At 39.8% G+C, this 144179-nt stretch overlaps 4 protein-coding genes and 1 long non-coding RNA gene across 11 annotated transcripts; 3 read left to right on the top strand and 2 right to left on the bottom strand.

Moving 5' to 3' along the window:
• The first annotated feature begins 56582 nt into the window (after positions 1–56582).
• On the top strand, positions 56583–59091 carry LOC113315731. Its single transcript, XM_026563987.1, has 3 exons — positions 56583–56886; positions 56992–58207; positions 58279–59091. Exons 1-3 carry the CDS (start codon positions 56583–56585, stop codon positions 58304–58306), a joined length of 1548 nt encoding a protein of 515 aa, XP_026419772.1. The 3' UTR covers positions 58307–59091.
• A 23879-nt stretch (positions 59092–82970) lies between these two features.
• LOC113315730 lies at positions 82971–84003 on the top strand. The gene is made up of 3 exons (XM_026563986.1): positions 82971–83097; positions 83255–83394; positions 83515–84003. Exons 1-3 carry the CDS (start codon positions 82971–82973, stop codon positions 84001–84003), a joined length of 756 nt encoding a protein of 251 aa, XP_026419771.1.
• Positions 84004–95558: 11555 nt separating this feature from the next.
• LOC113319245 lies at positions 95559–98059 on the bottom strand. 4 transcript variants are annotated; one of them, XR_003345261.1, is made up of 6 exons: positions 97931–98059; positions 97272–97798; positions 97140–97189; positions 96969–97046; positions 96285–96351; positions 95559–96202 (listed from the first exon to the last, which is right to left on the bottom strand). It is a non-coding gene; the product is annotated as an uncharacterized LOC113319245 (long non-coding RNA). The 4 variants fall into 4 exon arrangements; XR_003345263.1 differs by having other exon boundaries at positions 95559–96351; positions 97272–97488; positions 97717–97798; XR_003345260.1 differs by having other exon boundaries at positions 95559–96351.
• A 5994-nt stretch (positions 98060–104053) lies between these two features.
• Positions 104054–104950, top strand: LOC113319448 (protein DMP4-like). The gene has a single exon (XM_026567705.1). The coding sequence runs from the start codon at positions 104190–104192 to the stop codon at positions 104826–104828; it is 639 nt and encodes a 212-aa protein (XP_026423490.1). The 5' UTR covers positions 104054–104189; the 3' UTR covers positions 104829–104950.
• Positions 104870–108123, bottom strand: LOC113319447 (pentatricopeptide repeat-containing protein At5g46100-like). Of its 4 annotated transcripts, none has more exons than XM_026567704.1 (3): positions 107086–108123; positions 105434–106972; positions 104870–105004 (listed from the first exon to the last, which is right to left on the bottom strand). In XM_026567704.1, the coding sequence occupies exon 2, from the start codon at positions 106937–106939 to the stop codon at positions 105503–105505; it is 1437 nt and encodes a 478-aa protein (XP_026423489.1). In that variant the 5' UTR covers positions 106940–106972; positions 107086–108123; the 3' UTR covers positions 104870–105004; positions 105434–105502. The 4 variants fall into 4 exon arrangements, with proteins under 4 accessions (XP_026423489.1, XP_026423485.1, XP_026423488.1 ...); XM_026567700.1 differs by having other exon boundaries at positions 105434–107260; positions 107735–108123; XM_026567703.1 differs by having other exon boundaries at positions 105434–107126; positions 107735–108123.
• Positions 108124–144179: the final 36056 nt, after the last annotated feature.

Raw genomic sequence — 144179 nt, 5'->3', positions numbered from 1 at the left:
CACAAAAAACTCTATAGAATAGATAAATCTGTCTCCCACAGATAAACCTACAAGTTTTTGTTCCGTCTTTTGATAAATCAAGGTGAACATGAACTAATTGATAACCCAGACTTATATTCCCAAAGAAAAGCCTAGTATTATCAATCACCTCATAATAATATTAATCGACGCGACGAAGGAAGATATTGTGGAGTCACAAACGAATGAGACGAAGATGTTTGTGACTACTTTTCTATCTTGCCTATCGGAGATAAAGATCTCAAGCCAATCGTTACGATTGTACTCAACACGATAGAATCAACAAGATCAGATCACACAACTACGAGAAAGTAGTATCGGTCTGGATTCACAATTCCAATGAAGTCTTTAAGTCGTTAACTTGGTTTTTAAGAAGAAACCAAAGATTAAAAGAGAAACGACTCTAGCTAATACAACTAGTATCAACATGAGGTGTGGGGATTAGGTTTCCCAGTTGCTAGAGTTCTCCCTTATATAGTCTTTCAAATCAGGGTTTGCAATCAATGTTAGCTTGGTAACAAAACATTCAATATTCACCATTAGATGAAAACCTGATTAGATTCAAGCTAATATCTTTTAACCGTTAGATCGAAAACTTAGCTTGTTACACACAAATGAAATGTACTATTTTGGGTTTATGTAACCGTATCCAAACATGAACATTTGTTGATTCAACAATAGTTAACCAATGGTTAGCCATATGAGCACTTTCATATTAACCATGTTCTTCTTCACCATAACTAGTTCAAATGACTCAAATGAACTAGTTAGAGAGTTGTTCAATTGCAAGGAAATCTTATGTAACTACACAAGACACAATCGAAGAAAAAACGATTTGATTCACTCGAATCGGTTCATGAACTATATAGCCACGGTTTGCATTTAGCATTCCTTAGTTAATATGAATAAGTTCACAAACAATCGTTTTTAGATATAACCAACTCAAGTTCGCAAACTTAGTTCGCGGACTTAAGTTCCCGGAAGGAGTTCACAAACTTCGGCAGATATTCTCGGATCGAGAACTTCCGTCAGTTCGCGGACTTAGCTCACGCCACTATTTCGGTTCTCTTGATCAACAAAGTTCGCAAACTTCGGTTCAAGGAAAAAGGACTTATACATATATGTGTTACCACACAATGCTTATATCCATCATTGGTTATGACACGCCCCAAATACTAAACCCGCTTAGCTAATAATAATAAAGCCTAAACCTGAAGTAATAGAATCTAGATCTTCGAACTTAAGGAACATAATCGCATAAAGTAAAACAAAACTAATTCCCAAACACTCTGATACTTAATAGATGAAAACTCTCATATGGTATGAATTATTAATGTGTTTTTTTACAGATAAACAAAGAATACATATATAAAAGATCCATAAACGTTCTTAATCTGCTAAAGTTTCAAACTACGAAACGAATATCTTCATGCGCGCCACCTCTTCTGAAAACTGAAACTGAAGTGGGAACAAGTGAGCACATCATCCCAAATGGGGGCTCAATGGTTATCATTATAACATTCAAGTAATCACTAACATGCATCATAGTTCTACTAAAGAAAAACGATAAACATATTTTACACGCAACATAGAGCAGAAGATTACTTCAATTCATATCCCCAAATATTACGTCCATAGTGGTAATATCCGTGAAAGATCCACCTCCGGATGGATCTACGAGAAAAGAATTAAACAACCTAAACATATGTTATCCCAACCTCGTCTCACTCAATGGAGGAGAAGATGTTAGGAATAACTCCAGTCTCAAATGATAGCATGAATCCAGGTACCGTAAAATATTATCGTGGAATGCGTACACCTCATAAAACTCAATGCCACCATCTAAGTCTAGAATATAATAAGATTTTGATTACTATGATCTGACCCCGCATAACAGGTTCACAAAAGGCCCAATCATTATTCGTAGGCCGAAGTCTCCGAATAATGACCATATCCAGTCATGAACCTAGAATTTCTTCCTATGTCAAGGTCATAGTAACCCAGTCATACTACTAAGATTGAACAATCAAGTATGATATGCACAGAGTGATATCCCCAAATAAAATGTAGTATATATACTATCTGACCGGGGTAAAGCCGGACTACTAGGTAATAATCAACCGGGGTAAAGCCGGACTACTAGGTAATATTTATCCGGGGTAAAGCCGGGGCTGCTATGTAATATTCAAACAACGTAGCATTGCCTGCTAAACTTAGCCAAGAGCTATGGGGAATCACAAACAATCTTCGCGGGGAACCACCCAACGCATATCACACAACATACCCATTCAAATACAAACAACATGCTCACAGAAAATAAGGACTCATCATGCTCGAGGATAAAGTAACTTAATTGATTACAGAAAGGTTACAAAGTTCCAACCTGATTTGATGACAGGACACGCCTACCTCGAGATCCACGATCCACTGGTTCATCCTTTGAATCGATCGTTGTTAATAAAGACGAACTGTTAATCACACAAGCATTCTAAGAAATTATCCAAAAGACTCATAACACAATCTCATACAATTCTCTAGTTATAAGCTAAGTGAACTATCTAATGGTTCTATCCCTTTTCATTATCTATCTTAGTATAACTAAGGTTTACTAATAGATTTAGGTTAGTTCTATAATCTATTAGATAAGTCTTATGAATATCTACAACTTTGTAAAAGAAACAAAGGTCAATTCGCACCATAAAGGGTCCAATTCATCAAATAAGAATACTAGCCCTAAGCCCACTAAACCGGCCCGTAAATCCAAGGCCCGGTCCAACTGGGTCAATTAATGGTCACCAACAGTCAAACGAGTCAAATAACAGTCAATGCCAGTCAATGTCAATGTCCTGGTCAAATGGTCAAGGTCCACTGAGTCAAGTTTGGTCAGGTCCGGTCACTGAGTTAACTCAGCCAGATACACTAAGTCAGCTAAACTGACTGGGATCTCTAGGTACAAACCAAATCAAAACATTACAATTCTTTTCCATATGTCATACTAGCATCTAAACACATATAACTCAGACTAACACCTTCTTAATAACCAAATCCTACTTCAACTCCAAACATACTTCTGCAACATCAATTCAACCTTCATACTTTCTGAACTTCGGCTCAGGTAACTCCACACCTTCAACAGCAACATCATTTTCAATTTCAGTTCCAAACCAACACCCATCTTATGTCTTGTAATGCTTCTCATCTCATCTATTCTATACTGATTTATACATTAACATTTTTATCAATTCAGGCAACCCTCAACATCTAGCACACTACAACCACTTGTAATATTTACCTATAGCTCTAGTTCCATTCATTTCAACACCATTTCTGGATACCCTTCCACCAACAAAATCCTGAGTACCAATTACAGCTCAACCAAAATTGCATCTACCACCTGCAATGATACCAGTTCAACTCAATCGCAATTTCCCCCACCAGTTCTATTAACTATAACTGCAACACAATTTGGTTTACTCCATTTCCTGAAATCCCATTCTCAACTGCAATAAACAACAATTCCAGTTTAGACATGCACATTATAATTCTAGCAAGCCACCTCCACCTTCCCAATAGCAGTACCACCAACACCATGAACTGAAATTACTTGAACCCAGTAACCATCCTGATTCCATTTCCATCTGCACTAACACGGCTCACCAACTCCACTAGACTGCAATGGAAAATATCAACCACCAATTACAATCATCTTCATCACCAACTGTAAGATTATTCCATATAACTGAGATATTCATTCATCTCATAGCTCAGCTACAATCCTTTCATAATATTACTCCTCCAACTCATTTCATTCAATTAACTCTACACATCTCCTTCATCAATAATTTCTATCTCAGGAACCCAAATTACAAAGACTAATTCCCAAAATCCCTTTCACCTGGATCCAAATTATTCACCACAGACCCAATTCCATAACAAACAACCTTAATTTCCGGTAGATTTAGGAAAGAACAGAACACACCCTAATTCTCTGTGAAATCAAAATTAAGCCTCCTACACTCATTTCTAACCTAATTAAAAACAAACCCATCACTAGAATCAATTAAATTATATCAAAATCATAAAGCAATTTCAATGAAATCGAAACCCTAAATTTAATCACTGATTTACCTTTTCTGTGAAGTCTGAATCATCTATCCTAATCAACTCCATCACCAACAGACTCTACATGATTCATCTCTGCATCGCACGATCACCTAAACACTAATTTGTTCCTCAAATCATCACCCGACTGAAGAACAGAAGAACAAGAAAGAGAAAGAAAAGGAAGAAAGAAGAAGAAGAAATGAATTCTTCTCGAGCGGTCTGGGGATAAGGCCGACCCAAATTACTAAGTCACCCATCAACTTGGATAAGGGCTGCCAAGTCGGTTAAATCGCAAAATGATTAATTTGCCTTCAAACAAATCTGATGATATCTTCTTCGTCCGGTATCCGAATGACACGTTCGAGTGGTCCATTCCGCGTAATTTTTCGAGATCTATCCAACGGTGCTAGTTTCGTATGTAGATATTTTTTAGATTAATTTCTAATAAATAAGGTTCATCTCTAGTTAATCGAGACATTAACGGCTTAGTCGTCTCTTGATCATCTCTAGACCAGTCAAAAAGCGTTGACGAGATTGAGGGTCCTTATAGGTTATATAATCTAAACTCTTATTTCAATCATTGAAACATTCTTAGAGGACGTTATTATATAGTTGTTATTCACAAACTATTTTTCGTCAAAGTAAGCAATTTTCAAAGTGATTGAAACGTATCATGACTTTCGTCACTAGGTAAAGATGAACTTGGGCAAATCAAAATCTTACCAACACATATTTCGAGAAATAGATAGGCGAGATAAACTCAGCTCGAAATAGCAAATGTGTATAATCAAAGTCTATATAGCAAAACGACTTTTGTCTCTAAATAGGAGATATAGTAGATAGAGTTTTGAGTGATAGATAAGTTCAAGTCTCCACATACCTTTTAGTCGATGAAGATCCACCAGTTCCTTGAGTAGTCCTTCGTCTTGTATGATGATCGCCATGGAGTTCTTGAGCTCAACTACACTTTCTATCCTAGTCCGAGACTTAGCTATAGTAGACTAGAAATCAAGACTTATAGTTTTGATTACTAACATTGACAAACATGCTTGAGATAGCAACGCACGCGAGTTTGACCGAGCAATGCTCTAACAGTTACGACTAGAGTCAATTCTCCTTTAACCTTAGGTTTTTCATGAAACCCTTTAGGTTAACGACTTAAAGACTTCATTGGGATTGTGAAGCCAGACCCAACTATTTTCTCTGTAGTTGCGTGTTTTAACCTTACTTCAACTACCGCGATTGAGTATTATGTTTGCTAAGATTTTCTTGAGTTTATCTCCGATGGGTAAGATTAAAAGTAGTCACAAACATCTTCGTCTCATCGTTTGTGATTCCACAATATCTTGTTTCGCTTTCATACGATTAAGATTATTGTGAGGTGATTGATAATACTAGGATGTTCTTCGGGAATATAAGTCCGGTTTATCAATTGGTTCCCGTGCACCTTGATTTATCAAAAGACAGAACAAAACTCATATGTATTTATGTGGGAGACAGATTTATCTATTCCAATAGACTTTTCTATGTGAGACAGATTTGTTTATCAAGTCTTCGACTTTGGGTCGTAGCAACTCTTGGCTGTGGGTGAGATCAGCTAAGGGAATCAAGTGCATAGAATCCTGCTGGGGTTCAAAGGCGTAAGAAGCAAACTGTACCTTAATCAGTGTGAGATTGATTAGGGCTCAACTACATTCCAGTCCGAAGTTCATTGGTAGTAGAATAGTGTTTGTAGCGGCTTATTACAGTGTGGTGTTCAAAGTTGGACTAAGTCCCGGGGTTTTTCTGCAATTGCGGTTTCCTTGTTAACAAAATGTCTGGTGTCTTTTTTATTTCTTTTCCGCATTATATTTTGTTATATAATAGAAATATCACAGGTTGTGCGTTAAGTTCAATCAGTTCTTGAATCCGACCTTTGGGTTGTTGATTGAATTGATTGACACTTGGATATTGGTTTGTGATACCGTCCAAGTTATTTCTTATATTCAATCAGGCTCGCAAATTCCTATTTGTTTTATTGCGGATTGAATTAAGAAATTGAGGTATAACTCTTTGATATACTTTTTTTAAGATTGAGTCTGACTGTCTAGTTGATTCTCTTAAAAGTATATTGGAGTTAGTCCATACAGATTGCTAAGCGAATTGTTGGGTGCGGTTGTTAGACCCCGCTTTTTCAATTGGTATCAGAGCAGGCAAACACGTCAAAGACCTCATAAGTCTATGTTTGTAGCAATCTGATTATTATGGAAGAGTCTATCTCTAATAACGTATCAGGTCAGAAATTATCAGATGATTTTCAAAGATTGAATTCACCTTAGAGAACTGTCACATCTAAGTCAATATATAAACATTCTCTGAATGTTGAAACTGTTGATTGGGAAACACGCCTAGAAGAACAGTAAGATGAACTTTCTGATGAAGGTCATTCAGATATTGATAGAGATGTTGATGAGGAAGTCTCAGAGTATGTTAAGTTTTTGGACTCGTTGAAAAACAAGAAATTGAAAAGGATTTACGGAGGTCTTTATGTATGAATACCAATATTTTGTGGAGCACGTATCACGATCTTAGTGGCCGCACATATATTCAACTGTGTAGCCTTCGCTGAACTGAGAAGCCTAAGTAGCAAAGGATACCTCCGCAGATCTACTTTATCTCATCCCAAGAAAGAAGGCCTAAACGGTCAAGATAAGAATGGTAAAATCCTAGTCTACAAAGAGGCAGCTGGCGAGGGGACAGAGGTAGACGACGCATCTAATCAGCATTAAATGCTCAAATCTCTTATCTACACGCATGAATCAAGGCACGTGGAGAGAGAAGGCGTGGCAGAACCCGATTAGCGGAAGCTGGCGGTGAACGAAGGTACAAGTTGTACTAAGGTTGGGTAGTTCCCGAAGGAACGTGGTCCAGCTGAGGTGGCGAAATACAACTGGAGAAGGTACGCGGTGGACGAAGGTACCATTGGTACGAAAGGTATATCAGCAGACGATGGACCCAGAGGCAGCAAAGATATACCTGGAGCAAGAGGGGCTATAAATACCAAGCCTCACCAAAAAACTAAGGGCATTCAATATCTAGGAGAGAAGATATAGTCTTAAGCTTATACCTTTTTAATGTTTAGAACTAAGTATTTACTTCCACTTGAGTTATCTCTATTACTTTGGGAAGCATTTAAGATCTTTGTAACCACCTCAAACTTAATATAAAACAATCACTCATTACCCCGTGGACGTAGACAAATGTCGAACCACGTAATCTCTTATGTCTCATGATAACTTAGAAGCTTTTACATTAAATTTGTGTTCTTCGTTATTATTGCGATCTTAGATATCATTTATTACTTAGCATTGTCAGTTCAACAGAGGTATCAATACTGCTTAGTATCAGATCCTCAGAGCTGTATACATTACGTAGACTACGGGAAAACGAGTAGTCACAGTTTGGCGTCCACCGTGTTTTCCTCACGAACCTGAGTTTAGACACAGTTTTACATTTTACTTATACATCTTCTGAAACGAAGGGATCTGTGTTCCAACGATGAATCTCACTCTCTAGTGATTCCTTCATCCATTATTTGTGTATGTTTTTTGAGTTCATAGCCTCTAAAAACGTGCCTCGTTACAGATCCACAAAACAATTTCAAAAAACATACTCACAAAACGCCAAAATGTTTTTTTTTATACTAAAACAACCCTTCTTAAACAAAGTATGTTTTAGATCTGAGAACCTTTGACTGACATAGGAATCTCAGTCGAACTTTAAAGAAAAAAGATCTTCTAACGCATTTAATAACCTTGTTTTTCGCAAGATCTGACACCCTTTTTCATTGGTTTTCAATGTTTTAAGGTTGTTTTTTCCAAGGGTGTCATAAGCATTTAATACCCGTCTGTCAAAAACGTTATCTCAGTCCTTTTTCTGAAAAAGCTGCTTAGACGTCTTCCGTGTCAGAGCATTAATTGCTACTTTTAACGAAAATACCCAAGTAGTAGACTTTTTCGCCTTTTCTGTGACCGCAGGATAACAAAAGCCGAAGGCATGCATAAACCAACTGATGTACCAACAAGCTCACGACCAGCTATCACAAGAGGGAGATCCCAAAAGCCGTCTCAAGCAAACCAAAGTAATGAAGCGGAGGACGGACAAAGCGAAATAGCAAGAAGAATAATTGCTAAAAAATCACCTATTCCTGCTGAAGGGATGGGGCAGACATCGGGAGCCCAACCAATCTACGACATGCCATTACCGGAGCACGCTACAACTACAAAGCCACCTGCGGCCAACGCAGGGTTACCCAGAACCTTAGCCCCTACGGGACGAGGGTTGGGAAACCTAACCCCAATTCAGATAGATCCAGACGCGCCAATTGTAGACGAAGGAGTGGAAAACTCTGAAGATCCAGCCGAAAACACTCCTCAGGGAGGTGGATCCCACAACGAAGACCCAATGGCGGCACAAATAGCAGCTTTGTTACTCTGTAACAAGTAAAACGAAGATGCAATGCACGAGATGGCCCAGGAGAACCAGAACCTCAAAGGTATGCTAGACATACAAATCGAAGGTTCCCAAACTCACCCTTCGCAACAGAGGCGTGAAAACGGAGCTATCTCAGGAAGACGAAGGGTGGATCTCAACCCACCAAAGACAAATCAACCTAAGGGAGCAAGGAGAGCGCACCATGATTCATACGAAACGGATTCAACATACAAACCCTCTCAGACCTACTACGACGAAGCATTTTCCAAAGATGCTCACAATGTGAACATGGTCATGGAGCAAATGGAGAAAGAGCGGAAGGATATCCAAGGCCTAAAAACTGGCCACCCAGGCGCAAGACTAGAATAAGTGCTACAAGAGGCAACCACGTCCCCACTATCTTTTCGCATTTTGAGGGAATCCATACCTCCGAAATGTCCGGTACCTACGTTCCAAGCATACAACGGTACCTCAGATCCCGCAGCCTACCTACGGTATTACACCCGTGTCCTTGCCCATTGGGAAAGAAATGAGGTGGTACTTTGTAGGTACTTCCCAGCAAGCTTAACAGAATCAGCACTAGCCTGGTATGACAACTTACCAGCGAACTCAATTGACTCCTTCGAGCAGTTATCTATAGTGTTTTTGGAGACATACATGTACAACAAATCAATAAAGTCAGGGTTAGATAGGCTATTTTCTTTATCTATCGGACCCCGGGAAACACTGATGCAGTACACAGACAGGTGGCAAAAGACATGCCAAGCAATTGGGAAAGTCAATCCATAAATGAACATAAACTGCTATAAGTACGGACTTGATAGAACCTCATCCATCTTCGTGGAGCTTCACAACAGAGCCCTCGATTCCGAAGGCGAGCTCAGGGATGTCCAAGACCGTTACATCAGACTCGAAGAAATCCAGAAGTACAACCCCAGGGCACAAGCAAAGACAACATCTCCACAACGAACTAACTCTCTGGAACCAATTCTGGAGGTACCTAAGCGAAAAAACGAAGCCTGGGGGAGGACCATCTCTCGAGACAAGGATCCAAACACGGAGATGGAAAAAGAGGCAAAGGAAGAGAAGAATTTATGGATAAAATCTACACGAAGTTGAATACAACTTTCTCTCACATCCTAAGCAAGGAGGTAGAAAATCCAGGCTTTCCTTACCCTAATACTAGGGTAAAGCAGCCAGAAAAGACGAAGAAAGCTAAGGAGTACTATGCGTACCACCAATACTGCGGACATACTACTGATACATGCTACCACCTGTGCAATGTGATCCAAAGATTCATCGATGAAGGCAAATTCATGGAGTACGTACAACTACAGCCAGCGGAGACTGAGGAGATCCCAAAGAAAAGGGTAGAACTACCTCAGAATGGAAAATACATCAACATGATCACCTTCTCCAGTGGAATCCAAGAATAAATGCTCGAAGACATACTCGAGTTAGCTCGAAACAGAAAGAAGATTGAATCCCATTAAGTGTTCAAGCTAAGTGGACCACCCACTAGTACTTGGGAGGAATGGATGGCCATGCCATTAACCTTTTCAACAAAGGACGTCAACCAGGAGGTTGAAATGCACAACGATCCACTAGTGATCACTCTTCCAATACACGGATGGAATCTTACGAAGATCCTCGTGGATGGGGGCAATTCGTTAAATGTGCTATTTTACGAACCCTACCTACGCATGGGTTTGACAGCAGAGCAAATGGATTCTTCCACTTGCACAATATATGGTTTTAACGGAGCAGTCTCTAGACTAAAGGGAGAAATCGTCTTGCAGGTACATGCAGGACCCTTAGTAACCAATACACGCTTCTGTGTGGTAGAAGCACCTTCGCCCTACAATGTAATTATGGGCAGGCTATGGGTCCATAGATTGCGAGGAACAACTTCGACGTATCACCAATACCTACGCTTTCCTACACCTATGGGTGAAATGGAAATCAAAGGCGACCAGCAAGACGCAAGGCTATGAAATATAGCGGAAATCAGACTCAACGAAGAAAGAACTGCTGCTCAACAGCATGAAAGAAATAGACGCAAGGCAAATATCAAGGAAGTTCAGGATGCAACCTCCTTAGTATCCAAAGCCGTCTCAGCCCCGGAGACAAGCACCTCCGCCACTCCAGGCGCAGATGTCTCCGCCAAATGAAAATTACAGAAAAGCACTCCTCAACGACCTCAGCAACAAATCTGCTCACCAGTGGAACCAACAAAGAAAATCAACATCGGGACGGAGGCAGAACCAAAGATGCTCAATATCGGAACTTTACTTGAAGAGGAAGAGGAGGTGAAACTACAAAGGTTACTAAAATAGTACATAGACTTCTTTGCATGATAAATGGAAGACATGCCAGGAATTGATCTGAATTTGGTCTCACACCACCTTCGGCTCAGACCGGAAATACCACCATTTAAGCAATGCATAGTAAGGTGGCGGACATCTACCACGAAGGGGTAGAAAAAGAGTTTCAAAATTTACTTGCAGTTGGATTCATACGAGAAGTCAAATATCCCACGTGAATATCCAACATGGTCATTGTTCCTAAGAAGAACGAAGGCGTGCGCATTTGCATCGACTTTAGCGATCTCAACAAAGCATGCCCCAAGGATAGCTACCCACTGCCAAATATTGACCAGCTGGTCAATGCAACTGAAGGCCACCAAAGGCTATCTTTCATGGATGGATACTCAGGCTATAACCAAATAGCCCTCGCGGAAGAATATCAGGAGCATACTGCGTTCTTTACCCCACGAGGCCTGTATTGCTATACAAGGATGCCTTTTGGACTAAAGAACGCGGGGGAAACATACCAACGATTAGTAAACAAAATCTTCAAGCCATGGATAGGAAAAATACTGGAGGTCTACGTGGACGACATGCTCATCAAGAGAAAAGAAGCAAAAAACCATCTCTCAGACCTAAGGGAGATATTTGAAGACATGAGGAACTTCCACATGAAGGTGAACCCGGACAAATGCACGTTCGGAGTTACCTCAGGAAAATTCTTGGGTTACTTGGTCACCAAATGAGGAATCGAAGTAGACCCTGAAAGGGTCAGAGCAATAATGGAGATGCCATCTCCACAAACTCTTAAAGGAGTACAAAAGCTAAATGAAATTTTAGCTTCCATGGGAAGATTCATATCAAGGTCGTCAGATAAATGCAAAGCATTTTTTAACACACTAAGGAAAGGAAGCAGGTTTACATGGACCGAAGAGTGCGAACAAGCTTTGCACAAGATCAAAGAGTACTTAGTATCAGTACCCATCCTGCACAAACCGAAGCCAGGTGAAATACTCACCTATACCTAGCAGCAACAAGCTACGCTGTGGGCGCAGTATTGGTACGAGATCAAGGGAAAGGAGGAAAGCCTGTATACTGCATCAACAAGACACTCAGTTCAGCGGAGCGTAACTACACCAAGGTGGAACAACTCATATATGCCTTAGTAGTGGCAACACAAAAGCAAAGGATATATTTCGATGCACACCATCCGAGATTTCACAAAGGCTCACGGAGAAGATTGGAAGAGTGGCAAAATGGAATGCCATGATCAAACAATTTCACATAATCTTCAAAACCAGGAAAGCGGAGAAACAAATCTTAGCAGACTTCTTGGCGGACCTACCTCTGAATGACGAAACAGATATAAACGACATCCCAGGAATGGAGGAAGAAAAGCCGGACCAGAAGACCTCTTGGAACCACAAAACTCACGAAGGTGGGAGCAAGGTAGTTAATATCGCGTATCGATATCGTATCGGTCGGGTCCTATATACCTATACAAGTGATAATATTTTTTTTACAGGCGATACATCATTTAATATAGAATTTCAAATAACTATAAAATCATAGTAAAAAATAATAAGAATAATACACATATCTCAAATTTCCAAAATACAAGGTGGTTTATTAGCCTTTTTTATTTTTTTTACAAGGTGGTTTATTAGCCAACGTTGTGATTGTTGTCCCATTATGCCGGCAAATCTTTTTTATTACCCTTCATATTTATTTTTTATATTTCTCTGCCTTACAATCAAAATATGGTTTCTATCTTATATCTTACCATATAGTCATTGATTTTATGTTCTAAATATATTAGGGCTTTTTACCTTCTCCAATTGACATTGTACTTGTCTGTAAATACTAGATGCATGTTGATGACAAATTTATTCACGAAACCGATATTACCGGTGTACAAGTAAAACCGATATATCGGTCTGTACCAGCCTGTACAACCGAGAATATCATTTTTCCTTTGTATCGCCGATATTTTTGATATCGTATAGGTATTTTTCAATATCCGATAAAAACCTGTAATATTGGCTTGTACAACCGATATTGACTACCTTGGGTGGGAGATATTCGTAGATGGCTCCTCCAACGGAGAAGGTGCAGGTATAGGGATCGTAATAACAACCCTACCGGAGACCGACTCATCTATGCATTCAGGTTAGAATTCGAACAATACACTAACAACATCACGGAATATGAGGCAGTCATACACATCCTACGCCTAGCACAGGAGCTGGGCTCATCAGATGTTCGTTTGACTAGTGACTCGCAATTGGTCATTAGAAAAATAGAGCTTAAATACAAAACTCTGGATCCAATACTATCCTAGTACCTAAAGCTAGCACAAGAGCATGCGTCAAAGATCAACAAGGTCACATTCATACATGTTTGCCGAAAAGACAACAGACACGCAGATGCCTTAGAATTTATATCATCAATGCTGAGGGACAGAAACACTACCTCGGTCCAAATTGGGAGAATTTATGAACCTTCGATAGAAGGACTAACCTCCGCCACCGAGGAAACCTTAGCCGTCCAGACCAGGGCCATGAGGGAAGCAGAAAAAGAAAAAGAAGATGAAGGAATGGAAGAACCAGATAACGAAGCCGACGAGTCTGAAAAAGATCAACCCATGTCAGACGGAACGATTGGACAATTCCAATTCACCAGTACCTTGACAAAGGTACCTTACCCGCAGATGTCAAAGAAGCTCGAAAACTCGAGTCAAAGGCAGCAATGTACAGCCTACGAGACGGAATACTGTATAGAAGGTCATTTCTTGGACCTTTGATGCGGTGCCTCTCACAAACCGAAGGTAGAAGAATACTGCATGATATACACAACGGAGAAGCTGGCAATCACAGCGGAAGAAGGTCTTTGGCAATCAAAGCCAAAATGCAAGGATACTATTGGCTAAGCATGGACGAAGATGCAAAGAACGTAGCAAGGCGTTGCGAAAGATGCCAACGCTATGCCAGGAAGATTAAAGCACCAGCAGCGGAGCTTAACTCGGTCATCATTCCATGGCCATTCTCCAAATGGGGAGTTGACATTGTTGGACCCTTGATAGAGGGGACATAAAAAAGAAGATACCTTATCGTAGCTACGGATTATTTCACCAAATGGGTGGAAGCAAGGGCTTTGGCAAGAATTAGGGACACAGATGTCTTTAAATATTTGTTCGAGCAAATCATCTGCAGGTTCGTGATACCATCCGCCATAGTCTCTGACAATGGCAAATAGTTGGAAGTAAAGAACATAGACATGCTCTTTAACGCCTTCAACATTCAGAAAAACAAGTCTACTCCAATATATCCTAAGAGCAATGGACAAGCGGAGGCCACTAATAAAACGATAACAATGAACTTAAAAAAGAAGTTGGGGGCATACAAGAAAAGATGGTGCGAGAAGCTGCACAATGTCCTATGGGCCTACCGCACTACAAGAAGGGCATCCACGGGAGAAACTCCGTATTTGCTAACCTACGGAGCCGAAGCAGTCATCCCAACGGAGATAATACTGCCAACGACAAAGACAGAGGCATGTAAAAAGAATCTGACAACAAATCTTATGCTGGAAAAGCTTGATGACCTTGAAGAAAGGCGGGAAGTAGCTTTACAAAGAATGGTGAGCTACCAACGAAGGCTGGCTCGTGAATACAATAAATGGGTAATTCCTAGAAACTTTGTGGTTGCAGAATACGTACTACGTCAAATACCACCATATCAAAGGAAGAAAGAGTGGGTAAAGCTAGCTCCGACATGGGACGGACCCTACATTATACACGATATTGCCGGAAAGGGTTCATACTACCTAAGGAATCTCAAAGGAGAAGTATTGCAACACCCTTGGAATGCAATGTACCTAAATAAGTATTACCCGCAAGAGAATGGTTATTACTCAGGAGAAGAAGGAAAGGGGCAATGGCCCACCATGTTCTATCCTTGATCAAAGGTATTATAAACCTAACTGATCAATGAAAGAAACTTTTTGCTAAGAAAAAGTGCATGTTGATTAAATACAAATTGGGTTAGAATAGACACCCTCTGTCAGAATTGACGATGAGGCAAGGCACGACATAACTGCGTATATGTCAATCTCGGATCCTAAGGGAAAATGAATCCCACTAAAAGGAAAATAATAAGCAATATATCCCACAAAGAGAGATACTTTGTCGAAGTAAAGCATCCATCGCGCTGAACGCGTAGGGTTACAGGAAAATTATTACCCACGTAGGAACCCTCGCCACCACGGTACCTTCTGGCCAAAGGATACTTAGGTAGGATGATGAATGTTCCACCAAAGGTTAAAAACACCTTAGAACCTTGTGATGACTCGAATGTGCAAATAATTAGACACAATACGTCTATATATAATAACAAAGGCACCATAATAGTACTACCAAAATAAAACTAACACATCTCAAAAGTTGCAGATGACAAAGGTTCAGAAAGTAACGAAGCATTGTGTCAAAGAAAGGAGACGACAAAGGCCCCTCATCTGGGGGAATAATACAACAAAGGAGTTCAGTTGAAAACAAAGTCAGCATAACATAATCATGGGTAAGGAAGACGAGGGAAGACAACACCCTCAACTTGGAGCTCAGCCTCCGCAAAAGCATCATTAATGTAATCAATGGCAGAACGCTCGAGCTGCACCTTCATTTGAGAAGCTTGCGCCTCTAGGTCCGAAGCCGATTTCTGATGGAGCTCCCTGATCTGAGCGCTAAGCTGATCATTATCTTGCTGAAGTACCTCAGCTTTAAACTTAGCAGCAGCATCCAACTGGCGAGATATTTCCAACTGAGATATCTGACCCTCAAGGCGGCTAATCTTGGCGTTTGCACCCACCAACTGCTCTTGGAGACCTGCGGATACGAAGGGTATCAGAAACGAGAAAAAACAGCTAAAGATACAAAGAATGCTACGGAAAAAATAATTATCCTAAGCTACCTCTGGCATGGCTAAGGGACTATACTAAACTATGTCGAGCCTCAGCAAGATCCACCTCAGCCGCATCAAGGTCTTACACGAGGGTATCCCTTTCCGTCCGAAGATCATCAACATCTATCCAGAGCGAAGCATTATCAGAGGATAAGGCTTGGTACACATTCTTTAACTCTTCAAACCTTTTTACTAAGGATGCATGAGACATGGAAGAAGGCACGGAGCTGGCGTCAAAAAGTTTGAACAGACCTCAGAAGTTAATACATTACACTCCGCAGTAACCTTAGATAAGGAAGCACAAGCATCTTCAAAATCGGCGTGATATTTCTTACGAATAATTTCTTGGGCTGTGAGATGCTTCTCGATTAAGGTAATATCTTCCTTTTTCTTTAAAATAAGACTCTCCTTCCAGCTAAGAGCTTCGTCACACTCCTTACGAAGTGAAGCCATCTGCTTCATTAAGTCTGCATTATGGGTGGACTCAAGAGAAAGTTGGGCTTCATTATGAACAGTTACGTTCATCAGCCTATCAGACTTCTTTTAATAATACCAAACGTCGGAGGTTAACTTGTCCACTTGATCTTGGAGACATCTAAGTTCACTAGAGCTATCGGCTGGCAGACGAAGGTTGTCTTAGGACTATGCAACCAGAAAGTAAAGAAAAAAGCTTAGGAGAAGAAGAAACCAACCTATGGATTTAGAGAAATCAACAGCTAAGGAAGTATCAGCAGCTTTGCGACCATCCTCGACAACCTTAGCAGCATTATTAGCTCTCTCAAGAGCCAATAAACAAGCTTCCATAGACCTATGAGTTTTCCTCAGATCATCCTCCAACGAAGATATCTTAGCAGGAGAAGTAGCATCACTCGACGAAGGCTGCTGAGCAACAACAAGAGCATACTCTTGACGAGCACGTTCCAACAGGGCACTCAAATGAGTGCACTTAGCCCTATAAACCTTGAATAAGGTATAACCAACATCGAACTGCTTGCAAAGCTGCAAACAAAGGAGTATAAGGACGAACGAATGATCAAATTAAGAAGAAAAACGATAAGGTAAGAATCACTTACTGAGAACGCTGAAAGACGAGGGAGGAAGTTGGCGTAGGTATCCATGAAAGCCTTCATCTCTTGGATGCTACCCCTACGGATTTCACCAAAGCTCTGACTGGAGCGGAGATAATCAGGGTTAAAGAACAAGTCTTTGGCAACACGATACTGGAAAGATAACACGTCCAGCTACGAAGCTATCTCGAAATAACTACCAAGATGATGATGATCAACTCCAACAGAAAAGGGACCCTTGGAATCCCGCAGGATGGCCTCAAGAATAGCGTCATCAGAACTACCTAAGCTCAAGCTCTCCGGCAACCTACCCTGGATAGATTCAGCGGCAACTCCCTCGTTTGTTTGAACACGAGCAAGGGGCACGACTGCTGAACCCTCACCACGACGAAGAGATGGCATGGTGGATGAGCTAGGAACAGAAAGAGGAGCTTGAGAGCCGCCCAAATCCATTTCACCGGCAGAAGGAAGATTACCCAGTACGGTGCATTCTGGTGACAAAGGTGGGGGTTCAACAATTTTGCTAACGGGGGCAGTAGAGACAGACTGAGCACTCCCTAGTGAAGCAGGAGCAACATTGAAGGAGAAGCTGGCTAGTGAAATCACAACCTTCTTCTTCTTCTTCTTCTTCTGCGAATCTGAGATACCAACCTTCACCGTGGGGGTAACAACCTTAGAAAACGAACCACTTGATTGAAGGGAGGTAGCAGGACACGAAGGCAGACTTTTAGAAGCCACAACAGCAGCTCCAGCAGCGACGGAAGTAACGGGCAAAGCCTTGCTATGAGCAGAAAATGAGGGCATCTTCAAGGACATCGTAGGTGCAGGGGCTTGAACACTAACGGGCTCTACCAACTGAGCACCAACACCAACAAGAAGGTTCTCACCCTCAACTGAGGCAGCTCGGACGGGACTAGGGTTATCTTTGGCAAAATCCTCCTCGATATCATCCAAATGAGGGCTGAGGTCAGTATCCTCGATATCCTCCATGTCTTCGTCACCTGGTGCCTCACCGACAGCCTTAGGATCATCATCCAAAGTATAAAAATCAATGACGGTGTTCAACTTACCCTTCCTCTGGGAAGACTATAAAAAACACATGCGTCAGCTAAGAATCAGGGGCAAGGTACTAAGGAAATTACAAGCACAAAGGTATGATAATGATCCTTACCTCCGCAGGCGTTTCATCCAAATCCTTTGTCTTCATAGTCCTTGTTGCCACAGAATTACCAGCAGAACCTGGAGCAGTCCCAGCAGAATAAGCAGGGCAGACTGCAAAAGAAAACCATCAGAACAAAGGTACCAAAGCAGACAAAGATATCAAAGCGAACAAATATATCAAAAACGAAGGTACCTCATAGGAAGGGGCAAGATTAAAAATTCAAGGCCGATACCCATCATACTTCTCGGGCAAAGAACGAGCTGAACGAGGAACTAAGGGATCCGCGGTGGTAAAACCATAAGCCCAAGGACCAACCACACGAAGAGGAGTACGAGCCCAACGATCATCGTGATCAAGAAGAATGCGATCAGACTTTGGCAAAGGCAGCCTAGCAGAATAAGGGATGGTAGTCAAACCAGTCTTATCAATATCCTCCAGCAAGCGAAGGCTATTACCTTCCCTAATATTCCTAGTAGTAACATGGATACGACGAGGACCAACACTCCAAGGAAGAAGATTACTCTTCAGAATAGCATCATCATACGTAACATTGAAGTTGGCAGGGGTATAATCCTCCCGCTTAGATCTCCCCTCAGCAAAAGGATCATAAGACTCCAGGGTTGTTTTGCCCTTGCTACGGTACCAGATTTCGCGAAGGGCACTCCAGTAATTACCAGTATATTGCATAACTCCTCTAACATGAGTCTTGTTTGCCGGGTCATCCCTCGAAGACAAAACATCATAGTAGAAGGGATCCTTTCTACTAAACAAAGAGAGGAGCATACATGCGGCCAATTGGACAACGCTAATGAGGAGGTTATTCTCATCATAAGGAAAATACCGGATGAGAGACTCAGTGAGAACATCAGGGCCATTGACGAAGGAAATCTCGAATTTATGGAGGCGAAAAGACCTGGTGATCTCAGCAATAGATAGATGAGCAAAGCTGTCATTGTCACGCAGTTGGAGCCTCTGAAGCTCCTAGTGAGGAGGAGGAGGCGGAAGGTCTTCAAAAACAACTTCTTCAAAATCAGGGTCCGCAACCCCCTCAGCAATTGTAGCCACCTCAATATCAGCAGGCACCTCAGAGTCCTCAGGAGGAGGAGATGGCGTAGCATCAGGATGATCCATTCTCGGAGGGGGATCATTCGACGAAGATATCTTCGGGACCTTATGCGTAGGTTTCTTTGGAAGCCTCATGATACCTAACACCATCAGGAAGAACATCTCCATCAACAATGGCGGAGGAAAATCACAGTTCATTCCAAAATCAGAAAGGGGAAAAAACCGACATACTTTGGGCATGGGCTTCACTAAACCAACCAAAGGAACGGTTTGAACACACCATAGGGCAAAAAATGAATATCATACATCACGAAAAGCAAAATTGCAGGCAAGGAACGATCATGGTAGAATTATCATCAAAAATCAAAATGGTGTGAAACCCAAGTTCCATTACAGCACAAGCAATTAAAAGAGATCAAAACTCTCACATGCAGATATTAATCGCAACATCAGTAATACCCTACTAAAAGAAGAAGACACATGTCACGATATGAAGAGAATCAGCACTAAAGAGACGAGCATCACTTACTTGCACGATCAACTGTGAAGCCAAAGCACTCGAAAGATCGAAGGAGAGAAAGAGCAGTTGGCAGCGGAAGAATCTCAATGAAAGAGATGGAGGGCGACAATTCGAAGAAGAAGGAGAAAGGGAACTAATAAAAACTCCTTCTCTTTGTTCCCTTCTTATAGGCGGCTGGAGAATCCAAAAATTTGGATATCCCGAAATTCAAGGGGAAGTTATTGCATGAAAGGACATGTGGGGACCACCCAATCAGTACGTGCAAAAATGACAGCGTAACAGAAGTTTTCTTCCACTTCTACCAAACGGTAAAATATGAAAGAAAAGGGGCAAACTGTGAATACCAATATTCTGTGGAGCACGTATCACGATCTTAGAGGCCGCACATATATTCAACTGTGTAGCCTTCACTTAACTGAGAAACCTAAGTAGCAAAGGATACCTCCGCAGATCTACTTTATCTCATCACAAGAAAGAAGGCCTAAACAGTCAAGATAAGAATGGTAAAAGCCTAGTCTACAAAGAGGCAGCTGCCGAGGGGACAGAGGTAGATGACACATCTAATCAACATTAAATGCTCAAATCTCTTATCTACACGCATGAATCAAGGCACGTGGAGAGAGAAGGCGTGGCAGAACCCGATTGGCGGAAGCTGGCGGTGAACGAAGGTATAACCTGTACTAAGGTTGGGTAGTTCCCGAAGGAACGTGGGCCAGCTGAGGTGGCGAAATACAACTGGAGAAGGTACACGGTGGATGAAGGTACCATTGGTACGAAAGGTATATCAGCAGACGATGGACCCAGAGGCAGCAAAGATATACCTGGAGCAAGAGGGGCTATAAATACCAAGGCTCACCAACACACTAAGGGCATTCAATATCTAGGAGAGAAGATCAAGTCTTAAGATTATACCTCTTTAATTTATAGAACTTAAGTATTTACTTCCACTTGAGTTATCTCTATTACTTTGGGAAGCATTTAAGATCTTTGTAACCACCTCAAACTTAATACAAAACAATCACTCATTACCCAATGGACGTAGACAAATGTCGAACCATGTAATCTCTTGTGTCTCATGATAACTTAGAAGCTTTTACATTATATTTGTGTTCTTCATTATTATTGCGATCTTAGATATCATTTATGACTTAGCATTAGCAGTTCAACAGAGGGATCAATACTGCTTAGTATCAGATCCTCAGAGCTGTATACATTACGTAGACTACGGGAAAACGAGTAGTCACATTATGGTTGGAATCGCTCTTGCGAATCGATCCTCAAAGATACCGAGGAAAACCCGAGTAGAAAGTCACTTGAATGTGATAATGTTTATCAAAAATACTTCTTGTTGGAAGAGAAACTTGCAGAAACTGAAGAAAGGATTAACTCCCAGCAAGCAAGTTTTGATGACAAAGAAAGCGCTTATCTCGCTCGATAAAAACGCCTTGAGGCTGATTTAGCTGCTGCTCTTGATAAAATCAAGATGTTGGAAGATGACTTGAAAAAGTTCAATACTAGTTCAAGCAAACTAACCATTATGCTAGGAGGCTAGGAGCAAGTAAAAATCATCGTGATACACGAGGATTGGGCTATAAGGGAATAGATGCTCCAAGTATTAGCAAAGAGGTAAAACTTGACATGGCTAGTGATTCTTCTCAACAAAAGGTTTCCGCTGATGGAAAAAGTGAAATACCTTCACCGGCAGTTAAAGTTTGAAAGAGCAATGTATATTAACCTCCAAAGTAAGCACATACAAATCGAGGTAAGAACATTCCTTATGTTTGCCACTATTGCGGAAATAAAGGACACCTGGAAAGGAGATGTCGTTTTCGTATAAGGAATGAGAAATTTCATGATGTTCTTGTTTGGGCATCACAAGAAGTTGTGAAACCAAGATCATATGCTAGGCTAATCCCCTTAACATTTCAGGTTTTAACTTTCCAACCTTTAGGCAAAGGAATCATTGCTGTGATAAACCTAGATTTGCCTATAAACGTCATACGAAGCCTTTTCACAATCGTAATGGTTATCAAAAGTATAACTTCGTAAAGACAAAGACAGGATCCTATGCTCCCAATTGGAGAAGGACTAACTTGCAAAATAATAATCAATCCAATTCTCTTTCGAGAAATATAGAAGAGAGTAATGGGAAGAAGGTTCCGGTTGTTCCTAAACGCATTCAGAAGTGGATACCAAAGAAAGTCAATAGTGCTTTGAGTGTGAAAAGGAATGATCTCCCAGAAAATTCCATGACTATGGAGAAGGCAGTATCCATGTTGTTGGAAGTTGAAAACTTCTTTGGAAAAACGAATTTGGATATGAAATGTTCTAAAAGTGATCTCTTTCATGATAATTCAAAATTGTAACACAAGAATCGGTGGAAGAAGAAACAAAATAAGCCAAAAACTATAGATTTTGAAAAATCCATGGTTGCGGAAAAGACGGTTTCTGTCACCTATGGTGAGCAAGAAATTATTCACATCAACGCAACTTGATTGTGTTGAAAGTGCATCCTCACCAAGAAATGTCATGTTATGTATACAGTGAGGGAAGCATAAGAATTATGTTAGGTATGATTTTGAATATTTGGTAACGTTGTAGAATTCGATCATATTCTTCTAAAAAGGTATGTCTCTAAACTTGAGCAAGATTTTATGATGATCTATGTACCTTGTGTATCATTCATGTCTACCTAACTTGATTTTTGTTTAAGGTTCTTAAATGTTTAGGTTTGAAAATAGTAGTTCGGGATGTTTGGACTTCATGGTACACATACCAGGTATGCATACCATCATTTAAAATCACAATCCAGGGATTTTAGTACGCAAACCCGTTTGCATACTGCTCCAGGTCACGAAAATTCGTCTGCAAACCGGTATGCATACTGGCCTGTAGACGTCGTTTTTCGGTAAACTTGTTTTGGCCGTAACTTCTTCGTCCGAACTCGGAATGACCTCATTTTTTTTGGATTCTCTTCCTCTTTGAATTCTCTTCAAATTGGTGATGAGAAGTCCTGATTTTGGATGAGTTAAGATTGGTCTTTGTCCCGACTCATGTTTTTGAGTGTTTTGCTCCGTTTCATCACACTTGTTCCACTTCTCTTGGACTTGGGCACTTGGATTCTTGGAGTACTTCTCTTATAAACTAATTTTTAGTTTTTGGAAGATGATTTTGCAGTATTTAAACTTTATTGATTTTATATATTGCAAATAATGTTATGGGATATGTGTGTTTACCTCTGTGAACTATGATTGTCCCATATATGTCACAAGTTAAGCATAATATGTTTCTATGCAAATATTGATGAAAAATAGAATTATCTTTGAATATTACGCAGTATTGGTCTTTTCCTAATCCACATCTTTGTGTAAATACTATGCGGCTCCGTAAGTTTTCTTATGTTGAGCATTTCCGATTAAATTAATCATGGGTTTCCTTGTGGTTAATTTAATTGAGTATTTTGGATACAGATTCATGTTTTATGTGATTTGTTAATGTCCAAAGAACTCTTTCTTTTCTTGTGAAAGTAAGGTCACTCTTTTTGTTCTCTCGGGAATGACATTTTATGGGGGAGAGTTCTTAATTGAACTTGTGCTTAATTGCCCAAATCTTTGTGGGGAGTGCGGCTGTGGAATATTGTAGGAGTTTTTCTTGTGTCTTTATAAACTCCTTGATGAATACACCAATTTTCGACTATGTGAAATCATCGAAACAAGTTGGTATGTTGTTCTCTTTTGGTCATAAAATATCTTTATGGAAATTTCATTAGGATCCCACTAGTTTTCGTACCTTTGCCAATTTATATTGACAAAAAGGGGGAGAATTAATGTGTAGTTCACACTACAAATACATATGGTTTTCGAATCATTATGTAAGGGGGAGTGGTTTTCATGTGAGATGGAGTATTGACTAAGGGTGAGTGATACATATCACCATAATATTGTTATCAAAGTTGTGATACAATTGAACTTTGATGTTGTGTGATAATACTATGACACTGTATAGGAATGATTGAGAGCAACTGTTTTCTCATTGTTATAGATACGGATCTTCAACAACTATGATGCTGAGTTGAACACATTTAGAATCATTGGAGTACTTGGAAGTGACAAAGATTTCGAGTAATGTTGAAGAACCAAGGAGATCAAGCATTTGGATGAGAAGCTACAAAGTTTATTTTTTTTGTAATCCATATGTATTGATAGTTTCGTCACTAAAATTGACAAAGGGGGAGATTGTTAGAGCACTGCTCGGTTGAACTCGCAAGCGTTTCTATCTCAATCTTGTTTGTCAATGTTAGTGATTAAAATTATAAGTCTTGATCTCTAGTCTACTTATAGTGATGTCTCAGACTAGGATAGATTGTGTAGTTGAGCATTAGACTTCACGACGTTCATCAATTGAAGACGAAGAACAACTAAGGAGATATTGTGGAACTTCATCAACAAAAGGTATGTGGAGACTAAAACTCATCTATCACTTGGAAAGTCTATTTCTACTCTATCTCTATATTGAGACAAAAGTCGTATTACTATATGGTATTTGATTATGCACATTTGAGATTTCGAGCTGAGTTTAACTCACTTACATATTTTTCGAAATATGTGTTGGTAAGATTTCGCTTCAACCAAGTTCATCTTATATTCTTAAAGAAAGTCAAATGATTATCATGTAAAAATCGCCGAGTAACATCTGACATGGTTTGTGTGACACAATCATTTGGTATAGACTTGGAATGTTTCGTTATAATTATTTCAATAACTTGAAAATTGATTTGATGCTAATAGTTCGTGAAAACATCTATTGTCATCCTCTAAGAATATTTAATGATTGAAATAGAGTTCAGAACACTTAACCATCATTGGATTATAAAAATAGTATGTGTTCTTGCATATATGTGATCCATGACCGGAACTATAGTATGCACCCTTATGCGTACCTGTTAGTTGTGAAATTCCGAGTACCTAAGTACAAATACCCGTTGTTCATGGTGGTTTTTAGCTTAGGGTTAAAATCGTAAAACCTTGCATATGATGTGACGTCACTCTGCAAGGAAACGGTGTCGTGAGTGCTAACCTCTCCACCGACATATTTATTGAGCCGCTCAATATACTTACATGAAATTTATCCAGATTGGCGAATGTAGCAACCATCCCAAACGCTCTGTAAATTTCGGTCACTCTCCAATAAAAGACTCACTGAGTACTTTCCTGTGCTATGTTCCCCGGAAGAACCCTTAATATCGATATGGCATGACGGATTTATGTTCACTCGCAGCGGGGTAGCATGAACCTCCAAGTACCAAAGTTAAGGCCATCGCACGGAATACTCAGACGGAAAGCACACTGCATTCTGTAGATAAGGATTTTGTAGCAGCATACAAAATCCATCCAATTATTGTGATAACTCATAAAAAACTCATAAACCCGACTAATTTGCAAAAATTAGGGTTTCGCGCCCCGGCAGTACACTAGACCCCGTTGGTCGAAACTATGCTTAGCCAAACTAGGCGATTAAATCCGCCACAGCGCACTGGAAGTGTGGCCACGCCCTAGCTTGCTGGCCCCACTTCCCATCGACCAATCAGGTCGCTTTAAATGCGCCAAAGCGCACTGGAAGTGTGTCCACGCCCTAGCTTGCCGGCCCCACTTCCCATCGACCAATCAGGTCACTTTAAATCCGCCACAACGCACTGGAAGTGTGGCCGGGCCCTAGCTTGCCGGCCCCACTTCCCATCGACCAATCAGGTCGCTCTAAAGCCGCCACACTCTCGCCAGAAGAGTAGCCACGCCCATACTTGGCCGACCCTCTTTTAATCGACCAATCAGGTCGTATCAAACCCGCCACGCGCACTAATGGGTAACCACGCCCATGCTTGGACGCCCCCTACTTTCATTGGCCAATTAGGTAGCTCCAAACTTTTCACAGCCTTAAAAGAGGCAGAAATTGGGTCAAGAGGTATCCATACCAAGTTGGCTTCCCAAAACGCGCCAAAATGCCAAACGACATGCCAAAACATGCCAAACGCGCATGCCAAACGCACATGCCAGACACACATGCCAAAACACGCCAAACATGGCCACTCAACACATGCGACATGCCATATAGGCTAATTAGGGTTTCGACAAGCCAAACCCTAATTTATGCAAGATTTCCGCACCAACATGCCAAAATTTCAGTGGCCTTAACTACGCCAGGCGCAACCACGCCAGCCATGCCGCAATGCCGCTAGCGCGAGTTAAAGGCGCCACTGCAACCTAAAGGTAGCCATGATCGACGACTACCTTTCCTCCTGAGATGCGATCTCAGCCATTCAAGTTCGCCACCAAACTAACAGGCTTATGGCAACTTTTAAGCGACCAAGCCGCCAAATCCTAAACTTTGGCCACGACATCAAATCCCAGTTTGGCCACGAAACCTAATTTCGGCCACAGTGCTAAACCTAAATTCGGCCACAGTGCCAAACCCTAATTTCGGACGCAGTGCCAAACCCTAACTTCGGCCACAGTGCCAAACCCTAAATTGGTCACGATACCCAATCCCAACTTTGTCCATGCCACCATGCCACAGGCGCGGCTATGCCACAAGCGCGTTAAAGGCGTCACTTCCTACAGAAGGTAGCCATAATCAACGGCTACCCTTCCTCCTGAGATGCAATCTCAGCCATCCAAGTTCACCATCGAACTAATAGACTTATGACAACTTTTAGGCGACCAACCGCCTAACTCCAGCGACCATGGCTACACCAAGAACCACTTGCACGAGCCATGCTAGCTATGCCGCAATGCCGCTAGCATGCCCTAAATGCCATCACGCCATTATTAGGCGCCAACAGAAGGTATCCATAATCGACGGCTATCCTTCCTTCTGAGATGAAATCTCAGCCATTCAAGTTTACCACTGAATTGATAGACTTGTGGAAACTTTTAGGAAACCAGCTGCCTAAACCCAATGGTCGTGGCTACGCCGAGCGCCACTTGCACCACCGTGCCACTGACATGCACGAGCCATGCCGCAATGCCACTGGCGTACACCAAAACGCCATTGCGCCATTATCAGGCGCCAACATAAGGTAGCCACAATCAACGGTTACCCTCATTTTATAAGATGCGGTCTCGGCCATCGAAGTTCGCCACTGAGCCGGTGAGCTCGTGGCAAGTTTTAGGCGACTAGCCAAAACGAGCCTAGCATCACATGCTATTTGCCTGCGGCAAGCCTCTCAATTTTACTTGCCACACGTAGAAAATGCTACATGTTTTCCACGAAAACACTCGAGACATCAAAACATGTCACAAACTGGGGGATACTCATCAAGGTATTGGTCTGGCGGTTTACAGCGTGCGGCGTGCAATACACCCGTTACAGGAAAGTGTCATAAAGCGGGGAGATTATTAATGGCAAGAAGTAATGGTGTAAATGTATCCTTCATTATGGAAACATAAATTCCAGGCGTTACCCGTTACTCCATTCTTACACCACTCAATCGTTTCCACTTCCTACGAGACCAGGGTACGTTTTGTTGCGACTTGTTGTTTGTGGGTGAAAACTGTTTCTGCTGATTTCGGTAATTTCGTGTGTGTACGTGAGAAACGAGTCTAAACCCTAAACCATGTACTTCATGGGAGTAGTTTTGATTCGAGAGATCAATCTGTACAATCCTGGCCTAAACCAAGAAATGGACATTCCAGGCTTACTTCGGTCACAAAATGAAGGAGAAAGGATGGTCTTAGGGAGGGAAGCGAAGAAAGTGTTGAGACCAGAATAGTTGGTTCTGGAAGTGTGGGTATTTCGTGACTTGTATCCGAAAGTTGAACTGGCTAGCTGAATGAAAAGCTATCAGATGATTTCTGGATGTGTATTGTTCTCCTGACCAAAAACTTGTCGTTTGGTGGAAATAGGTGAAATCTATTTATACAAGTCATAATAAAACGTACCGTGGCCTCGTAAGAAGTGGAAGCGGTTGAGTGGTGGAAAAGTGGTAACGGGTAACGCCTGGAATTGATGTTTCCATAATGAAGATCCGTTTCACCACTTATTTCTTGCCATTACTAACCGCCTCACTCTTATGACACTTTCTTGTAACAGACGTATTGCACGCCGCACGCTGTAAACCGCTAGACCAATACCCTGATGAGCATCCCCCAGTTTGTGACATGTTTTGATGTCTCGAGTGTTTTTATTGGAAAACGTGTAACATGTTGCTATGTGCAGCAAGTTAAGATTGAGAGGCTTGCCGGTTCAGTGACGACCTTCGACGGCCGAGATTTTGTATCTCAGGAGGAAGGGTAGCCGTTGATCGCGGCTACCTTCCGTTTGGCGGCCAGTGGCGTGGCCGTGGTGCTGGCATGGCTTGCGCATGCCTTTGGCGTGGCCAAATTAGGGTTTGACACAAACCGTGGAATTTGGAATTGCGGCCAAAAGTTGCCGCAGGCTTGGTGGCGAAATTGTACGGCTGAGATCCGCACCTCAAGAGGAAGGGTAGCCATTGATTATGGCTACCTTCCGTTGGTGGCCAGAGGCGTGGTAGCGTGGCTGGCATGCGCGCCTGGTAAGCGCGTCCGGCATGCGCGTCTGGCATGTCCGACATGCGTGTGCGGCATGCTGGCGTTTTTGGGAAGCTGGCGTGTTTTGGGAAGCCAACTTATTATGGCGACCTTTTTGCGGCCGTGGCAAGTTTTGGAGCAACCCGATTGGTTGACGGCAAGGTTTTTAAACTCGTACGAGTCACGAGTTGACTCGTACTATTCGCGTCATTTTGATCCAACTCGAGTTGAATCGTATGCATGAATCGAAACTCTATTAAAATCGTGTTTTTTGACTTTTTCTTAAATCGTTGACTATGTCAACCTCTTGATTTCCACTGAATAAAATGAAAAAGAGTTGTTCAGAATCGAACCTCCGACCTCCAGCTAATTCACCAATCCACTAACCAGTGTACCAAGCTTCTTGTTGTGATTAATATTGAAACTACATAAAATTTATAAGATATTAACGCAAGAATTATTGAAAGTAAACAGATACTTGTGACTTTTGTTAAATGTTTCCCATAATTCAATATTACTTGTATAAGCAAATATACGTTTCAAAATAAACCATGAATCTACGTTTCACGATTCAACATACGATTCGATTCTGAAAAATAAAAAAACGATTCACGTTTCGATTTACGATTTAAAAACCTTGGTTGACGGGAAGTGGGGCCAACATGCTAGGGCGTGGCCATATTTCCAACGCGCGGTGGAGGATTTGAATCGACCTGATTGGTCGACGGAAAGAGGGCCGACATGCTAGGGCGCGGCCGCACTTTTAGTGCGCTGTGGCGGATTCAGTTGCCTAGCTTGTTTAAGCATGGTTTCGACCAATGGGGTCCAGTATACTACCGGGGCGCGAAACCCTAATTTGCAAATTAGTAGGGTTTATGAGTTCTTTGCGAGTTATCACAATAATTAGCTGGATTTTGTATGCTGCCATACAAAAATCTTTATCTACAAAATGCAGTGTGCTATCTGTCTGAGCATTTCGTGCAATGGCCTTAACTTTGGTACTTGGAGGTTCATACTACTCCGTTGCGAGTGAACATAATCCATCATGCCATACCAATTAAGGGTTCTGCTGGGGAACATAGCACAGGATAGTACTCAATGAGTCTCGTATTGGCGAGGTGCCGAAATTTACAGAGTATTATGGATAAAAGTGTATTGAGCGTCTCAATAAATGTGTCGGTGGAGAGGTTAGTACTCGCAGCACCGTTTCCTTGCAGAGTGACGTCACATATGAGGCAAGGTTTTACGGTTTTAACCCTATGCTAAGAACCACCATCAATATTAAGTCCCATGCTTAGCACGTAACAGTGACATTGTTGCGAGGTAAGCATGAGATGGTGACAGGCGAGAGTAAAATCGAGAGAGAAATACGTGAAGAGATCGCCAAGGAAATTCAACTAACCTTTAGTGGAAGGCATAAGAAATCTGTGATCCTTGTGCTGGAGGATTTTGCATAGATTCGTCTTGGCGTTGGCACCGGTGCTAGCTTGACTTGGACGCGACTTGGCTTGGCTTGGGAGCGACTTGGCTTGGTTTGGGCGTGACTTGGATTGGCGCGGTTTGGACGCGGCTTGGCTTGGCTTGGTTTGGGCGCGACTCGGCTTGGTGCGGCTTGGACGTGGTCTGGTTTGCGCGCAAAGATGGCTTGGCTTGGAGACATTGGCTTAACTTGGCGCAGAGATAGCTTGGACGCGGAGACGTTGGCTCCGCTTGGGCGCGGAGCCGTTGGCTCGGCTTGTCTTGGTCGCCCTCTTGCGTGGTTAACGCCTCTGTGAAAGGAGAACACATTCCAGGTACGCGTCTGTGCCAGGGTTACGAGCTGGAAATATATTCCTCCCTTGAATGTTTGACCGTTTTTTTTATTTGGGTTTCGACAAGAGATTTCATTGTGGCTGATTTTTCGGCTGTCATGTAGGCTCACCGCATTTTTCCAGCATCCGTTTCTTTCTAGGGTTTCCGTAATATATATGCTGGTGAAACTATATCATCCTTCCCAGTTCACGACAAATATTTCTCCTGTTGAACCCATATTTCTTTCATCATGTCGAGCAAAATTGAATCGTCCTCGAGCCAACCTGATTCTTCAGTTAAGCGCGGACGTTCTTGCTCCTGCAACAATTCCCCCATCCGGATTATCCGAGTCAAGAAGATCATACCGGTATGCTTTCGTTATCCAATAGATATTTGTTTATTATTGTTGGCGAGTGACGAAAGGAAATTTTCTTTTGCGCAGAGATATCCAACTGGGACATGTGTGACTGTCGTTGATGATGATGATCTGACCTCCCCCCTTTCTTCGAAACCGAGCACACCGACCGCTGCTGATTTGGGCATCTCTTGCTATGAATATCCCAGTGCAGGCTTGTCATTTGAAATACGCATGATATATTTGTCTTCTAGTTACCGAAGCGTCGGTAAATTCCTGGTGCGAAAGGAATTTGTGACTCTGTATACGAAAATATGGAGAAAATATGGCCATATTGCCACTAGGAATGTGATGAAGCATTGTTCGTCGGCTTTGGTTACCACAGTGAATTTTCTCCTATCTATGATCGTTGAAATGGAGGGCACATCCATCCGCGACGTCACGGAATCAACTATTGAAAGGCGGGAAAACATGGTGTCTACCTGTGAATCTCTTGAGTTCAATGTAAGTTGGATGCGGCATCGCCTTGACATTGTGAAGGTTGACAGAGCCGGTATTCTTGCCAACATCGTTCCTGCCACAAAAGCCGTTTGGAAGAGGAGAAGGCTCTGGAAGTGGAATCTCAAAAGGTGGTAAAGGCTATCCTGGACTTGAAGAGTAGAACTGAAAGGTATCAGAACAGGTTGAAGATGATGCTTTCAAGGAATTATAATATATTGGACGGGCTCTTCTGAGTTATGTAGTTGTGAGATATCTGGTTTTCTTTCTAGTCTCGAACATATGCATTTTTTTTCGTACTAGTTTTGGAGAAATAAGATAATTTTCATTGATAGGCTTTGACTAAAATGAAGTTTTAATAACTGGGATGTGAAGGAAACAGAAAAATGCCTGGCTAGTCGTGCCATGAGATGGTGATGGGTGAGGTAATAGTTAGGCGTAGTATGCCTTGAGCCATTTTCCATTGATGATTGTTTCCAATTTGCCTCCATCTTCCTTGATAACCTTGTAGTATACGTTGTTGTATGCTTTGGTGACTACATACGGCCCTTCCCATTTTGGGGAGAATTTTGGTGCGGTCATGTATTGTTGAATGTGTTTGGCAGTCTGCAACACCAAATCTCCTGCTTGAAAAACTCGAGGTTTCACCACTTTGTCATACGCTCGTAAAACTCTACTTCTGTATGCTTGCGCGTGATCCTCTGATTTAGCTCTCCTAGAATCTAAAGTGTCTAGCTCCGTTACCCTGGCATTCGATGTTTCAGATTCATTCCATTGGACTCCACTTGCCTCGGCAATCCTTGCTGACGGGATTTTAATTTCCGCTGGGAGAATGGCGTCCGCGCCCTAGACGAGAGAGTAAGGGGAGGCGCTAGTAGAGCTCCTTGGTGATGTACGATATGCCCAAAGCATCATGGGTAACTGTTCGTGCCACGTTCGAGGGTTATTGTGCACTGTCCGGCTGAGGATTCGAATCAGAGTCTTGTTGGTGCTTTCGGCCTGCCAATTCCCTTGGGGGTAGTAAATGGTGGAGAAAACTTATTTAATTCCATATTCTTCAAGTAACTCCCGCATTTGTTTGTTGGCGAAAGGAGTGTCGTTGTCGGTGATGATGTGTTTAGGCACACCAAAACGACAAATGATATATTCCTTGATGAACGCTGCAATTGTGGCTCCAGTAGTCCCTCGTAAAGGAATGGCTTCAACCCATTTGGTGAAATACTCCGTTGCGGTTATTATGTACTCGTGCTTTTTTGATGATGACGGGTTGATCTTCCCGATGATGTCGAGTCCCCAGCTATAAAACGTCCACGGACTACTTATCGAATGCAGCGGAGTAGAGGGTGCGTGTATAAGATTCCCATGAATTTGACATTTGTGGCATCTTTGGACAAAAGCAGTCGCGTCGTTTTCCATGGTTGGCCAGTAGTATCGCTCGTGTATCGGGAGAAACAACTTCCTTTTCCCTTGGTGCTCGCCTTCGTGCATTTCTTTCAACATGATTGGGATTTCTGCCTCGCCCAGGCATCGCAATAACTCTCCCCCAAAGCTTTTACGATACAGGATTCCTTCGTGAAGTATGAATCTTTTAGATCTTTGCTTTACCCTGGTTGCATCTCTCTTGCTGGTAGGAAGTACGCTGTCGCGAAGATAACTGATGTACGACTTCTGCCAGTCCCCAACGTGGTTAATATTGAAAACTTCCAGTTGATGCGGTGGTGCTTGGAAATTGGAACAAGATCCTTGGAGTATACGAGATTGAGTCTCCATTTCTGGCCAGTAGTATCCAAGGCGTTGCAGACGACGGTAAAGTGTTGCTACCAGCGTTTGCCCACAAACTTCGTTATGAATATGGTTAAGCTGCTGCTGCGCCTCTTCATCCCCGAGGCATCTTGATAGGGAACTATCTGGGTTCCGATGATACAACATCCCGTGAAGCATGAAGAAGTTTTGTAAGGTTTTGAGGCTCATTTTCCCTTCAGAAAGTGAGTTGTTAAGTTCTTGAATAATCGGCGTTCTCCAGTCGTTGGCTTCAGTCTCCTTGGATCGTGAAATCCATGTTGATGCCATGGTTCGTCTCTTCACTGTCAGGGTTTCTTCCAAACCCTCGAACTGCAGCTTTGATGATAATGTGGCTAGGCAGTCAGCATGTCTGTTGTTACTACGACCAATATGCGTTATGGTTGCATCAGCGAAGTAATTTAGCAGCTTTTGCGCTTCGGATCAATACGGGGCCAGCGTTACCTCTTTCAGCGCGTATACTCCATTCATATGGTTAACCAAAAACTTAGAATCACCCCTTATTTCCAGACGCGTAGCTCCAACTTGCTTGGATAATGATAACCCTATGAGAGAAGCTTCATATTCTGCTGAATTGTTGGTGCAGTGAAAGTCTAGCTTGAAGGAATGCGAGAAAACTTCACCGGTTGGAGATACTAGAACCACGCCTGCTCCTTTAGTATTATTGTTAGGGGTGGCGGAGCCATCGAAGAATAGTAGCCATGCCTCTTCCTTGGCGAAAGAGACTTCCGGAAACTCTCCAAGAAGGTCTTCGTGCAGTGTTGTGGTACCTTTCCCGGGGAAAGCTGCGAGTAAATCTGCGACCGCTTGTCCCTTGATAGCTTTTTATGAAGCGCACGTTATATCAAACTCTGACATTTGGAGGAGCCATTTGGCTGGCCTTCCTATCAGGGCCGGTTTTGAAAGCAAGAACTTCACAGGATCGGACCTGGATATCAGCACCACTTTGTTTGAAAGCAAATAATGCCTGAACTTCTGAATGAAATGAATCAGATCTAGGCATGCTTTTTCTGCTTTAGGGTATCTGAGTTCAGCATCCCTCAAAGTCCTACTGAAGTAATATATAGGGTGCTCAATTCCTTCCTCATCTTCTTGGGCGAAGAGGGCTTGGACAGAAGTATCACTAAAAGCAGTGTCGAGACATAACGGTCTTCCTTGTACAAGAGATTTTATGACGGCTGGAGATGACATTATCTGTTGAATCTTCCGAAAAGCCTTTTGTTACAGCGGCGTCCAAACAAAACTTGCCCTTTTCTTCAGCAAGGGAGTGAACGAGGCAAAAAATTGAGCTAAACCTGGTATGAAACGCCGGATGTAGTTTACCCTACCCATGAAGCTCTGGAGTTCTTTCAAAGTTCGTGGAGATGGCATCATGAGGATGGCTTGGGTTTTGGATGGGTCGACTTTGATTCCGTCGGCGGTCACTTGGAAACCTAGAAATTTTCCCGAAGAGACGCCAAAGGCACATTTCAAAGGATTCATCTTTAGCTTGTATTCACGACACCTTTCAAACACCTGTCGCAACACTTCTGTATGGGATGCCCGGGTTTTGGATTTAACCACTATGTCATCCACGTAGTCCTCAACTTTTTTATGCATGATATTCATGGAAAATTGCTGTCATGGCGCGTTGGTAGGTGGCGCCAGCATTTTTTAAACCGAAAGGCATCACGGTATAGTAAAAGTTTCCGAGAGGAGTACGAAAGGTTGTCTTACTTGCGTCGTGTTCGTACATCTTTATTTGATTGTAGCCACTGTACCCGTCCATGAAAGAGAACGTGTCGTGTCCACTGGTGGCGTCTACCAGCATATCGATGTTAGGGAGAGGAAAATCGTCCTTGGGGCAGCATTTGTTCAGATCCCTAAAATCAACGCATCACCTGATTTGGCCGCTCTTCTTTTTTACTGGAACCATGTTGGCTAACCAGGTGGTATGGTGAACGGGTTTGATGAAACCAACGGCTAATATTTTTTGAACTTCAATTTTGATCTGTTCTTCTATATCTTGTCTGAATTGCCTTGGGGATTGTTTGACTGGCTTGGATCCGGGTATTACATGTAGATGATATGTGACCAGTTTCTCGTCCAGTCCAGGCATCTCCTCGTACGTCCACGCGAATACATCTTGATATTCCTTAAGAAGGTTCACAAGTTTTCCACGTTCGTCAGCGCATAAAGTTGAATTTATGGAGATAGGTAGTGGAGATTCCTCGCTTCCGATGTTGATGACTTCGAGTTCGTCTGTGGTGGATTTGGTTCCGTCCTACAGTTGTTGTGGTGCGTCTGGCACCTCCTCTTGTGGCTCACTGCTGTGATTGCATTCCATTGGGCGGAGAGACTGGGTGGTAGTCTCCCCTGATAATTGCTAACAGCGGCGCCGATATACGGTTTTCCCTTTTTTTCACGACTTGCGATAAAAGCCCGCTCCCGCTTGGTATGAGTGTGAGTTATGCTTTCACTTTATGAGGGGAGATTGGCGTGTTTTTCTTTTGGAGGGAGAACATGAGGTCGGGTCTCTTGGTGCAACGATGTGAGGCTGTCATTTTCTTCGATTGATTTCCATGTCGGGAGCGGAGTGCAGTGGAATCTGCCTGACGAGTCCCTCGAATTTTCCCTTGGTTCGAATATCTCCATACCGCAGATTGGAGCATAAGAAGATAACGACGCGGGGATACGAATAACTTCTTCATTCAACATGGTCTTCAGACACTGGTGATATGTTGAAGGAATGATCATGTTATCGTGGAGCCACGGTCACCCCAGTATTGTAGGATCAGAATCTCGCAACAATTATGTCTCAGCGAAATTATCAATGGTACAGCAAAATAGCGTCGCAGAACTATTTCAGAAACGACGTCAGCAAGGATCAAGAGAAAGATGTGATAGTCCTGCGAAAATTAGAGAGCTTGCGAAATTAACATTTGTAAGGTTGCAAGAATGTCGCAAACCATATCCGAAAATAAAGGACAGATTAGCTGTCATCCACTATGTATTTCCTTATAAATAGTCACTTGAGTTGTAAAGAGGGGGAGATCTTTTTTGAGTAAGAAACAAGTAAATAGGAGAGAGAAAGTTGAGAGCATAGATCATTCTTGACTTCTTTATCTTTCTTGTAAGAACATTCAGAAATTAATCAATAAAATTAAGAGTGTAAACCTAAAAATGTGCTAATCAATAATGAAATCATATGAGGGGTGTAGTGTAGGATTTCCTGCAACTACAAGTATCATGTGGTAGTCTGGCTCCTTTTCAATTACCTCGAACTTTACCTTTGACTGGATCGGCCCTACCGACAGATTCATCTTGATTTATCCATACATGCTAGTTAGGTTGCCTTCGAAATCCGTTATCATGGTAGACTGACGTATGATTTTGCTTGGACGCACCTTGGCTATCCTGAGAGTTCTGAGAGTAACAACGTTGGAGGACGCCCCCGTGTCGACGAAGGCCCTTTTGAACTCTGAATCTTTGATGCGAGCAGTGGCGTGTAGGGCCCGGTTATGCCCTTCTTCTGCCATCATGTTGTCCTCAATAAATGTAATATTATTGACGGACATCTCTGATCTTGGAGTCTTTGATCGCGAGGGAACCAAACATGCGTCTAGGGCTATTTGATTGATAGCAACAAATGTTTCTGCTCGCTGGTTTTTGAAAGGTGTAAAAGTTCACATAAATTTTCCACCAACGCAGCTGCTTCCTGGTCTACCGGTTTCTGATTGGTGGTGAAGTTGTTAACCTGAGAGTGATCGTCCGAGACGTCAGTCCCCAGTCTTTGAGTTTCCGGGGTGGGTGATTCATTCAGATCCGATGTTAGGCTGATAAGAAAGTTGAGTATGTTGTTGATTGTATCCTTCATCGGGTCCATGTTTCTTCGGTGGATCTCCTGGATTCGTTCCAATTTGGCCAACTTCGGAATTTCTCCATTGGTTGCGTCATTAGGTGTCGTGTTGGGAGGAGGAGTGTTTCCATTCCCCGGAACCTGAGTGGAGTTTGAGATTGTGGACTCAGCTTCAAGACCGACCATCTTCTGAAAATTGAATCGAAAAGTGAAATTGGGGATTGATAATTGATACTGAGAGATTAATCTCCCACTGTGGACGCCAATTATTTGTGGGTGAAAACTGTTTCTGCTGATTTCGGTAATTTCGTGTGTGTAAGGACGTCCTGCGATTTTGTCGCAATGACAAGAGATGTCATAATAAAACCTTTAATTAGGAAGGCAAAATAAGACCATATGATAAAACAAATTGATGATAAGCATTCATAACAGATTATTTATTTTGCAAGAAAGATAATGAGAGGAAAGTATGGGAATCGATACACAAGAAGCATTATCTTTCTTATCAACAAAATATTAAAAGGAAAAGTTGACTCCAAAGTTATTGAAAAATGTAACTCTCAAAAGTGATAAAAATAAGACAGTTCAAGAAAACAAAGCTAGATAAGAAGCTCAAGCTTCAATATTAATGTCAGTAGCAGGAGATGACAGAAATTCTTCGCCAACATTCTCGCAAGCTTCTCCTTCATTTCGGCTTTGATCTTCGCCATGACTAGCATCTTGATTATCGCCAGCAATTACTTCTTTAGGAGAAATTTCTTTCTCATTCTGATTAGCACCAGCAAATACTTCTTTAAAAGGAACCTCTTCTTCATCTTCCAGGAAATTATTTTCCGCACCGCTTTCGTAATCATAATCACTATCAGCAGGACGAGGAACTTCATCATCATCTACTTCTAGAGGATCAATTGATGTAGGAGGAAGAGAGTTTGACAGTAAGATGTCATTTACAAGGACTTCAGCCCGGAGATGAACTTGGCGAAGAAGTGCTCTTTGATAATTCCTATCTTGAATATCTTTAAAATAAGCAAGATAATCAAGTCTTCTTTCTGCTCGGTCGCGAGAACCAGTAAGGGTAGAGACGAGCAAGGCATTCTCTTTGCGAATTTTAGCATATTTAGCCTCCAAATCAGAAATAGAAGAATGAAGATTCTTCTCAGACTCTGCGAAAAATACAAAATTTTATTAAGATAAGGAATTCAGAGAGATATGACAAAGAAAAGATAATTAAGGCAGTCAAACTATTATGACTACCTTCCTTTTGCGAAATAAGGTGTTGAATCAAGGATAGAAAACTATTCTCCCAATGGTCCATTGCGTCATCAAATTTATCTCCAACTAAACCTTTAAGTCGAGACTGAAGATTTTTCTCTTTAGAAACAAGAAAGGCATTTTTCTTCGCGAGAGAAGAATAAGATTCTTCTAATTTGGAATATTGTTCTTTAAGCTGATTTTCCTTCACACTTAAAGCTATTCTACCTTGAATGAGTGTATCTCTTTCAACGATAGATGATTATGTTACTTCTTTAAGTTCATTTCTCAAAGAGCGAAGAGATTTCTCTTGGTCAGCACATACTTTTTGGAGAATACTAAGTTGTTGCGAAGATATCGCCATCTTGTTTAAATAAGTTCGCTTCTCTTGAGATAAGGTTTTATTCTCATCTGATAAAGTTCCCATCCCTAAATTAGCTTTAGTTAAAGAATAAGAAAGACGACATACTTCATTACTTAACAGATCTTGTCTTTGAACTAATTGGGTATTCATTGGTAAGATTATTTATCTGATCAAGAGAATATGAATAGAGGTTATCTAATTGGTTATATTGATCCATCAAGATTTCTTTATCAGCACGGGCTTTTTCAACAGCAGATTCAAATTGATATCTCTCCATTATTCGTTTCTGATTTAATGCTTAACATGCGAAAGAGGGATTTAAAGGATATTTAAACATGGGAAAGATAAAACCATCGAAAAGGCAAATTAAAGACATAGATAAGGAAATTATACCTCTTAATTCATCATTCTTCTTGCGAAGATTGTCATGATCCAGCAAAACTTTCTGAAGCTTCTGATTTTCAAGACAAAGAACATTACATTCTTTTTCTAAAGTTGTCTGCGAAGCAGCTCTGCCAGAACCCAAATGCTTGCTCAGAATTTCGCAAACATTAGACTTAATGGGATCAGTAGAAGACTTCTTGCCGTCATCCAGAATTTCAGATAAAACTTTGAAAGCAATATTTATCCCTTCCACGGTCTCTTTTGACAAAGGAAGAGACTTGGGTAGAGAAACTGGTAGAGACAGAAGGTTGAGAAACATTCTCAATGGGAAGAGAAGAGGTTTCATTCGCAAAAGGATCCACAAGGGGAATTTCAATCATAAAAAGGTCAACTGGAGAAATGAAATCAGAGGCAGCATTTTCGCGAGTTGGATATAAAGGTTTATCTTGCGAAGATGTCGCAGGATATTTGGAAGAAATGAAATCAGAGGCAGTATTTTCGCGAATTGGAGATAAAGGTTTATCTTGCGAAGATGTCGCAGGATATTTGGAAGAAATGAGCAGGTAGAAGGGAACAGAAGTTGGAACAGTTTTAAGGTGGCGAGATTTCTTGTGAGGTTTATGAAGATCTTTATCACCCTGCGAATTACAATCCAGATAAGAAACATAGGCAACAATATTGTTATTAGAAAAAGATAGTGTTTCTTACTACCTTCTCATTCGCAGACTTTATTTTATGTGCGACAACCTTATGCTGTGATTTGAGATTGTTAGGGTTCTGAACTGTAAATTTAGTGTTGGAGCCGCTTTTGTTGAAATAACAAGATTATGGGAATCACATAGACAACATCAAATAAGGCAATAAACAAGATCAATTTCAAATATATCAATTCAGCAAAACTCATAAAGAAGAAAAAAGAAGACTAACCTTCATGAATCCATGAAAAATAATAGCAGGGAGATTGTCTCGAAGAAAATTATGAACTATGAAGATCTACTATGAAGATGAAGAATAACTTTAGAAGGTTGAAGAAGTAAGAAGAAAAGTTGCAATAATGGAGTTTGTAGGAGAACGATGAAGTTGCAGAGAAAATAAAAAGAATAAAAAAGAGAATGAGAAGGAATATATATAGAGGGAATTTTTCCTCGAGAAAATAAACACGGTTAATACGGAAAGATATAAGCGGTTAAAAGGTAACGGTTACAAAAGATGTGTCGAGAAATAAACGGAAGAAAGAATATGTGCGATAAATGCAGAATATAAAGAAGACAACAGCTGCGGCATTTCTCACATCATTCTCTACTTTGTAGAGAAGATATGAGAAGAGGCAAGATGTAGGATCAGAATCTCGCAACAATTATGTCTCAGCGAAATTATCAATGGTATATCAAAATAGCATCGTAGAACTATTTCAGAAACGACGTCAGCAAGGATCATGAGAAAGATGTGATAGTCCTGCCAAAATTAGAGAGCTTGCGAAATTAATATTTGTAAGGTTGCGAGAATGTCGCAAACCATATCCGAAAATAAAGGACAGATTAGCTGTCATCCACTATGTATTTCCTTATAAATAGTCACTTGAGTTGTAAAGAGGGGGAGATCTTTTTTGAGTAAGAAACAAGTAAATAGGAGAGAGAAAGTTGAGAGCAGAGATCATTCTTGACTTCTTTATCTTTCTTGTAAGAACATTCAGAAATTAATCAATAAAATTAAGAGTGTAAACCTAAAAATGTGCTAATCAATAATGAAATCATATGAGGGGTGTAGTGTAGGATTTCCTGCAACTACATAATGGCGCTAGAAACAGGGACTGAAGATCGAAAGTTGAAGATTGTTGATTGAGAATGTTCAAATCAAGAAAGTGATTAAATAAATCAGTGAATCAGTTAGAAGAAAAATGAATAGAATTAATGAAAATGGCAAAAGATTGGAGTGTAATATGATAACAAAAAGCTTGATTAATGAATTCCATGAAAACATCAAAGGAAGAATACATAAACGAAATTTTGAAGGAAAGAAAGTTATGGCGGTAGAAAAAACATCACCCTTGAAATATTGGGAAAAGAAAAAAATTGCATTCATGGCGGAAGAAATACCAAAAGAAAATTTGAACCATATATCTCCGTTGGTCATCACAGTGCCTATTACACGAAAAGAGAAGGAGACAACAATAAAATCCACAGGAGAATGGATGTTGAACAGAACTTTAATCGATACAGGAAGTTCAGTTGATATAATATTTTATCATGCATTTCGGGGAATGTGATTTAAAGACGAAGAGATGTCCAGTTCAACATATTTTGTTCACGGCTTTGGAAAATCTACAACAAAACCTAAAGGAGAGATAGTGGTACGAATTCCACTTGGAGAAATCGAAAAACATGTAACATTGTGCGTGGTGGATATGGAATCGCCATATAATATGTTATTAGGAAGATCATGGATACATGCGATAAAAGCTGTGGTATCAACGTTGCATCAATGTATTAAATTCCCTACTCCAAATGGAATAGGTGAAATCAGAGGAGATGATGACAATGCGAAATTATGTCATCAAATTGAAGTAAACATTATGAAGAACAAGCAAAAAAGAAACAATTTCGCAAAAATTGGCAAAAGGAAGCAAATAGGAAGAAGAATTTAGAGTATATATAGGGCAAAAGAAGGCAAAGGATACCCAGCGAATTTCGGAAGAAGGGAAGAACCCATAAAAGCAATAAAAACCAACAAACCACATGGGAGACCTAAACCAGTTACACTGCCGCAGACCAACAAAAGAATAAATGTTGGGACTGTAGAGGAGCCTCTAATGTTGAGAATTGAACCAAAATGGATATAGAAAGAAGAAAGACTGTTAACTTGTTGCGAGAATATAAAGATATTTTCGCAGAACATGGATGAGATCCGGGAATGATCCATCAATTGCATGCACAATTGGAGATTAACAAAATGTGAGACCATTTAAACGAGAAAAGAAAATTGCAACAACTTACCATTCCAATAGAAGAATTACAGAAAATGCTTGAGGCGGAATTATAAGAGAAGCTAAATACCCAGAATGGATAGCGAATAATGGTCATTGTCCCAAGAAAAACAAGGAATCAGATTTGCATAGATTTCACTGATTTGAAAAAGCTTGCCCCAAAGATAGTTTTCCGTACCCGATTTCCTAAATGGTGGAAATCCGCAGCGGGAATGATAGGGTATCATCTTTAGATGGGTACAAAGGGTATAACCAATTCCTCTCGCTGAAGAAGATCAAGAACATACTGCTTTCTTTCTTTGCCCCTAGAGGTTTATATTGTTTACACTAAAATGCCATTTGGTTTCGAAATGCGGGAGCGACATATCAAAGAATGGGTAGAGAAGGTGTTCGCAAAATGGATACATAAACATTAGAAGTATACGTGGACGACATGTTAGTAAAGAGTAAGAAGCTAAGACATGTACAAGACTGAGGGAGATTTTTGAACAAATGCGGCATTATAATTAAATTGAATCCTGAGAAGTGTACTATTGGAGTTTGGCATCGGGAAATTTTAGGCTACATTGTATCAAAGGAAGGAATACAGTTGATCCAGAAAAGTGCAAGCAGTTCGTGACATGCCAACACCAGCAACAATAAAAGATGTACAGAAGTTGAATGGGCTTCTAGCTTCGCTGGGGAGATTCATTTGATTTTTCATTTCGCGATCATCAGACAAATGCAAATATTTTTTCGATATACTCAAGAAGGGTGCAAAATTTAAATGGAGTGATGAATGTGAAAAGGCTTTTCAAGGAATCAAAGAACATCTTATGAATACAACTATTTTACAAAAGGCAGAACCAGGAGAAGAATTATTGATTTACCTTGCGACAACGTCGCATGCATTAAGTGTTGTGTTATTGCGAGTAGACGCAGGAGTGGAGAAACCCATTTATTACATTAGCAAAACTTTTAATACCTGAGAAGAATTACTCAAAGATTGAAAAGTTAATCTTAGCATTAGTTTATGCATCATTTAAGCTCCCATATACTTTCAAGCACACAAGATAAAGGTATTAACAAAAGTACCAATTGAATCAGTGATGAAGAATTCTAAAAGATCAGGAAGGGTGGAGAGATGGAATGCACAAGTAGGCCACTTTGATATTAAATATGAAATTTTGTCTTCACCAAAATCACAAGTTGTTGCGGATTTCTTGGCAGAATTTCCTTTAGAAGAAGATGAAGCAGAGAGAAATGATGGATGGAAGAAGAACATGGAGATCCAAAAGATTTATTAACAGAACCAAATAGATGGGAAATATTGGTAGATGGATCATCAAATGGAGAAGGAAATGGAGTTGGAATTGTTTTAATTTCGCCAGAAGGAATAAAGATGGCTTTTTCATTCAGATTGGAATTTGCATCCACTAATAATGAAACAGAATATGAAGCTGTGATACATGCTTTAAAATTCGCAATAGAAATGAAACTAGAAAATGCCAGGATCACTAGTGATTCGCAGCTAGTTATTCGCCAAATAAAAGGAGAGTATACTACAAATGAACCATCCTTGAAGAAATACAAGAAGCTGGTTGAAGAATTATCAGCGAAAATCCCAAAGATAAAATGGAGGCACATTTCAAGAAAGGATAATAGACTCGCAGACGCTTTTGCTTTCATCTCAAGCATGATGACAGATCCAACTGCGAGATGCATAAAAATACAAACACTTCTGTCACCATCAATAAATAAAGAAAGGGATGTGATGTGATGATATAATGAAAAAGAAGAACAAATGAACAATGTCGCAGACTGGAGAATGGAACTTCATGCATATTTGGCGAAAGGAGAAACACCAAGAAATAGATTGGAAACACACAAGTTAAAAATCCGAGCAACGAATTATGAATTAAGAGATGGGTTGCTATACCGAAACCTTTAGTGGACCATCACTCAGATGTTTGACACGAGAGGAAGGAGAAAAGGTGCTGAAAATGTTACATAGTGGAGATGCTGGCAATCATAGTGGAGGAAGATCTTTGGCACATAGAGCAAAAATGCAAGGTTATTATTGGCCATACATGCATGAAGATGCAAAACAAATATCAAGACGTGCGAAGATTGTCAGCGACATGGAAAGAAAATACATGCACCAGGAGCACCATTGTCATCTTCAACCAGTGTATGGTGGCCCTTTGGAAAATGGGGCTTAGACATTGTGGGGCCATTTTTACCAGGAACTGGACAAAGAAGATACTTAATAGTCGCAACAGATTATTTCACAAAATGGACAGAAGTGAAGGCAGTACAACATATTCGCGACAAAGATATCTTTACATTCATATTCGAAAATATCATTTGCAGATTTGGAATTCCTGCACAGTTGGTATCTGATAATGGGAAACAGTTTGAGGGGCAGAATATAGAAATGTTACTTAATGCATTCAAGATAAAATGTGGAAAGTCCACTCCTTTGTATCCACAAGCTAATGGGAAGTAGAAGCAACAAATAAAACAATTGCAGATATATTAAAGAAGAAATTGGAAGGACATCACAGATCATGGTGCGAACAAGTACATAATGCAGTATGGGCTTATAATACAACTAGAAGAGAAGCTACTGGAATGTCACCTTTTTGTTTAACATACGGAGTTGAAGCGGTGTTACCAACAGAAGTTGTTTTCCGACAACAAAAAGAGAAGCTTGGGAGAAAAATCTTAGTGCGGGTTTAATTTTAAACAAACTTGATGAATTAGAAGAAGAAAGAAAAAGCTTTACAACATATGGAGAATTATCAGCGAAGATTAGCTCGAGAATATAATAACGTGTCAAAATACGTGAATTTCAACCAGGAGATTTAGTTCTGCGAGAAACACCAATATATCAGCGAGAAAATGGTGGAAAATTAGCGAAAAAATGGGATGGACCTTACATCATTAAGGAGATAGTTGGAACAGGAGCTTATAGATTAATGGATCCAGAAGGAAGAGATGTTGGTCATAGATTAGACAGACCATGGAACAGGTTGTATTTGAAAATATTATCAGTAAGAAGCTTTGAGAAGTTATGAATTCTGAAAAAAATTGCAAATTACTCATATCAAAAGAAGATCATGATGTGCGAAATTGTCGCAGAGATAACCACAGAACAATGACATAAAAGAAAGGGGCGAACCTTTATGGCGTACACCCTAGTTCGCGAATAAAATTTCGCAAGAGGCAAATGTAAGACCTAAAGTACGTCATATTAGGGGGTACCTGTTACATGGCTCAGGGAAAGGCTACACCGCCACCGGAACCTGAGTCATGGAGATTTGGGGTCAATAAAGCCCATCCGGGAGAGGCACCTTGGATTCTCAACTTAAGCATATGACTTAGGTTGGGACTAAGGTAATAAGGACTCTCCAAGGAGTGCAGAATCTGATCAAGGCGCCGAGGTACACGGTTGAGTCAAGTGCCGGGGCGTTTGAAGCGTCCTTGCCATTCTTGACAAGTCTTGGCTTATACTGCACTCGGCCTGAAGAAAACCCCACTTAGGGTGCAGTCTCGTAACCATAAGCCCTATAGGCAAAAGGGATAAGAGGCTGCGAAAACAACTGGTTGTTGTTAAGACTGGATGGGAGGAGCTAACCTTGTATGGTAGAAGTACGCCTCCTTGAAGGGGCAACCAGGGGGAGATAAGGGCGGCACCCTCCATTAGGGAGCTGATAAGTGTCTTAAGACGCAAATGTCATGAGGCTTTTTATTCGCAAGGATATTAAGGCTTGTCATATTTGTGCAACAATCCTGAAGAGGCAATAATACAAAAGAAAAAGATAAGACGAGATCAATGGGTTTTCGCATGAAAGTGCGAAGACGTCCTGCGATTTCGTCGCAAGACGGCAATGTCATGGGGCTTTATTTTCGCAAGAATATTTAGGCCTGTCATATTGTCGCAACATTCCTGAAGAGGCCATAATACAAAAGAAAAGTTAAGACAAGATCAATGGGTTTTTGTATGAAAGTGCAAGGACGTCCTGCGATTTTGTCGCAATGACAAGAGATGGCATAATAAGACCTTTAATTAGGAAGGCAAAATAAGACCATATGATAAAACAAATTATGATAAGCATTCATAACAGATTATTTTTTGCAAGAAAGATAATGAGAGGCAAGTATGGGAATCGATACAGAAGCATTATCTTTCTTATCAACAAAATATTAAAAGGAAAAGTTGACTCAAAGTTATTGAAAAATGTAACTCTCAAAAGTGATAAAAATAAGACAGTTCAAGAAAACAAAGCTAGAAAGAAGCTCAAGCTTCAATATTAATATCAGTAGCAGGAGATGACAGAAATTCTTCGCCAACATTCTCGCAAGCTTCTCCTTCATTTCGGCTTTGATCTTCGCCATGACTAGCATTTGATTATCGCCAGCAACTTTACTTCTTCAGGAGAAATTTCTTTCTCATTCTGATTAACACCAGCAGATACTTCTTTAGAAGGAACCTCTTCTTCATCTTCCAGGAAATTATCCTCACCGCTTTCGTAATCATAATCACTATCAGCAGGACGAGGAACTTCATCATCATCTACTTCTAGAGGATCAATTGATGTAGGAGGAAGAGAGTTGGACAGTAAGATGTCATTTACAAGGACTTCAGCCCGGAGATGAACTTGGCGAAGAAGTGCTCTTTGATGATTCCTATCTTGAATATCTTTAAAATAGCAAGATAATCAAGTCTTCTTTCTGCTCGATCGCGAGAACCAGTAAGGGTAGAGACGAGCAAGGCATTCTCTTTGCGAATTTTAGCATATTTAGCCTCCAATCAGAAATAGAAGAATGAAGATTCTTCTCAGACTCTGCGAAAAATACAAAATTTTATTAAGATAAGGAATTCAGAGAGATATGACAAAGAAAAGATAATTAAGGCAGTCAAACTATTATGACTACCTTCCTTTTGCGAAATAAGGTGTTGAATCAAGGATAGACAACTATTCTCCCAATGGTCCATTGCGTCATCAAATTTATCTCCAACTAAACCTTTAAGTCGAGACTGAAGATTTTTCTCTTTAGAAACAAGAAGGCATTTTTCTTCGCAAGAGAAGAATAAGATTCTTCTAATTTGGAATATTGTTCTTTAAGCTGATTTTCCTTCACACTTAAAGCTATTCTACCTTGAATGAGTGTATCTCTTTCAGCGATAGATGATTCTGTTACTTCTTTAAGTTCATTTCTCAAAGAGCGAAGAGATTTCTCTTGGTCAGCACATACTTTTTGGAGAATATAAGTTGTTGCGAAGATATCGCCATCTTGTTTAAATAAGTCGCTTCTCTTGAGATAAGGTTTTATTCTCATCTGATAAAGTTTCCATCCCTAAATTAGCTTTGTTAAAGAATAAGAAAGACGAGATACTTCATTACTTAATAGATCTTGTCTTTGAACTAATTGGGTATTTTCATTGGTAAGATTATTTATTGATCAAGAGAATATGAATAGAGGTTATCTAATTGGTTATATTGATCCATCAAGATTTCTTTATCAACACGGGCTTCTTCAACAGCAGATTCAAATTGATATCTCTCCATTATTCGTTTCTGATTTAATGCTTAACATGCGAAAGAGGGATTTAAAGGATAATTAAACATGGGAAGGATAAAACCATCGAAAAGGCAAATTAAAGACATAGATAAGGAAATCATACCTCTTAATTCATCATTCTTCTTGCGAAGATTGTCACGATCCAGCAAAACATTCTGAAGTTTCTGATTTTCAAGACGAAGAGCATTACATTCTTTTTCTAAAGCTGTCTGCGAAGCAGCTCTGCAGAACCCAAATGCTTGCTCAGAATTTCGCAAACATTAGACTTGATGGGATCAGTAGAAGACTTCTTGCCATCATCCAGAATTCAGATAAAACTTGAAAGCAATATCTATCCCTTCCACGGTTCTTTCGACAGAGGAAGAGACTTGGGTAGAGAACTGTAGAGATAGAAGGTTGAGAAACATTCTCAATGGGAAGAGAAGAGGTTTCATTCGCAGAAGGATCCACAAGGGGAATTTCAATCATAGAAATCAACTGGAGAAATGAAATCAGAGGCAGCATTTTCGCGAGTTGGAGATAAAGGTTTATCTTGCGAAGATGTCGCAGGAGATTTGGAAGAAATGAAATCAGAGGCAGCATTTCGAATTGGAGATAAAGGTTTATCTTGCGAAGATGTCGCAGGATTTGGAAGAAATGAGTAGGTGGAAGGGAACAGAAGTTGGAACAGTTTTAAGGTGGCGAGATTTCTTGTGAGGTTTATGAAGATCTTTATCACCCTGCGAATTACAACTAGATAAGAAACAGAGGCAACAATATTGTTATTAGAAAAAGATAGTGTTTCTTACTACCTTCTCATTCGCAGACTTTCTTTTATGTGCGACAACCTTATGCTGTGATTTGGGATTGTTAGGGTTCTGAACTGTAAATTTAGTGTTGGAGCCGCTTTTGCTGAAATAACAAGAGTATGGGAATCACATAACAACATCAAATAAGGCAATAAACAAGATTAATTTCAAATATATCAATTTCAGCAAAACTCATAAGAAGAAAAAGAAGACTAACCTTGATGAATCCATGAAAATAATAGCAGGGAGATTGTCTCGAAGAAATCACGAACTATGAAGATCTAGTATGAAGATGAAGAAAACTTAAAGGTTGAAGGAAGAAGAAAAGTTGCAATAATGGAATTTGCAGAGAACGATGAAGTTGCAGAGAAATAAAAAAAAAAGAAGTGAAAGGATATATATAGAGGGAATTTTTCCTCGAGAAAATAAACACGGTTAATACGGAAAGATATAAGCGGTTAAAAGTAACGGTTACAAAAGACGTGTCGAGAAATAAATGGAAGAAAGAATACGTGTGATAAATGCAGAATATAAAGAAGAAGCAGTTGCGGCATTTCTCACATCATTCTCTACTTTGCAGAGAAGATATGAGAAGAGGCAAGATGTAGGATCAGAATCTCGCAACAATTATGTCTCAGCGAAATTATCAATGGTACACACACAATAGCGTCGCAGAACAATTTCAGAAACGACGTCAGCAAGGATCATGAGAAAGATGTGATAGTCTTGCGAAAATTAGAGAGCTTGCGAAATTAACATTTGTAAGGTTGCGAGAATGTCGCAAACCATATCCGAAAATAAAGGACAGATTAGCTGTCATCCACTATGTATTTCCTTATAAATCATTCGAGTTGTAAGAGGGGAGATCTTTTTTGAGTAAGAAACAAGTAAATAGGAGAGAGAAAGTTCAGAGCAGAGATCATTCTTGACTTCTTTATCTTTCTTGTAAGAACATTCAGAAATTAATCAATAAAATTAAGAGTGTAAACCTAAAAATGTGCTAATCAATAATGAAATCATATGAGGGGTGTAGTGTAGGATTTCCTGCAACTACAAGTATCATGTGGTAGTCTGGCTCCTTTTCAATTACCTCGAACTTTACCTTTGACTGGATCGGCCCTACCGACAGATTCATCTTGATGTATCCATACATGCTAGTTAGGTTGCCTTCGAAATCCGTTATCATGGTAGACTGACGTATGATTTTTCTTGGACGCACCTTGGCTATCCTGAGAGTTATGAGAGTAACAACGTTGGAGGACGCCCCCGTGTCGACGAAGGCCCTTTTGAACTCTGAATCTTTGATGCGAGCAGTGGCGTGTAGGGCCCGGTTATGCCCTTCTTCTGCCATCATGTTGTCCTCAATAAATGTAATATTATTGACGGACATCTCTGATCTTGGAGTCTTTGATCGCGAGGGAACCAAACATGCGTCTAGGGCTATTTGATTGATAGCAACAAATGTTTCTGCTCGCTGGTTTTTGAAAGGTGTAAAAGTTCACATAAATTTTCCACCAACGCAGCTGCTTCCTGGTCTACCGGTTTCTGATTGGTGGTGAAGTTGTTAACCTGAGAGTGATCGTCCGAGACGTCAGTCCCCAGTCTTTGAGTTTCCGGGGTGGGTGATTCATTCGGATCCGATGTTAGGCTGATAAGAAAGTTGAGTATGTTGTTGATTGTATCCTTCATCGGGTCCATGTTTCTTCGGTGGATCTCCTGGATTCGTTCCAATTTGGCCAACTTCGGAATTTCTCCATTGGTTGCGTCATTAGGTGTCGTTTTGGGAGGAGGAGTGTTTCCATTCCCCAGAACCTGAGTGGAGTTTGAGATTGTGGACTCAGCTTCAAGACCGACCATCTTCTGAAAATTGAATCGAAAAGTGAAATTGGGGATTGATAATTGATACTGAGAGATTAATCTCCCACTGTGGACGCCAATTATTTGTGGGTGAAAACTGTTTCTGCTGATTTCGGTAATTTCGTGTGTGTACGTGAGAAACGAGTCTAAACCCTAAACAATGTACTGCACAAGAGTACTTTTGATTCGAGAGATCAATCTGTACAATCCTGGCCTAAACCAAGAGATGGCCGTTCCAGGCTTGCTTCGGTCACAAAGTGAAGGAGAAGGGTTGGTCTTAGGGAGGGAAGCGAAGAAAGTGTTGAGACCAGAATAGTTGATTCTGGAAGTGTGGGTGTTTCGTGACTTATATCAGAAAGTTGAACTGGCTAGCTGAATGAAAATCTATCAGATGATTTCTGGATGTGTATTGTTCTCTTGACCAAAAACTTGTCGTTTGGTGGAAATAGGTGAAACCTATTTATACAAGTCGTAATAAAACGTACCCTGGCCTCGTAAGAAGTGGAAGCGGTTGAGTGGTGGAAAAGTGGTAATGGGTAACGCCTGGAATTGATGTTTCCATAATGAAGATGCGTTTCACCACTTATTTCTTGCCATTACTAACCGCCTCACTCTTATGACACTTTCTTGTAACGGGCGTATTGCACGCCGTACGCTGTAAACCGCCAGACCAATACCCTGATGAGCATCCCCCAGTTTGTGATATGTTTTCATGTCTCGAGTGTTTTCATTGGAAAACGTGTATCATGTTGCTATGTGCGGAAAGTTAAGATAGAGAGGCTTGCCGGTTCAGTGACGACCTTCGACGGCCGAGATTTTGTATCTCATGAGGAAGGGTAGTCGTTGATCGCGGCTACCTTCCGTTTGGCGACCAATGGCGTGGACGTGGTGCTGGCATGGCTTGCACATGCCTTTGGCGTGGCCAAATTAGGGTTTGACACAAACCATGGAATTTGGCATTGCGGCCAAGAGTTTCCACAGGCTTGGTGGCGAACTTGTACGACTGAGATCCGCACCTCAGGAGGAAGGGTAGCCATTGATTATGGCTACCTTCCGTTGGTGGCCAGAGGCGTGGTAGCGTGGCTGGCATGCGCGTTTGGTAAGCGCGTATGGCATGCGCGTCTGGCATGCGCGTCTGGTAAGTGGGTCTGGCATGCGCGTCTGAAGCGCGTCTGGTAAGCGCTTGGCATGCGCGTCTAGTAAGCGCGTCTGGCATGCGCGTCTGGCATGCGCGTCTGACATGCGTGTCTGGCATGTGCGGCATGGTGGCGTTTTTCGGGAAGCTAGCGCCTTTTTGGGAAGCTAGCGCCTTTTTGGGAAGCTGGCGGAATCCAACTTAGTATGGCGACCTTTTTGAGGCCGTGGAAAGTTTTGGAGCAACCCAATTGGTTGACGGGAAGTGGGGCCAGCATGCTAGGGCGTGGCCATACTTCCAACGCACGGTGGAGGATTTGAAGCGACCTGATTGGTCGACAGAAAGAGGGCCGACTTGCTAGGGTGCGGCCGCACTTTTAGCGCGCTGTTGGGGATTCGGTTGCTTAGCTTGTTTAAGCATGGTTTCGACCAAAGAGGTCCAGTATACTGCGCGGGGAGAGAAATCCTAATTTTTAAATTAATTGGGTTTATGAGTTCTTTGCGAGTTATCACAATAATTAGCTGGATTTTGTATGCTGCCATACAAAAATCTTTATCTACAGAATGCAGTGTGCTTTCTGTCTAAGCATTTCGCTGCAATGGCCTTAACTTTGGTACTTGGAGGTTCATGCTACTCCGATGCGAGTGAACATAAATCCGTCATGTCATACCGATTAAGGGTTCTGCTGGGGAACATAGCACAGGAAAGTACTCAATGAGTCTCGTATTGGCGAGGTGCCGAAATTTACAAAGTGTTATGGATAAAAGTGTATTGAGCGGCTCAATAAATTTGTTGGTGGAGAGGTTAGTACTCGCAGCACCTTTTCCTTGCAGAGTGACGTCACATCTGATACAAGGTTTTACGATTTTAACCCTAAGCTAAAAACCACCATCAACACTTGTATAAATAGGTCTCACCCATTTTCCACCAAACAACAAGTTTTGGTCAGGAGAACAATACTACATCGAGAAATCATCTGATAGCTTTCATTCAGCTAGCTAGTTCAACTTTCTGATACAAGTCACAAAACACCCACACTTCAAGAATCAACTATTCTGGTCTCAACACTTTCTTCGCTTCCTTCCCTAAGACCAGCCTTTCTCCTTCACTTTGTGACCGAAGCAAGCCTGAAACGACCATTTCTTGGTTTAGGCCAGGATTGTACAGATTGATCTCTCGAATCAAAATTACTCCCGTGCAGTACATTGTTTAGGATTTAGACTCGTTTCTCACCCACACACACGAAATTACCGAAAACGGCAGAAACCGTTTTCACCCACAAACACCCGTACACGTACTGGCGAAGGGTTTGGGTCCGGGAATTTCTGCTGTGTTTGGAAGTATGCGTACCCGTTCGCATACTGGCTAACCCAAACTTAGACCGGCTACTTAAGTATGCGTACCAGTATGCATACTTGAGTGGTTAAAGTTCTAAAATCGGGTTGTTCATGAACTAATACATTTATATAATAAGGAATGCATTCTTTGGAAACCGTGGCTATAATGTTCATGAATTGATTCGAGTGAATCAAACCGATTTTGCTTCAATTGTGTTCTTGTATACTTCTATGAGAATATAGCAATTGAACAACTCTATAACTAGTTTCATTTGAGTCATATGAACTAGTTGTGGCTAAGATGAATAAGGTTGATATGAGAGTGTTCATATAGCTAACCTCGATTAACTACGGTTGAGCCAACCTAGTGTACACGTTTAGGTACGGTTACTCAAACCTAAATGAAGGTACATTTCATTTGTGTATAACAAGGTAAGTTCGATCTAACGGTTGAAAGATATTGGCTTGAGCCTAATCAGGTTTTCATCTAACGGTTAATATTGAATGCTTTGTTACCAAGGTAACTTAGATTGCAAATCCTGATTTGAAAACTATATAAGGGAGAACTCTAGAAACTGTGGAACCTAATCCCCACACCTCATGTGTGATACTAATTGCAACTAGAGTCGATTCTCCTTTAACCTTAGGTTTTTCACGAAACCCTGTAGGTTAACGACTTAAAGACTTCATTGGGATTGTGAAGCCAGACCCAACTATTTTCTCTGTAGTTGCATTTTCTGATCTTACTTCTACTATCGTGATTGAGTATTATCTTTGCTAAGATTTCCTTGAGATTTATCTCCGATAGGTAAGATTAAAAGTAGTCACAAACATATTCGTCTCATCGTTTGTGATTCCACAATATCTTGTTTCGTTTCCATACGATTAAAATTATTGTGGAGTGATTGATAATACTAGGTTTTTCTTCGGGAATATAAGTCTGGTTTATCAATTGGTTCCTGTGCACCTTAATTTATCAAAATACAGAACAAAACTCATAAGTATTTCTGTGGGAGATAGATTTATCTATTCCAATAAACTTTTCTGAGTGAGACAGATTTGTTTATCAAGTCTTCGACTTTGGGTCGTAACAACTCTTGGTTGTGGGTGAGATCAGCTAAGGGAATCAAGTGCGTAGAATCCTGCTTGGGTTCAGAGACATAAGGAGCGCAATTGTACCTTGATCAGTGTGAGATTGATTAGGGCTCAACTACATTCCAGTCTGAAGTTCATTGGTAGTAGGCTAGTGTCTGTAGCGGCTTAATACAGTGTGGTGATCAAAGCTGGACTAGGTCCCGGGGTTTTTCTGCATTTGCAGTTTCCTTGTTAACAAAATTTCTGGTGTCTGTGTTATTTCTTTTCCACATTATATTTTGTTATATGATAGAAATATCGCAGGTTGTGCGTTAAGTTCAATCAGTTCTTGAATCCGACCTTTGGGTTGTTGATTGAATTGATTGACACTTGGATATTGGTTTTTGTTTTATTGCGTATAGAATTGAGAAATTCAGATATAACTCTTTGATATACTTTTCTTAATATTGAATCTAACTGTGTAGTTGATTCTCTTAAAAGTATATTGGATTTAGTCCATATAGATTGGTAAGCGATATATTGGGTGTGGTTGTTAGACCCCCCGCTTTTTCACAAAGCATTCAATGTTCACCGTTAGATGAAAACCTGATTACATTCAAGCTAATATCTTTCAACCGTTAGATTGTTACACACAAATGAAATGTACCTTCATTTAGATATGGGTAACCGTACCTAAACGTGTACACTTAGCTGGTTCAACAATAGTTAACCGAAGTTATCCATATGAGCACTTTCATATCAACCTTGTTCATCATAAATACAACTAGTTCAAATGACTCAAATGAAACTAGTTATAGAGTTGTTCAATTGTTTATATTTTCATAGAAGTATACAAGACACAATTGAAGCAAAATCGATTTTGATTCACTCGAATAAATTCATGAACATTATAGCCATGGTTTGCAAAGGTTGCATTCCTTATTATATAAATATATTTGTTCACGAACAAACTGATTTTAAAATTTAACCCACTCAGGTATGCAAACGGGTACGCATACCTAGAGTTCCCGGACCTGGTCAGTTTGCCAGTATCCAAATGGGTACGTATACTGTCGTTCACGACCAACATCAGTTGAAATCAGTACGCATACGGATATACATATTATGGTTCCCAGGCTTCAACTTTTGAATCAGTACGCATACGGGTATGCATACTAAGTTCCCGGACTTGGAATATATCTACAACAGTTAGCATACAAGTACGCATACTGTGTTATATCCAATCAATGGTTAATCGTTCTAAACTCCATTTTAATCATTGAAACATTCTTAGAAGACGGGAATAGCTGTCTCACACAAACTATTAGCTTCAAAGCAATTTTCAAGTGATGAATTGATCAATACGAAATATTCTGAGTCTACATCAAATGACTGTCTCACATAAATCATGTAAGATGTTACCAGGCGATTTTCACATAATCGTATTTTGACTTTCGTCAAGAATAAAAGATGAACTTGGTTAACGCGAAATCTTACCAACACGTATTTCAAGAAATATGTAAGCGAGTTAAATTCAAATCGAAATATCAAATGTGTATAAAATAAAGCCTATATAGTTATACGACTTTTGTCTCAACAGGAGATAGAATAGAAATAGACTTCTGAGTGATAGATGAGTTCAAGTCTCCACATACCTTTTGTTGATGAAGTTCCATAAGCTCCCCTTAGTAGTTCTACGTCTTCAATCGATGAACGCCGTGAAGTCTAAAACTCAAATACATATTCTATCCTAATCTGAGACATGGGTATAAGTAGACTAGAAACCAAGACTTGAGATAGCAACCTTGCGAGTTCCACCGTGCTGTGCTCTAACAATCTCCCCCTTTGTCAATTTTAGTGATAAAACTATAGATACATATGGATTACAAAATAAATAAACTTTGTAGCTTCTCATCCAAATGCTTAATTTCCTTGGTTCTTCAACATTACTCGAAATCTTCGTCACTTCTAGGTACTCCAGTGATTCTGAACGTGTTCAACTCAGCATCATAGTTGTTGAAGATCCGTAGCCATAACAATAAGAAAACAATTGTTCTCAATCATTGTTATACAGTGTCATAGTATTATTACATAGCACCAAAGTTCAATTGTATCACAACTTTGACAATAATACTACGGTGATATGTATCACTCTCCCTTAGTTAATACTTCATCTCACAATGAAAACCACTCCTCTTTACATAATGATCTGTAAACCATATGTATTTGTAGTGTGAACTACATAATAATTCTCCCCCTTTTTGTTAATATAAATTGGCAAAGGTACGAAAACTAGCGGGATTATAATGAAATTCTCATAGAGATACTTCATGACTAAAAGAGAAAATATCAACTTTGTTTCGATGATTTCACATAGTCGAAACTTAGTGTATTCATCAAGGAGTTTATAAAGATACAAGAAAACTCCTACAATATTTCACAGCCGCACTCCCCACAAAGATTTGGAAAGTAAGCACAAGTTCAATTAAGAACTCTCCCCCATAAAATGTCATTCTCGAAAGAACAACAAGAGCGACCTTACTTTTACAAGAAAAGAAGGATCTATTTGTAAACTTTGATACTTAACAGAATTTTATCTACGTAGAAACAAATGCAGAATTGAAACAACACTATACTAGAGTTCAAAGTCTTGATTGCCCAATAGATATAAATAAGTCTGGGGGGGGGGGGGGGGGGGGGAAATACTAGAATACTAATGAACCAAAACAACACCAATAGACTGCCGTAAATGTTAAAACGTTGCAGTATCTAAAGGTTTGGTGAGAATATCAGCCAGTTGTTGTTCGGAAGTGATGTAATACATCCTATGCTTCAAGACGGTATCAACTTTGCCAAGTTGCCTCCATAACGACTGCATCAACTTTGCCAAGTTGCTCCCATAACGATTGCATCAACTTTACCAAGTTTACTTGCTTTGCAAGTCATTTACTTTCCTAGTTTAGGTAAAATTCCTTTTCTATTCTTTTAGTCGGTTCTTGTGAACTTATTTAAAGGCCATGCCTTCTTGTTTAGAGAATCTTTATCAACTCTTTCAATTCTCTTATTCTTAATCTTTTGATTTTCATCTTATTCATATCTCTTTCGTCTCTTCGTATCATCTGCAATCTCCGCATTGCATTCTTCTTAACAAGCTCTACATTAGTTGGTACCATAGCCAAAGTTTTTAGATTCTTATCTAGAAACCGATCCATTAAACCGCTTCCGCAATCTCAAACCCTATTATAAAAAAAATAAAAAAAATAAAAATTACTTTTATGATTACAATTTTACAAAGCTCTATTTTGCCAGAGAAGATACAGAGAAAATATACCAACTTCTTCTTGCCATGAGAGCTGAAAAGCGGGGGCTGAAGAAGGTTGAAGAACTGATTGTTAAAGCTGGGACTGTTGAAAATTTCAAAATTGTTTTGCCTGCTTCGTTATCAACTCAAGAAGATTCATTTTCTTCTAATGGTACTTTCGCTGCTCCGGCTACGTCTGTTTGCGAAGGAGAGAACGTTGTTTCTAAAGAAGAAGAAAATCTGGTCGACGAAGATGAGCAATCACATAACATTAAAGATGTTTCATTATCAATTCAAGAGGAGTTATCATTTTCTAATGGTTCTATAGGTGTTTTGGCCACATCAGTTGGTGAGAAGAATAAAGAGACTTCGCAAAAGGATGAAGAAAATCAGGCGAAGGAAGTTTTACATGATTCGTTGGATGATTCATAAGAACCTAATGGTAAGCCTTCAGATCTTAGCTTAATAACTTCTGATGTTGATTTTCCTGTTTTATCTAGGGATGAAAATAATCAATTTCTTAATCAAGAGAAAACAAGAACGGTCTCTTATATAAACCCTAGTAAGATTGTTGAGTTTAATTATCAGAATTCTTTTGTGATAAATCCTACTAGGGCAATAAATTATAAACCTTTGTTTCATACTTCTGTCTATAAGTTTGATTACATATCTCAAGAAGACATACCACTGGAAAATTATTCTGGAAAGATTCGTGGTAGATTTTTCTCAAACGCCGAGAGAGTATCACTGGAAAAACATTTAGAAGTAAAGTTTAGAAATAAGATTTTTATCACTGGGTTTGTTTTAGAACATGATGGAATACTTGTTATTTCTGTTGATTCGTGGAAAACTACACATCTAGAACTTGCCGTTAATACTATTCCATGTGTGCGTACTGAGCTGGAGCTATTGGAACCTAGTGAAAGATATGATTCATTGCACGGATGTTTAACAATAACAAAGCTGGTTCACAAAAGAGAATTTCAGCTAGGATGGATTTGTTTTGTTCAACCTGTAGCTATACCAAGGACCAATGCTTATTTAAAACAAGGTGTTGTTAATGATTTTCTGCAGTATCTGTTAGTTGCTGAAATCAAAGAAACAAAACTACTTCTTCAAGGTGATAGTCAGCATCTTAGGCATGTCAAATTAATTAATCACGATCCGCACATTTTCATGTATGGGAAGCTTACAGATGACAGAAAAGGAAGTAGCGACAAAATGGAAATAAACCTTGAAGTAGTTATTATGTTGGTGCTAAATAATTATTGTATTGATCTCATGAGTGCGGCAATGGAGCTCTGTATCTATGGAGCATTTTTATTGCATACTGGGACTGGTCCAGTCATGTTTAAAACATTGAAGCAGCAAATGGTTTCTTCTTTGGCTATATTTGCTGGTGTAATTCCATTATGGTGTAGTCAACTGATGGATGAGTTTCCTTCACAATTTAGCTTTGAAGAAGGGAGAATGTTTATTAATCCTTCAACTGTACTCTATGCTACGCATGGTAAAGGTAATTGGGAAAATTACTACGACAGGGGCAAAGAACTTTCAAAAATAACAAAGCTACTAGTTAAGCTTTTCACAAAGAGAGTCACCATACATTTACTACAACATGAGACCGTTCTTCTAGATTGGAAACTGCACCTGGATCAAAAGAAAATAAGGTTAATTGATATTTGTATTCATTCTGTTCATACAGGGAATGCAGGGAAGTACTCTGACTTTGTTATTACAGATGGGGAATGCTTCAACGACAGCTTTAATACAACAATCTTTTCACCACTACTTTTGCATCGCCGGTTGCAATAATTTTAGACAACATTGTGAACGCCAGACGTTACGTCTAATTTAGAAGACTTGGTTGGGGAATGCTATTTCAAAACAGAAATCTTAATATTGAAGTCAAGGAGCTATTCAAACGCGCTTTCAAAGGTATAGCTCGGAATTTGAAAGGTATACTTGATGTACTCATGGTAGTCGCTGCTTGCCTGGTTTTTATTCCTAACACTAATGACGTGACTTTTGTCTTTGATCGTGGGAAATTTAAGCACGCCTCTTAACATGCTTTGAGACACATTTCTTGGATACTTTGTTTTATGATCTCTAGAGCTACGAGTTTTGTGTTTGATCATGGTAAGTCAGTAACGTGATATCTACATTTTTCATGGAGGAAAAGAACTCGTATTCTTTGATAACAGCTTGAAGTCTAGAGCAATATATAGAGAGAATGAAGTTCTTTTTATTAGCTAACTCGAGGACGAGTTTCTTTCAAGAAGGGGGGACTAATGTAGTACATCCTATGCTTCAAGACGGTATCAACTTTGCCAAGTTGCTTGCATAACGACTGCATCAACTTTTCCAAGTTGCTCCCATAACGACTGCATCAACTTTACCAAGTTTACTTGCTTTGCAAGTCCATTATTTTCCTAGTTTAGCTAAAATTCCTTTTCTTTTCTTTTAGTCGGTTCTTGTGAACCTATTTAAAGGCCATGCCTTCTTGTTTAGAGAATACTATCTTATTATTATTATCAACCAACATTATTATCTTTATCAACTCTTTCAATTCTCTTATTCTTAATCTTTTGATTTTCATCTTATTCGTATCTCTTTCGTCTCTTCGTATCATCTGCAATCTCCGTATTGCATTCTTCTTAACAAGCTCAACATTTGGAAGGAACAAATTCCATGTTGATAATATCATTTTTATAGAGATCTCTAATAAAATGATACCTTATGTCAATGTGCTTAGTTCTTGAGTGCTCAACAGGATTCTCAGTAATGCGAATCGCACTTGACTTGTCACAAAAGATCTTCATTACACCAGTGTTAATTCCATAATCAGCAAGCATTTGTTTCATCCATGGAAGTTGAGTACAACACGAACTTGGAGAAATGTATTCAGCTTCGCATGTAGGCAGGGATTGTGAGTTTTGTTTCTTGCTATGCCATTCCACAAGATTTAACCAGACATAGTAAACCCCCTCTGAAGTACTCTTTCTGTCTTCCACACATCCTGCCCAATCTATCTGAGGAGGCAGTAAGACCAGTGTTAGTATCAAAAGTATAAGATAGACCATACCCGATAGTGTGTTGGATATATCGCATGATCCTTTTTGCAGCTGCAAGATGAGATTCCTTTGGATTAGCCTGAAATCTAGCACAACAACCAACACTAAAAGCAATATCAGGTCCGATAGATGTAAGATATAAAAGGCTTTCAATGATAGATCGATAAAGTTTTTGATCCACATTTACTCCTTTCTCATCTCGATGTAGTTTACCAGTGGTGGGCATATGAGTCAGTTTTGGAGTTGACTTATCAAGACCGAATCTTGTCACAAGATCCTTCGCATATTTTTCTTGAGATAAGTAAATTCCATCCTTATGTTGTTAAATCTGTAATCCTAAAAAGAATTTTAACTCACCAACATTGCTCATTTCAAACTCCTTACCAAGAGAAACTTGAAAATATTTTGCAAGTTTCTCAGATGTTGATCCATAGATGATATCATCTACATAAACTTGAGCAATGACAAAATATTTCCCACTCAATTAGGTAAACAATGTTTTATCAGCTCCACCTCTCGAAAAACCTTTCCTAAGAATAGAAGTAGTTAGTTTTTCGAACCAGGCACGAGATGCTTGTTTTAACCCATATAATGCCATGTTGAGCTTAAGGATATGATTTGGGAATTCGGGATTTTCAAATCCCTTAGGTTGAGCGACATATACCTCTTCCTTTAAATTTCCGTTTAGGAACGCGTATTTTATGTCCATTTGAAACAGCTTAATAACCTTAAGAAAATAAGCATGAGCTAATAACAAATGAATGGACTCAAGGCGCGCCACATGGGTAAAGGTTTCGTCAAAGTCGATTCCTTCAATCTGTGAATATCCCTGAGCAATATGTCTGGCTTTGTTTCTGATAATGGTGTCAAATTCATCAGTCTTGTTCTTGAATATCCATTTGGTACCAACAATATTGATATTGGGGGGACAAGGTACTAGTTCTCATACATCTTGTCTCTGAAATTGATTTAACTCTTCATGTATTGCATTTACCCAAAAGGGATCGCCAAGAGCTTCATCAATATTTCTCGGTTCTACTTGCGATAGATAACAACCAAAATTACAAATATTTTGAAGTTGTCCTCTCGTCTTAGCTATATAATCCTTTCCTCCAATAATACTGTTAGTATCATGATTCCTTTTAACCCAGAGGTGTCGTGGAAGAGCACGTTCTTGTTCAACAGGAATAGCCTGATTATGACTTTTCTCCTCGTCACTAGAAATGTCAGGATTGACAACTGTTGGAACAACTTCTACTGATTCTGGAATTTCCTCGACTTTCTCAATTGTCTCGGTTGGAGGCAATTCAGCAGGAGAGCTATCATGACGGAAATTGCTCAGATCATCGATGATGACATTTGCAGATTCCATCATAACTTGGGTTCTGATATTAAATACTCGAAAACCACGACTATCAGATGCATATCCAAGAAAGATACATTCATCGCTTTTAGAATCAAATTTCCCTTTCTGTTCTCGATCTTTCAGAATGTAGCACTTACTTCCAAACACTCTGAGATGGTGCAGGTTGGGCTTCTTACCGTACCATAACTCATAAGAAGTATTTAGGGTTTTTGACCGTAGGTAGACACGGTTGATCAAATAGCATGTCGTAAAAACAGCCTCTCCCCAAAACTTTAATGGTAAGTTTTTGTTATGGAGCATTACCCTAGTTATTTCCTGAATATTCCTATTCCTCCTTTCTGCAACTCTATATGCTTGTGGAGTAATGGGTGGTGAGCATTGTTGAATAATCCCCAGTTTGTCAAAAAATTCAAACACCTTAGTGTCTTTGAATTCAGTACCACGGTCGCTTCTAATTTTCTTTAGCTTGCGACCTTGTTCATTCTGGATTCTATTAACAATAATTTTGAATTCACCAAGGGTTTCATTCTTATGAGATAAAAATGCCACTCAAGTGAATCTGGTGTAATCATCTACCATAACTAAAGCATACTTCTTCCCAGTAACAATAGGTTGTTGAATAGGGCCGAAGAGATCCATATGAATTAAATCAAGTGGATCTTTAGTGAGAATATCTCGAGATGATTTATGTGGAACTTTCGTTTGTGTACCCTTTTGACAGGCACCACAGACACCCTCAATCTTAGCATTGATTTTGGGAACACCTTTAACAAGTTATTTATTGATGATCTTAGTTAGAAGGAGATAATTGATGTGACCAAAACTTTCATGCCAAAGATGAGTAGATTTCACCTTAGTCAAATTGCAACAGTTGCTAAACTGAGTATCTAAGAGATAACAGTTATTTTTACCACGAGCTCCCTGAAAAATTACTTTTCCAGTTTTGTCTACATTGTCACATCCATTCGCATTGAAGACAACTTTATGGCCTTTGTCACAAATTTGACTAACAGAAAGAAGATTAACAACCATACCTTTAACGTATACTACATCATGGAACTCAGGAACGTCGGGTAGTTTGATCGTCCCTGATAGAAGCCTAGAATGCATCTTTTGAGTATCAATTTCTTATGCTTTTCTTTACTATTTTTCTTGTATTTTTGTATATTATGCTTTGTTTTGCTTTTTATAGGTGTTTTGAAGTCATGTGACAAGAAACAACGGAATTTGGAGCTCAATTTAACATTTGGCGCGCCGATGGACTTGAAGTTAGCAAGCATTGCGATTCTCAAAAGTATCAAACACAGAAAATACTAAAGGCAGTCGCACAATTCGCTCAATGGGCCACCATCCTCTATTCCCTTAACTACACCAGAGTCGAGTCCGTTCTTCATTCACTACTACATGGTCCAGATTTCTTCCTGACGACCAAGCCATGTTACAACGCCGGCAAGCCGTTGTTCAAGGTTCATCTGCCAAGGGTTCATACAAGCTATCTGCTAAGGGTTCATACAAGGAAATGAGCAGATGATCGAGTTTTACACAGATTTGGTCAAACTATTCTTTACCGAGAATCCATATGAACAAGGCTATGTACTGCCATTGTTTGGAAGACGAACATAAATGAAAGAGAAGATGAATTGAGAGGATTTGAAGTGAAGGATTAACATGAGTTGGGTTATACTGGGATTCGAATTTGTGGAAGTTTCTGTCAGTTCTTCATGGCTAGAAATACAGGGAAGAAGAAGACGGGTTCACTGCCATTGATAGATAGTCATGAACATAGCAGATTAAAGAGATTTTGAGTCCTGAAATGAATGGTTTTCTGTATATTTGTATGAATTGCAGGGAGGGAGCTAAATGAATGGGTTACAAGAACAGCAGTAGGGATATCCTGCTATCAACAGCGAGACGTTTACAGGTGTTTGAGCAAATGCCAGAGTGATTAGTTCTGCACAATACCTCAAGCTGCTGTCTAAGTTTTGTGCAACCGAGCGATGGGACTGATGGGTTGTTTTCTATGGAGGAAGTCAGGTTCAGTTGAAGCACGAGTTATGCTGGCTAGCCAGAGGTCAGGTGGATTGCACAAGGAATGTTGGCACCGGGTATGGTGTTTAGTTTGAGCGAGGTCAGTGAAAGAAAAGATATGAAGTTTAGTTTAACGAGAATTCAGTCCCAAGTTGTTATTTTCTGCCGTCGATATTGGAGATAAATGGAGAAGATCCAAAGAGTATTCAGAGTTGTACAAAATTAGGAAAGTGGGGTTGTTATCATGTCGCAATTGCAGGGAACTGGAAGCTATAAAAGCTCGAGGAAATAAGCTACAGAGATCGCATACCCCCTCACCATTGTCGCATCTTCAACAGAGAGGAGCTCTCTGCTCCTCTCCAATCATCACTACCACCATCATCATCCCCAGTTTGCATATCCACCTGCATATTGCCAGCAAGTCTCCACCTGCATAAGCCTTGCTACCAGCACCATTATCCCATCTAGCCTGCAGCGCCATCGTCCATATCAACAGTCCACACATCCCGCAGTTGCAGTCCACCACCATCGCGTCACCACAGCTGGGTTGTTGTATTGGTTTGCTTGTTGTTAAAAGTTGCTTGTTGTGTTATTTATACCATGAACTCCAATAGATAATTGCATCCTGATTAAGGACGACTTCGACGTCCGAACTTGAATTCGAATTGATATTTAAACCGCTTGTTTTCTTGCAATCTATCTTTTTATTGTTCATTCTCTACTGTGCCAATATTGCTTATGTGAATTGTTTATGAATCGTTTAAGTTGCAAATTAGATGGTGAGTTCATAATTCTCATACTAATTCAAGAACTCTTCGACCCGTAATTGTCTAGATGTTCCGAGTACAAGTAGTAATTCGTGGATTAAGTACCCATATGTAGAAATTGACACTAGTAGGTAATTCATGCTTTTGATTTTATCACTAGGAGCAACCTTATCTCATAAAACTTAAAGCAAAGTCACACCTAGACAAGTAGAATCCGGTAGTCGAGCGCTTCCGTGTCTGGTGAACTTAGGAGATAATAACGGAATTGTTGAGCGTACTAATTATTCTAGGGTTGTTAGTAACAAGGTACTTTGCAGAAACATAGCTATATTTATAAGATTCACGTTTCGTGACGGAGAAAGAGTCCTTGATCATTCTCATCCTCATATTTGCATTATTTTTTAGAAATTAAATTAACAACTTTAGCTCAACTCTCCCCTAGGAACGAACCTGCTTGTCCGTATACTACTAGTTAGTTTAAAGAGAAATAAGGAATTTATTTTTGCGAGTTCGACACCTCGTCAGCCCCCTTCTTTCTTATGTAGCAATAACTCCCATCTCCGAATGTTACTGGTCCTTCTTCAAAGTCGTTTGAATTCATAAACCACGAAAGATCTCCAGTCATGTGTCGGCTACATCCACTATCAAGGAACCACTGAAAGGGTGATGTTGATTTCAGAGCAAAATCTCACATACTAACGCTACTATCCCGATTGGGTTTTCTTGTTAGATGTGTATACCTTTTGAGAAAAGAAAACAGTTGTTCAGCTTTCTTATGAAGATTACAAGAAACCTTTAAGCTTTTCTTGAAAGACGTACATATATGTTTGAAAATGATTATGAGAACCACAAAACATACATAAAACCAACATCTTTAAACTCATCTGAGAAGTTCTGAGTCACATCAGGTTTCAGAAAGCCTAAACCTCGTTTATCTCCTGACTTTCGACAATTCTTCAAGGAAGAATTAAAGGAGTTTTTCATATCCATCGAAGGGACTTTGACAGACTTCAAATCCTTATAATTTGCAATATCTGCAACAAGATCATAATTGATCCGGATTTGTTCATCAAACTTCTTCTGGACAAAAACTAGCTCTTCAGAACATTCTCGAAGATCGGAGTTTTTGATATAAATTTCGCAATGAAGACCGTCAATTTTCCTTATCAATCGTTGTTTTTCTCGACAAAGATTTTTGATGATTTTTTCTAGATCAAAGAACTCAACTTCATCGATGATTTCTAGAACACTCAATATGAGTAGATCTAATTCCGGTGAAGCATTTATAGGTACTTTAGCATCCATAGAGTCAAATTGCTACAAACACAGACTTATAAGGTCTTAAACGTGTTTGCCTGCTCTGATACCAATTGAAAAGTGGGGGTCTAACAACCACACCCTATATTTCGTTTTGGCAATCTGTATGGACTAACTCCAATATATTTCCAAGAGAATCAACTAGACAATAAGACTCAATCAAGGAAAATACATCCAAGAGTTATATCTCTGTTTCTCAATGTAATCAGCAAATCAAACGGATAGAAATCCGCGAGCCTGGTTAATATGAGAAACAACTTGAACGGTACCAAAGACCAATGTTCAAGTGTCAATCAATTTATATCAACAACCAAAGGTTGGATTATCTAATTGATTGAACTACGCACAACCTGTGATATTTCAATTGTATAGAAAATATAATGCGGAAAAGAAATAACACAGACACCGGAAATTTTGTTAACGAGGAAACCGCAAATGCAGAAAAACCCCGAGACCTAGTCCAAATTTGAACACCACACTGTATTAAACCGCTACATACTCTAGCCTACTACAAGTTAACTTCGGAATGGAATGCAGTTGAGCCCTAACCAATTTCACACTGATTAAGGTACAATCACATTCCTTGCGCCTCTGAATCCCATCAGGACTTTACGCACTTGATTCCCTTAGCTGATCTCACCCACAACTAAGAGTTGCTACGATCCAAAGTCGAAGACTTGATAAACAAATCTTTCTCACACAGAAAAGTTTATTGAATAGATAAATCTGTATCCTACATAAATACCTACGAGTTTTTGTTCCGTCTTTTGATAAATCAAGGTGAACAGGAACCAGTTGATGCACCGGACTTATATTCCTGAAGAACAGCCTAGTAATATCAATCACCTCACAATGATCTTAACCGTATGGTAGCAAAACAAGATATTGTGGAATCACAACCGATGAGATGAAGATGTTTGTGACTACTTTTTATCTTACCTATCGGAGATTGAATCTCGAGCAAATCTTAGAGAAGATAGTACTCAATATGATAGAACAAAGTAAGATCAGAACACGTAACTACATAGAAAATAATTGGGTCTGGCTTCAGAATCCCAATGAAGTCTTTAAGTCGTTAACCTATAATGGTTTTAGAAAAACCTAGGTTAAAGTAGAATCGACTCTAGTCGCAACTAGTATCACACATGAGGTGTGGGGATTAGGTTTCCCAGTTGCTAGAGTTCTCCCTTATATAGTCTTCAAATCAGGGTTTGCAATCAATGTTACCTTCGTAACAAAGCATTCAATGCTCATCATTAGATGAAAACCTGATTAGATTCAAGATAATATCTTTCAATCGTTAGATTGACTTAGCTTGTTACACACAAATTAAATGTACCTTCATTTAGATATGGGTAACCGTACCTAAACGTGTACACTTAGTTGGCTCAACAATAGTTAACCGAAGTTATCCATATGAACACTTTCATATCAACCTTGTTCATCTTAATCACAACTAGTTAAAATGACTCAAATGAAACTAGTTATAGAGTTGTTCAATTGTTTATATTCTCATATAAGTATATAAGACACAATTGAAGCAAAATCGATTTTGATTCAATCGAATCAATTCATGAACATTATAGCCACGGCTTGCAAAGATTGCATTCCTTATTATATAAATGTATTTGTTCATGAATAAACCGATTTTAGAATTTAACCCACTCAGGTATGCAAACGGGTACGCATACCTAGAGTTCCCGGATCTGGTCAGTTTTCCAATATGCAAACGGGTACGCATAATGTCGTTCACGACCAACATCAGTTGAAATCAGTAGGCATACGGGTATGCATACTATGGTTCCCGGACTTCAAATGTTGAATTAGTACGCATACGGGTATGCATACTAAGTTCTCGGACTTGGAATATATCTACAACAGTTAGCATACAAGTACGCATATTGTGCTATATCCAATCAATGGTTAATCGTTCTAAACTCCATTTTAATCCTTGAAACATTCTTAGAAGACGGGAATAGCTGTCTCACACAAACTATTAGCTTCAAAGCAATTTTCAAGTGATCAATTGATCAATACGAAACATTCCGAGTCTACATCAAATGAATGTCTTACACAAATCATGTAAGATGTTACCAGGCGATTTTCACATGATCATCTTTTGACTTTCATCAAGAATAAAAGATGAACTTGGTTAAAGCGAAAGCTTACCAACACATATTTCGAGAAATATGTAAGCGAGTTAAACTTAGCTCGAAATATCAAATGTGTATAAAGTAAAGTCTATATAGCTATATGATGAGTGCCAAATATTATATATATTTATCCCTTTTTGTTGGCATTTTAACTCATCTTTTGTGCATTAATTCTACATTTTATCCCATATTCTGTATTTTCATTGTTTTCAAGAATAAATATTTTTATTAATTAATTCTGCATTTTTAGGTAATAAATAAAGTTCGGATGAGTCGCGGAGCGAAAAGAGCAGAAAAGTAGTGAAAAGCCGGGAGAAATTACGCAAGGAAACCGCGAAGAATGGTGCGCACAACCTCATTTTCTACACACAAAAGCGCCTCCGTTCTCAGCCATCAGATCATTTCTCAGAAGCATCCGACGGTCGCTCCTTCATAGAGCATCAAAATCTGAAGTCTCTGCCAAGCACCACAGCGCTGAAATTCCAAGCCTTCAGATTAGATGGTAGTTGAATCCAACGGTCGCTCTCTTGCTGTGCATCAAAGTTTGATACTTCCGCTTAACACTACAGTACCTAACATCATCTGAAACCGTTGACTTCGTTGTGTTTCAAAATCCAACGGTTGCATCGATTCATCTCTTATCTTACCGTTAGATCTACCAGCCATCTTCGCATCCAGCGGCTTACCTTCGCTGGACATCGAACCTTGATATCTCGCATAACACCCTAGCAACCGAACCATTTAACCTCAACCAAACATCTCCTCCTTCCTCTCCATCGACCTCACCCCCTCTGCAGAGCCATACCCTGCCGCACCATCACCACCACCTTCTTCCCTGTCGTCACCACCCCTCCTGCAACAGCCACCAAACCACCACCTCTCCACAACAACCGCAACCCATCACTACTATCATCACCCCTATCACCTATTAAGCTATTTCAACAACTCCACCATCCTCTTCACTGTTAGGATTGGATTTGGTGAATTAGATTGATAGATGAAGCAATTGGAGGCGTGGATAGCATGAGGGGAGTCAGAGGAAGAATGGGTCGTCGCACATGGGAGGAATTGTGCCATAAAATTAGGTAATTTGCAAAACCTAATTTCACTGATTTTGGGGGAAAATTGGGGGAAAGCCCTAATGATGTAATTGGGTATAAATATGTGGTGAGGGAAGCATTAGAAAGACACTATTTACCTCTCTGGACTAGCCAGTAGAGAATTGGAGAAAAATTTTATGAACTAAAATTTTTAGCACTTGTATGTTTACAGTTGCAAATTGCTTCTGTGTAGTTATTTGTTATGATGCAATCTGTGTTTAACTTATCTCATTTAGTGTATGTATGTTGCCACTTCATGGTTAGCATGAGCTAATCAGCCTCAGGCCAAGGCTCAGTGAAGCCTTGTGCACTGTCAAGTGTGAATGAGCTAGGATAGTTACTTCCTGTTGCTATGCTTTGATTGTGCAAATGAGAGATGTCAATGTTCATAGAGCCTGTGATTGGCTGTACTGTCAAAAGACAGCCAATGCTAGGGGTAGACTGTGAGCAAGTTGGTTCTTCATTTCTAGTTGTATGCTTAGGATGAACTAACCTAGACCATGTCACTTGATTAGGATACAAGGTGGATCATATGCCTTGGCTTACCACCACTCTTTATCAATCTAATTTCAGTCACTTTTAATTTCAGTCTGTATGCTTGTATCAGTTACTTTTCTTGCTTTTATTTTCTTGCATTTTATACTATTGTGCACTGAAGTCAGTGTGCACAATCCTGCCTCTTGCCCTTGGCTGCCAAGCCTTGGTTGTTTGTTGCTTTTCTTAACTGCTTTTATTGCTTTCCTGCATTTTTGGTTCTTTGCTTATCTTCCCTGCTTTGGTTCTTAGCCTGCTTCTCTATTGCTTTACCTTGTGTTCTTTTTCTCTGCCTGAAACCTTGCCTGCCCTTAGCTATTACACACCTTAGCTAGGAAAACTTCTCATATGCTCCTCTCCCTGTGGACAAACCCCTACTCACTCTTTTATTACAAATCTTGACCTTGTATACTTGCAAGTGTATTGTGTGCATCTTATCATACACCAAGTTTTTGGCGCCGCTGCCGGGGAGCTGGCTGCCATATTTTTGAAGTTTTCATAGCTGTTGTGGCCTTGTTGTGCTTGCATAGTTGTGTGTGTTCATTGCTATCTTGTTCACTTGCTAACTGCTGCTGGAGCTGTGCATTATTTGTTGTTGCTGCCAAGCCTGCTGCAAAGCCTGCTGCTGCTGTTGCTGTGCTGCTGTTGCTGCTGCTGTTGCTGCTGTTGCTGCTGGTGAACCAAAGCAACTGCTGCTGCCAAGTGAAGCTGCTGCTGCCAAGCTGTTGCTGTTGCCAAGCTTGCTGCCAACTGAAGCTGCCTAGCTGCTGCTGCTGCTGTTGCTTCTGATCCAACTTGCTGCCAACTTGCTGCCAACTGATGCTGCCAGGCCTGCTGCCAACCTCTTCTGCTGGGCTTGTGCAACAATCTCTGAACTGGGCTTGAACCAACTGAGCTGGGCTCAGTAACCTCAACTTCTGCTGGGCTTGCAACTTCTGCTCTTGGGCTTGCAACTTCAGCTGGGCTCCGTTGCTGCTGCTGCTGGGCTCTGCTCCACCTGTTGCGCTGTGGGCTTGGACGTGAGCTGCTAGGACGATCCTAAAGCCCAACTGGGCCTTGCAACTAAAAGGGGACTAAAAGCCTATTTTTGGGCTTCCCTCCAAAAACAAGTAAGCCTAACCCATGAGTTAACCCACTTGGGCCTCATTTAAATTCAAATTTGGGCTTGTAATAATTTATTTAATTATTTATTTGGGATTGTAATAATTTTTATTTCTTTTTCTTTTTTTTTTTTTATTTGGGATTGTAATAATTTTTTTTTTTTTCTTTTTTGTTTTTCTTTATTTTTCTTTTATTTTTCTTTTTTCTTTTATGGGTTTGTTTAATTATTATTATTGTTTTTATTTTCTTTTATGAGTTGTGATAATTTATGATAGGTTTAGTTCAAAAATTTTCAAAAACCCAAAATTTTTAAACCAAAAACAAAACCCCTTCTTTAAACCAAAACCCATTCAAAACCAAATCTTCATAACCCTTGGGCCAAATTGTTTCCGATTGCTCTGTCTGACCAACATGTTAGTTAAGGTACCTACTAGGACATGATTGTGACCTACAGAGACCAGACAAACAGACTTGTTAGAATTAACCCAGACGAACCTATCGAAATTCTAAGTTCTGAGGGAGACAGTCCAGATCAACCAGAAACAATGGGAGAACCACGTACCCTCAAGGATTATATGTACCCAACTAGAGCCAGTCAACCTTCTTGTATTTGCTGCCCGAGGCTAATGGCCATTATGAGCTGAAATCTAGCACAATACAGATGCTTCCTATTTTTAGAGGTGTTGAGAATGAAAACCCGTACCACCACGTGAGAGAATTCGAGGAAATTTGTGGAACTCTGCGTTTCACTCAAATGACCGACGAAACCCTGAAGTTAAGGCTTTTTCCTTTTCCCTGAAAGATAAGGCAAAGGCCTGGCTCTATGCTTTACAGCCTCAATCCATCATGACATGGGATGACCTCATAAAGGAGTTTTTCAAAAAGTTTTTCCCGAACCACAAGACTGCGACAATTCGTCAAAGTCTGAATAGCTTTGTGCAATTAGAAGGTGAGACCTTAGCTAGATACCTGGAGAGATTCAATGAATTATTGCTCCAATGTCCCCATCATGGTTTTGAAAAATGGAGACTTGTGCAAATTTTGTATGAAGGTCTAGATGTGTCCACCCGAACAACGGTTGAGTCGATGTGTAATGGTCTATTCGTAGATAAAACTGCTGACGCGTCTTGGGACTTCTTGATTGAAGTAGCTGAAAAGACGCAACAGTGGGAATCCATCCGTGAAACCAGAAAGACTACATCCGAAGCAAAGGCTTTTAGGATTGAAGCGGATTTTGAGGGTAGAGCAAACATGGCATCAATAGTTAGGAGATTAGAAGAGTTAGAACTACATAAAAATTCAAAACCTTCCACCACTACTCTCCGAGAACATGTCGCTTCATCTGTTTGTGCTGCTTGTAACGACCCCAACCATCAATTCCAAAATTGTCCAGATTTGCTTGCAGTCCAGGAGTCTAGGCTTGAACAGGCACATGCCATGTTTCAAAACCAGAGCATAACCCTTATTCACAGACCTACAATCCAGGATGGAGAAACCACCCTAACTTTTCATGGTCAAAAGGACCCACTCAAGGAGGACCATCTCAACCCAATCAGAGCTATCAAAACAATCAGGGATATCAGAACAATCAAGGTTATCAACACCCGAGAAACCCTCAACACAATCAAACTCTCAACAACAATCATATCCTCAACACAATACCGACAAGAGATTATCCACCTTAGAGGAAATGTTCCAGAGTTTGATGCAAAGTCAGAAAAATCTAGATCAAAAGATGGATCAAATAGTGAGAGAGAAAAGGGTAAACTTCCGAGCCAACCCCAACAAAATCCAAAGAGGATATTTCAAACAGGCACAACATCCTGCACTGAAACCTCACCTGATCAAATCCATGCCATTACCACCCTCCGAAGTGGTAAAGTCATCGAGAACAACGTGGGCGAACCTAATGATCTGATACAAATTCCACGTTGTCTCCACAACCCCAGAAAACCAAAGAATCTGAGCAAGTTGGAAAATCTGACAATTCTACTGCTGTGAATGTCCCTTTGCCAACTCATCTTCCTGTTGCTCCATTTCCTCAAAGATTGATCTATCAACAGAAAAGTACCCATTACAATGAGATGTTAGATCTGTTCAAGAGAGTCAACATCAACATTCCTTTTCTTGAAGCAATCAAGCAAATCCCTGCTTATGCCAAATTCCTCAAAGACTTGTGTACTCAAAAGCGCAAGCTCAATGTGCAAAAACGTGCTTTCTTAGCTGAGCAGGTGAGTTCCATCATTCTGAACAAAACTCCACCCAAGTTTAGGGATCCAGGATGTCCAACAATTTCTTGCACTATAGGAGAACACACGGTCAATAAAGCGTTATTAGACCTAGGTGCAAGTGTTAACCTACTGCCATATTCTGTTTATGAGCAGTTAGGTCTTGGGGAGTTGAAACCAACATCTATCACTCTACAACTGGCAGACCGATCTGTCAAGATTCCTCGTGGAGTGGTGGAAGATGTTTTGATCAAGGTTGACAAATTCTATTTTCCCGTAGACTTCATTGTCTTAGACACTCAACCTGTACAAAACCCAGACTGTCACATTCCTGTCATCTTAGGACGTCCTTTCTTGGCTACGTCCAACGCGATCATCAACTGTCGGAATGGAGTGTAAAACTGTCTTTTGGTAACATGACGGTAGAATTGAATGTGTTCGATATTAGTCAACAACCTGTGAATCTTGATGATGATGATGTGCATGAAGTTAATATGATTGAAGGATTAATGCAAGATTCGTTGACTAACATTCTATCCGTCGACCCCTTTCAAGCATGTATGGAGAACTTTAACCCTGATTTCTATGATGATGCATACTGTAGTGACGTCCTATCTCTGCTCGAATCTGTACCTCAAATGGACATCACTGAAAGGAAATATGAAGTGGAACCACCCTATTCTCTGATTCCAAGCTTATTCCATCCATTGTTGAGCCACCCAAGCTTGAATTGAAAACATTGCCTAGTACGTTTGAAGTACGATTCCTAGGTTCTTCTGATACTTTTACCTGTCATTATTTCATCATGTTTAGACACGGAACAGGAAAGTAGCTTTTAGAAGTACTTAAGGAACACAAAGAGGCCTTAGGATGGACCATCTCAGATCTCAAAGGAATTAGTCCCACCATTTGCATGCACCACATTAACCTTGAAGAGAATGCCAAACCATCGAGGGAAATGCAAATGAGACTTAACCTTAACATGAGAGATGTAGTCAAAGGAGAAATCCTGAAACTACTTGATGCAGGTATCATATACCCAATTCCCGATATCAAATGGGTTAGTCCCATTCAAGTTGTGCCTAAGAAGTCAGGCATTACTGTTGTTCAGAACGACAAGAATGAATTAGTCCCTACTCGTACAATCACAGGATGGCGAGTATGCATCGACTACAGGAAGTTGAACACAGTAACAAGGAAGGATCACTTCCCGCTCCCTTTCTTTGACCAAATGCTAGAACGTGTGTCTGGACACAGTCACTACTGTTTTCTAGATGGCTTTTCCGGTTATAACCCCATTTTGATTGTGGAGATTTTTGATGTTTGGGGGATAGACTTCATGGGTCAATTTCCCATGTCTGACAGCAAGTTGTACATCCTAGTCGCAGTTGATTACGTTTCTAAGTGGGTAGAAGCCATAGCAACCAGAACAAATGACCACAAGGTGTACTTTCATTCTAAAGAGAACATATTTTCACGTTTTGGTACCCCTAGAGCTATCATCAGTGACGGCGGTTCACATTTCGTAACAAGTACTTTGAGTCTTTAGTACGCAAGTATGGCATAACTCACAAGATTGCTACTCCGTCACCCTCAGACTAGTGGACAAGTGAAGTGTCTAATAGGGAAATTAAGCACATTCTGGAGAAGACGGTCAACCCGTCCAGGAAAGATTGGTCATTGAGTTGAATGATGCTTTGTGGGCCTATAGAACAGCTTATAAGACACCAATTGGCATGTCCCCCTATCGTTAGTGTATGGAAAGCCGTGCCATCTACCTGTGGAATTAGAACATCGTGCCTACTGGGCAATCAAAGAGCTGAACTTTTCTGGACGAAGCTGGAATTCAAAGGAAACTTCAACTCAACGAGTTGGAAGAATTGAGAAATGAGGCTTATGACAGTGCCAAGCTGTACAAGCAGAAGATGAAATATTTCATGACAAGCGTATTCTGCGCAAATCCTTCCTCCTGGTCAGAAAGTCTTGCTGTATGACCCCCGATTACATCTTTTTCCAGGAAAACTGCGTTCCAGATGGAAGGGACCGTACCTAGTACGCACAGTTTTTCCTCATGGAGCTGTAGAGTTGGAGGATGTCTCCAACAAGAACGTTTTCAAAGTCAACGGGCAGAGATTAAAGCCATTCCTTGAGCCATTTCCACCCGACATTGAAACAACCTGGAGGACCCAGTCTATGTGGACTAAACTGGTCCACTTTTTCCCTAATAACCAAACTGTTTTCCAAATGTTTCCCTAAAAACCAAAATTTTTCTTTTTCCCGACAAAACCAAATTTTTCCAAAGAGTCCAATCCCATTAAAAACCAAAATTTTCTTGTAGATAATGTGTTAGTTAAATTTCCTTTTGTGTATATTTTGTGCTCATCCATTGTGACTGCTAATATGATGGATTTTTGCCTTGAATAACGGAGTTTTAATCGAGCTGCCACCGTACAATCGGGTATTCTCTCTCCTTTTACTCTACTCAGCATGTCCCTTTTCATATATTGTTTTATAATTCTTTCCATACTTTGAAACATTGAGGACAATGTTTAGTTTAGGTTTGGGGGTATAGAGTAGATACCACGATAATATGCTATAATTGAAAACAAAACTCCTTCTTCTTTTTGAAAAAATTGAAAAATTAAAAAAAAAAATTGAAAAATCAAATTGAAAAAAAAAAAAAATTAAAAAATGAAAAATCATAAAAATGGAGCTCATTTACCTTGAAATGTTGACTCTTGTGCAAATATGTATTTTATTAGGAGTCTTAGTCTAGATATTTAGGCACCCTGATTCTAGCACAATTCACATTGTGATAGAAATTTGCACGCGCACGATCTACCAATACATGTATGGCCTCGATCTTCAAGGTGTTTGATAGGAAGTTACGATTGCCAATCACTTTAGAATACTGAACGAAACTTGACTAGCTTGTTCTTTGGTTGGTTGGGATAGAAGGTGGAGGTTACATTAAGAAAAACAACCATCGAATTTAACTGGGTGCATCAAAAAGGGCTACCTCTTGCAAAGTGTCATGTAATTTTTTATTTCCTTTTGTACATTTATCAAAAGTGTTTCCTTATACAGTTGCTTAAAAAAAAAAAAAAAAAAAAAAAAAAAAAAAAAAAAAAAAAACAAAAAAAATCAAGTATTTATCAATTCCATCATCTCTTGTTCCAAAAATAAAAAGAGATTTGTCAATGTAAATAAGAGTCATGTAAATAGTCATCTTTTGTTGTTTCGTTGTAATAAGCAAGGAGGGTGTATGCCATTGATGTACAACGCGAGTAATTGTGAAATACCTCCAACTCATTCACAATTCTCGTAAAGTCCGGACAGCTAGCTAGATTTCGACCTCAGTTCTTAGCCTGAGAAACTATCTCTTGGTGATTAGTAGTCATGACTTCAGATCTTTCTTTACACATGTGTAGATACACTTTACACTCTTATCACATGTCCTTATTTGTTATCAGTGCTAGGATTGTGCCTTCGATAGCTAGATTGACATCTCCATTTTGCTGTGAGCTAAACTGTTTTGCACATGTCACGTTTGATGGAATCTGAGCTTATATTTTGTCCTTAGGTTTTGTAGGCACACCTCTGGTAAACCTTCACGAGACTTCACTCGTCCACTAGGGACACTTAGTGGTTTAAAAGGCTTAGTGCATACGCTAAATGCATTCGAGAGACCAGCGACAGTGGTATAGTTAGGATTTCCTTAGTTTTGTTTTACTTGAGGACAAGTAAAATTCAGGTTTGGGGGTATTTGATGAGTGCCAAATATTGTATATATTTATCCCTTTTTGTTGGCATTTTAACTCATCTTTTGTGCATTAATTCTACATTTTATCCCATATTCTGTATTTTCATTGTTTTCAAGAATAAATATTTTTATTAATTAATTCTGCATTTTTAGGTAATAAATAAAGTTCGGATGAGTCGCGGAGCGAAAAGAGCAGAAAAGTAGTGAAAAGCCGGGAGAAATTACGCAAGGAAACCGCGAAGAATGGTGCGCACAACCTCATTTTCTACACACAAAAGCGTCTCCGTTCTCAGCCATCAGATCATTTCTCAGAAGCATCCGACGGTCGCTCCTTCATAGAGCATCAAAATCTGAAGTCTCTGCCAAGCACCACAGCGCTGAAATTCCAAGCCTTCAGATTAGATGGTAGTTGAATCCAACGGTCGCTCCCTTGCTGTGCATCAAAGTTTGATACTTCCGCTTAACACTACAGTACCTAACATCATCTGAAACCGTTGACTTCGTTGTGTTTCAAAATCCAACGGTTGCATCGATTCATCTCTTATCTTACCGTTAGATCTACCAACCATCTTCGCATCCAGCGGCTTACCTTCGCTGGACATCGAACCTTGATATCTCGCATAACACCCTAGCAACCGAACCATTTAACCTCAACCAAACATCTCCTCCTTCCTCTCCATCGACCTCACCCCCTCTGCAGAGCCATACCCTGCCGCACCATCACCACCACCTTCTTCCCTGTCGTCACCACCCCTCCTGCAACAGCCACCAAACCACCAACTCTCCACAACAACCGCAACCCATCACTACTATCATCACCCCTATCACCTATTAAGCTATTTCAACAACTCCACCATCCTCTTCACTGTTAGGATTGGATTTGGTGAATTAGATTGATAGATGAAGCAATTGGAGGCGTGGATAGCATGAGGGGAGTCAGAGGAAGAATGGGTCGTCGCACATGGGAGGAATTGTGCCATAAAATTAGGTAATTTGCAAAACCTAATTTCACTGATTTTGGGGGAAAATTGGGGGAAAACCTAATTTTGTGTAATGGGTATAAATTGGTGTTGGGGGAAGCATTAGAAAGACACTATTTACCTCTCTGGACTAGCCAGTAGAGAATTGGAGAAAAATTTTATGAACTAAATTTTTTAGCACTTGTATGTTTACAGTTGCAAATTGCTTCTGTTGTAGTTATTTGTTATGATGCAATCTGTGTTTAACTTATCTCATTTAGTGTATGTATGTTGCCACTTCATGGTTAGCATGAGCTAATCAGCCTCAGGCCAAGGCTCAGTGAAGCCTTGTGCACTGTCAAGTGTGAATGAGCTAGGATAGTTACTTCCTGTTGCTATGCTTTGATTGTGCAAATGAGAGATGTCAATGTTCATAGAGCCTGTGATTGGCTGTACTGTCAAAAGACAGCCAATGCTAGGGGTAGACTTGTGAGCAAGTTGGTGTTCTTCCATTTCTAGTTGTATGCTTAGGATTGAACTTAACCTAGACCATGTCACTTGATTAGGATACAAGGTGGATCATATGCTTTGGCTTGCCCACCACTTCTCTTTTAATCAATCTTAATTTCAGTCACTTTTAATTTCAGTCTTGTATGCTTGTATCACCTGTTACTTTTCTTGCCTTTCATTTTCTTGCATTTTATAACTATTGTGCACTGAAGTCAGTGCACTGAACACAATCCTGCCTCTTGCCCTTGGCTGCCAAGCCTTGGTTGTTTGTTGCTTTTCTTAACTGCTTCTTTATTTCCTTTCCCTGCATTTTTGGTTCTTTGCTTATCTTTCCCTGCTTTGGTTCTTAGCCTGCTTCTCTATTGCCTTACCTTGTGTTCTTATTTCTCTGCCTGAAACCTTGCCTGCCCTTAGCTTATTACACATCTTAGTTAGGAAAACTTCTCATATGCTCCTCTCCCTGTGGACAAACCCCTATTCACTCTTTTACTACAAATATTGACCTTGTATACTTGCAAGCATATTGTGTGCATCTTTATCATCACACCACTATACGACTTTTGTCTCAATAGGAGACAGAATAGAAATAGACTTCTGAGTGATAGATGAGTTCAACTCTCCACATACCTTTTGTTGATGAAGTTCTAAATCTCCCCTTAGTAGTTCTTCGTCTTCAATCGATGAACACCGTGAAGTCTAAATGCCAACTACACATTCTATCCTAATCCGAGACATAGCTATAAGTATACTAGAAATCAAGACTTATAGTTTTGACAACTAAACTTGACAAACAAGCTTGAGATAGGAACGCTTGCGAGTTCGATCGAGCAGTGATCTAACAAATAGGATGGTTCAGTCTTCACATACCCCTTTGTCGATGAAGTTATCCAAATGTCTTCGGGTTTTTTTTTCAGTCTTCAATCTTCGAGGGTTGTTCAGTGGTGTATGATACTCAACTACCATACCCTAACCCTATTCCTAGACTTTACTTTAGTAGACTAGGAATCAAGGTATAGTTTTGTTCATCTAAATATTGACAACAAGATTGAGATATCAAAACTTGCGCGTTCGACAAAGCGGTGCTCTAGTACTTACTAGATTGATTTACTGTCTTACAAGCCACAATTTATCTAGTTTCCACAAGCTGGACGTTCCTCTCAATTAACAAGGTTTGGTTTATTGTCATCTTCTCCCAACTTTTTTGTTAGATCTCCCAATTGTTCTTCCGTTCTTACTTGTTTTTTTTTCCAGTTTTAACCAAAGAAAGACATGCTCTGACACCAATTGATAAGAACTTAATGGTTCTTATCTGCGGCAAGCAAAGAATAGTCTAGGAAGATAATAAAATTCAGAAGAAACTTAGAACTTATTATCATTGATATGAAAAACTAATAACGATATACCTCTTTATATAGGTCATTTAACTCACGCGAAATTAAGGAAAGAACGTAAAAGGAAACTAAATTCTATAACTAGTATGAACTTAAAACAAATTCCTTTTTCAAAAGTAAATTAATTCCTAAAACAACATAACTTGATTGAGGAAAAACGGAAACAAAACCTCTTGAACCCCTCTTTCAAACCCTTATTTCGATTAAGAATCCCAAATAGATTTGGATTTCTTATCAAAGTGCTAACATTTGCATTCCTCCCATATGAGTCTCGACAAACCTTCGATCTATTTTGCTGATTTGAATGCCTCGTTTAGTCAATCATATGTTCTTGACTAGTAAACCAAATTACATAAATAATAACACTTTATAAACTAGAAAATTTCCTCTAAAACTTTTAAGTTTTGACCTAAAGATGATTCATATGGGAAAATGACTAAAATTGAGTTCGAAAGTTCATACAAAACTTTAAACTTAAAGTTTTGAAGTTCCTCTTTGAAAGATATTGTTTGTATTTCTGAGCTTTCAGACTCGCTTTTAGTCGTCTTGTCATATGAATCAGCTTTAGGTTGAAACTTAAAAGTTTTAGAAAATCTTATCTAGTTTCCAGAATGATATCACTTGCATATTTGATTTAGTAATCAAGGATATATGATTGTTGAATGATGTCTCAAATCTGAAAAATAGATTGAATGTTTTCTTAGACATGCAGGGTGTATGCAAATGTTGACATTTCAGTTGGGGCGGTTGTACATGTTAATATTAAACATATGGGTGGTTGTACATGTTGATATTGCACGTGGGGCGGTCGTATTACAGGAACTTTATCTTCTCCAAAACTGAAGAACCCTAGTTCAATTTTATTTATTTAAAAAAAATCTCTCAAAACTTCTAAAATCGAAACCAATATCTTATGATCATAAACATTATAATCATCTAAAAATTTACAACAAAATTTTATCTTTTCTCGAATAAAATCAAATAAGAATTTCATCTTTTATATTTGATTCTGATTAGATGATTGGGTTCGATTTTGATCAGATTTTTCAGTTTAATCTGATCGGAATTAGCTTTAATCTTGATTCAAGTCATTTTTGATTAAATGAGTAATTAGTGATAATTCATAATACAACCAAACAAAAAAATCGGCTGACTCAGAGCTCTGCAAGTCGGCGATTGACTCAGTCGAAAATTTTTGTCAATTTTTCTTCGATTTCGAGGAACTTTTCATTAATTCAACAAAGAAATTTATTAGAGTCAAGGTATTGATTCTTACAGATCTAATGATTGGTGTTTGTTCTAATAATTTTTAGTTTTAGTGATGTCTGAATTAAATAAATCTCGTTCTAATTCTGAATCTGTACCTAAAATGGATGTTTTGAGATCTGCTTCAAAATTTTCGTCGAAGGGAGTTAATAATTCTTAAGAAGGAAGGAAACAAGGTGAGCATCCTTCTCTTTATATTTCTGATGAGGATATTGATGAAAGTTTAAGCGAATGGAAAATATAGCCTTATTGGTAGACTGGATTTAGTGAAATTGAAAATGGAAACAGTTGAGTCTGTTCTTAGAAAACAATGGAATCTTACTGGTAAATGTCAATTCATACCACTAGGTAAAGGTTTCTTCATAATTAAGATGGAAAATGATATTGATAAGAAACTTATTTGGAGTGGTTACTATGAGGTTGAGTTTCAGACTTTGCAACTTAGAGAATGGGAAGCTAATTTTATTCCTGCAAATCAAAAAGCTTCAACAGATTTTGTTTGGGTTCATTTTCCTGGGTTGTGTATTAAATACTGGAAGGAGAAAATTGTTATGGAATTAGGTAAAGATGTTGGGAGACCTATAAAAGTTGATGAAACTACTTTAAGAAGAGAGATTGGTTACTATGCTAGTGTCTTGGTGGAAGTTGATCTTCTGAAGCCAATTCCTAGCATTGTTTGGGTTGAAACCAAATATGGTGGATTCTTACAAGAAATTAGAATTCCTAAAATTCCTAAATTCTGTAATCATTATGATGCGGTGGGGCATTTGGTAGCTGAATGCAGATCAAAAAGAAAGGAGGTAGATAAGGAGGAGAATATTAATCTGGTGCAGCAGAAGAATGTTTGGAAGGTTAAGCCAAAGAAGGTGGTAGAGACAAGGAAGGAAGGTTTTCATATTTGCTTTACTCCAAAAGACAGGGAAAAAGTGATTGAGGAGCAATTATGTGAAGATGAAATTGTTGATGCAATTATCCCTCCCATAATTCAAAATGTGGAGTGTGTTTCTGTTGATAAGAGTCATTCTGGTAAGTTTCATGTATTACAAGGAATTGAGAGTGAGGATATTCCTCCTATTAATGTGAGTAAAATTTTAGATGTTGCTTCTTGTAGTTCTTCAACAACTCAAATGGTGAAAGTAGTTGGTATGAGTGAAGTGGGGATTTCTGAGGTGATAAAAAAAGTGGTTAAGCAAAAGCCCTCGATTTTAATTACAACAAGAAGACAAGTTGGTCTTAATTTAGCTAAAGAGAAAAAGGGAATGAGAAGTCCAAATTCTTCTCAACCTTCTAAATCTAAATGAAGATAGTTCACTGGAATGTCAGAGGCTTAAAAAGAAATAAATCCAAAGACAAACTCAGAAGTTTAGTGAAACAGTTTAGTCCTACTTTGTGTTTTGTGGTGGAGCCCAAAATAAATGGAATTCAAAAGATAATAAACTACTTAAATTAAAAGGGATGAATCACATGATTATACACAATTCTGTGAATGGAGGTAAAGGGAATATTTGGATTTTTTGGAGTGCTTCTATTACTACACCAACTGTGGTTTCAATTACAAAACAAGTAATTACAGTAGATGTGGGGGGAGTTCTGGTTTCAGGAGTTCATGTTGATTCTTTGGCTATTGATAGGAGGGAGTTATGGATGGAACTGGAGAGGATAAGTTTTTTGAATTTACCATGGTTAGTAATAGGTGATTTTAACATAGTTCTAAGCACTGGAGAGAAAAAAGGTGGAAGATCTCCATTGGGAGTGGCAATGCAGGATTTTCATGATTGTATTAATGCTTGTTGTCTTACGGAAGCTCCAAAAACTGGTATGCATTTTACTTGGTGCAATAATAGAGAAGGAAGTAAAAGAATAGTTTGTACTTTAGATAGAGCATTATATAATATGCAATGGTTGGATACTTACCCAGAATGGTGCTATAAGGTTGGAGTGAGGGGAGTTTCAGATCATAGCCCCTTATTAAGTTTTGTTTTGAATGTTCATAAGCCAAAGAATATACCTTTCAGGGTTTTAAAAATTTGGTTGGAAGAGGAAAGCTTTAAGAAGGTAGTTTAAGATGTTTGGAATGAAGAGATGTATGGCAATCCTGCTTATATTTTTATGAACAAAATGAAGTTAATGAAGATAAAAATCATGGAATAAAATTGGAATGTGTTTGGAGATGTTAGAGTAAAAATGCAAGAAGCTGAGCAAGAGGTGATGAAAGCTGCATTATTATCTGACAATGAATCTAGTAATATCTCTTTGTTAAATAATTTGGTGTGTGCCAGAGGTAGACAAGATATAATCACAGAACAACATAGAGTTATTCTGAAATAAAAAGCAAGGGTGAATTGGTTAAAAAATGGAGCTGCTAATGCAAGATTTTTTCCATACTTCCATAAAAATAAGGCAAGCTAAAAAAAACTCAATCACAGAATTAGAAAATGAAGAAGGTAATATTATTACAGATCCTAATATGATAGCAAATTACTTGGAGAAGCATTTTGAAGACAAATTCAAGATTAAAGAGGTGGATTTTGCTGAGGGTATTTTTGTAATAACTGAAGCAGATATTATGATGTTAGAAGTTGTTCCTTCAGCTCAAGAAATTAAAGAGGAAGTTTTTGCTCTAAATGTTGACAGTGCATCAGGACCATATGGTTTTCCTGGATTTTTCTATAGATTTTCTTGGGATATTATAGGGGAATGAGTGATAAGAGCAATACAGTATTGTTGGAACAATGGATTTATTCCTAGGGGTATGAACTCTAACTTTCTTTTCTTAATTCCAAAAAGTGAAATGTGCAAGGAAACCAAATCAGTATAGACCTATTGGCCTCAGCAATTTCAGCTTCAAGATTTTTACTAAAATAATAACATCAAGAATGTATGGATTGCTAGAGAAAGTTGTTTCATCTCAACAAGGAGCTTTTGTAAAAGGAAGGTGTATCCAAGAGAAAATAATGCTTGTTTCTGAGATGGTATATGAGCTGGATATTAAAAGAAGGGGAGGTAATGTGGGGTTAAAACTAGACATCACACAAGCATATGATTCTTTGAGCTAGGAGTTTTTATGGGAAGTAATGAGAAGATTTGGATTTTCTGCAAAATGTATATCATGGTTACATACAATGTTTATGTCAGCTAAAATCTCAGTTCTGGTTAATAGAGAGGCCAGTTGGATTCTTCTCAGTTAGTAGGGGATTGAGACAGGGTGACCCATTGTCACCAATTCTTTTTGTTATTGCTGAAGATGTTCTAAGTAGTAATTTGAGTAAACTAGTACAGGACAAGAATATAGTACCAATGGTTAACATATGAGGAGCTCAGCCAACTCATATTCTCTTTAATGGACATAAGAAGAATATACTCTCAGTTCTAAATTTTCTAAGGAATTATCAAGATTCTTCTGGTCAAGTAATCAACCAGATGAAGAGTAAAATGTTTTTGGGAGGAGTTACAGATTTAAGAAAGCAGCAAATAGCAAAAGAGTTTCAAATTCCACTCTCCAGTTTCCCAGATAAGTACTTAGGTGTGATACTGAAACCAGGAATGGTAAGACCAGATACTATTTGGGGGGTTGTTGAAATGTTACAGAATAGACTATCAAGCTGGGTGGGTCAGTTATTGGCTTTCAAGGATATAATCACTTTGGTGAAATCAGTTTTGAACAACATTCCAATTTATAATATGTCAGTGTATAAGTGGCATGCTAGTGTAATCAAAACATGTGAAAGAATGCTGAGAAATTTTCTATGGACTGGTGATCCTTCAACAAGAAAGATGGTCACTATAAAGTGGGATAAAGTATGTGCTCCATTGGAAGAAGGAGGGTTGGGTTTGAAGAGGTTGAGTGTTATAAATAAGGCTTTATTGATGAAATTGTTATGGAAGATTTTGAACTCTGAAGAAGAATGAGCAGTATTTATGAGAGAAAAGTTTTTCACTGCAGAAGGAGAGTGGTTTGTGGGTGTTTATGGGCAAAAACCGTTTCTGCTGATTTTGGCAATTTCGGTGAGTGGGTGAGAAAAAAATCTAAACCCTAAACAAATGTACTGCACGGGAGTACTTTAGATTTGAGAGATCAATCTATACAAATCTGGCCTAAACCAAGAAATGGCCGTTCCGGATTTGCTTCGGTCACAAAGAGGAGGAGAAGGGCCGGTTTAGGGAGGGAAGCGAAGAGAGTGCTGAGACCAGAGCAGTTCTGGAAGAGTAGTACTTGACTTGTATCAGAAGATGAAAGCTTTGAGAAAGCTAGCAAGAGTTGCCTTTCTGAGTGTTGTCATTTCCCTGACCAAAAACTTGTGTCTTGGTGGAAATAGGTAAAACCTATTTATACAAGTCCAAGTGAAACGTACTCTGGCCCTGTAAGAAAAGAAACGGATGAGTTAAATGGGAAGAGGTGGTAACACCTGGTATTGATGGAATTTGATGGAATTGATGCTCCATAATGAAAGAGCGTTTCACTATTACTTCCTGCATTTACTAACTATTTTATTCTTATTACACTTTCTTGAAACGGGCATTTGTGTATGCCGCACGCTGTAGACCGTCAAACCAAAACCCTAATGAGCATCCCCAGTTTGTGACATATGTTTTGATGTCTCGGGTATTTTTCGTGGAAAACATGTAGCATGTAGCTGGTGTTCGATAAGTTGAGCTTGAGAGACTTGTCGGCTCAGTGGCAACCTTCGAAGGTTGAGATTTTGCATAAGAGGAATCGTGGCCTTTGATGTAGGCGCGGCATGCCAAAGTGCAAGGGTTGTACGGCATGTGCAAATAGCATGTGTGGCATGCCTCGGCCCTGGGTTGCACGTCGGGTGCAAGTGGAAGTGCCAACGTGCAAGTGTTGCACGGCATGTGCCAATGGCATGTGAGGCATGCCTAGGCTCTAGGTTGCTCGGATTAGCATGCCAGGTTGCAAGGGTTGCACGGTATGTGCCAATGGCGCGTGTGGCGGCTTTGGCCCTAGGTTGCACGGCTTGGCATGCCAGGTTGCAAGGGTTGCACGGCATGTGCCAATGGCGCGTGTGGCGGCTTTGGCCCTAGGTTGCACGACTTGGCATGTAAGGTTGCAAGGGTTGCACGAAATGTGCCAATGACGCGTGTGGCGGCTTTGGCCCTAGGTTGCACGGCTAGGCATGCCAGGTTGCAAGGGTTGCACGGCATGTTCCAATGGCGTGTGCGGCGACTTTGGCCCTAGGTTGCACGCTTGGCATGGCAGGTTGCAAGGGTTGCACGGCATGTGCCAATGGCGCGTGTGGTGGTTTTGGCCCTAGGTTGCACGGCTTGGCATGCCAGGTTGCAAGGGTTGCACGGCATGTGCCAATGGCGTGTGTTTTGGATTTTTGGCATGGTTAACGTGATGATCGCGTGTTACTTTGCGGTTTGGCGTGGTTGCCATATTTAGCGCAACGGTTGCGCGTTATTTGTAGTTTTGGCATGGTTGCCATATTTTGCACAATGATCGCATGGTACATGCAATTGCTATGTTTTGTGTAATGAGTGCACGGTGCGTGCATTTGGCATGTTTGCCATGCTTTTGCGCAATGATTGCACGGTACGTGCAATTGCTATGTTTTGCGCGATGTTTGCACGGTACGTGCATTTGGCATGTTGCGTGACATGTGTGAGTGGCATGATTGCCATGCTTTTGCGCAGTGATTGCACGGTACGTGCAATTGCTATGTTGCGCGATGATTGCACGGTGCGTGCATTTGGCATGTTTGCCATGCTTTTTGCGTAATGGTTGCGCGATATGTGTGAATTTAGGGTTTCGCGCATCGAAACCCTAATTTAGTATTTGAAAAAGGGTACCCTGGTGATATTTACGTAAGCGCGTTAAATGTTCTAATAAATGTGCTAGTGTCACTGGTGACGTCATGGTATACGTGAGGTTTTACGGTTTTACCCTTTGTTCAAAAACCACCATCAACATTAAGCCCCCTGCTTAGCTTGGAACACGGGCCTTGTTGCGAGGTATGCATAAGATGGTGACAAACGAGGATAGAACTGAGACAGTAAGTCGTTAAAGTGGGCCAAGGAGATTTGTCTGACCTTTTTCGAGATGTAAGTAAGAATCCACAATCCTCGTATCTGACAGCTTTGCACAAATCCCAGTATGACTAGGTGTTTTTAGGGTCAGGCTTTGGAACGCGAGGCGGAGCTGCTAGCATAGACTTGGCATGAAAGGGACTTCTTGGCATCAATGGGCTTGGAATGGTCGTGGGCCGCTTGGGAGAGCGTGGCGCTGGCAAGGGGAAGCGTGGATTAGCATGGCTGGCTTGGTGTTGGCACGGAAATGCGTATGCCTTGGGAGCGGCAAGACTTGTTCTTGTGGGTCCGATTGCCCTTCTTCACGCACGGATTCAATCAGGGAATTCTTTCCTCATTCAAAATCTGGAGGCGTTACACCCGTCACTTCTACTTTTCTTCTTTAAGGGTTCCCCAGTATTTATGCCCGGTGAAGTTGCGTCGTCTTCCCAGTTTTAAAAAAAATGTTTCTCCTTGTTGAGTCTGCTCTCCTCATTATGTCGACCAGAAGTGAATCATCTTCGAACCGGCTAGATTCTCTGGACAAATGTGTGAGGGTTGACTCTTGTAACAGTACCTAAACCGGGATCATTAGGGTCAAGAAGATTATACCGGTATGTTTTTACTGATCAACATATGTTTCACTGTTTGCCGATAAATGACAAAAAATTTCTTATGTGCAGAGATATCCTGTCGGAGCATGCGTTACCATCATTGATGAAGATGGTTTGGTCACCCCTCTTCTTTCAAACCCGATCCCATCAACTGCTGCATATCTGGAGAATGCCGATTTAGGAATTTCTTGTCATGAGTATCCCAATGCAGGTTCGTCGTTTGGGACCCGTATGAGGTTTCCTCCAACTACCGGAACGTCGGTGGGTTCCTAGTGTGGAAATAATTCATGAGTCTTTACACGAGGATATGGAGGATATATGGTCGCATTGCCACCAGGAGCGTGGTGAAGTATTGTTCGTCTGCTCTAGTTTCCACAGTGAATTGCCTCTTGCCGATGGTCACCGAAATGGAGAGTATGTCTATCCGCGATGTCGCAGAATCGGCCATTCAAAAGTGGGAGAACATTGGTGTCTACCTGTGAATCTCTGGAGTTCAACGTCAGTTGGTTGCGACATCGTCTTGATATTGTGAAAGTCGACAGAGCCGGCATTCTTGCTGGTGTGATCCCTGCTACGAAAGCTATGCTGGAAGAGGAGAAAGCTTTGGCTATGGAGTCACAGAAGGTTCAAGAGTCAATCCGGAATTTGAAAAGTAGGACTCAAAGATATCAGAGTTGGTTAAAGATGATGCTTTCTAGGGATTACAATCTACTGGATGGGCTTTTATGACTCATGTTATGAGATGTAAGGGTGTTTTATTTCTTTTTTGTACTTGTTTTTGGAGAAATAAAGAAATTTTATTAATCTGTTGAGGTTGCATCGAAACTTGATAATTGAAAATGAAAAGAAAGCGGAAATGGTTCCTGGATTGTCGTGCCCTGGTGTAGCATGTTGCGAGATAGTGGTTAGGCATAGTATGCCTTGAGCCACTTCCCGTTGATGGCTGCCTCTAGCTTTCCTCCATCTTTCTTGATAATCTTGTAGTACCCACTGTCATACGCCTTTCTAATTATATACGTCCCTTCCCATTTGGGGGAAAACTTTGGTGCAGATATGTCTTGTTCTATGTGTTTAGCAGTCTTTAGCACCAAATCTCCCGCTTGGAAAACCCGGGGTTTCACAGTTCGGTTATATGCTCTGGAAACTCTGTTCATGTACGCTTGTGCGTGTTCTTCTGCCTTGAATCTTCTGGAATATATGGTGTCTAGATCCTCTATTTTGGCATTCAGTGTTTCAGCTTCATCCCATTGAACTCCACTTGGTGCGGCAATTCTGGCCGACTGGATTTTGATTTCAGCTGGGAGGATCGCGTCTATACCGTAGACGAGAGAATAAGGAGAAGCGCCGGTGGAGCTTCTTGGAGACGTTCGGTATGCCCATAGGTCCATTGGCAGTTTCTCATGCCAAGTTCTGGGGTTTTCATGTACCGTTCGACTGAGAATTAGAATCAAAGTCTTGTTGGTGCTTTCGGCTTGCCCGTTTCCCTAAGGATAGTATACGGTAGAGAAGACTTGTTTAATACCGTATATCTCGAGTGATTCCTGCACTTGTTTGTTAGCAAAAGGCGTGCCGTTGTCGGTGATGATGTGTTTAGGCACGCCAAAACGGCAGATGATGTGTTCCTTGATGAACGCCGCGATTATGGCTCCGGTGGTTCCTCGCAATGGGATAACTTCGACCCATTTGGTAAAGTACTCGGTCGCGGTTATTATGTATTCATGCTGCTTTGAAGATGGCAGATTGATCTTCCCAATGATGTCAAGTCCCCAGCTATAAAAGGGTCATGGACTACTTATTGAGTGCAGGGGTGTCGGAGGCGCGTGGATGAGGTTCCCGTGGACCTGGCATTCCCGACATTTCTGAACGAAAGCAGCTGCGTCATCTTCCATGGTCGGCCAGTAGTATTTCTCATGTATTTAAAGAAACAATTTTTGTTTCCCTTGGTGTTCGCCTTTGTGCATTTCTCTTAACATGACCGGGATTTCCGCCTCGTTCAAACATCGCAGTAAAATTCCTCCAAAACTTCTGCGATATAAAATCCCGTTATGGAACACAAACCTCTTGGATCCCTGTTTTATCTTGGTCGCGTTTTCTCTGTTGGTAGGGAGTACGCCGTCGCGGAGGTAGCCGACATATGGCCTCTGCCAGTCCCCAGCGTGATTAACATTGAAGACTTCTGACTGATATGGTGGTGCTTGGCAATTGGAACATGTTTTCTGAAGCGATCGAGATTGAGCCTCCATTTCTGGCCAATATTAACCAAGTCGTTGCAAACGATGATAGAGGGTTACTACCGATGTTATCCCGCAGACCTCGGCATGGACGCGGTCGAGTTGTTGTTGCGCCTCTTCCTTTCCGAGGCATCTCGACAGGGAGCTGTCTGGGTTTCGATGGTATAGAACGCCTTGAAGCATAAAGAAGTTTCGCAAAGTCTTGAGACTGACCTTTCCCTGGGAAAGTGAGTTGTTGAGCTCTTGGATAATAGGAGTCCTCCAGTCATCGTTCCCGGTCTTCTCAGGTTGCGAAAGCCATGTGGAAGTTATGGTTCGCCTTTTCACTGTCAGGGTTTCTTCAAATCCTTCGAACTGCAGTTTTGATGCTAGTGTAGCTAGAAAATCAACGTGCTTGTTACTATTTCGACCGACGTGTGTGATGGTTGCGTCAGCAAAGTAGTTTAGCAGTTTTTGTGCTTCAGCTCTGCATGGCGCCAATGTTAATTCTTTTAGCGCGTATACTCTGTTCATCTGGTTGACGAGTAGTTTGGAATCACCTCTTATTTCCAAACGTGTGGCTCCATCTTGTTTAGACAGTGATAGTCCTATGAGGAAGGCTTCATATTCCGCTGAGTTGTTGGTACAAGGGAAATCTAACTTGAAAGAATACGAGAAGACTTCACCAGCAGGGGATACCAGAATCAGGCCTGCTTCTCCGTTACCAGTATCAGGGGTGGCAGAGCCGTCGAAGAATAGTAGTCATGCCTCTTTTTTGACTAGAAGAACTTCTGGAAGATCTCCAGGGAGATCCTCGCGTAACTTTGCAGTATTTTCTCCTGGGAATGCTGCTAACAGATCCGCAACAACTTGTCCCTTAATAGCCCTCGGGGAAGCGCATGTTATGTCGAATTCTGACATCTGAACGATCCATTTAGCCGGTCTCCCTATCAGGGCCGGTTTTGAGAGGAGAAACTTTACATGATCAGATTTGGATATCAGCACCACCTTGTTGGAGAGAAGGTAGTGTCTGAACTTCTGGATGGAATGGATTAGAGCCAAACACGCCTTTTCCGCTTTGGGGTATCTGAGTTCAGCATCTTTTAATGTTCGACTGAAGTAGTATATGGGATATTCGATCCCTTCGTCGTCTCCTTGAGAGAGGAGGGCTCCAACAGCAGTATCGCTGAAGGCCGTGTAGAGACACAACGGTCTTCCTTGTACAGGAGATTTTATGATGGCCGGGGAGGACAGCATTTGTTGGATCTTATGATATGCTTCCTGTTGAAGCGTAGTCCACACAAAGCTCGCCCCTTTCTTTAGTAAAGGAGTAAATGCAGTGACAAGCTGTGCCAGTCCCGGTATGAAGCGGCGAATGTAGTTTATTTTACCCATGAAACTCTGGAACTCTTTCACGGTTCGTGGCGGTGGCATCGTAAGAATAGCTTGTGTCTTGACTGGGTCGACTTTAATCACATCATCTGTTACCTGGAACCCTAAGAATTTCCCTGAAGAGACACCAAAGACGCATTTCAAAGGCTTCATCTTTAGCTTGTATTCGCGACACCTTTCAAACACTTGTCGTAGCGTTTCTGGATGGGTCGCTCGAGTTTTTGATTTAACCACCACATCATCTACATAATCCTCGACTTATTTGTGCATCATGTCGTGGAAGATGGTAGTAATGGCGTGTTGGTAGGTGGCGCCAGCATTCTTCAGACCGAAAGGCATTACGGTATAGTAGAAATTTCCGAGAGGAGTTCGGAAAGCGGTCTTACTTGCATCGTGTTCATACATCTTTATCTGGTTGTAGCCACTGTACCCGTCCATGAAAGAAAACATGTCGTTCCCACTGGTAGCGTCTAATAGCATGTCGATGTTAGGAAGTGGGAAATTGTCTTTAGGGAAACATTTGTTTAAATCTCTGAAGTCGACACAACATCTGATCTGTCTATTCTTCTTCTTTACGGGTACGACGTTAGCCAACCAGGTGGGATGGTGAATGGGTTTGATGAAACCAGCGGCTAACAACTTCTGAATCTCCACTTTAATTTGTTCTTCCACGTCATGTCTGAACTGTCTCGGGGGTTGTTTGAATGGTTTGGAGCCGAGTATTATGTGCAGATGGTGGGTGACTAGCTTTTCATCTAATCCAGGCATCTCTTCGTATGTCCATGCAAATACATCTTGATACTCTTTGAGTAGGTTGACCATCTTCGAGCGTTCCGCAGAGTGTAGAGCCGAGCAGATCAGGATGGGTCGCGGAGACTCCTCGCTCCCTATATTGGCAGTCTCGAGTTCGTCCGTGGTCGAGTCGGTTCTGTCCTGCAGCTGCTGAGGTGCGTCCGGAATTTCCTCCTGGTTATTGTGAAAGCATTCTATTGGGCGTAGAGACCGGGTTGTGGTCTCCCCTGTTAATTTCCAACAGTGGTGGCGATACGAGGTCTTCCCTTTTCTGTCATGACTTGCAGTGAAAGCGCGTCCTCGCTTGGTGCGGGCGTGGGTTATGCCTTGGCCTGGCAGAGGAAGACTGGCGAGTTTCCCTTCCGAGGAGATGGTGGGAGGGAGGACTTCTTCGTGGAGCGATGTCGACTTATCGCTTTCCTTGATCGACGTCCATTTCGGCAGCAGAAAGCTGTGAACTTTGTTTGTCGTGTCTCGTGAACCCTTCTTTGGTTCAAACGTCTCTACGCAATAGATCGGCGCGTAGGGAGATAATGATGCGGAGATACGGACAACTTCCCCGTTCAGCACAGTTTTAGGCACTGGTGGTATGTTAAAGGAATGATTTTGTGGTCGTGTAGCCATGGTCTTCCTAGTATCATGTGGTAATCTGGTTCTTTCTCGATCACTTCGAACTTCACATTGGATAGGATTGGTCCTACTTTCAACTCCAAGTTGATGTACCCGTACGTGCTGGTTTGATTACCTTCGAAATATGTCATCGTAGTAGGTTGCCGTATGACTTCGTTAAGCCGCACCCTGGCAGCTTTGAGCGTTCCGAGAATGATGACATTGGAGGATGCTCCTGTGTCGATGAGTGCCCTTCGGAACTCCGTGTTCCCGACGAGAGTCATGACGTGTAAGGCTCGGTTATGACCTTCTTTTACCATCATGTCGTCATCAGTGAACACAATATTGTTGATGGATATCTCTGGTGTTCTCGGAGTCCCCGCGTGTGAAGGAACCAGAGATGCATTCAATGTTATCTGATTGATAGCGGAGAATGTCTCTACTCGCTGATCCTTGGAGAGGTGCAGCAGTTCGCATAAGTTCTCCACTAGTGAGGCTGTTTCCTGGTTGACTGGCTTCCAGTTAGTGACAAAACCATTGATCTGAGAATGCTCGTCTGGGATATTAGTCCCTGGTACATGATCTTCTGGGAAGCGTGAGTCACTTAATTCCGACGTCAAACTGATGAGGAAGTCAAGTATGTTTTTAATTGATTCCTTCATCAGGTCCATGTTCTTGGTATGGATCTCCTGAGCTCGTGCCAGATCAACCAGTCTTGGAATTTCTCCATTGGTTGTGCCGTTAGCTGAAGCAGAAAACTCACCATTCGTCTGGGTGGGATCTGAGTTTGTACAGACAGTCTGAAAACCGACCATCCTTTGAAATCTAGAATTGAGAATGAAACTTGGGATCTGATATTGCAACCGAGAGATCAATCTCCCACTGTGGTCGCCAATTGTTTATGGGCAAAAACCGTTTCTGCTGATTTTGGTAATTTCGGTGAGTGGCTGAGAAACAAATCTAAACCCTAAACAAATGTACTGCACGGGAGTACTTTAGATTCGAGAGATCAATCTATACAAATCTGGCCTAAACCAAGAAATGGTCGTTCCGTATTTGCTTCGGTCACAAAGAGGAAGAGAAGGGCCGGTTTAGGGAGGGAAGCGAAGAGAGTGTCGAGACCAGAGCAGTTCTGGAAGAGTAGTACTTGACTTGTATCAGAAGATGAAAGCTTTGAGAAAGCTAGCAAGAGTTGCCTTTCTGAGTATTGTCTTTTTCCCTGACCAAAAACTTGTGTCTTGGTGGAAATAGGTAAAACCTATTTATACAAGTCCAAGTGAAACGTACTCTGGCCCTGTAAGAAAAGAAACGGGTGAGTTAAATGGGAAGAGGTGGTAACACCTGGTATTGATGGAATTTGATGGAATTGATGTTCCATAATGAAAGAGTGTTTCTCCATTACTTCCTGCATTTACTAACCGTTTTATTCTTATTAAACTTTCTTGAAACGGGCATTTGTGTATGTCGCACGCTGTAGACCGCCAAACCAAAATCCTAATGAGCATCCCCTAGTTTGTGACATACGTTTTGATATCTCGAGTGTTTTTTGTGGAAAACATGTAGCATGTCGCTGGTGTTCGATAAGTTGAGCTTGAGAGACTTACTGGCTCAGTGGCGACTTTCGACGGTTGAGATTTTGCATAAGAGGAATCGTGGCCTTTGATGTAGGCATGGCATGCCAAAGTACAAGGGTTTTCCGGCATGTGTGGCATGCCTCGGCCCTGGGTTGCACGTCGGGTGGAAGTGCCAAAGTGCAAGTGTTGCACGGCATGTGCCAATGGCATGTGGTATGCCTTGGCCCTAGGTTGCACGGTCTGGCATGCCAGGTTGCAAGGGTTACACGGCATGTGCCAATGGCGCGTGTGGGGGCTTTGGCCCTAGGTTGCACGACTTGGCATGCCAGGTTGCAAGGGTTGCACGACATGTGCCAATGGTGCGTGTGGCGGCTTTGGCCCTAGGTTGCATGGCTTGGCATGCCAGGTTGTAAGGGTTGCACGGCATATGCCAATGGCGCGTGTGGCGGCTTTGGCCCTAGGTTGCACGGCTTGGCATGCCAGGTTACCAGTGATATAAGGTAATGAGGATAAAAGGATACGGACTGGCACTTTAAGTGGAGAATTCACAGTAAGATCAACAGTGAATTGTGTGAGGATTCACTATGATAAAGTGGAATGGGCTAAAAAGGTGTGGAATCTTGTACTACACCCATCCACTGCTAGTAATGTATGGAAGATGGTAAGGGGTATTTGTGCAACATATGAAAAAATGCAGGAGAAGGGTTACAATTTAGCTTCCAAATGCTATTTTTGTGGTAATGCTAGTGAAAATCTAGATCATATTCTACGGCATTGCAATTACAGCCAGATAATCTGGAAGTGGCTAGGAAGTATGTTTGTATTCTTGAACCCTATGTCATATACTGATATAATGAATTGGGCTAAACACATGAGCAGTGCAGTTCAAGAAGTATGGTTATTAGCTGCATCAATTACAATGATGGAACTATGGTTTTTGAGGAACAAAATTGTGTTTGAGGAGGAGAAACCAGACATGAATAGAATAAAAAAAAATTATGCAATTTACTAAGGAATGTGCAATAAGGATGAAAGGAGAAATGTGGGAATGCAGCTATGATTTCCAAGTGCTTAGAAATTTTGACTTGAAAAGGAGGCCAGTAAGAGAGAAGAAGATCATGGAGCTAAGATTTTATCTTCCTGCTGTGAATTAGTTGCTAGTGTATTGTGATGGAACTTCAAGGGGTGACCCAGGGAATGCTGGTTTGGGGTTTGTGTGTAGAGACAGTAGAGGGGAATTTGTATTTGTTGAGGCAAGAGGCTTAGGTATAACTACAAATTTTATAGCAGGAATAATGGCAATAATAATGGCTACAGAATGGGCAGTTCAAAAGAGTGTGGTGAACTTGCTGGTGCATCAGACTCAAGGGCTGCAATAAGTGCTTTAATGAATGGAAAAATTCCTTGGTTTGTTCAAGCTAGATGGAATATGGTAAGGAGTTTTTTTTTTTTTTTTTGAAAGAGGTAGCATGGTAAGGAGTTGTGCAATAAGAATCAGTTTCAGTCATTGCCACAAGGAAATAAATTTTAGTGCTAATAAAATGTCAAGAAGAGGTGCAGGCCTGGAAAGGGGGATTAGTCATAAATTTCAAAATAAACCAGATTTCTTAAGTGCTCTGGAAAATCCAGGGCAAAAATATTACAAAGTTTACTAGATTTTGTGCCCGTGCTACGCACCGAGCGGACCCGAAAACTATTTACCATCAACTTTTTACTTTTAGGCCTTGTTTGGTACAATTTATGATTATCTATTTATGATTATAGATAATCAAAAATTGATAAATGATTCTTGTATGATTCTTGTGTGAGCCATTTTGGCTAGATTCTTAGAATTCTTGTGTGATTAACAATGAGTCTATATTAACAACGATCGATTCAGAGGATGAACCAGTGGATCGTGGATCTCGAGGTAGGCGTGGCTTGTCATCAAAAGAGGTGGGAATACTTTAACTCTTTTGCAACCATTGTTGTTGTTTCTTTTATAAAAGTCTTTCTTTAACAAACTCATGCACTGCCTGATTGTGTATTCCATGCGATAATCATTTTTAAAATAAATTTTTCCAAACACTTTATTCAAATAATTGAAAGAGCAATGATTTACGGTACTTTTTTAGTCCTATGTTGTTTTGATGTCTCTCTCTTGATATTAGAGAAAATAAGAAGAAAAAATTCAATTTGAGTTTCTTACAAAAAATAATTGATTACAATAAATTTTCAAAACAACTTTTTCTTGTTTATGGAATAATTGATTTTTTCAATTATAATTAAAATAAACAATTGTTATAATGGTTACCAAACGCATATAGAATCCATTATAATCTGCATAATGGACTATGGGCTGATAATCCATTAAAATAATGGCCACCAAACAACCCCATAATTATATTTTTGGTATGGTGAGATGTGGCTTCGCCTCGTCCCGTCCATATTCATATAATGGTTCTATAACGCTCAGGTGTCTTGCTTCACGATACATATTCTTGGAGTAACCAAACACAAATTCGGGAGAAGAGAAACAGATTAGCTGGATGTAACTAACATTAACCACTGTAAAAGAATATGATATAAGCATCTAGACTACCCTTATGCATGTATATCCAAGTCATCACCAAAAATGCAGTCATGCTTCGCTGTAAACCACCTCAACGTTTAAGATTTTTGATTCGTTGTGGCCCGGCTTCGCCTCGCCCCTTCCCAACGCATACTTGGCTCGGCTTCGCCTCGCCCCGTTCCAATGCATACTTGGACTGGCTTTACCTCACCCCGTCCTGGTACATGCTTAGAATTTCTGATTGGGTGTGGCTCGGGTTCTCCTTACCCCGTACCGTGCGGCTTCGCCTCGCCTCGCCATGTCTTTGATGCATTTTTGATGTCTTTTAGAAGTATGCAACTGTAGAAATTTAATAAGAAGAAGACAAATTAAAAGCTGATCAGGAGTAAAAGTGAACATCCCTTGTGGCAAGCTACTCAACTATTAGAGGTGTAATTCTTGAGCATGTATGGTTCACTGCTCAAGGAAGAGTCATATTCAGACAATATCTGTAGCACACATAAAATGCAAGGAAGAGTTAATGATGACTTCAGACAACTATTTAAGATATGGTAAATATTGTAAATCGTGAGGAAATCTTTCTTCACGACCAAAACAATGATTTAAAAACAAAATCAGTCGATGAATAAACACCATACCTTGAGCCTAATTTTACACATTAACTGATTATAGATAGCAACACTATCCCAAAGCTGAATGTACTTGTGAAAAAATTGAGCCTAATTTTGGACATTAAAAAAAAACAACACTAAGTCATTACGATCCTTAATTGTTTGGTATCAGTGGGTAGTTTCTAATAATAATCTTGAGACGGTGCAACCTAAATTGAACTTTAAAGTGTTTGGAATAGGAGTATCATGTATGGTCAGCCGGGTATAACTCTTTACTTGTAACTCTCGAAGTTACACATCGAACATTATAAATTCAAGCAACCTTAGGTGCAGTACCTAATAAAATGAATTTTGAGTTATTTCTGGAATAGGCATCTGAATTTTATATTGAGCAGAAAGAGTTCACAACAGATGCGATAACATTCGGTTTGTCATCGGGATCAAGATATATAATCATAAAATCGACACCATAAAAGATTTAGAACAGGACCTACCTGTCTCTGGTCATATGAATTTCATGCCTGTTAAGATTGAATTAGACCTCTGCAGCAATTGTTGAGATGAGAACTTCCCTGCAAAGTAGGTAGGTGGTCATTATTACGTGTTTGTTTGTAACTTTTACCAATTTTGAAAATATAAATAAGCAACAAAACTTTATTAATTACCTAAAAAGCAGACCGCAACTACAACTGCTTCCTCCCATTTTTGCTACCAACTACATGAATATCAAGAATTTGTATAAACCTCGTTGTTAGCTTTTCGGCTTAACAATCTAACAGATATGAGTAAGTATATACCTCTGAATGGCCCCATCAATTTAACAGATAACTTAGTATACATATCGTTCCAATTTTGTAATTTTTGCCAAGCCAGAGTAGGAGGCCACTCTAACGATCAAAGGATCATTTGCAGCCTTGATAAGTGTAAGTTGAACTTGCTGGTGCTACATCCCTGTGCAAAGCCATCAGCGACGTACTAAGAACCTAATTTAGTTACACCAACAAATCGAATTCCCTGCGATCACAGCAGCTCATTTTTACTATTATCACTAAAACCAATACTTTTTTTCTTACCAACAAACTATCGAACACTTGATGTGCACTTACATATTTCACATAAAAACACATTATTGTATCGGCAAGTCAGTTCCAATATAATTATCACTAAAACACAATTACAACAAACCCATCCTTCCACAAAATCCAACCCACCAAAGCATCTCATAGAAGTGAAGAACATTACCGTATGAGATTAACTCGTAAGGGAATCGAAAAGCACGAACATCTAACCAAGTTTTACAGCTTTACCATATGATTTCTGTAATCTGTAAAAGCAAGTGAAACAAAAGAATGTAGATATATGTAAGAATACACCATAATTAGTACATACAAAGTAAATTGCTGTACAGTATTACTAATAAGAAAATATAAATTAAAAAACAAATCATCGCGAATACCATCTTCAATTTGACTTTCCATCAATTCATCCCCCTGTGAATACCATCTTCTCCTTGATGAATCAGTTTCATCAGTAGCAGCATAGGTTCCTTTCACAGCCGTTTTTATTTAAGAAGAAAACTAAACGGAGAAGCCAAATAAACCCCATAATGTATGCGAGAATAAGAATAGGTTTAGTTTTTCACGGGTGTATTATACACCTAACTGGCGTTAGTAACGTCCAGTTAAATTTTCGGTGTAAACCAAGTGTAAGTAATTACTTACGTGTAAATTCACACATAAGTATTGTATACCCACGTTTTTGCTGACGGTGTTACAAACAGCCAGTTAAATACTGGATGTAAACATAGTGTAATTCACGTTTTAATGTGTTGACAAATAGAATATTGCCAGATGTCCTCTCCGGATTTACTAATGCCCAAAGTTTTTATCTAATTTAATTTGAGGGGGTGTCGTACTCACCGTGCGATGTGGGAGCTTATATGACTTAGCATTTTAAAGGATGAGAGATTAGGACCTGGGTTATGCGCCTTGGGGTATTTTTTTTTCTGTTTTTTATATTGTTTTATATCTTTTATTTGTCTTGTAATTTTTAATTTCTGGTTTCTTTTTAGTAATAAAATTTTTTATTGATCGAGGAAAAAAAAAGAGTAATTAGTGATAATTATGAGATTTGACTCGTATAGATTGTTTGGTCCACAACCGTTGATAAAATCAACGGGATGTCAATTGAGATTGTGTGGGCGGGGAAAACGAAAAATTTTTCTTGTTGTGTTAGGTTTTGCGTTTCTAGTGATTTCTTCATCGACTATTTTTATCATTATCTTTTTGTTATCGGTCTGCGAGTTATAATCCCAAAGGTGTCACTAATTATATATAAAAACTCTAACAAAACAAATTGTTCACAAAAACCCCATTTAATATAAACTGTCTAGTGATTATACGAAAATTTACATATACGAAAATTTTTTCTTGTTGTGTTAGGTTTTGCGTTTCTAGTGATTTCTTCATCGACTATTTTACATTATCATTATTTTTTTGTTATCGGTCTGCGAGTTATAACCCCAAAGGTGTCACTAATCATATACAAAAACTCTAACAAAACAAATTGTTCACAAAAACCCCATTTAATATAAACTGTCTATATTACCCTTCTAGTTTAAATCACCCCAACAAAAACAAAAATCAACCCCACTTTAATTCTTATTATATTGTCACCTCCAAACAAGAAATAAACAACCACCAATAAGCACCGCCACTTTCCACCACCGACCGCCGCCGCCACCGATAACCACCGCCACCACCTCCGACCACCGCCGCCACCGCCACCACCTCCGACCACTGCCAACGCCACCTTCCGCCTCCACCGACCACCACCGCTGACCACCACCGCCGCCGCCGCCACCGACCACCACCGCCGCCACCACCACCGACCACCACCGACCCGCCGCCCGCCGCCGCCACCGATACTGCGCAATTGCACCACCACTGTCATCCACCCTACCATCCAGCACCACCATTGTCGACCACCACCGCCACCACCTCCGACCACCACCACCACCGATACTACGTAATTGCACCACCAATACCAGCCAGCACCACCACTGTCGACCACCGCCGACCAAAACCAGCACCACGACCGCCCACCACCACCACCTCCCAAAAATACGAGGAAACCAATTTTGGTTTCATCATAAATACGATGAAACCGATTTTGATTTCATCATAAATAAGATGAAACCATAATTGGTTTCATGAGAATTCAACTGTAAGAAAAATTATAAGAGGTATTATACATGTTCATTGATAGATGGAACCAATTTTGGTTTCATCATAAATACGATGAAACCAATTATGGTTTCATCGTATTTATGATGAAACCAAAATTGGTTTCATCAATTATCAATTCGTCACCAACCATCAATTCGTCACTAACCCATCCCTGTTATCGGTCCGCGAGTTATAACCCAACAAAACAAATTGTTTTGTTATTGGTCCGCGAGTTATAACCCCAAAGGTGTCACAATCCATATACAAAAACTCCAAATAACAAAATGTTCACAAAAACCCCATTTAATATAAACTGTCTATATTACCCTTCTAGTTTAAATCACCCCAACAAAAACAAAAATCAACCCCACTTTAATTCTTATTATATTGTCACCCCCAACAAGAAATAAACAACCACCAATAAGCACCGCCACTTTCCACCACCGACCGCCGCCGCCACCGATAACCACCGCCACCACCTCCGACCACCGCCGCCACCGCCACACCTCCGACCACCGCCATCTTCCGACACCGCCTCCACCGACCACCGCCGCCACCTCCGACCACCACCTCCGCCGCCGCTACCGACCACCACCGCCGCCGCCGCCACGACACACCGCCCCGTCGCCCGCCACCGCCACCGATACTGCGCAATTGCACCACCACTGCCAGCCACCCTACCATCCAGCACCACCATTGTCGACCACCACCGCCACCACCTCCGACCACCACCACCACCACCACCACCGATACTACGTAATTGCACCACCAATACCAGCCACCCTACCAGCCAGCACCACCACTGTCGACCACCGCCGACCAAAACCAGCACCACGACCGCCCACCACCACCACCTCCCAAAAATACGAGGAAACCAATTTTGGTTTCATCATAAATAAGATGAAACCATAATTGGTTTCATGAGAATTCAACTGTAAGAAAAATTATAAGAGGTATTATACATGTTCATTGATAGATGGAACCAATTTTGGTTTCATCATAAATAGGATGAAACCATAATTGGTTTCATCATAAATAAGATGAAACCATAATTGGTTTCGTCATAATTCAACTGCACATGTACATGAACCTGCATGTTATTGATTCATTGACCTCCACATGTACATGAACCTGCATTTCATAATTTTATGGCATAAATAAGTAATTTCTTATTACTTAGCACATGGTTAATGAACAAGTTGTAGACAAGTTCGAAGTCTCTGATGTGAGTTTTGTGACTATCAACACAAATCAAACATCCATTGTTGATTACATCGCATTTTACTAGCTACGAACGTAGGTCAACATATACAGAGTTGATAACCAAACAAGAACAAAGATATCAGGACACCTAGGAGAGTATAATCGGGCGAAAGTCATGCATATTGTGACAAATGAAATTCTTAAGCATGAGATTTATTTAATTTCAAGGTTGGATAGGCTACAAACACTAAACAATTAAGATGCAAGCAACTTCCTGACACTGGCAGCATGTAGATTAAAGAAAAAATTGAACAAGGAAAATTGAGTTACCCGTGGCATATTCAACTAGTTGAATAAGCTCAGTGTCCCTAACTTGGACGATAACATATGAAGTAGTGGACACAGCTGTGATGTTACCAAAATCATTGACTGCAGCTTCTTTACAGATGCTTTTTGTCTTGTCCAATTTAGCTTCTCCAATTCCCCTATATTCCAAAGATTGCAATGTTGATAACTTCTTCTCATGCTCAATATTTTCCCCTTCAAGAGCCTAAAAATCAAGCAACATATAACACATATAAGCAATCACTAAGACTAAGACTAATGTTCCACGTTACATTGAAACTCAACAAGACACCTAATGGCTTCACACGCAAATTAAAATCTGAATTATCAAAGGTCAAATTTCCAATTTATAATGAATTCAATGTTCAATATCCTAGTCTAGTGGTTCTCATTTTGTGTCACAAACAAGCAGTACAATTCTGCATACCTTAACTTCCTGGTATAGCTTATTCTCCCATGCCAAGAGTTGCTCCAATGTGGAAAAGTGACTCTTCGGACCTTGTTCCACAAGCGTGCCGATATCCAATCGATACTAAATATCCAAAGGAGGTTTTGATATCTAGTTTGAACTCAAATTTGTCAAAAGAAAGTTTCTGGTCAGTCAAAATGTGAAACCCAATCAATCCTAAACCCAAATAAACTTAATTTTCATTCAAAAAAAAAACTACAAACTTTTCATTTAGATGGGCACGACTAATTTCAAGCAGGTTAGAGACAGGCTCACCAGCAACAACAACTTTCTCAAGATACTATTTGATACAAGCAACAATTTGAGCAAGATCTTTATGTCTTACCACCAATTTCATATTTGCTATCTCACCACCACCTCCGCCGCCACTGCCGCCATGATTATGAACAGACTTATTACCCAGTTCCATATGCATCCTAATCCATCACCTGCAGTTCAGTTTAGATTACAGTCACCACTGTCATCAACAAATCCATCTCAGTCATAACCTAGGAACAAAACAAACAATCAAATCTATTAAAACCCAACACCACAAAACCCATTTCAGTTCAACATCTCTTCTTGTCAATCGACAACTCAATCCATCGCAGAATCATCTCAACCAATCACTACCACCATCAAACAACAACCAAAAGACTCATCCTAGTTTTGTGAAATTAGCATTTCCATTTCAATTTCACATTTGGTTCCTTGATTATCAAATCGATTATAATTTCATTCTCCTCTGTATCCACATCTAATCCTTGGCTTAAATGTAACCAACCAAATTTGATTCAGAAAAATTTCAGTACAGATCCATGTACACATTCAATAATATACAGATCCTTGTCAAACTTCAAATGAAAAATTAGTTCAAAAATCATAAAGTCTTCGACCAAAAAAAGATCATCAAATTAGATCCCTCACAGACTAATTCCACCAACAAATTTGATGAAAATTTAACAAAAAATTACAAGAAATTTGTGATTTCTTACCGCTATCGCCGATGAGACAAATTAGGTTATCAAATTTGACATCACCACTCCGTCATCTCTTCCTTGAAAATCGATCTCAATCATCAATTCGTCACCAACCCATCCATGTTCTTCTTGTTCTTCAATTGAAGTTACATTCACAACCCTAATTTCAACAATTTATTCATCTAATCTTACATAAATATCAAAACATCACCAGATCCACCTGTGTTTTCTTCTGAATTTGAAAATGAAACTATGGTTAGGGTTTTAATTAAGGTTGGGGGTGGTGGTGGTAATGGTGTTGATGGTTAAGGAATTGAAGGAGGCGGAGGAGGGTGGTGGTAGTGGTGAGATACGGAGGCGCAGTAGTGTGGTCGGGGGAGCATAAAATTTCTGCTGCTGTAGAGATCTGTTATTGCCGCTGGTAGTGATGGTGGTGGGGAGAAGAAGAAAAAAGAAGAAGAAGAAAAGCTAAAAGGGTATGTTTGGGTTTTTTTAAAGTAGACAAAACTAAATTTGCTCATTATTATTTGACCCGGGGTTTTTGTGCCACTTTTTTATGAAATTGTTTTAATTTATTAAAAATAATATGGCTGGATTTTTTGTACCACAAAATTGGTTACCTAGGTGTTTTGTCACTAGTTTTGTCATGTTTAATATGATAAATTTCTCTTCAAAAATAACTAAATAATACGTATTTATTAGTGACGCAGAGAGTATATTTTTCCAATGAAATTTCAGCAAATGACTCTCACAAGCATGGAAAGTGCTAGCAAGCTGTTCTGGAGTTAAACGGCCCATTTCCGCTAAAAGATGAGTACTAGTTTCACACTAATTTTGCACGACATATTTTTTCACTTTTCATTCACCAAAAGTAGAAAACCAAATAAAACGAACTTTTCATTCTACTTAACGAAACACCAACACGATTTCCTTACTTTGCGTCTCAGCAAAACAATAAAACAATCTACAACCGCAATTCCGATCACATAACCAACTAAATTGTTGCTGTACTCCAAAACCTTGAGACCATAGAAAGTAAAGAGCCAAATGAAACCAACTTTGTTATTGGCGTCATCTGGCAGCTGATAAACTTAGGTGGCACATAGGATCTCATCCAACTCGGCTGTGGAAGATGTTCCAGGTGCACAGCCAAAAAATTACAGAAAAAGGAAATGAAAAAAAGAACTGACGATACCAGAAGTGTATACGTAAAGACCCATTATAGCTTTCCTTGACAACCTCCTTGGCAATATTGAAACGCATAAAACCAAAAGCAAAAAAACACCAAAACCAAAAGCCAAAAAGCACCCTCCTGCAATTCTTGTGAAACATTGCTTTTTTCCTAAGATTCATCAGTTTCAGTTTCATTAAGTTTCAGTTTCTTGCAAGGCATCATTACATGCAAACCCTCTCTCTCCCTTTTCTTCTAGTCAAACATAAATCTCCTTCTACTTATAAATAGACATCATTTTCCTCCCTAAGAGAGATAAAGAGACAGAAGATTGAACAATAATGGAGATTAAAGTAGAGAACGAGGAATCTAGGCACATCGATGAACAAACGCAGCCCCTTTTAGAAGAGAACAAATTTGTATTATGTGCTGAAGAACAGACCCCGATACAGAAGGCCATAAACCAAACGTTCAGAAGCACTGCTCAGTTAGCCAATCTCCTCCCTACAGGTTCTGTTCTTGCATTCCAACTTCTAGCACCAATTTTCACAAACCAAGGTCAGTGTGATGTAGTCAGCCAGACAATGACAGCGTCTCTTCTGATCCTCTGTGGACTCTCGTGTTTCTTCTTATGTTTCACTGATAGCTTTAGGGCTCAAAACGATAAGGTACTTTACGGGGTTGCAACTTTTCGAGGATTGTACATTATTGATGGCTCTTGCTGCATGATGCCTGAAGTGGCAGCACGATACCGTTTAAGGTTTATGGATTTCGTGCATGCTTTCATGTCTGTTCTGGTATTCGGAGCTGTTGCCTTGTTTGATCAGAATGTTGTGAAGTGCTTCTACCCAACACCATCAGATGAAGTCAAGGAGCTCCTTACGAACTTACCAGTCGGTATTGGTGTCCTTTGCAGTATGATGTTTGTTGCATTCCCTACCGAACGCCACGGGATCGGCTTTCCCCTCTCTGCTAAGTAACTTCTGTTTTATTGGTACACCTAATTCATTCATATGTAAACCTGACGAGGTTCATTAGGAATCAGTGTATTTTATCACATACATCCAATATGTGCTCCTTTTTCAGTTTGCGTTAGAGTTTACATTATGCACGCAGGATCTTCACTGGATAGTGAAAAACAAAACCAGTCTGCCACCTGAAACGAGGTCATCAAATGATACCTGTTAAAATAATCTTATGCTATTGCCAACAAAGGTTACGAGTTTAAAACAATTCAAAGACAGACTCTTATTTAATGGATAAATTCTAAGAATATCACATGCACTTCATGTGATCAATTCTGATTCAATATCCAGATTATACTCTGCATATAAAGTGGATTAAAAGAATATGAACTGAGACACTGAGTCATACGCCGATACCTAGGCTAAAAACAAACCCAAAATTGGTTCACTTGATCACAACCAGCAAACTATGGGTACTATTCTGATGACTCGTATCTATCTTACATTTCAAGCAATCGAAATTGTCCCATAGCTTAAGTCGCATTTGACTCCAAAATTCTTACTCTAGGTCCCCCAGTAAGACATGACAAGAATATCAAAAAAGGAGAAAAAGCTCATACCATTTAATGGCTTTACCTGTTGTCCAGCATCACTGCTTCATTACCAGCCGAAACTCAAGATTTACAGTTTTACACCATAGGCTTAAGAAACTCTCCCACCAACTCGAGCTGTACTAACTCAGCAGCTTCATGCACTTTCTTTCGGCACAAGAATCCACTTACAATAGCATTCCATGTGGCCTCATCGGGAACAAACCCATCAAGCACCATTTCATGAATTACACGATAAGCTTTCCGAGCATCTCCTGTCGAACAAAAACAATCTACCAGAGAACTATAAGTTGACTGGTTACGTGAAATGCCTCGAGTTCGCATACTCAAGTACACTTGAAAAGCTCGACCCAGATCTTTCTCACACAGCCCCTGTACTACCATATTATGCATCTTAATGTGAAGACCCCAAGTTACACATCCAGGTGAGACTTTACCAAGGACCATCTCATCGAGGAAGTTTGCAGCCTCGCGAAACTTAGAGCACTCACATAGACAGGTTACGAGGTTACTGTACAACACTACATCCGGTCTCAATCCTTGAAGTTTCATTCTGTCAAGAATCTCTACTGCTTCTTGAAGTTTCCCTTCTTTCAATAGTCCGTTAATTAATGAACTGTAAGTTATCACGTTTGGAGTAAGGCGCTTAGCTATCATATTTGCCAGTAGCTCGAGGGCTTCTAATGAACGGCCACCTTGACACAGACCATCCATTAGAGAACTGAATGTAACTACATTGGGTTCAATTCCTTTGCTACCCATCTCTTTTAGCAATTTCATTGCTTCACCCAAGTTGCTAGAACGGCATAAACTATGTATCAAGCAGGTATAAGTAATAACTGTGGGTGAACAACCTTTTGTCTCCATATCTTTGAACAGCCTTTTTGCTTCATCAACCATCCCCAATTTACATAAGCCACTGATAAGTGTACCATATGTGTAAGAATCAGGAATATGCCCCTTATCAGGCATTTCTTTGAACACTGCAAGTGCTGCATCTATGGTACTCTTGTTCATGCTGAGGGCCTTAATCAAAACATCGAGGAAAGCGACATTTGGTGAAATACCCTCTTCTTTCATATCTCTATGGAACTTTTGGGCCACCTTTAACTGGTTTTCAGAAACAAGTATGGAAAACACTGTAACGTAAGATTTTTTAGTGCGCTCGCACTGCAAATCCTTCATTTTGTGAAAAATCCTAAGGGAGTCCAAAGGCCTGTGAACCCGTCCATATGCTCTGCAGACAGAGAGAAATATGTCTTCGGTTAAGTTACATTTCTCTTTCTTCATCCTATCGAGGAGGTCCTCAGCTGACCTGAACTGGTTGGCAGAAGCTAATTTAGAAATCATTACGCTAAAAGTATTCTGATCATGTCGAAATCCATTAGCGTACTCTGTTGTGGCTGAATCAAATATGATGACCGCTTTCTGAATATCTCGTTCCCGCAGAATCAACTTCTGAACTAAGGCTGGATTGATTTGCTTTGGCCATTTGGTCGCTGTCTTGAGTCCCATTGTAACTTTCCCTAACTTGTACAGACCAGCTCTCTTCCTTGTCAAGGTGCTTCAACGCAAAAAGGAATTAGCTACGCTACGGTACAGGTAAACTCTCTTATTTATGATCAACGTAACAAGAGAAAACTGCAACTCGATACAATTACCTAGGGTGGAAAGTACTTGCATCAAGTCTTGAACCAAATCTCTGAAATGATTCGTTAATGAACTTAGAATGTGAACTTAGCTCGAAACCAATTACATCAAGTCGAGAAGCAGATTATCCGCACTTGTTAAACTACTAATGATAACCACAGCGCATAACTGCTTGCAGTGAAATAGCTACAGTTTAAAATTGATACAGATACTTAGAATTTCTTATAAGCAGAAGAACGAAAGTTTTGAAGAGTATGCATGGAATGTGAAGTTGTTTTAGTTTCACACACTACTCATTGAGAGAATACCAAAACCCCAGATTACCGAAGCCCTTTTACATATCTGCTAATATGAGCAAATTTAAAACCAAAACATGTTTTTAGCTTTTCATACTAGTGCATAATTTGGATCAGAAATGGGACTTTACAAACTACAAATTCAGTCACAAGCACGGACCCAGACTCCCATCTAAAGAGGATGTTACTCAGTTTCCAGAGAAGGGTGTGTTTTAATTCATTTCAGGAACATAAAAGCAAAAAATATAATTCTGTAGAAGAAGGAAGTCTGAAGTCTCTAATGCACACAAAAGCGGGAGAGGTAGATTAGTTCTTATGAACATTTTACCGAACAGGTAGAATACATAGCAAAATTTGATTTTACCTGCTGAAAATGCGGATGAATTGAGGTTGAAACTCTTAAATATTGATGATCGGAAACAGAGATCAGCATCCGAAACCAGAAATATGAAGGTCGATTAACTCATATATTCTACTTCAGAAAAGTGCGGAAATCTTCAATAAAATAACGTGGAACGCCCTATTATTTCCAAACCTTTTAGGCCGTATCCATTTTGGCCGTGGAGTCTTTTTCTTTCCCAGTTACTTCTTTACCTGCAAAGTTAAGACGACATATTCCACCCCCGTATGCAGTACTGCCGCGGGCACATAAACTGATTTCCTTAACTGGGAGTACCTATAGGGTGACAATCCATTTCTGCGAGTGTCGAGATAACCTGCAGGACCTTGTGACAGAACTTTCAATATCTACATTTTGGGATATATGATTGTTTGGCCATTTTTTCCATTTTTTTGTTTTTTTTTTTAATGTTGCTCACCAAATTGGATGGATTACACACTGTCTTATAGGTAGGGGCGGGTATGGGGCGGGATCTTGAATCTCATCCCCTATCCCGTTCAAAAAACCAAAATTCATCTCCTACCCGTTTTTCATAAGAATGGGGTTGGGACGGGTATGGGAAATAGGGATTTCCCATGGGTTACCATAACATTATAATAAATATTAAACAATAATAATTTAAAAATAATTATAATGGTTCAAACAATAATAATAACCTAAGCATTGCATTTTAAAATTTTTAGTTTATAATAACCAGTTAAAATTGAAAAATAAAGGAAACCATTGATCCACAATTAAGTATTATTGTTCCTTTTACTTCTTAGTTCCTCATTATTAACCATCTTCCTCCATGGTAATCATCTCATCGTGATCTTCTTCGTTATCTTCCAAAACATTTTCCCGTTCAGATATAATAGGTTATGGTATGGGACATGTATGGGGTGGGGACCTTGAATCCCATCCCCACCCCATCCCCGCATCACTACTTTCGGGGATTCCCCGTACCCCGCCTCGTTTCCCGTTTATACGGGTAAAACCCTAACGCATAGGGGCGGGTCCCCACGGGGATGGGTTTGGATGGGGCAAATTGTCATCCCTACTTATAGGTCGAGACTTCGAGTTCCTCAATCTCACACAATTTGTTGGTTGCGGACCTTGCGGTGATAATCTTTCCCTCGCATGGATATGGGGTGAAGTGGAATCATAAATGAGTCTGGGTCCTCCCAGTTACCATAAGACCCGACCCCAAATCATATTATTTGAGTTGATTCCGGATCCGGTTTCCAAATTTTTGGGCCCATAACAGGGTCTGATAAAAATGACGTATAGTTATAGAGTCCGGATAATTATCGGTTATCGATTAGATTTTTGTTATTGAGAACGCCGATATGTATCGGGGGAAAAGTTGACTCCTGGTCATGAAAATTTGACTTAGAGTCAATAGGGGGTGAATAGACAACCGTAGTCATTTTTGACATCCGCTATCTCCTCTTGATCTCTTTCACTGCCGGCTTCATCTGAATCATCTCTTTATCGCACTGCAACTTATCAATTCTCTTTCATGATCTTAATTTATTTTTTTTAGATTTTTCATTACATTATCTATTCATTTTTATTCCAAATCACTTATATCAATAGGTTAAAACTTTCTCACACAAAGAGTTTTTTTGCAAACGACTAGAGAAAGCTCAAATGATAATGATCAAGCCTTGGAACCTGTTGGGACAGTTTGATTCTTCCTCCCATTAAATCCAAATGTTGATCTGATAATTAAAACTCGAATGTTAAAACAACAATCGAAAGAAAGTTTACTTTAACATGTCTTCAGGTGTCGCAACTCATAATACTATTGTTTTAATTTAATGAAACGAAAAGATTCCTCCTAATCTTAATCTGATCGATACAGAACGAGTATCCAGCCTAAGGAACAGAATTAACTCTCTATAGTTTGAAAAGTGCTAGTAATTATCAAGGTATCCCTTTTAATTTACTAGAAAAGAAGAAATAAAACGACTAAGTTCGGAAATAATAATCATCTTAGATAAGCGTATGATGGACATATTGATGAATTAGAAGAAACGGAGTTCCTACAGTTTCAATTTAAGTTTACAATAATCTATATATTGGTATAAACCAAGGATTCCTACTGTTAATGTTAAGTAATCGAGATAATAAGATTTTTGTTACTTGGTAAATGATATAAGGACGATGATAAAAGCAAAAAAAAACAAAAAAACAATTCCATCCTAATTAATCACAATCAGTGATTTTGGAGGTCAAGTCGTTAACTATTCGTGAGAAGAGAGCATTTTCGTCCATTACATATTTGATGAAAGGTTTATGCATTTATTAGAATTTTATGTTTGCACCCAAGTTAATCCTTGGTCAGTCATATTTGACCAAAAATCAGCTTTCCCCAATCCATTTTAGCTTTCCCAATAACAAAAATCTATCGATTATCATGAAATAATTATTTAAAGTCTAAGAGACGCCTTCATCAGAAAACTTTTAAAAAAAAATCTATCATCTGCAAATTTCTAAAACTTTCATCTTTATTTCTCTCAAGAAAACTCATCTTAATACAATGTCAGACATACCTACAAACGATTTGATAGCTCATCTTACAAGACTGATGAATGATCAGTCTGACTTAATTCCTATCTCTTTCAAAATTCATTGTGATTTTTTCTTCGCTTATATCTGATAATGATTGTTTTCTCAAAATCTTAGTTAATTTTTTTAAGGAAATCGAAAAAGGAGATGGCCCAAGAGGTCTTAGAGTTGATGAAATGGTTTTTTCTTTGAATATGGTCTGGGCTCCAGTGGGTAGATTCATAATATAGAAAACTTCAAAACCACATGTCTTCATCATCAGATTCACTAGTGTAAAAGATTTTGCTGCTTCTTTTTTCTGTAACCCCAAAAGAGTGGATGGTAAGCTTCTTACAATGAGAATGTGGAGCAGTGGAGAAAAGATTGAAAGCATAAACTTTGGAGCACAAGATAACTGGATTGAATTTGAATTGAGAAGTGATTTAATTGAAAGAGGCTATGTTGCAAAAATAAAATAAAAAAAGTAGCTGATGAAGTGGGTTTAGTCCTTTCCCTGTCTGATCCTCTAAATAAGCAAGGAAAGTTTGTAGCTCATGCCATTGTCGATATGACTAGGCCTCTTACAAATCAACCACAGCTGAAACTGTTGATATATTGAGCATATTAAAAGCAACTGTAAGGTTAGGAAGATCAACCACAGCTGAAACTGTCTCAGAATTATTAGTCAAGATGAAAAAGGAGTTTCAACAGTAAAGAAAAGCACTCAGAATAGCAGAAAAGTCGATTCTTTATCAAAAGCTACAGTAAGTGCAAAGATATATGAGAGTGAGATTGATAAGGATGAGCAACTAAATAGAGTAAGTAAAAGAACAAGCATAAGTTTTGAGGAAGAGAATAGCAGTGGAAGCACAAATGATAACGGAAAAAACTTAATTACTGCAGAAGATCTTAAGAAAGCTCTTAAAGGAAAAGCTCGAGTTAATAAAGAAGAAACTGTGAATGAAGCTATAAAATAAAAATTGAAGGAAATCACAAATGTTTTTGGAGGTGGAATTATTATAAAGGAAGGAGGCAGTGTAAAGGAAATAAAGCAACAAAGAAAATAAGATGAATGGTTCAGAATGTTGAACCAATATGTTGCCTTGAGTAGGAAAAAAAGTATTGTTATTAGTGTTGAACCAATATGATTGGCTGGTGGTTGAAGAAAATGAAAGATGTTTACCTATTGAAATATATAGCTGAAAAGGTCCAGGTAGAAGACATTAAATTGAGTAAAAAAAGGAGAGAAATTCTAGTAAATGCTTTTAGTATAGTAATGAATAACAATGAAGTGGATGATTTTGCCAGTCATAGTGGTGAAAACATTCTCTCTTGGAGCTTAATCGAATCTGAAAATGTCAATCAGAGAGTAACAGCTGAGGAGGTACCAATTAGCAAGCTGCTGCTACTCTTCAAACCCAGGAACATATGGAGGTAAATCCCAAACAGTTAGAGATTTTGAATTATTCTCGTGTTTATCTTACAAGTTCTTTAGCCTTTTTCATCTAAACATGAAATATGTAGTAGTTTCTTAGCTTTCATATATCTGGTTTTAACTCTCGTATACCTGGTCTTTCCTTTCAAATATCTTGTTTTTAGTACAGTTCATCATATATCCATATTAAATAATCTTCAAGTATATCCTGATATCATATATAATCTATCAAGTTTGGAAAACAAACTTACAATAAGATTTTCAAAACGGTTTTCATCTTTTTAAACAATTTCCCACATTAGTAAACTATCATTTTCTCGGAAAGATCCAATAATATAATATAGCTCCATTACTGAATCTTCCCGAGACTGGAAAATATCACAATTGCCTTCATAAGATTGCTGCAAAAACACTATGTCGTTTCTAGGTTAGGAGATTCAACTGACTTCTGGAGATTGTTATCCTATTTTAAAGGATATATTTGAAAACGAAAAAGAAAAAAAAAACAGTTTTGATTATTTGGGCCAATGACAGCGACCGGAACGTGTGCCCCATAATACAGGGGTGCACAAATTTGGACTCACTAATATTAATCATATTATTAAAAATTTAGAAAATGACCTTAGAATCTGGAATAAAAGTGAATACGGTAACATCTTTTCAAAACATTCTAATATCCTTAAGGAAATCGAATCTGAAAAGAAGAAGCCTTATAATATAGAAACTAAAAAAAATTTAGAGAAATTACATGAGAAACTAAATTCATGGAACTATATTGGAAAAACATATTAGGGAAAACATGTAAAAGAAAAATGGATAAAGGAAAATGATCATAATACTAGATTTTTCTATCAGAATGCCTCTGAAAGAAAAATAATAAACAGTATTTACTCTCTCAGAGATGATAAGGGCCTCTGGATTGAAAGACATCAGAACTTAGATTCTTTAGTTACAAAACACTTCAAGAACTTATTTCAAACTAATGATAATAATATAGATCCTACTTTCAGTAGTATTCTCAAACCAAATGCAAATATAAATGAGTATAGTAATCTTTATAGTATTCCTGAAGAATTGGAAATCAAAGAAGCCTTTTTTCGATGAGTTCTTTGGGGGCGCTGGGTCTTGATGGTTTTCCCCATGATTCTATCAACAACACTGGGATAAACTGAGTATAACTATCATCATATGGGTTCAATATGTTTTAGAAACAAACGATTTAACAAGAAAATAAATCATACCCGTATCTCTTTGATACCAAAGATTCATATACCGAAAACTCCAAATGATTTCGGACTGATCAGTTTAATTGATGTTCTTTATAAAATAGTAGCAAAAATAATATCAAATAGAATTAAACCTTTTCTGATAGTCTCGTATCACAAAATCAGTAGGCTTTCGTTCCTAGAAGATAAATTATGAACAACATAATTGTAGCTCACAAAATCCTTTATACCATGAAAACATGTAAAGGAAAAAATGGTTATATGGATTTAAATATATAGACTTACCCAAAGCTTTTGATAGGTTAGAATGAAAGTTTGTTAGTAAGCGTTAATGGGTGAAAGCGATTTGCTGGTTTTTGAGGAAAAATGGAGAGACGAACGGTCGGTCCCTCGATCGAGCAAATTGCTTAAACCTTCTGCAAACAGATGCACTGCACAGAAGTGCTTTGAGTTCGAGAGATCAATCTGTGAGACCCCGGCCTAAACCAGGAAAATGGGCGTTCCATAGTCAATTCGGTCACAAAAGGGATGAGGGTCGATCTGTAGGAAGGAAGCTTATAAGTGTGTGAGATCAATGATGATCAAGGATTGTGTATGTGTTGGAGACTTCTGCAATTTATGAACTGTTGAGTTCAGATAAGATAAGTTCTGACTGATTAAATTCTGCTCTGTTGAGAGTTCTTGTTCAGATGAGAATTCTTGTTGTTCAATCATGGACTCAGAAAATTATTTATATTCCAAGAATAGTAAACACATTGATCCCATTAAGTGTGACAGTCGTTGGAGTGAAAAAGTGGGAAATCGTGGTTAAACCAGCTCCACGTGCATGGGAGAATTGGTTGATTGTCCATCCACTACTTTGCTAACTCCTTCAACTGCTTGCTCGACTTATTCACATTTCTCATCGTGGGTGTACACACGTGTCATAGGCCGTCATACCAAAACCCTAGTGAATATCCCCCCATGTGACATGATTGATATCTCATGAATGTGGAGTCTGAAACGCAGACGTGTATTTAATCGGTCAATTGTTAACTTGGCCAAACTATGAGTCGTAGGATTGATGAGTCGATCATGATGAACAAATGAGATGTGCTCCGTGACTCAGATGCTCAGACGTTGAGTCTTGATGAAGTGTGATATATCATTTTATCAGTTGAGGTAATAATGAAGTTCTGATAATTTGGATTGACGCGCTTCCGGTGAGATTTATCGATCATGGACCTATTCTGATATGTCGAGTATTCGACGGGAAATCAGACGTTGTTGATTTATTACTTATCTAGAGTACTCATTCCTGATCCACTATGTCATGAACTGTCGAATGGCAAAGTAGGATATTAGCGAATATTAGATGATCCGATGAAATGTTGGAAGATCAGTCAAGTTAATGGTCATCCAATGAGGGTGCTCTGGTACGAGCAAACAATGTTGGTAGCAGGACCGAACTTTAAACTTAATTAAAAATATTGATTGATGGATCAATATAAAAATTATCAACGTTTGTCGAATTATGAAAATCCTAATTTTGGAGAACCCTGAATGATGAAGATTTGTCCAATGTGGGTTAAGGAATGTCGACCAACCAATAGGTATGAGAGCCTGCCGTTGGTGGTGAACGGACGAGCGTGCAGAGGAATTTCCATGAACGAGGATTCATTATTGGAGAATTGTGAAAATATGAATTATCATTAAATAATAATGAAGAGACGTGGGACCAGCCAGCCATGATTGCCAAAGGTCCAGTCATGGTGGTGCACTGGCCCCTATGACCCTCACACGTGCATTCCTGCGAATTTTGGATGTTTTTGTTGCTCGTTTGAGCAATATTCTGGATTTTCAGAAGAGTTTGATATTGACTGAAACTCTAAATTTTGCATGAATGAGCAAGTAAGACTTTGCTCGTGCAACCAATATTTTTAAGAATATTAAAATAATGGTATTTTAATATTTTCTGTGAGAAGCCCGGACGGTCGTGGGACCAATTGCCTTTTTTTTTTGAGATTTGATCAATATTTGATAAATTTAGAAAAATTAGGTTTTTTGCTCGAACGAGGGAGTTTCAAGAGATGAGAGAAGCAAATAATAATAAAATAAGGAATTGGAGAGGCGTGGGACCGGCCGTTGGGCCCGGTCCCGTGATGCTCTTCCCTGTTTTTTATTATTATTTTTCTAGCTTGTGTGAAGAAATATGAAAAACTAGGAGTTTTGCTCAAACGAGGAAGTTTGCTAAAACAAGAGAGTTTTCAAGAGATGAGGAAAATAATAAAATTAGATGAAAAAGAAAAATGGAGAGGCGTGGGACCGGCCACGGCGGCATGGCCGACCGGTGGGCCCGGGCCCTACGCCTCTTAATTTTATTTTATTTTTGATTATTTTCCTTTCTTATTGTGCATAAGTCTCCATACTTCCTCGTTCGTCCATATTTTGGGTGCTCGTTCGTGCATTATTGATAAGTACACTCGCACCATTTTCTCGGGGCTTACTCGGTGGTGGCCCAAATGCCTGAAAAGTGAATATCTATTACTAATCCATGGAATTCAGCTGAGAAAAGCCATGAAACGGAGTAATGAGATAAAAGTACATTATTTTCTAGGAATTCAATTGATGAATATTGCGCTAGAATTAATCAATAAATGGCTTTATACTAGCAGGCAATCTGTCTATGAGCCGTCCAATCACTATCGATTTTATACATAAGTGAATACTGAAATTGCTCAGTGTTGATGAGATATGCAAAATATTGAAAGCTCAGCTGAGAGGCTTTAATGGTTGCGTATTCATGCGTGCTCTGAGAGGTTGTACGCTCAGTCAGAGATTGTGACATGAGCTTTCACGTCTAATCCTAAAATACGAATTTCACATACGTGTCTGAAGCTAGGTCAAAAATATGCAAAATTGTGATTTAATGAATATAACATTTGTCAAAAATCCACCATCAACAATAAGGTTTTTTGAACAATTAGGTTTGCCAAAAGAGTTGTGTCATCTAATTTATGCTTGCGTTTCTTCAGTCTCATATGTTGTTTTTATAAATGGCATTCCAGGTGAGACATTTTTCCATCTAAAGGTATTAGGCAAGGTGATCCCTATCACCAACCATTTTTATCATTTGTATGGAAGCTTTATCTAGGCTATTACTTCATGCTTAAGTATAGACAGTATAACATGTGTGAAAGTTACTAGCAGATATCCATTTGTGTCTCATCTGTTCTTTGTGGATGATTCTTTTCTTTTTACTTCTGCTAATATTACTCAGGCCCGAAATCTGATCAACATTCTTAGGATCTTTAGTGATTCGTTGGGACAACTTATAAACTATCAAAAGTCGGGAATTTATTCCGGTAAAAAAGTTCACAACAAACACTATAAAATTTTTGCTAAAATTCTAAAAGTTAACAGAATAATCAAAATTGATACCTATCTAGGTACTCCTTTATTCTTTAACAAAAATAAAAGTTTTAATTATCAAAATATGCTTGAAAAGGTTTATATAATAGAGTTCAGGGTTGGAAGGCCAAATTTCTTTCCCAAGCTGGCAGGACTACTCTTATTAGATCAGTAACTAGTGCAATGCAAATGTTTCAAATGATGTGCTTCTTTTTGCCTAAGAAAAATTTAGACAAATTATATGCTTTACAAAGAGACTTTTGGTGGAGAAAATAAATAAAAACAATAGGGGTATCTTTTTAAAAGCTTGGGATTCCGCCTGCACTAGTAAAGCTAGTGGATGATTAGATATTAAGAACACTCATAAATTTAACCTAACTCTTGTTTCTAGGTTAGCTTGGAGACTGATTGACAATCCAAATATACTCTGGTGTATAATTCTTAAGTACAAGTATTTTCCTAAATGTGACTCGTTAATGTATAAGAAAAAGACAGTTAGATCGTGGGTATGGAATAGTATTTGTAAAGATATTGACATTATAAAATAAAACCATGGCTGGGTAATTAGAAATGGAGAAAACATTCAAATATGGAATGATTCCTAGCGGAAAGAAACCGAAACCAAAGAATAATTTATCTTTTTCTAGAGTTCAAAAAGTTTCTGAACTAATAAACTCTAAAGAAGATTGGGATCAAAGCTTAATAAATAACGTATTTAATGATCAAACTATTCAGGAAGGTAAACTTATTGAACCTCATAGTAATATTGACAAAAAAGACTGCATAAAATGGTTAGGAACTAGATATGGTAAAGTCGTCCCTGTCAAGTCTGCATATAATTTATATATTTAATAAGAATTTGGTTGTTAACAAAGTTGATTGGTTCGATATATGAAACCTCAAATTTATGCCTAGAGTCCAGATATTTCTTTGGAGATCTCTAAGTAATTGTTTACTAGTCAAAGAGAGGTTAGGGAGATTTATACTTATTGATATATTCAATGTTGCCTCTGTAATATTGTGGTAAGTGAAGATATTGACCACCTATTTACAAAATGCAATTTTTTTGAAACAATATAGAGATGTATGTCTTTGACTACAATGTTTTATAAAGCAGCATCTCTGAATTTCAATGAATGGTGCTTGTTATGGTTAAAAGATAAAAAAACCTTAAGGAAACATACGTCTCTTTCATTTGGTACATATGGAAATATAGGCGTAGAGTGATCTTTGACAACATTAAACTAAGTCCTGAAGATCTTATTAAAAGCTTGAAAAAAGATATGAATAATCATAGGGACACCCCATGAGAAAGCTATTCTATGTATATGTTACCATCCAGGATGCAAATTTATTAAAAATGTTGATAGGAATAATCATCATTACATCATGTTTGATGCTGCCTTGCAATAAGATTAATTTTTTTTTGGATTTGCTATTGTTTATGGGTAAAAACTGTTTCTGTTGGTTTTGCTCAATTTGGGTGTGTGGATGAGAAACGAGCATAAACCTTAAACAAATGCACTACACGGGATTACTTTAGATTCAAGAGATCAATCTGTACAATCCTGGCCTAAACCAAGAAATGGTCGTTCCAGGTTTGCTTCGGTCACAAAGTGAAGGAGAATGGTTGGTCTTAGGGTGGGAAGCGAAGAAGGTGTTGAGACCAGAATGATTAATTCTGAAGGTGTGGCTATTTTATGACTTGTATCAGAATGTGAAACTGGCTTGCGGAATGTAAGCTATCAGTTCTTTTGGTTTTTTCTGGATAATGTGTTTTTTTTAATCAAAAACTTGTTGCTTGGTTGAAAATAGGTAAAACCTATTTATACAAGTCATATTGAACGCACCTTGATCTCGTAGAAAGTGGGAATGATGGAGTGATGGAAAAGTGGGGTCATGTGTAAATGCCAGAACCCACGTTCCCACTATGAAGGATACGGGTTAGTTTACACCCACTATTTCTTGTCGTCACTAATTTCCCTGCTTTCTGACACTTTCTTATAATGGGCGTGTTGCACGCCGCACACTGTAAACCGCCAGACCAATACCCTGATGAGCATCCCCCAGTTTGTGACATGTTTGATGTCTCGAGTGTTTTCGTGGAAAACGTGTAGCAGATTGTTATGTGTGGCAAGTCAAAGTCAGAAGACTTGCCGCGGGAAAATAGCACGTGATGCTATTTAGGCTTGCCTTGGCTGGTCGCCTAAGACTTTCCACATGCCTGTCAATTCGGTGACGAATTTGGACGGCTGAGATTCTAGCCTGTGACAAAGGGTGGCCATTGATTATGGTCACTTCCATTGGCATATGATAATATCAAAGTGGCGCCATTGGCACATGCCAATGGTATGATGGCATTGTTAACGTATGCCAAGGGCATAGTGGCGCCTGGCATAGTGGCGTCTGGCGTAGCCGTGACAGCTATTTTGGCATATTGGTGTTAGACCCAAATATGGATCCGACAACATTGGCCTTGTTTCTATATCAAACTTAAGGCCTTAGGAGAATTACTTGACTTGGTTTGCGTGGCAACTTTAGCTAAATTAGGGTTTGGCCTATCGAATCCCTAATTAGCGTGTGTGGCATGTGGTCGTGGCATGGTGGCGTTTTGTGCAAATGGTGCCATAGCCATGCGAAAGGAACTATAGCAAGGCCATAATGTGTAAACGGACACAGGAGCAAGGGCTGCTATGAGTGGCTATGGTACGGCGTTATTCTTAGGGTTTGTCGAGTTCTACATGGCTCGTGGCATGTTGTGGGGCCAAAGTGGCGGAATTGGGCCACGACTAGAAATTAGGGTTTCAACTAATGCAACTAAAGCAAATTCGTGTTTCTGATTAGGAAACCCTAATTGAAGTCTGTTATGGTGTTGGCTACGAACAGAAGGTGGGTTAGCACGTAGGCCCGCTATTTATGGCACGTTGGCACGTTCGGTATGCTACTGCGGAAAAGTGGCACGTTTGGCATGTTTGGTATGCCAATTAGCGTATTGGTGCGGCATGGCATGTTTAGCATGCCACTAGCACGCTGGAGCGGAGTGGCACGTTTGGCATGCACGTTTGGCATGCCATTAGCATGTTGGCGCGGCTTTTGGAAAGCCAATTGGCTTTGTGACCATCCGGAGCCATTTTGCCTTGGGTTTGTGATCATCTAAAACTATTTGCCTTGGCTTTGTGACCATCTGAAGCCATTTGCCTTTTTTAACACTGTGACAGGTTTAGAGCGACCTGATTGGTCAATAAAAAAAAGGGGCCCGCCAAGCATGGGCGTGGCCACACTTTTACCGTGCGTGGCAGATTTAAAACGACTTGATTGGTCGATAAGAAACAGGGGCCGGTCCGGCAACATGGGGTGTGGCCACTTTCAAGTGGCGCCGGCTGGCCTATGGCATGGCCACACCTCCCTTTGTTGCTGCTTTTATTCCTTGTTTTCTGATTTCGGGTAGGATTTGCACCTACTAATCCATGGCAGATTAATTGCCTAGTTTACCTAAGATTATTTTCGACCAACGGGGTCTGATATATACTGCGCAGGGGGTATAACCCTAATTCAAATCAGGTTATTATTTGAATCTTGTGAATTATCACAAAATTGATTGAATTATGTGTGCTGACACCGAGTTCTTTAAGTTTATTGCCAGAGAGCGGTATGCTCTCCGATTGAATACTTTATGGAATGACCTTAACCTTGATGTTTTCGGGAAATTCGTGCTACTCTGCTGCAAGTGAACACAAATTGTCATGCATATCAATATTAAGGGTTCGGCTGGGGAACATAGCACAAAAAGTATTCAAAGAAACTTATATTAATAGGAAAGGTGCCGAAATTTACAGAATATCTGGGATTGTTGCTACATGCACCATTCTGGATAAATTTCATGTGTATATTTTGAGTTGCTCAATAAATGCGCCAGTGAAGAGGTTGAACACTCATCACTTTCACATGGCTCCGTTTCTTTGCAGAGTGACGGCCTATTAAATGCGAGGTTTTATAATTTTAGCTCTGGACTAAACAAACACCATCAACATTAAGTCCCCTTCTTAGCACGTAACAGTAGCATTGTTGCGGGGTAAGCATGAGATGGTGACAGACAAGCGATAAAAGGCCAAGCTAGAGTAAACAAATATTACCAGGAAAGTGGCTGCCTCATATCCTCAGAATGTGTATATGCCAGGGCTTCAAGATGGAGAAACGCATCCGTCCTTTGACTATCTGGCCGTTTCCTTCCGGTCTTCCTTAGGGTTTCAATGAGAAATGTTTCCCGGTCAGGCTTGAATCCTTGGCTATCGGATAAGTCCCGTTGAGGTTGTTCGGCAGTTGTTTCTTTTTAGGGTTTCCATCGTGTATATATATATATATATATAAAGGTGAAACTAAACTGCCTTTCTCAGTTCAGAAGAAGACTCTTCTTATTAGTTTCGTATCGCTTCATTATATCGAACAGAAGTGAATCATCTTCAATCCAGCCAGACTATTCGGCAAAACATAGGCGGCTTGTATCCAGGGTATGACTCCAGTTACCTTCTGATCTTGAAGTGATAATTCCTCTTTTCTTCATAACACTGCTGCTGTGTTTTTTTTTTAGAGTGGGTGAATACTCGGACCTCGTGACACTTCCCCATTAGGATCCTCAGAGTCAAGAAAATCATACTGGTATGATTTTTATCGACAAATGGGTATTTACTTATCGCCATCAATAAATAACGAAGAGGGATTTTCTTTTGTGTAGAGGTACCCATCTAGAACATGTGTGACCGTGGTTGATGATGACGATCTGGCCACCCCTCTTCCCTCAAACTCAAGTACGCCAACTGTCGCAGACTTGAAAAATGCTTATTTGGGTATTTCTTGCTACGAATACCCCAATGCAGGCTTGTCATTCGATATCCACATGAAATGTTTATCCTCTAGCTATCGGAGCGTAGGTGAATTCCTAGTGCGGAAGGAGTTTGTGGCTTTGTACACAAAAATCTAGAAAAGATATGGCCACATTGCGACTAGGAACGTGGTGCGGCATTTTTCATCTGCCTTGTTTACCACGGTGAACTGCCTCCTGCCTATGATTGTCGAAATGGAAGGCACATCCATTGGCGACGTCTCAGAATCAACCATTGAGAAGTGGGAGAACATCATATCTACATGCGAATCCCTGGATTTTAACGTAAGTTGGTTGCGGCACCGTCTTGATATCATCAAAGTTGATCGAGTCGGCATCCTCGCAAACGTTCTTCCTGCTACAAAGGCCATTTTGGAAGAGGAGAAGGCTCTGACTGCTGAATCTCAAAAGGTAGAACAGGCAATCCAGGACTTGATAAGTAGGACTGAAAGGTATCAAGAGAGGCTGAAAATGATGTTTCCAAGGAACTACAACTTGTTGGATGGTCTTTTCCGAGTTATTGTTTTGAACATGTAGCCATGAGAATGTTTGATTTTTTTTGGGTTTTGAGATTTTTCCTCTCTTTTTTTTTGACTTATACTGGTTTTTGAAAAAGTAAATGGAATTTTCATTAATACATCTTGACTGAATAAAATTTTGATAACTCAGATATGAGGGAGGAAAGGAAAAACAAATGCCTGGTCGGCCGTGTTGTGAAACAGCGAGAGGTGGAGCAATGGTCAGGCGTAGTATGCCTTGAGCCATTTTCCATTGATGACCGCTTCCAACTTGCCTCCATATTCTTTGACAATCATGTAGTATTCACTGTTGTAGGCCTTGGTGACCACAGAAGGTCCTTCCCATTTTGGAGAGAATTTTGGTGCAGACATGTCTTGTTGAATGTGCGTAGCAGTTTTCAACACCAGATCTCCTACCTGAAAGATTCGAGGTTTTACGGCTTTATCGTATGCTCTGGAGACCCTATTTTTGTATGCCTGAGCACACTCATATGCCTTAGTTCTCTTGGAGTCTAGAGTATCTAGCTCCGATATTCTCGCACTCGATGCTTCAGCCTCATTCCATTGAACTCCACTTGCGGCCGCAATCCTAGCCGACGGAATTTCAATCTCTGCTGAAAGAATTGCATCCGTTCCATAAACGAGTGAATATGGAGAAACGCCAGTAGATCTTCTAGGTGCCGCCCGATATGCCCATAGCGCCATGGGCAATTGCTCGTGCCATATCCAAGGATTATCATGTACTGTTCGGCTGAGAATCCGAATTAAAGTCTTGTTGGTGCTCTCGTCCTGCCCATTCCCTTGGGGATAGTATGGAGTAGAGAAGACTTGCTTAATTCCGTATTCTTCGAGTAACTCTTGTACTTGCTTGTTGGCGAAGGGAGTGCCGTTATCAGTAATGATGTGTTTAGGCACGCCAAAACGACAAATGATGTATTCCTTAATAAATGCTGCAATTGTCGCTCCAGTAGTTCCTCGCAGAGGAATGGCTTCAACCCATTTAGCAAAGTACTCCGTTGCGGTTATGATGTATTCATGCTGCTTTGACGATGGCGGGTTAATCTTCCCAATGATGTCAAGTCCTCAGCTGTAAAACTGCCACAGACTACTCACTGAGTGCAGGAGAGTAGAAGGTGCGTGGATGAGGCTTCCGTGAATTTGGCACTCGTGACACCTTTGAACAAACGCTGCTGCATCATCTTCCATAGTTGGCCAGTAATATTTCTCGTGTATCTGGAGGAATAGTTTCTTCTTTCCTTGGTGTTCACCTTTATGCGTCTCCTTCAACATAATTGGGATTTCCACCTTTGCCAGACATCGTAGTAGGTCACCTCCAAAGCTTTTACGGTACAGAGTTCCTTCATGAAACACAAATCTCTTGGCTCTTTGCTTCATCTTGGATGCGTCCTTCTTATTGGCAGGGAGTACACTGTCGTGGAGGTAACTAATGTATGGATCTCGCCAGTCCCCAACACGGCCAATGTTAAAGACCTCCAATTGATGTGGCGGTGCTTGACAGTTGAGGAAAGATCCTTGGAGCAATCGAGATTGAGTCTCCATATCTGGCCAATAGTGGCCGAGGCATTGAAGGCGACGATAAAGAGTCACCGCCAACGTTTGTCCACAAATTTCGCCATGAACATGGTTAAGCTGTAGTTGTGCTTCTTCGTCTACGAGACATTTTGACAGGGAGCTATCCGGGTTTCGATGATATAACACTCCGTGAAGCATGAAGAAATTTTGTAGGGTTTTGAGACTAACCTTTCCTTAAGAAAGCGAACTCCTAAGCTCTTGAACAATCGGGGTCCTCCAATCATTGGCTTCAGTATCCTTAGACTGCAAGAGCCACGTCGACGCTACAGTTCGTCTCTTCACCGTTAAAGTCTCTTCTAAACCTTCGAATTGCAGCTTCGAGGCTAATGTGGTTAGGCAATCGGCGTGTTTGTTGTTGTTTCGACCGTCGTGAGTTATGGTCGCGCCTGCGAAATAGTTCAATAACTTTTGTGCCTCAGATCTATATGGCGCCAGTGTTACCTCTTTTAATGCGTAAACCCTATTCACAATTTAGAGTCGCCTCTCACTTCCAGGTGCGTTTCGCCTGCTTGTTTGGCCAGTGACAACCCTATGAGAAAAGCCTCATATTCCGCTGAATTATTGGTGCACTGAAAGTCCAGCTTGAAGGAATGCGAAAAGAATTCAGCAATTGGAGACACCAGAACTACACCTTCTCCTCCAATATTATTTCTAGGGGTGGCGGAGCCATCGAAATACAGTAGCCACGCTTCTTCTTTGACAAAAGAGATTTTTGGAAATTCTCCAGAAAGGTCTTCATACAGTGCGGTGGTTCCTTCTCCCGAGAAAGCTGCTAGTAAATGAGAAGGGTTGGTCACAAAGTGAAGGAGAAAGATTGGTCTTAGGGAGGGAAGCAAAGAAGGTGTTGAGACCAGAATGGTTAATTTTGAAGGTGTGGCTATTTTATGACTTGTATCATAATTTGGAACTGGCTTGCGGAATGAAAGCTATCAGTTCTTTGGTATTTTTCTGGATACTGTGTTGTTGTTCTCACCATACAAGTCATATTGAACGCACCCTGGTCTCTTAGACAGTTGGAATGATGGAGTGATGGAGAAGTAGGATCATGTGTAAATGCCAGAAACCAAGGAGAAGGGTTAGTTTACACCCACTACTTCTTGCCACCACTAACTCCCTTGCTTTCTGACACTTTCTTATAATGGGCGTGTTGCACGCCGCACGCTGTAAACTGCCTGACCAATACCCTGATGAGTATCCCCCAGTTTGTGACATGTTTGATGTCTCGAGTGTTTTCATGGAAAACGTGTAGCAGATTGATATGTGTGGCAAGTCAAAGTCAAGAGACTTTCCGCAAGAGAATAGCAAGTGATGCTATTTAGGTTTGTCTTGGCCAGTCGCCTAAGACTTGCCATAGACCTGTCAATTCTGTGGTGAATTTGGACGGCTGAGATTGTGGCCTGTGAGAAAGGGTGGTCGTTGATTGTGGCCACATTTTGTTGACATCTGATGATAGTAAAGTGGTGTCATATGCCGATGGTATGATGGAATATTTAACGCAAGCCAGTGGCATAGCAGCATGCCAGTGGCGTAGTGACGCCTGGTGTAGCTATGGCATAATGACGCCTGGTGTAGCCATGGCAACTGTTTTGGCATATTGGTGTTAGACCCGAATATGGCTTTGGCAACATTGGCCCTTTTGCTACATCAAACTTAAGACCTTAGGAGAATTACTTGACTTGGTCGGCGTGACAACTTTAGCTAAATTAGGGTTTGGCGTATCGAAACCCTAATTAGCGCGTGTGGCATGGCTGCGACATGGTGGCGTTTTATGCAATCGGTGTCATTGCCACATTAAAGGAATTATGGCAGGCCATAATATGGGAATAGCCACAGGCGCAAGGATGGCCATGGGTGGTTATAGAATGGCGTCATTTTTAAGGTTTGTCGGGTCCTACATGGCTCGTGGCATGTTGTAGGGCCAAAGTGACGTAATTGGGCCACGACTGGAAATTAGGGTTTCGACTAATGCCATAAGGCATAGCCGTGGAATACCATAATTGGAATGTGTTATGGCGCTTGGCCATGAAAAAGAAGCAGCTTAGCACATTGGCGCGCTATTTATGGCATGTTGCCATGTTCGTCATGCTTCTGTGGCAAAGTGGCACGTTTGGCATGCTCGTTTGGCATGCCAATTAGCGCATTGACGCAAATTTTGGAAAGCCAATTTGGTATTGGCGCAACTTTGCCTCTTTAACAGTGTGGCAAGTTTAGAGCAACCTGATTGGTCGAAAAAGAGGGGGACGGCCAGACACGGGCGTGGCCACTTCTGGTGTGCGTGTGGAGGGTTTGGACACACCTCTGGTGTGCGTGTGGCGGGTTTGGCCACATCTCTGGTGTGCGTGTGGCGGGTTTAGAGCGACCTGATTGTTCGACACGAAATAGGGGTCGGTCGAGCAAGATGAGGTGTGGCCACTTGCAAGTAGCGCCGGCTGGCCTATGGCATGGCCACCTTTCCTTTGTTGTTGCTCATGTTCTGCGGCTCCTTTTATTACTTGTTTTCTGATTTTGGGTAGGATTTTGCACATACTAATCCAGTGCGGATTAATTACCTAGCTCGCATAGGCTTAATTTCGACAGGCAAGGTCTAATATGTTGCGCAGGGCGCAAAACCCTAATTTTTCAAATCAAGTTAATAATCGAATCTTTGTGAATTATCACAAAATTGATTGAATTCTATGTGTTGACACAAAGTTCTTTAAGTTTATTGCCAGAGAGAAGTATGCTTTCCGATTGAGTACTTTTATGCAAGGACCTTAACCTTGATACTTGGAAATTCGTGTTACTCTGCTGCGAGTGAACACAAATTGTCATGCCATATCAATATTAAGGGTTCTGCCGGGAAACATAGCATAGGAAAAATACTCGGCAGGCTCCGGCATTAGTGAGTAATGAATTTAGGAGCTTATATACTCATTAGGCTCTATACTAGTGAACAATTCATCTAGGAGCTTGAGTTTCAACATAATATGAAGAGAGACATAGGCACTCATCATATTTTGATATATTCTCCAAATTCCCTGCGGAATATAAACATATCAATGTCTACTACATCTGATGCCGGGTCAGGTAGATAGACTTTTATAGTTTTCGCCCTATACTAAAAACCACCATCAACATTAAGTCCCCTGCTTAGCACGTAACAGTGACATTGTTGCGGGGTAAGCATGAGATGGTGACAGACAAGGGTAAAATCAAATGGGCAAGACATGAAGAGATTTCCAGAAAAATTTGACTAACCTTTGGCAGGAGGCCTGAGTAGTCTATGATCCTTGTGCTGGCGGCTTGGCGTATTTCCGGCTCGGCCACAGGGTGATGGCGTTGGCGCTGCAACTTGGGCCACGAACCATTGATGCTAGCGCTACGACTTTGACCGTGCAGCGGTAATGATAGCGCTGCTGGCTTGGCCGCGGACTGTTTGTTCGGCTATGGAGCGGTGATCTTGGCGCGCTGCTTGCCCGGTTATGGAGCATGAGTGTGGTGCGCCCAGTCATCTATTCCCGTTCATGGAGCAAGGAGGAATCCTTCTTCTGTTCAAACTCTAGAAAATCCGTTCGTATGAAAAGGGGTATCGACCCTCTTTTTTTTTTTTTTTTGCTCGTCCGGCTCCGTGCTTTCGTCTGCTCGTCATTTGTTAGCGGTGGTAGATCGATCATTAACGGCAACAAATCAATTTCCAATAGTTATAATCAGCAGCAAGGCGAGCCGGGAAAACTCAAGGTAGGTGCTCTCTCCTATTTTGCGTATGTAGCAACCCAACAGTACCATCGATCTTCTCCAGAATGCGTAATAAGATTCTGACTCCAGAAGAATGAGTATCTAACCTCTCTAGTGGATTTCAAAATTTACCAAACTCCATTGCACTCTTGGGATGGATGGATGAAATATATGCTCGGCAATGATCATGTCAGGGCTAATCTTGGAGATTGTGGTTGCGTCGTTGGTTTATCCTTGACTTTAGGTTATTTGGTGCCTGGACTTTCTGATTGCGATGATGATATGTTGTGGATGCTTATATGGTCGGAATCTTCCAGAGTCATTGGGTGAAATAGATGAGTTGAGAGGCGTTCCGTTGCCGATGTGCTGTTATCAAGCTTCAAGGACTTCGTTCCAAGCGACATCCTTTGAACCATCTTATGAATCTTGGACTATTGTATGAAATGGGATGTGATGAGCAATCCCCAGTTATACTTCTGTTAGATCCGACGGCATAGCCGGATATGTGAATGTATTTTTGTGTCGTGCTTTTAGAGTCTTTGACGCACGTGTACGGCTTTATGTTGAGAAATTCCTGCGGCTCGTAAAGCTTCGACAGTGATGATGTTGAAATCAGAAATAACCTGGTTGAGGGAAGTGAAGGCATCCCATGCTGCTAGTCCCCATGTATGACTATCCTGAGCCTATTTTCTCGTGGAAGATGTGCTTCTACCGCATTCACTGGTAAGGTGGTGATTGCGTTTAAACTTCTAAACCTGAAGGAGGCTGCAGTCCCCAAGTGTAGCCTACTTTAATTGCATCGCCTTGAATCCATGCCTATGGGATTTGATACAAGCTTATTGTACTCTCCTGGATGTGATGTTGGGATGCTTGGAACATGACATGGACGAAACATTCTGGATAACGAAGAGGTAGAAGTGAGAGAGTTATGCCGTTATTCGTGGCTCCCTCTGTCTCTTCAAGAAAATTTTTTTAGCCGCGTCTCTAGAGTTATCTCGTAAATGCTTTATTGTTGTCGGGGATGGACCGCGATGAGCAGTCCCCAGTCGCATTTCTCTTTGGTTACTGAAGTTGTTTTCTCTGAGTAGGCTTGGGATCCGTCGTGGGCCTCGTAAAGTGTTGCAGGCGCCTTCTAGACGGAGAGGTGATGATATCCTTTCGTTACACCTTTGAAGAGTAGATTCCCTTGTCGTGGCTATGAATTTTGGGTTGACCGTGTCTCTTGAGCTTTGACAGTGAAGGGATTCTGTGTAGAGCCTCAGTCCCCAAGTTTGGTTTACATGTTTCCATCTTGTATGGTCGGTGAGTTGACTATGATAAAAATATCATCTTGCATCCGTATTGGTGACTCTATTACTTCTTCCATGTGAAACTAGAATATGGAGAAGTACGGATTACCTTTGTAGTGGTTGTTGCTATGGTAAAGCTCTGACTGGTATCAACAAACGAACAACAACAGTTCTTGGAAGCAGATGTGATCAGAAGAGACTACATTGTCGTGGGAACCAAAATAGGTTAGCTGGAATTGCATGGGGTCCATGGAAGCAAAGGGATTGGCTGGATGTGCAGGCGAGTAAACTGTCCACGACCACGAGCTTTGGCGAGATGGATCAAAAAGTAGCCACAACTACGAACCTTGGTTGGCTGTGTCACGACCCTTGACAGGGAGGAGTGGGGACTTCTTGAGAGAACGTTGAAGCGTCTATTAGAGCATAGATCGGTGGACCTCGCATGCGTTGCTATATCAAGCATGCTTGTTAATGTTAGTAATCAAAACTATGAGTCTTGATTTCTAGTCTACATAGCTAAGTCTCGGACTAGGATAGAAAAGTGTAGTTGAGATCAAGGACTTCATGGCGATTCATCATACAACGACGAAGATCTACACAAGGAACCGTGGAACTTCATCAACAAAAAAGTATGTGGAGACTTGAACTTATCTATCACTCAAAAGTCTATCTATTCTATCTCCTACTTCTTATGAGACAAAAAGTCGTATGTTATATAGACTGGATCATACACATTTGACATTTCGAGCTGAGTATTCACTACTTATCTTTTTCTCGAAATCATGAGTTGGTAAAGCGTTTCGCTTTGATCAAGTTTATCTTCACCTAGTGACGAAAGTCATGAAAAGTTTCAATTACTTTGAGAATTGTTCTAACGTGAAACGGTCTGTGAATAACGGTTATATAACGTCCTCTGAGAATGTCTCAATGATTGGAATGAGAGTTTAGATTACATAACCATGTATTCCTTAATCCGAAGTTTTCGAACTTTGTTGATTGAGAGAAACCGGAGGAATTGGCTTTGCCAAGTCCGCGAACCCAGTCCGCAAACTGGCGGAAGTCTCTTTGCCAAGATTTTCTGCTGAGCTTGGAAAACTCTGACGGTTGCCTTAAGTCCGAGAACTTGTTTATGAGCTTAAGTGGTTATGATCTAAAGATGTGTTTTGAACATGAAACTTAAATTACTAAGGAATGCTTTATGCAAACCGTGGCTATAAATTTCATGAGCCGATTCATCGAATCGAATCATCTTTGTTTCAATTGTGTCTTGTGTAGTTACATAAGATCTCATAACAATTGAACAACTCTCTAACTAGTTCATTTGAGTCAATTGAATTAGTTATGGTGAAGAAGAACTAGGTTAATATGAAATGCTCATATGGTTAACCTTTTGGGTTACTATATTGAACCAACATACACGTACACGTTTGGGTACGGTTTTCATAAACCCAGTAAACGTCTACCCAAGTGTGTGAGACAAGATAAGTTTTCGAATAGTAACTGTCTCTCCTTGTTCATGCTTTTAATTTCATCTTTAGAACGTTGAGGACAATGTTAATTTTAAGTTTGGGGGTATGGGAGAAACTTTGTAGTTGCAATAAATAAACTCCAGAGCCTAGAAATTTACGCCTATTAAGGATAGCACTAACCAATCTAAGTGGATGGAAACATTTTTGTTTTAGGAGTTGAGGAACCAATCTGACTAGATGGAAACATCTATAGAGTCTATTCATAAAAGCACCGAGCTCAGGTGTTAGAATTAACATGATAGTTTCGCCATATCTCGTCGAGTCCTTTTCACTTTCTATTTTTAGTTTTCTTTTATTTCAAGTGATTTGGTGGGGCACACGATTCAAGTTGTTACCTTTGCTAGGGTGAAATAGAGTGACTGAGTTACCTTTTCAAAAAAAAAAAAAAAAAAAATTAGACCAGACCAGTAGACCAATCGGAATAAATACTAACACTTGGATAGCAATATGTGTGTGTTCTCCCTGTCTCCGTCGCCTAAACAAGCGTAGAATGCAGGATCCACGGGAATCACCATGTAATCTGCTGACAAGAAACATGCGCTTCGGTCCACAAGGTCCAATCATGTTGTTAGTTCTTAAATAAATGTGTGTTTAATAAAGTCGACCACTGGTACCCTTGTATATGCCAGTTATGTTGACCTAAAGTTAGGATTATTAATCACTGGTTCCGTTGTATATGCCAGTGTGTTAATATTAGTTAGACCGGTATCTCAGTCATTTAGGTTAGGTTCATCTTGGCAGAGGCCTTCAGACAGATATGGGAAACACCGTTCGCTTTCAAGGAAGAACACGAAGAACATAATACCCTCAGGGACAGTCGTTGATTAGTGTCGCTTAATTGCGACAATACTGAATTCCTTTCCCCGACTTCGGAACAACAGCACCTCTGTTGTATCGTTCTTTTTGAACGCTCTATATGTGTCGCAAACACTGTTGTAAACCGTTTTTCTCCATTTTCTCTTGATTGTAAACAACTTTTGAGTATCAATGAATCAATTTGAGAGGTTTTTCATCATGAGTAGCTAAACCCAATCCCAGGGGTGACGGAGGAAGCCATTCTTCCAAAAGTTATGTGGTAAAATTTATTTAAATTTATTTATGCAACTCTTTTATGATTAATTGCACCGAATAAAAATGGAGTAAATGATTTTTATTAATCAATTGTGTTTTCTCTTGATGGAGTATGCTTAGTAAATTGCTTTTGATACTTCATGCTCGCGATTAACAGTGAATGTTTTCAAAATCTAATTTAGGCAATGATTAGAATCACAATTTCCTTTGATTGGAGTTATATTGTCTAGAATTGCATGATAAGAATTGTTATTGAATCACACAAATTTTGGTGAATGGTGGAATCCTGATCCCCGGTAAAAATTCTCTCCCATATTTTGTGAATATTGTGCATATAAAATTATTTTTTTATTTTTATTAAGTCTAAAAAAAAAATTTATCCTTCACAAATCCGAGAGTTTGAACCTTCACTACTACAACCACGAAAAATCATTAATCATTTTGGCGCCGCCGACGCGGAATTGTGTTTAGGTAGAATTTTTTTTTTTTAGATTTATTTTTCTTTTTTTCTTTTTTACGTTCTTTGGGTATTTGTCTATGTGATACAGGTTTTGAGGCTTGGATCGAAAAGAAAAAGAAGAAGAAGAAGTTGTCAAAGATTTTTGGCGATTTCATAAAGACTAGGAGCAAAGCTTAAAGAAAAAAGAACGGAAAGAAGACGAAGGACTTTTTTTTTATTATTTTTTTTTAGATATTTTTTTTTAGATATTTTTTTTTTATTTATTAATTTTTTTTTTAGAAACTGTAATTAAAGTTTTTATTTTTGTAATCTTTTATTTTTGGACATTATTTTTTTTTCCGGACATTGAACATTGGACATTATTTTTAAAACCCTACGGAAGGGTTATAAATTAAAAAAATAAATAAATACAAACTGTTTGCAGGGAAGGACAACGATTACTATATCGTCTCGGCCCCTCGGGTTCGCACACTGACACCGGAGTCAGTGGCCCGAGTCGACTACAGCGGTTCTTCGCCCGTCTGGTACGGGAGGTAAACTTCTAAACACCCGCGAATCTACTGCAAGCGGGTTTACTGTTTGCCTTAAGGTGAATATATGCTGAGGACTTGAATACGGATGTTTTAAATTCCTAGTAAAGGGAAAGGCCTGGCCAATACAAGATAAGGGTTCGGATTTCATCACCGTTCTCTTCTTGCCCGCCTTAGGAAAACGAAACCAAACGCGATCCTAAGCCTAAAATTTTGACTAGAACGAGACCTATAGGGTAACGATCTTAATAGGAAACTCGTTCGAAAAATATTGGTTGCTCTTTAAGCACACTTCAAAGTTCATGATGGTTTCTGTGAGTTGAATGCGTGACTGCGCCGCCTTCTAATGCGGTGAGGCCTTGGGTATCAAAGCTCTACTAAGCTTCCCTCGTCTCTATTCAACTTACTTTGACTCAGATTGATTCCATAGGGGTTTGCTCAAATTGCAACGAATTCCCTTTCGAAAGATAGAAGCTGGTCTAGAAACAATCTAAGTGGAGCGATCATGCTTTTTGTTTGCTAGAATTTATAGGTTTGATTTGGTCGAGTCAGCCTTGTTTGTGATTGTGTAGAATTCCTCTGTAGTTTGTGTTTCCTCGGTGATGAATCCTTTTCAGGAGACGCCACCTGAGATGACGTTACGAGAATATATGTCTAGAAATTCTCGTATCAAGAGACGTCTTCGGAAATGACTCTTGGTGAATATATGTGTGGTAAGCGATATATGGATACTCCAACTTTTATTGAGGAATCACCTCTAACGATCTATGAGAAATATTATAAACATAGACCATGTAGTTGGGAACAAAGCTTGAGAATTCGTGAATATCAAAAATTATATTGTGATGATGAGGAGGAGGAGGATGGTGATGATGATTATAATGATATTTCTAGTTCAAATCCAAATAATTTTAATAATTATTTACCTATTCAAAAGGACGGGGATTTGACTAGAAATACCCCCGTTTTAGACGATGATTACGAAACCGATGATGGTTTAGAGGAACCAGTTTATCTTGAGAGTACTGTTTTCGAGTCAAACGATTTAGAAACAATAGTCTTAGATGAACTCGTAGAGATTAGCAGGGATGAACCTGACTTAGAAAAATCAATCGCCCACTTTCAGGAATCTGATGACCTAGAAATTAGGGAGATTATGACCAGTCTACCTAGAGACGCCGAAAACTCTAAGTTTGGGGGTGATTATCATTCTCCGTGTTCTTTAACTCTTACAAAAATCCCTCACGTGGGACTTGACATCAATGCCTCAACCATCTTACAAGACTATCTTCGTACTCGTTTTCCCGAACTTAATAATATTCAACACGAGTCTCAACTGTTAGAAACACATCCTCTGGTTGATGAGGTTAGCTCAGGCAATAATACCAAGATTGACTTTTTTTTCCCACCAAAAACTTTTCTACCAATTGTGGGAACATATAAATTTTAGATGTGTCAATTATTAAGTTTTGAGACTAAACCTAATTACTTTAGGAGATTAGGGTCGACACATTTGTTTAAGGAAGACCACCACTCTCTTTGTGGTCAGCTGTGTAAGTCAAATCTGATTGACTTTAAGGATCCCCAGTTATTCAGGTTGTTATTATTTTTAATTGAGTTTTTCCAGACTTTTAAACCTGAACTGTTGGATCTTAGCTATGAGGAAGTGCATCCAATGAAAATATTCTATCAAGATCCTTTCATAGAACCTGAACATGAACCACAATGGGACATAGGTATCTTAATCAGGAAACTAGATAAGGGTATGCAGTACATGTTCATTTTCTTGGCTTGTTGCAGATTCCTTTTACTTGTGATAGCTCTATTTGGTTTCGATAACCCACAATTATTTCGGCTATTGCTATATGATTCGAGGTGATTAAACCTTTCTTAGTCTGGCTGAAGACTATAAACTTAGCACTTCTTGGGAGGTAACCCAATCTCATGCAACCCGGTAATATCCTTCCTTCACTCTTTTGCTTCAAATAGTAACTGTCTCTCCTTGTTCATGCTTTTAATTTCATCTTTAGAACGTTGAGGACAATGTTAATTTTAAGTTTGGGGGTATGGGAGAAACTTTGTAGTTGCAATAAATAAACTCCAGAGCCTAGAAATTTACGCCTATTAAGGATAACACTAACCAATCTAAGTGGATGGAAACATTTTTGTTTTAGGAGTTGAGGAACCAATCTGACTAGATGGAAACATATATAGAGTCTATTCATAAAAACACCGAGCTCAGGTGTTAGAATTAACATGATAGTTTCGCCATATCTCGTCGAGTCCTTTTCACTTTCTATTTTTAGTTTTCTTTTATTTCAAGTGATTTGGTGGGGCACACGATTCAAGTTGTTACCTTTGCTAGGGTGAAATAGAGTGACTGAGTTACCTTTTCAAAAAAAAAAAAAAAATTTAAACCAGACCAGTAGACCAATCGGAATAAATACTAACACTTGGATAGCAATATGTGTGTGTTCTCCCTGTTTCCGTCGCCTAAACAAGCGTGGAATGCAGGATCCACGGGAATCACCATGTAATCTGCTGACAAGAAACATGCGCTTCGGTCCACAAGGTCCAATCATGTTGTTAGTTCTTAAATAAATGTGTGTTTAATAAAGTCGACCACTGCTACCCTTGTATATGCCAGTTGTGTTGACCTAAAGTTAGGATTATTAACCACTGGTTCACTTGTATATGCCAGTGTGTTAATATTAGTTAGACCGGTATCTCAGTCATTTAGGTTAGGTTCATCTTGGCAGAGGCCTTCAGACAGATATGGGAAACACCGTTCGCTTTCAACCATCTACATTTTTCTTTTTCCATCTTCTTAATCTTTTCATGTGATTAGTCTGACTCCGAGTATGATGTCCATCGTGAAACTATCTTAGTAGAGCTCTGTCACTTATATGAATTTTAGTATGCTTGAGTGCAAACTCGTGTACAGCAATTGGAATTTCGCATCAGGGTTCTTCCTCTTAGAGTCAATAATTGTATGCCAACCAAGGAGGTTCTTTAGTGCTTTCCAAGGTTTTGCGTAGATAGCTAGGGTATGGAGTAAAGGTTTTGTGGGTACACCTCTGGTAAACCCTCCGGAGACAACACTCCGCCACTAGGGCCACCTAGGGGTTCAAATGATTTTCCTTTCTAGAATAAATTTGCTCGAGGACTAGCAAATAATAAGTTTGGGGGTGTTGATAGACGCATTTATGTGTCTAATATGTCTCTATTGTATGTATTGTTAGTGCTCAATTTTGTATTTATTGTGTTCTTTTATGTATTTGTAGGAATTTTTAGAGAAATAAGCCCTTGCGGCGAAATGGGCTCAAAAAGCAGTGTTTTACACCCCGGAGAAATGTATCGTAGGCACCCCAGAAATGCACCGGAAGCATCCCAGAAATGTCCCGGAGGAACCCATAAAAATTACTATTTCCACCCAAAAATTACTATTTCCACCCAATTGCTATTCGCACCCAAGCTCTGGTTAAGGGGCATCCATCTTCTCTTTAAATTCAAAAACAGCTTTTTGGCGGGAAAAATATATTCAAAACTGGCAGATTTGTGATCGAGAAAATGAAGGTGTTTTAGTGCGATTCAATCGCTGAAATTTGGTGGGAAGTTGTGATATGGGATAGGGAACACATTGTGGGCATCGGATTCGATCGGAATTGGCTGGAAATCCTGGTTTGAGTCACGATCTCAAAACAGAGCAACGTGTCCTGTAACACGAGTTTGATTGTGTGTTTGCCATGCATGGAGTGTTTTGGAGGAGTTCGATGACTTCGTAGGCGTGGGGAAGGTTAACTAGAGCGTGCAGGATCAAAGTTTACGTGTGTAGAAGCCAAAAATGGAAATTATTGTTAAATATGGGCAGCGAGCAATGACGGGATTAATGGGAGATTATACGGTGTTATGGTCGGATATTTTTGTTCTAAAACACTATAAATACAAGGCTAAAGAGTTTAGAAGAGTTGGAGAGTCTTTGGGAGAGTTTAGGAGCCGAGAAGAATCGAAAGAAAGTCACGCAGGAGAAAAGCTTGCTGCTTGTGCAAGGAAGAACACGAAGAACATAATACCCTTAGGGACAGTCGTTGATTAGTGTCGCTTAATTGCGACAATACTCAATTCCTTTCCCCGACTTCGGAACAACAACACCTCTGTTGTATCGTTCTTTTTGAACGCTCTATATGTGTCGCAAACACTGTTGGAAACCGTTTTTCTCCATTTTCTCTTGATTGTAAACAACTTTTGAGTATCAATGAATCAATTTGAGAGGTTTTTCATCATGAGTAGCTAAACCCAATCCCAGGGGTGACGGAGGAAGCCATTCTTCCAAAAGTTATGTGGTAAAATTTATTTAAATTTATTTATGCAACTCTTTTATGATTAATTGCACCGAATAAAAATGGAGTAAATGATTTTATTAATCAATTGTGTTTTCTCTTGATGGAGTATGCTTAGTAAATTGCTTTTGATACTTCATGCTCGCGATTAACAGTGGATGTTTTCAAAATCTAATTTAGGCAATGATTAGAATCACAATTTCCTTTGATTGGAGTTATATTGTCTAGAATTGCATGATAAGAATTGTTATTGAATCACATAAATTTTGGTGAATGGTGGAATCCTGATCCCCGGTAAAAATTCTCTCCCATATTTTGTTAATATTGTGCATATAAAATTATTTTTTTATTTTTATTAAATCTAAAAAAAAAATTTATCCTTCACAAATCCGAGAGTTTGAACCTTCACTAATACAACCACGAAAAATCATTAGTCAGAGACTGATTGGGGTTCAACTATGGTCCAGTCCGAAGTTAGCTTGGAGTAGGCTAGTGTCTGTAGCGGCTTAATACAGTGTGTATTCAATCTGGACTAGGTCCCGGGGTTTTTCTGCATTTGCGGTTTCCTCGTTAACAAAATTTCTGGTGTCTGTGTTATTTTGTTTTCCGCATTATATTGTTTATCTTTATAATTGAAATAATACATGTTGTGTGTTTGTGATCATCAACTGGAAATCCGACCTTTGGTTGTTTATTGATATTGATTGATCCTTGGACATTGGTCTTTGGTACCGTCCAAGTATTCCTTGTGTTTGATTAGGACTCGTTGATTTCTATTAGCTTGAGTAATATCAAAAACAAGAGAGAGATATTAAATCCTTGAGATACTTTTATTGATTGAGTCTAACTGTCTAGTTGATTCTCATAAAAAGTATATTGGAATTTGTCCATACAGATTGCTAAGCGAAATATTGGGTGGTGTAGTTAGACCCTCAGCTTTTTCAATTGGTATCAGAGCAGGCAAACACGTTAAAGACCTTATAAGTCTGTGTTTGTAGCGATATGATTATGGACTAGTCTATCACGTACCAGTTCAGAAATTACCAGATGATTCTAAAAGCTTGGATTCACCTGAGAGAACTGTCACATCTATGTCAATATCCAAACATTCTCTTGATGTAAAAATTGTTGATTGGGAAACTCTCCTAGAAGAACAGTTGGATGAACTTTCTGATGAAGGTGATTCGGATATTGATAGAGATGTTGATGAGGAAGTATCAGAGTATGTTAAGTTTTTGGATTCGTGGAATATGAAAAAGATTACAACTTCTCATGTCACGCCTCTTCTGACTCCTCTCTGTCGAGAAAACAAGAAATTGAGATGATGTCACGCAGGTGTTTATTTTTCGAATCGTTCTACCGAATCGATCCTCAAGGATTTTGAGGAAAACCTACGTATGAAGTCACTTGAATGTGATAATCTTTATCAAAAGTACTTTTTGTTGGAAGAGAAACTTGCAGAATCTGAAGCAAGGTTTAACTCCCAGCAAACAAGTTTTGACGACAGAGAAAGCGCTTATCTCACTCGAGAAAAACGCCTTGAGGCTGATTTAGCTGTTGCTCTTGATAAAATCAAGATGTTGGAAGATGACTTGAAAAATTTCAATACTAGTTCAAGCAAATTAACCAGTATGCTAGGATCATGTAAAAATCATCGTGATACATGAGGATTGGGCTATAAGGGAATAGATGCTCCAAGTACTAGCAAAGAGGTAAAATTTGTCAAGGCTAGTGATTCTTCTCAACAAAAGGTTTCCATTGATGGAAAAAGTGAAATACCTTCTCCGGCAGTTAAGGTTCAAAAGAGCAAATTTTATCAACCTCCAAAGTTAGCACACACGGATTGAGGTAAGAACATTCCTTATGTTTGCCACTATTACGGAAATAAAGGTAACCTGGAAAGGAGATGTCGTTTCCGCATAAGTAATGAGAAACTTCATGATTTTCTTGTTTGGGCATCACAAGAAGTTGTGAAACCAAGATCATATGTTAATATTGATCCTCTTAACGTTACAGGTTGTAATTTTCCAACCTTTAGGCAAAGGAATCAGTACTATGATAGACCTAGATTTGCCTATAAACGTCGTACGAATCCTTTTCATAATCGTAATGGTTATCAAAAGGATAACTTCGTAAAGACGAAGACAAGATCCGATGCTCCCTATTGAAGAAAGACTAACTTGCAAAAGAATAGTCAATCCAATTCTCTTCCAAGAATTCTAGAAGAGAGTGATGGGAAGAAGGTTCCGACTGTTCCTAAACGCACTCAGAGGTGGATACCGAAGAAAGACAATGATGTTTTGAGTGTGAAAAGGAATGATCTTCCAGAAAACTCCATGACTATGGAAAAGGCAGTATCCATGATGTTGGAACTTAACAAGTTTTTTGGAAAAATGGAATTGAATGTGAAAGGTTCTAAAAATGATATCTTTCATGATAATCCAAAGGTCACTTGTGGTGAGCAAGACTTTGTTCACCCCAACGCAACTTGATTGTGTTGGAAGTGCATCCTTACCAAGGAATGCCCTGCTTTGTATACGGTGAGGGAAGCACAAGAATTGGGGCACACAGATTATGTTCGGTAAGGCGGTAGAATTCGATTGGATTCATCTAAAAAGGTATGTCTATAAACTTGAGAAAGATTTGTACTTTTATTTGCTTAGAATACTTATAATATTCTTGTTTATCGTTCATTTCTACCTAACTTGATCTGTATTTAAGGTTCTTAAATGTTTAGGTTTGAAAATAATAGTTCGGGATGTTTGGACTAGATGGTACACATACCAAGTATGCATAACATCATTTAAAATCAAAATCCAGGGGTTTAAGTTCGCAAACCCGTATGCATACTTGACGTCGATATTCGGTAAACTTGTTTTGGCCGTAACTTCTTCGTCCAAACTCGGATTTACCTCATTCTTTTTGAATTCTCTTCCTTATTGAATTACCTTCAAAATGAAGATGAGAATTGTTGAATTTGGATGAGTTAATATTGGTCTTTGTCCTGTCTCTTGGTTTTTTAGTGTTTGCTCCGTTTCGTTGCACTTGTTTTATTCTCTTGGACTTGGGCACTGGGATTCTTGGAGAAATACTATTCTAAGCTATTTTGTGGCTGTTACAAGAGTGATGTTGGTGAATCACAAAGAAGGAAGTTCGAGAATGGGTAGTAGTTCACATTGCTATATATTCTTAAGTATTCACAATCATCTCATGTGAACTATGGTGCATAGTCGTCAATGACTTTGTATGTTCTTATTTGTTAAGGAAATATTTTGGGATATGTATTGTTTGCGTCTGTGAACTTGAAGGTCCCATATGTTGTCAAAAGTAAAGTCATTCATAAATTGGTATTCGTATTGATGAAATGACGAATGGACTTTTGAAAAATACAAAAGTTATACCTATGCAGTCATTTATTTGATGGAAAATAGGGTAAAATATTTTGTGTGACAAGGATAAAGTCTATTATGTGTTATGCAAATAGTGATGGAAAAATAGAATAGATTCTTGTATGTTTTCCACAGTAATGATCATCACTGATCCATATCTTATGTATTACTGTGAGGCTCCGTAATGTGTCTTATGTCGAGCACGATACAACTAAGTTGATTATTTTGTGATTAACTTTGTTGTTTGTTCCGTAAGGTACTTTATGTCGAGCATCTTTGAACTAAATTAATCATCTTGGTTGGTTATTTAGTTATTTGCTCTGAAAGTCTTCTTTTGTCGAGCAACACATTTGACAATTAAATTGATTACTTCTGTGATTAGTTTGGTTGTGTTTTCCAATTAGATTAATTATAGGTTCTCTTGTAATTATTCTAGTTGAGTTTACATATATTCCACAAGTCCTTGTGTTGAGTATATGAATGGGTATACTAATCATGCTCTATTGGTTAATGTAGTCATATATTCCGTAAGGTTTTCCTTATGTTGAGTTATGTGAACGATTAAGTTAGTCATCTCCGTATGATTACCTTAGTCGTAGCTCCGTAAGTTTACTTATGTTGAGCACAATCAATTAAATTGATCACTTTTGTGGTTTGATTTAGTTGCGTATTCCAATTAAATTAATCATGGGTTTACTTGTGATTAATTTGATTGAGTTTTGGATATAGAAAATCATTTTCTTATGGTTTTTGGTGTCCAATTAAAAATCCTTCTTTTCTTTCGAAATTAAGGTCACTCTTGTTGTTCTTTCGGGAATGATATCAAATGGGGGAGAGTAATTTTGAACATGTGCTTAATGGTAATATCTTGCGGGGTGTGCGGCTGTGGAATTTTATAGGGGTTATCTTGTATCTTAAAACTCCTTGATGAATGCATTTAGCCTCGCTTTATGATTGCATCTAAATTAAGTTGGTATGTATTTTTCTTTTTGTCTATGAAATGTCTCTTGTGGAAATCTCATTATGATCCCGTTCTTTTACCTTTGCCAATTTTATTGACAAAAAGGGGGAGAAATAATGTAGTTCACACTACAAATACATATGGTTTTCGGATCATTGTGTAAGGGGGAGTGGTTTCCATGATCGAGATGGAGTATTGACTAAGGGGGAGTGATACATATCACCATAGTATTGTTGTTAAAGTTGTGATGCAATTGGAATTTGATGCTACATAATGATACTATGACACTTTATAATAATGATCGAGAATCTCGATTTCTCTCATTGTTATAGCTACGGATCTTCAACAACCGTGGTGCTAAACTTACAACCTTTGGGATCATTGGAGCACTTGGAAGGACGGAGATTTCAAGGAACGTTGAAGATTAGACTATGGAATAGGAGCCACTAAAGCTTATTATTTTTGTATTCCATATGTATTAATAGCTTTGTCACTAAAATTGACAAAGGGGGAGATTGTTAGAGCATAGCTCGGTCGACCACGCATGCGTTTCTATATCAAGCATGTTTGTCAATGTTAGTGATCAAAACTATGAGTCTTGATTTCTAGTCTACATAGCTAAGTCTCAGACTATGATAGAAAAGTGTAGTTGAGCTCAAGGACTTCATGGCGATTCATCATACAACGACGAAGATCTACACAAGGAACCGTGGAACTTCATCAACAAAAAGGTATGAGGAGACTTGAACTTATCTATCACTCAAAAGTCTATCTATTCTATCTCCTACTTATTATGAGACAAAAAGTCGTATGTTATATAGACTGGATCATACACATTTGACATTTCGAGCTGAGTATTTACTACTTATCTTTTTCTCGAAATCGTGTGTTGGTAAAGAGTTTCGCTTTGATCAAGTTTATCTTCACCTAGTGACGAAAGTCATGAAAAGTTTCAATTACTTTGAGAATTCCTCTGACGTGAAACAGTCTGTGAATAACGGCTATATAACGTCCTCTGAGAATGTCTCAATGATTGGAATGAGAGTTTAGATTACATAACCATGTATTCCTTAATCCGAAGTTTTCGAACTTTGTTGATTGAGATAAACCAGAGGAATTGAAATGCTCATATGGTTAACCTTTTGGGTTACTATGTTGAACCAACATACACGTACACGTTTGGGCACGGTTTTCACAAACCCAGTAAACGTCTACCCAAGTGTGTGTGACAAGCTAAGTTTTCGATCTAACGGTTGAGAAATATTAGCTTGAATCTAAATCAGGTTTTCATCTAACGGTGAATATGGATTGCTTTGTAACTAAGGAAAAACCCTGATTTGAAGGCTATATATAGGAGACATCTAGCATTGGGCAAAACTAATCCCCACATGTCAGTGTGATACTAGTGCGCTCGCTAGAGTCAATTCTCCTTTAAACTTTGGTTTTCTTCTCTAAAACCAGGTTAACGACTTAAAGACCTCATTGGTATTTTGAAGCCAGACCGATACTACTTTTATCGTAGTTGTGTGATCTGATCTTGCATCTTCTATCGTACGAGTACAATCTTTGATTGGCTTGAGATCGTGAGAGTTCTCCGATAGGCAAGATAAAGAAGTCACAAACATCTTTGTCTCACTGTTTGTGATTCCTCGACAAACCGCTTGTGTAGTCAAGAAGGATTGTTGAGAGGTGATTGATTAATCTAGGATGTTCTTCGGGAATATAAGATCGGATTATCAATTGGTTCCTGTTCACCTTGATTTTATATCTTAAGACGGAACAAAACCTAGGGTTTTTTCTGTGGGAGACAAATTTATCCTTTGATAGAATTTTCTGTGTGAGACAGATTTGTTTATTATCAAGTCTGCGATTTTGGGTTGCAACAACTCTTAGTTGTGGGTGAGATCAGCTAAGGGAATCAAGTGCGCAGTGTCCTGCTGGGATCAGAGGCGGGTTTAACTATAGTCCAGTCCGAAGTTAGCTTGGAGTAGGCTAGTGTCTGTAGCGGCTTAATACAGTGTGTATTCAATCTGGACTAGGTCCCGGGGTTTTTCTGCATTTGTGGTTTCCTCGTTAACAAAATTTTTGGTGTCTGCGTTATTTCATTTTCCGCATTATATTGTTTATCTTTATAATTGAAATAATACAGGTTGTGCATTTGTGATCATCAACTGGAAATCCGACCTTTGGTTGTTGATTGATATTGATTGATCCTTGTACATTGGTCTTTGGTACCGTACAAGTATTCCTTATGTTTGATTAGGACTCACTGATTTCTATTAGCTTGAGTAATATCAAAAACAAGAGAGAGATATTAACTCCTTGAGATACTTTTATTGATTGAGTCTAACTGTCTAGTTGATTCTCATAAAAAGTATATTGGAGTTTTTCCATACAGATTGCTAAGAAAAATATTGGGTGGTATTGTTAGACCCCTGCTTTTTCAGCGGCTTCTGGAGCGAAACGTTGAAGCGGAGCGGCTCCTAGAGCGAAACGATGAAGCGGACGGCTCCTCCTGAGTTGTGGCCATGTACATCTGAGTTTTGGCAAGGTCTAAACATATCAATTAGCGCATTGGCGCAACTTTGCCTCTTTTAATACTGTGGCAAGTTTAGAGCGACCTGATTGGTCGAAAAAGAGGGGGTCGGCCAGACACGGGCGTGGACACACCTCTGGTGTGCGTGTGGCGGGTTTGGCCACACCTCTGGTGTGCGTGTGGCGGGTTTAGAGCGACCTGATTGGTCGACAGGAAATAGGGGTCGTTCGAGCAACATGAGGTGCGGCCACTTGCAAGTGGCGCCGGCTGGCCTATGGCATGGACACCTTTCCTTTGTTGTTGCTCCTGTTCCGCGGCTCCTTTTATTCCTTTTTTTCTAATTTTGGGTAGGATTTTGCACCTACTAATCCATGGCGGATTAATTACCTAGCTCGCCTATGCTTAATTTCGACATGCAAGGTCTAATATGCTGCGCAGGGCACAAAACCCTAATTTTGCAAATCAGGTTAATAATCGAATCTTTGTGAATTATCACAAAATTGATTGAATTTTGTGTGTTGACACAAAGTTCTTTAAGTTTATTGCCAGAGAGCAGTATGCTTTCCGATTGAGTACTTTATGCAAGGACCTTAACCTTGATACTTGGAAATTCGTGTTACTCTGTTGCAAGTGAACACAAATTGTCATGCCATATCGATATTAAGGGTTCTGCCGGGGAACATAGCATAGGAAAAATACTCGGCAGGCTCCGGCATTAGTGAGTAATGAAGCTAGGAGCTTATATACTTATTAGGCTCTATACTAGTGAACAATTCATCTAGGAGATTGAGTTTCAACATAATATGAAGAGAGACATAGGCACTCATCAGATTTTGATATATTCTCCAAATTCCCTGCGGAATATAAACATATCAATGGCTACTACATCTGATGTAGGGTCAAGTAGATAGACTTTTACAATTTTCGCACTATACTAAAAACCACCATCAACACCAGGTATAAAACGTCGAATGTAGTTTACCTTGCCCATGAAGCTCTGAAGTTCTTTCAGAGTTC

Source organism: Papaver somniferum, chromosome 10 (assembly GCF_003573695.1).
Source record: "Papaver somniferum cultivar HN1 chromosome 10, ASM357369v1, whole genome shotgun sequence".
In the NCBI taxonomy this organism is placed as follows: Eukaryota; Viridiplantae; Streptophyta; class Magnoliopsida; order Ranunculales; family Papaveraceae; genus Papaver; species Papaver somniferum.
This window is presented reverse-complemented; position numbering and strand designations above follow the sequence as displayed.

Excerpts from the sequence above, each read along its gene's own strand:
- LOC113315731 (XM_026563987.1), top strand. The coding sequence starts at position 56,583 with ATGAGAGCTGAAAAGCGGGGGCTGAAGAAGGTTGAAGAACTGATTGTT. Across the intron at positions 56,887-56,991 it reads TGTTTTGGCCACATCAGTTG|ATCTTAGCTTAATAACTTCT; the intron begins GTGAGAAGAATA and ends GTAAGCCTTCAG. Across the intron at positions 58,208-58,278 it reads CTGGATCAAAAGAAAATAAG|ATGGGGAATGCTTCAACGAC; the intron begins GTTAATTGATAT and ends TTGTTATTACAG.
- LOC113315730 (XM_026563986.1), top strand. The coding sequence starts at position 82,971 with ATGTATGGATTGCTAGAGAAAGTTGTTTCATCTCAACAAGGAGCTTTT. Across the intron at positions 83,098-83,254 it reads GGATATTAAAAGAAGGGGAG|AGAGGCCAGTTGGATTCTTC; the intron begins GTAATGTGGGGT and ends TCTGGTTAATAG. Across the intron at positions 83,395-83,514 it reads ACAAGAATATAGTACCAATG|ATGAAGAGTAAAATGTTTTT; the intron begins GTTAACATATGA and ends GTAATCAACCAG.
- LOC113319448 (XM_026567705.1), top strand. The coding sequence starts at position 104,190 with ATGGAGATTAAAGTAGAGAACGAGGAATCTAGGCACATCGATGAACAA.
- LOC113319447 (XM_026567704.1), bottom strand. The coding sequence starts at position 106,939 with ATGGGACTCAAGACAGCGACCAAATGGCCAAAGCAAATCAATCCAGCC.